The 144,179-nt window shown below is 41.9% G+C and overlaps 1 protein-coding gene across 4 annotated transcripts; it reads right to left on the bottom strand.

Moving 5' to 3' along the window:
- Positions 1-30,148: 30,148 nt before the first annotated feature.
- On the bottom strand, positions 30,149-91,767 carry LOC125451339 (programmed cell death 1 ligand 1-like). 4 transcript variants are annotated; one of them, XM_059644525.1, is made up of 6 exons: positions 91,401-91,767; positions 36,774-36,842; positions 34,741-35,100; positions 33,943-34,221; positions 32,632-32,775; positions 30,149-31,736 (listed from the first exon to the last, which is right to left on the bottom strand). In XM_059644525.1, the coding sequence occupies exons 1-6, from the start codon at positions 91,573-91,575 to the stop codon at positions 31,699-31,701; spliced, it is 1,065 nt and encodes a 354-aa protein (XP_059500508.1). In that variant the 5' UTR covers positions 91,576-91,767; the 3' UTR covers positions 30,149-31,698. The 4 variants fall into 4 exon arrangements, with proteins under 4 accessions (XP_059500508.1, XP_059500506.1, XP_048384319.1 ...); XM_059644523.1 differs by lacking the exon at positions 30,149-31,736 and adding an exon at positions 32,194-32,314; XM_048528362.1 differs by lacking the exons at positions 30,149-31,736; positions 91,401-91,767 and adding exons at positions 32,194-32,314; positions 46,419-46,758.
- Between the last annotated feature and the right edge of the window lie 52,412 nt (positions 91,768-144,179).

Here is a 144,179-nt window from a genome sequence, read left to right as displayed (position 1 = left end):
GATTATCTGTATGGAGTTTCCTCCCTGTATCTGCATGGATTTCTGCTAGATGCTCCAGTTTCCTCCCACAGTCCAAAGATATGCAAGCTAGGTGGATTCTCTATGGTAAATGTGGGGTTACGACAATAGGGTTGGGTGTTTAGTCTGGATTGAATGCTGTTCGGAAGGTCAGTGCTGACTAGATGGACTGAATGACCTCTTTCCACGCTGCAGGGACTCTATAATTTTACAAGCCAAATCATAGCAAACTTGTTGCTGTTGAATATGCAATAGGCACCCGCATTTTATCTACAGATCTGTTCTTTACCAAGCTTCCTGTTTTATGTAACTGTAATTGTCACGTGTTCTATTGTTAATCTAATTCGGGTGACTCAAGTACAAAGTAGAATACTGCATTGTATTTCAAATTATTTGATAAAGACATTTGATATTGTGCACTGGAAAAAAATTGACATTTACCTGACACATACAGATGAAAGCGAAGAAACGTTTTGTTTATCACTAGTGAATTACAGGCTTGCATAGAAGGAACGCAGGCAATGAATTTGACTGTCGTGTGTGGGGAAATTTGGCTGTGTTACAGTTGAATTATCATGAAGAATGAGGGGACTTCCAAAGTGATAAGAAAAAAGCAAATTAAATTTAAATGGTTATTACTCTTGATTGCAAAATAATTTCCTTATTAAACCTTTATATCAATTCAGTGATTTTTGTCACTGTTGCTTTAGTTTTTGTTGTGACTCACCGCATTTAATTTTCATTTTATTCAGTCTATGATATTAAAAGCTGTCCATATTATTGAATATTGGTGAATTTCTTGCGGAGTAGTCTGGAATCTGCAAGTCAATTTTTGTGTTTAGTTGCCTGAAGTGTTCTGTTTAAACTGATCTGTGCTCCCTTTACTGAAATCACCTAGATGGGCAGATCCAGGCAAATTTTAGTAAGGCCTCTTCAAAGTAGGCTAAGTCACCTGACTTATCACTTTTGAAATCATTTCTAAAACTTCATCATTCAGTGTAGGCTTCTGTCAGTGAATGTCCAAGGTCTAAATCATAGCAAACATAAAATTAATGGCAGCATTTCACCTTGGACTGAAAGGCTTCATATGTAAATGCATATAATAAATAGATTAAACATAGGAACATGGGAAAGGAGTAAAACGTTCAGCCCTCCAGCCTTTTCCCACCATTCAAAGAGATCATGGCTGATCTTTTGCCTAACTCCATATACTTGCCTTTGGCCCATATTCCTTAATGACTTTGCTTAACAAAAAAATCTCAGATTTAAAATTAACAACTGATCCTGCATCCACTGCTGTTTGTGGAAGAGAGTTCCAAACTTTGTGTGTAGAAGCACTTCCTAATGTCTTTCCTGAAAGGTCCTCCCCTTAGTTCTGGCATCGTGAACAAGTAGAAGTAGTTTATCTTTGTTTACTGTGTCTTTCCTGTTAATATCTTGAATACTTTGATTAGATCACCCTTAACCTTCTAAATTCTTGAGAAAATACACCTAATTTGTATAATCTCTCCTTATAACCTAAGTCCTGCAGTCCAGGTATCATTCTTAGCCTCCATGACCAGTATGCCCTTCTTAAGGTGTGGTGACCAGATCTGCTCTCAGTACTCCATGTGGCGTCTAACCAGGCTTGTTTATAACTACAACATAACTTCTGCATCCTTATACTCTAGTCTTCTGGAAGTAAAGGCCAGCATTCCATTTTTCTTCTTGATTATTTTCTGAACTATCAGGATCTATGCACCTGAGCCCGCCTGGCTCTTCGTACATCCATTCTATTTGATATCATATAACCTGGAAAGTGTCCTGATCTATTCTTTCTTGGCATAAAATGGGTAACTTCTCACTTGTTTACATTAAAATCCACCTGCCACAGTTTCATCCATACACTTAGTCTTTCAATACTTCTTTGTAATTTTATTGCAATCATCTACAATGTCTATAATGCCACCTAACTCTGTGTCATCAGTAAATTCGGATGTATGAATTTCCCTTCGATTTGAGCACCTACCCGTTATCTCAACTTTCTGTTCCCTGCCACTCAACCAATTTCCCAGCCATGTCCGTGATATGCCCTCAACTCCATTAGCTTCTACATTAGTTAATCATCTCTTTAGTGGGACTTTACCAAATCCCTTTGGAAGCCCATAAAAACATTATCCCTGCCCACTTCATTAGTCACCTAAAAAATTGGATTAAGTTTGTCAGGCATGACATACCTGTAGATTTGATTCTTGATTTTATTTTATTTATTATTGTCATATACACCAAGAGACAGTGAAAGGGATTGTTTTGTGTGCTAACCAGACAAATCATACCTTATACAAGTTCATCAGGGTAATAGAGCAGAATGTAGAATATAGTGTTACTGTGACAGAGAATAAAGAGCAAAGAAAATTACAGCACAGGAAAAGGCCCTTTGGCCCTCCAAACCTGCCCCAACATGCTGCTCATCACAACTAAAACTCCCTAACCTTCCAGGGACCATATCCCTCTATTCCCATCCTATTTGTGTATTTGTCAAGATGTCCTTTAAAAGTCACTATCGTATCTGCTTCCACTACCTCCCCCAGCAGCGAGTACCAGGCATCCAGCACCGTCTGTTTAAAGAAGTCTTGCCTTGTACGTCACCTTTAAACCTTGCCTCTCGCAGCTTAAACCTATGCCCACTAGTAACTGACTGTTCCAGCTGGGAAAAAGCTTCTGACTGTCCATGCTGCCCATGCCCTTCATAATCTTGTAGACCTCTATCAAGTCGCCCCTCAATCTTCACGTTCCAGCGAGAACAACCCAAGTTTCTCTGTTTTCTCCTCATGGCTAATGCCCTCCACCCCAGGCAACATGCTGATAAATCTTTTCTGTACTCTCTCCAAAACCACCACATTCTTCTGGTAGTGTGGAAGCCAGAATTGAACACAATATTCCAAATACGGCCTAACTAAGGTTCTATAAAGCTGCAACATTACCTGCTAATTTTTAAACTCAGTGCCTTGGCCAATGAAGGCAAGCATGCCGTATGCCTTATGGTCAAACTTCTCCACCTGCATTGCCACATTCAGTGACCTGTGTAACTGCACACCCAGATCCCCCTGCCCTTCAGTACTCTTAAGGGCCCTGCCATTTACTGTATATTTTCCATCTGGATTAGACCTTTGGAAATGCATTACCTTACATTTTTCCAGATTAAACTCCATCTGCAGTCTCTCTGCCCATGTCACCAACTGATCTATATCCTGCTGTATGTTGATGGTCCTCATTGCTATCCACAATTCCACCAGCCTTTGTGCATTTGCAAACTTACTAATCAGACCAGTTACATTTTCCTCCAAATCATTTATACATATTACAAAAAGCAAAGGTCCCAACACTGATCCCTGAGGAAAGCCACTAGTCACTGCCCTCTATTCAGAAATGCACCCTTCCACTGCTACCGTCTGTCTTCTATGACCGAGCCAGTTTTTTATTCATCTTGCAAGCTCACATCTGACCCCGTGCGACTTTACCTTCTGCATCAGTCTGACATGAGGCCGTACTGAAGTCCATGTAGACAATGTCCACTGCCCTAACCTCATTGATTATCCTCGTTACTTCCTCAAAAAACTCAACCACGTTAGTAAGACACGACACAAAACCATGTTGCCTCTCATTACTATGCCCAAGCTGTTCAGATATCCAACCATTGGTATAAACTGCAACAATTTCACCATCACCACCACAAGTGTCAGGCTAACTGGTCTGTAATTCCCAGGCTTTCCTCTTTTGCCCTTCTTAAAAAGCAGAGTGATTTGTGCTAATTTTCCAATCCAGAGGGACAACTCCTATACCTAAGGAACTCTGAAAGATTTAAATTAGAGCATTCACAATGTGCTCCCCTACTTCTTTCCTAATATTCTTGAACAGAAATTGTCAGGTCTGGGGGATTTGCATTTCTGTAATTCCATTAACCTCCTTACTACTGATGTTTTTCTTATGAAAACTTTATTTACTCCCTGTTCCCGATTCACTACTAATTATCTCAAGACTTCCAGCAAGATAACAAAGTGTGGAGCTGGATGAACACAGCAGGCCCAGCAACATCTTAGAAGCTTCTTCCAGTAAGATAGCCTCCTTTTCTACTGTAAATGCTGAGGAAAAGTAATTGTTCAGCATAAAAATACCCAAAAAACTTCAGATGCTAGTAATCAGAAACAAAAACAGAAACCGCTGGAAAAACTCAGCAGGATTGGCAGCAGCCATGGAGAGAAAACAGAGTTAAAATTTGGGTCCAGTGACCCTTCAGAATTCAACATGACTACCGTTTCCCTATAGTCATTGACAATATCCCCACTTTTAGTCATAAATGGGCCAATATAGCTGCTGACCACCCAGTTTCCTTTCAAGTAAGTATAACATTTCTTCTTACTGATTTTGATGTCCCTTGTAAGTTTTCTTTCATAATCCCTTTTTGTAGCTCTTATAAGCTGCTTTTTGACCATTTACTGGTCTTTGTCTCTTTCCAATTCTGCGGGATCTTTGCTGTTTGTTGGCATTTTTGTAAGCCCTTCTGTTTTGTTTTATGCTGTGGCTTATTTCTTTCATTGTCCATGGCTGTGTTGCTGTGAAGTGAAGGTTTCCTCTAAGTAGTATAAACTGGTTTTGTATTGTGTTAAACATTTCTTTAAACAACCAGCACAGTTGTTCAAAGACAGTAAGAACTGGCAATGCTGGGGTCTGAGATAACACAGTGTGGAGTTGGAGGAACACAGCAGTTCAGGCAGCAGCAGAGGAGCAGGAAAGTTGATGCTTTGGGTCGGAACCCTTCTTCAGAAATAGGGGAGCGGAAGGGGAGCTCTGAAATAAATAGAGTGGGGGGGGTGCGGTGATAGCAGGTAGATAGTGGACCGGGGAGGTGGGAGAGAAGACGGACAGGTCAAAGAGGTGGGGTGAGAGGGGTTGCTGGACTTATGATGAGGCCAGTGGTGGTGAGATTTTGAAGCTAGTAAAGTCCACATTGAGACTATTGGGCTGTAGGCTTCCAAGGCAGAATATGAAGCATTTTACCTGCAGTTTCTAGGTGGCATCATTGTACACTGAAGGAGGCCCAGGAAGGGCATTTCGTCCAAGGAGTGGGAGGGGGAGTTGAAGTGGTTCACGACTGAAAGGTGTTGTCGTTTGTCGTGAACTGAGAGTAGGTGCTCCACAAAGCATTCTCCAAGCCTCCGCTTGGTCTCACGGAGTAGAGGAGGCCACATTGGGAACAGTGGATACAATAGACCACAGTAGCAGATGTACAGGAGAACATCTGTTTGATGCGGAAGTTTTTTTGTGGCCTGGGATGGAGGTGAGGGGAGAAGTGTAGGCGCAGCTGTAGCACTTCCTGAGGTTGCAGGGAAAGATGCTGGGCGTGGTGGGGCTCGTGGAGAAAGTGGAGCTGACAAGGGAGTCATGGAGCGAGCAATCCCTCTGGAAGGCAGATAAGGGTGGGGAGGGAAATATATCCTTTGTAGTGGGGTCAGATTGCAGGTGGCTGAAGTGGTAGAGAATGATGCGCTGAATCCAGAGATTAATGGTGTGATTCGTGAGGACAAGGGGAATTCTGACTTTGTTTTTATCATGGGGAGGGGGTGTTAGGGCAGAGGTGTAGGAAATGCAAGAGATGCGGTCAAGGGCATTTTCAACCACTGAGCGGGGGAGGTTGCGGTCCTTGAAATATGTGGACATCTGGGATGTCCAGGAGTGGAATGTCTCATCTTGGGAGCAGATGCAGCAGAGGCAAAGGAATTGGGAATAGGGAATGGCATTTTTGCAGGAAGGTGAATTGGAGGAGGTGTATCCTAGGTAGCTGTGGGAGTCAGTGAGCTTGAAATAGATATCGGTTTTGAGGCGGTCACCATAGATGGAGACAGAGAGGTCCAGGAAGGAGAGAGAGGTATTAGAGGTGGTCCAGGTGAATTTGAGGTTAGGGTGAAATGTTTTAGTAAAGTTGATGAACTGTTTGAACTCGTTGTAGGAGCACGAGGCAGCGCCGATAGTCATTGATGTAGCGGAGGAAGAGGTGGGGTTTAGGGCCAGTCTAGCTAGGAAGGGAGATTGTTCCATGTATCCTACAAAGAGGCAGGCATAACTTGAACCCATGTGGGTACCCTTGGCCACCCCTTTGTCTGCAGGAAGTGGGAGGAGTTGAAGGAGAAGTTATAAAGGGTGAGGATGAGTTCACTTAAGTGGATAAAGGTGTCGGTGGAGGGGGTCTGGTTGGGCCTGTGGGAGAGTAAAAAGCAGAGGGTCTTTAGGCCATCTGCATGGGGAATGTAAATATACAAGGTTTGGATGTCCATAATGAAGATGAGGTGTTGGGGGCCAGGGAGTCGGAAGTTTTGGAGGAGGTGGATGGTGTGGGTAGTGCCCTGGAGTTGTTCAGTTGTTTTACCCAATAGTAGACTTTCCCAGTTTAAACATGATAGATCAAGCAGGGCAGAAGTACACAACAGGATGTGGTAATGCTGGGATGCAACAGTCAAGTGCTATCGGAGGTAGATGCTTCATACAAGTAATTTATACATAATAGCTTGACTCAAAAATGAATTAATGAATTAAAATGCCTAATTTGGGATTATACATATGTCGCACTGTTAGGCCGGAATTTGCTGTCAATCTAATGGAGAATTAAAAGTGAATAGTGTGATGAGTATGCAAAAATCCAGGCAATTTGTGATGAGGAAGTTTTATCCTGTAAATTATGAATCATCGCAAATTGTTAGATAATTGCTGCAGCTCCACTGTTCATGCATTGGGAATTGCCAGGAACTCCCCCATGATAGCCAAGATTGCCTGCATTTATATTTCTAAAGTATATTACTTAATGGTGTATTGAACCTGATAATGCTAAATTCATTTCTTCACATGCTTTTAGTTTTGAGATCAATTAGAAATTGAGGGAAAATTGCTCTACACATATAAAACCAGCAACTCAGCTCAGGAATTCTCGATTCAAATTCCAGTTGCCTGAGAAATATGCCATAGTGTGTCCAAATAGGTCCATTAGGAATAATTTTTGGGGCTGTAATGGCACAGTGATAGTGTCCCTGCTGTCCGGAAGGTCGGGGTTCAAGTCCTATTTGCCTTGGAGTTGGACCATAACGTGTCTGAATAGTTCGATTAAAAATAATTCATAGTAGGTAACTATGGTATAAGTCAAACTGGTCTCATCAGCCTGATTTGTCAAGTTGATTTGTGATGGTAATGGCAGGAAGTTTTGTTGAACCCTTCCCAATTTGGCTGAATTCAAAATTACACATACTGTACCATGGCTCTATCTCATCCAAAGTGTGTGGTTTAACTAATTTCGAGGAACCAAATATACAGTTTGTCCAAATGACATATTTCTTGTGATAAAATAAACACATTTCATGTGAACATAGCAAATGCATTCATTTCCTGAATTTCGTGAGTACTTACAAGCTGAACTCTGGCTGGGAGCTGTCTCATTCACATAGCTCTCTGCAATATCCCATCAGTACAAATAGACCATATATACATTATATTGCCTGTGCTTCAGCTGCCCGAACCAATTCTGAGTGCTAACCATTCAAGTCATCAAACTTAGTATCAGAGATAATGGGAACTGCAGATGCTGGAGATTCCAAGATAATAAAATGTGAGGCTGGATGAACACAGCAGGCCAAGCAGCATCTCAGGAGCACAAAAGCTGACGTTTCGGGCCTAGACCCTTCATCAGAGACCTCTCTGATGAAGGGTCTAGGCCCGAAACGTCAGCTTTTGTGCTCCTGAGATGCTGCTTGGCCTGCTGTGTTCATCCAGCCTCACATTTTATTATCTAAGTCATCAAACTTTATTGTTTAAGGAGATCTTTGGCACAACATTGTGGGCTGAAGGGCCTGTTCTGTGCTGTACTGTTCTATGTTCTATATACTATTAGTTCATCTTGTGCCAAAGTCCGAGCCACACATATGAGCTTGTTATGCTATTGACAACTGGTATTTTCAGTTGTGGTGGTGGCATGGTGGCTCAGTGGTTAGCACTGCCTCACAGTGCGAGGGGCCCAGGTTCGATTCCACCCTTGGGCGACTGTCTGTGTGGAGTTTGCACATTCTCCCCGTGTCTGTGTGGGTTTCCTCTGGGTGCCCCGGTTTCCTCCCATAGTCCAAAGATGTGCAGGTTAGGTGGATTGGCCATGCTAAATTGCCCGTAGTGTTCAGGGATGTGTAAATTAGGGGGATGAGTCTGGGTGGGTTGCTCTGAGTGGACTTGTTGGGCCGAAGGGCCTGTTTCCATACTGTAGGGATTCTATGATTCTACGATTATATATCAACACAAATGTAGCTGGAGCTGAAGGCGAGGATAATATCCTGCTCATGATACTCATTATGAAGTGCTAATTGCAGCAAGTTCTGACTTAATATTCTTTGCATGTAGTACAATGGTGCTTATGTAAAAATAACTCCAGTGATGGGGGAAAGAAGTGTCAATTCATTATTTCTTCTCCAACCCACTCTAATTAGCTGGTTGAACATTTTTCTGTACCGTTGACTTCATATTATTTAAGATTCACTCTTCAATGAGAAGAGCTAGTCAGATTACTCGCATTATATCAAACAATGTTTTACAGACATTTACAATAATAATACATCTTAATTAATTTACATTGGGGGGATTTTCAGTGTAAGAAACAATATTTATTATCATTTAAAATAATGACAGACTGTGAGTGAGTTTAGGGCAGCATATATGTATTGATCAGATCTGGTATCAGGCTCATTAAATGCTAACCAGAGTTGTCAGAATTTTCTGTCAAGTTTATTTTCAAAAGGTCAGGTGAATACGTGCAAACTTGAGCCTTACACACTGCTTTCTGTTTCAATGGGCTCCAGTGTTCAACTTTCAGAGTTACAATTGAATTAAATGTTAGTATTTGCTTATGTCTTAGCAGAAATATGAATCAGCCAAGAACCAGTTATCGAAAACCATTATGTTTATCAGAAGTGCAAAAGACATAAGCTCCAAAATACTAAACATGACAGAAAAGACTCATTGATCTTAAATGTGTCGCTCGGTGTCTCTATGACAATTTCAAAGTACTTCCTTAATCGAATGCAGCTGCTGGAATATGCAAGGATATGGCCATCAAAGCTGTCAAAGGTGGGACTTGGATATGATGTCCAGTGTTGTAAAAGACAAATGGTTCCTAAAGTGAGGTGTTATGATGTCAGGCATTACCTGAAGGAGAATAAAGGGAGAGAATTTGGCAGAAGGGTGAGAAATTTTGATTTGGAAAGGGAGAACAGGACATGCGCAGAAGGATTGCACCTGTCTGAACGGAAGGCTAATGGTCTAGACTGACACCCTCCATTCAGACTGAGAAAGGAAAGTGTCACAAAAACAGAGACCTGCCAAAAGGTCACTGGACGTGAAACGTCAACTCCTGTTTCTCTCCTTACAGATGATGCCAGGCCTGCTGAGTTTCTCCACCACTCTTCTTTTTATTTCCTATTTCCAGCATTTGCAGTTCTTTGTTTATTTAAGGAAAATGGATCAGTACCTTCACTAGAAGTTTCTTTTACACTACATGCAATAGATTGTTCATGGTATTTTACACACTTTGTGGTTATATCATGAGCAGGATTTTTACCTTCGCACATGGATGAGAATGGAGGAGGTTGGGTATGCAATTTCATGTCCACTGACCAGTGTACCAATTTGTCAGTATTGTTGAATCCCTGAGTCATTTTGCTGGATGCCAGTTTGCAGATGGAATGGCTCCCTATCCATAAGTCGAGTGTTAGCGGCAGAGTCAGGGACAAGCTTATTGAGCTAATTCACTCCCATTTAGATCCATGCATCGGATAATCCAGAGTGGATGACCCAAGATTTCAGAACACCAGATGGACTTTGATATTCCCCTGTCACAGCTTTGGCCACAGGCCAGCCTGCGAAGGAGCCTTGACTCCACAATAGTGGCCTGACAGCCATGACTACTGGCTAGTTCCAATTTGTTAATGTTTATGAGGGGGGTCCATAAGTTGGAGGCATGATCCCTCTTTCTCCCTCACCTGAAATGGCAGTCTGCACCTTCTGAAGAGTTTGAAGATGTCTTGATTGTTCTCCAACTTCAGGAGCCCCCTTCGTTTCCTCAATGGGTCAGCAAGTACACCTTCTACTCACTAATTAGGGAACCAGACCATATCATTGCAGGATAACTGTTCCAACACAATGTGGGCTTGGGGCTTGCACTTAATCCAGACCTTGGGGCTTGGTCCATAATGCAAACTCCTGCTTCACAATGTCATGTTATGGTGTTCTTACTGAGTGAAGAAGGCAATGCATTGTAAAATATTACTTCTGACACTTCTTGATTAAGCGCTAATGCCAGACTAAAACATTCAAAATTGGATGATGATAGATTGGGACATTTTTCCTGGTGCATAGGTGCCCTTATAGAGGTTTATAACATCATGGGAGGCATAGATGAGGTGAATAGCCAAGGTCTTTTCCCCAGGGTAGTTCAAAACTCGAGGGCCTAGGTTTTAGGTGAGAGGGGAAAAAATTAAAAGAGCCCTAAGGGGCAAAGTTTTCACATAGAATATGGTGTGTAATTGGAATGAATTGTCAGAGGAAGTGGTAGAGGTGAATACAATTATAACATTTAAAAGACATTTGGATAAGTGCATGAATAGAAAAAGTTTAGAGAGATATGGGCCAAATGCTGCAACTGGGGATAGTTCAGTTTAGGAAAGCTGCTGGTCATGGATGAGTTGGACTGATGGGTCTGTTTCCATGCTGTATGACTCTCTGACTCTAGTGCTAGAAATATCAAACTTTAATTCCAACTTGCATTTTTTTTTATTAAAAGAAGATTGCTGCAGCCAAAAGAGAATTGTGGATGTAAATTGAAAGGCAGAGTGGACTCATGGAAGAGGTAACAAGAGCCTGACTAACCACCTCTCTCCCTGCCTCTTAGCCTAAACCTGCAAGCATGTTTGTGTTTGATCTTTCCAGGGATATACAAAACAAGGGTTAAAAACTGAATACAATGCCTGGTCAATGTGTGTTAGTGACTTGAAATACCATTGTATATGCTAGTGTGCTGTGAAGATCACAATTTAAGAACAGCAATTAATCACCCCTGTACTGCAGAAAGGAAATAATATTCTTTTTCTCTGAGCTCTGCCAGCCAGGATAAAAGAATTTCAGGCAATATGCAAATAGCCAAAGATCTCAAAATTGATGACCGGCTACCACTATCAACACTATTAGTACCATCCCATGTAATGGGTGCAATGTTCTATTATCTACTTTTCACAAATGACTCAGAAATTGCTCTGCGTGCATGTCTATTAAATTTTATTATTGCATTAAAATTTCATATTGTATCCTTTATCTTTATGGAGAAACATCTCTATCAAAAGTGCAGAGATAGTAGGAACTGCCGAAGCTGGAGAATCTGAGATAACAGGGTGTAGAGCTAGATGAACACAGCAGGCCTGGAAGCATCAGAGGAGCAGGGAAGCTGACTTCTCGGGTCTGGACCCTCCTTCAGAAATGGGGGAGGGGCAGGGGATTCTGAAATAAATTGAGAGAGGGTGAAGCGGATGGAAGATGAATAAAGGAGAACATAGGTCGAGAGGAGATGGACAGGTCAAGGAAGGCAGGGATGGAGCAGTAAAGGTGAGTGTAGGTGGGGAGGTTGTGTGGGCGTTGGTCAGTCAAGGGAAGACAAACAGGTCAAAGGGGTGGGGATGAGGCTGGTAGGTAGGAGGTGGGGGTGGGGGTGGGGGTTGTGGTGGGGGGAGCAGATAGGTGGAAGAAAGGATGGACAGGTCAGGGAGGCAAGGTTGAACTGGGCTGGTTTTGGGGTGCGGTCGGGGATGAGGAGATTTTGTAGCTTGTGAAGTCCACATTGATACCATTTGGCCGCAGGGTTCCCAAGCGAAATATGAGGTGCTGTTCCTGCAAACTTTGGGTGGCATCATAGACCTCTACCTCATCATAATCCATATGAAGGTTCATCAAAGATCAACTATTTTTATTGCCTGCATTCGTGAGACCTCCCTTGCAAATTAATGTTGTATACTGCTTGCAGATGAGCCAATCCTTTATTTCTGTATTGCTATATATTTTACTGCTATCGCTATCCTCCTTTTTAAAAAAAAGCCTTACATTTAGATTAGATTAGATTCCCTACAGTGTGGAAACAGGCCCTTTGGCCCAACAAGTCCACGCCGTCCTTGAAGCATCCCACCCAGACCCATCCTCCTATAACCCACACACCCCTGAACACTACGGGAAATTTAACATGGCCTATCCACCTAACCTGCACATCTTTGGACTGTGGGAGGAAACCGGAGCACCTGGAGGAAACCCACGCAGACTCAGGGAGAATGTGCAAGCTCCACACAGACAGTCCCCCGAGGCTGGAATCGAACCCAGGTCCCAGGTGCTGTTCAGATAATCAAGGATCTTTGTACTGTAACTACTTTTGCTATGTCATGTGGTGACCCTTATGCCTTTGGGGAAAATGAAAACTACATTTTATATTGGATGATGCTCCCTTTTAAGAATTACAGTTCTCCAAGACCTGGCTTCTAGTAATAATTGTGTGACCATGTTGCCTGGGAGGTACATCATAGAATATCAAGTGTCAACCCACAGTCATTTCTTGGGATGAGTAGATTATGGGTTTTGTTCTGTTTCAAGCAAATTTAGTGTTTAGAGCAAGCTCGGTGCAGGAAACATATCTCTTTCAGCAGAATTTGGGAGTTCTGTATGTTAGTTACAGAAGTTCAAAATTCTTGATAACTGAGGGACTCCTAACAGTGAGAAGAACTTCTGGGATAGTCAGGCTGTGTGAAAGGAAAGGTTTTAGGTGCAAGTTGAAGAATAATAGAGCCAGGGCGTACTGACTTGAGGTGGTTGTATATAAGCTGCTGTAAATATTTCTGTGGAATTGAGAGTCCACAACTGATTGGCAGAGATTTAAAGGCTCAACCTTGCTGGAAGTAAATGGAAGTTCAAACAAATCTCAATTCAGATGAATTTTAGACACAAGTGGCCGTGGAAAGAAATTTGCTTTGAGAAGTTTGATTTCGTTTGTGATTATGAACATTGTATTTTTGATATCTTTAACATTACTAACAATTAAGAAAAGTTTTCATGTTCTTTGTGTCTGGAAAAATAAAATTATTTTGTTTAAATTGTGAGTCCTGTAGCATCATTCTTATTGTAAAAGCTGTCCATTCAGATGGAATCTAAAAATCTAAACATGTTACTGGGCTCAACTGAAATCATAACAACAACCAATGTATGGACAACAAGATCTTACAAAAAGCACAAGATAAATGTCTCGACCATCTGTCGAAATGATCAGACAGGGCTAAATATTGGCCAGAACACTGCAGATAACCTTCATGCTCTTCTTCAAACAGAGCACCAGTAATCACTTAATTCCATTTCAAAGTTAATAGGCTTTCCAAGACAAAGAATCTCTGGAATAAGTTAAATAATTCTTGCTAAATAAAAACCAGGCGAAGCTTGAGTAAAGTGGATTGTTGATTTAAAAATAAAAATAACCTGTCCTAGGTAGCTGAAAATTAGGGCTCAATCTGGTGCATGGGAAATGACTGCCTGACTAAATTCACACCTGTTCTATCTCACACTGTTTTTTACCACCACCTATGAAAGTTTATTTTCAGTCTCTTTTGGTTGTCAGGAAGCCACTGTGCAGACTTAAGAATTATAGGGAGGGCAGTGGCTCATGAACAACTGATTGATGGATAGTTGACATTTTAAATGAATTCTCCCTTACTCCCATGACCTGATATTCAACAACTGTATGGATTTGTGGACAGTTATGTCCCAATACATCATGATTCTTCACTAAAGCATCTAAAATAGCAAATAGTGTTTCCAGGCTGTAATCAAATATTTAGAAACTTACTAATTTGTTTCATTTTCAGGAATACCATGGATTGGGAATTTGATAATGGTCTTATGCAGAAAGTTGGCATAAATGGATTGGCATCTCAACATTGCTTTGGAACATCATGAAATATGGGACTGAGCAGGCCTTCAGGTATATACCCAGGAGTGGGATTTGTAGGCTGACTGCAGACCATACATTATTGTAGAACCAGGAGAGGCATCTTTCTGTCCCTGACTCCTTAGACAGGTGAACAAATCATTTGTTGTTCTCCTGCAACCTCTGGTAGGCCCTCAGCATTAATCAAACTCATCCCAATATAGCATTACCTCTTGCAGATTTCTTAATGGACAAGTTTGAAATCACATCCTACAGACTGCAGAAGTGATTTACGTGAATGAAAAGAGGAGTTAGAGAGGAAAAAAGAGAATGAAGAAGCAATTAGCAAGAATGAAGAGAATGCAAAACAAAAATTGATCCAGGAATGAGAAACTTCAGTAATGAGATTAGATTGAAGAAGCTCACACTTAGAGGGGAGAAACCTGAGAGGAGTTTTGATAGAGGTTTTCAAAATAATGAGCAGGCTGGATAGAGTGGATATGAGAAGCTGTTCCCATTTATAAAGGGCACAAGGTTGAGAGGATATAGATTTAAAATGATGCGTCAAAGAATTAAGAGTACTGTGAGAAAACTACTCAGCGAGAGTTAAGGTATGGAATACCCTGCCTGGAAGCACAGTGGAGGCAAATTCATTTGAGGCACGCAAGAGTGCATTGCATGATTATTTGGACAGAAGTAGTGTGTAGAAAAAATGTAGAAGATTGGCACTAGTTAATTTTACTCATTTGAAGAGTCCGTGCTGGCACAATAGGCTGAATGGCCTCGTTCTTTCCGTAACAATTGTATGACTCTGTGAAGTCCCTCAGAATTTTATTAACTTTCCGATTGTATGAAGCCTGCTTCTACAGCACATGAATCAACAGAAACAAAATTAAGATTTCCCAAGATCATTACAGAAGACTTGAAACTCAAATGTTGCCTCATCTTCCAGAAAACATCCTCAATCTATTCAATTACTTGATGGCTCATGGCATTTTATTATTACCAACATTTAAGAAAAAAAAATCCCTTTCACTGTACCCTAATTGTATCCAATGAAATTCACTTCTTGTACCTACTCCACTGTAATTAAATTTCATGCTAACAATGAAAGTCCCCTCACATCATATCTGAAATTCCCAGCTCTTCTTAAAATAGACTGACTATTGCAATTTAACTCTCCAATCATTATTTGACATCAGACAGGATTCAGTCCCTCCTCCACCTATTTTTCTCTTATGACCGATCATCCACAGCTCAACCATTTTATGAATCTTTTCCCTGTTAATATTCTTACTCCTGCTTTCTTAGTTATTCTTAACCTACAATCTATTTGGCATTTCTTTACCCACTGTCATGTGAGTTCAGTTAGCCTCACTGCCTCCAGATTAGATGGAGTAATTCCCTCAATAGATTCCTTTGGTTCCGGAAATGCTTATAATATCCTTGGACTCCGCTAACTTCCCTCTTACGCCATCTCATCCAATAATTAATGAATCATAAATGGCCTTCACTAACTGAGCTACAGCATGGTAAAGGAGGTAATCTGAATATTACCACGTTTGACATTTTGTTCTTCATTCTTGACCTTAATTGATCAAAATATCTTCACATAACATCCATGTTTGCTGTGTTGTTGGATCTAAGTGTACCACAGTTTACGATTGTCATGCCACTCTTTCTAAGGCTACTTCCATTTGGTCTTTTCCCTGGCACCAGTGAGGCAGAACATCATGTGAGACTAATGCATGAATGAAAAAAAGACAAGCTCTGCATTAGAGAAATCTCCGAATACCAACGCTGTTTTTCTTAGGTCCCTCTGATGTAATTATTTGTTTTAACATACTGTGGCTTTGCTTATGTCTGTCCCTGAGGCTCTGATCATCTGAACAAATGCGAGGTATGGCATTTTGGTTCAACAAACAGGAGTGTAGCTTATATAATTAATGGTGGGCCCTTGGATAGTGTTGTAGGACAGAGGGACCTAAGGATTAGGGTACATGATTCGTCACATATAGGCAGGTTGGTTAAGAAGGCGTTTAATACCCTTTCCTTCATTGCTCAGCTCATTGAATATAGGAGTTGGGAAGACATGTTGGGGTTGTACAGGTCATTGGTGAGGCCTCTTCTGGAATACTGTGTACAGTTCTAGGCACCCAGTTAGAGAAAGAATATTATTAAGCTGGAGAGGGTTCAGAAGAGATTTACCAGGATATTGCTGGGTCTGGAAGGTTTGAGTTATAAGGAAAGTCTGGTTAGGCTAAGACTTTTTTCCACAGGAGAGTAGGAGATTGAGAGGTGACCTTATCCAAGTTTATAAAATACTGAGAGGTGTAGATACAGTTGCTGGGAGTTGTTTTTTCCCTAAAATGAGAAATTTCAAGACTAGGGCACACATTTTTAATGTGAGAGGAGAGAATTTAAAAAAAAAAGAGTGGAAAACTTTTTTTACACGGAGGATGGCCTGCATGTCGATTGAACTTCCCGAGGAAGTTGTGGATGTGGGTACAATTACAACGTTTAAAAGACATTTGGATAAGCAAATGAATAGGAAAGGTTTGGAGGGATATGGGCCGGGAGCATCAGGTGGGACTTGGTTAGTTTGGGATTATGTTCGAAGGGTCTGTTTCCGTATCGTATGACTCTGTGACTCTATGACCCCATGTCTTTATTAAAAGTATCAAATAGCACATTTATTGAACAGTTTCAGATCCACAGTGGTTCCTGCTCCCCTCTGCTTTTGCTTACTGTGTTGTAGATGGCCTATCTGTTTCTCCAGTTTATGTGTTTGTAACTACTTTCTGAAATTTGTGTACCCATCAATCTTTTCCTGTCTGTATGGTGAAATGCAGTTAGTTCACGTAGCAGTTTTCTCTTTCTGCAAAGTAATCTTCTAATACATTATGCAGCATGAGTCTTCTCTTTCTAATGAGAGAGCAGCACTGTAGACCTCTAGGACCATGGCATGCTGGAAATCTTATGAACCCTGGACCCATTTTCAAAAACTAACTAAATGAAAAACAAGATTCTAGAATGAACTTTCTTTAATGGATCAATTGGGCAATTGGCAAATGAATGTCATTGTGTATAGGCACTGTTACAAATCACTAGAAGTAGCAACAAAAACTGAAATTGCTGGAGAAACTAAAAGCAAAAAATGCTGGAGAAACTCTGTGGAGGGAGAAACTAAATTAGTCCAAACATTCTTTAGAATTTTTTGAACAAGGATTCTGTGGACTTGAAACGTTAACTTTGCGTCTCTATCTCTACAAAGATCCTGCTAGACCTGCTGAGATAACAAAGTGTGGAGCTGGATGGACACAGCAAGGCAGGCCTGCTGAGTCTCTCCAGCATTTCCTAAATTTTCTTTGAAGTTCCAGCATCTGCAGTATTTTGCTTTCATTTGTAATAAACCACATTCTGTTATGAGACACAAAAGGCTTTCCTGCTGAGAATTATTTGTTGTTCCATCTTTTGCATTAGATTACCAGAAGACACTTAGATCAACGTGGAAAGTATCTGGGTGGCAGCATCTTTCCCCTACTACAAGTTATTCGTACCCAGGCCTTCCCATCACTCTTATAATGATTTTATTTTTCTGTTTCATTTTTGTTTCATTGTGGAGCAAAAATGAAATTAATAGTGTTCATTTTTGGGAGTACTAGTGGCATTCTTTGAGGACAAGGTCTACAGGAGTAGTGGAAAGATCTGATTGAGATTTTGCTGACTTCAGGACTTCTGGATGACTCAGTTTCTGCAAGATATTGATGCACTAACAGGCTCTCCCCTTGGTATATTCTTGTCTTGGAGAATCAACAGAGGTTGCACAAACCAGTCAGCTGCTGGAAGAGGGAGAAGAAGGTTCAGGACACAATTGTCCAACCTGAAACACAGTGAGGAGCAAGATGTACTACCAACTGTGTTATGGTCACTGACATCAGGGACAGGCTGTACCCATTATTACAATTTCAGATCAGAGGACATGATTTATAAAGTGGAGGTAATAGACCATTTTGCTGTTGTGCAAGGGATGTCATTGACGCTTACTATTCTTTGAGAAGTGCAGATTTCATTCTCTTTTCCTAAGTAGAATGAACTAAGTAGCATGTGACCTCGCTAGAATTTTAGGCTCCTCCCTGCTGGAGAATGCTATTGACTGCATGCAAATTGATCTACTGATGTCCCATGTTTGCCATGTACTGCAACTGGAAGAGATTCTAATCTCTCAATATCCTGCTGATATGTTGCCATAGGCAGTGAATCATTAGGGCAATGCCATTATTTTCAGAGAGCCACAGTCATAGAGGTCTATGTCACAGATAAAGTCATGTCAGCCCATCAAGCCTGCGCTGGCCAAAGACACCCACCTAATGTTGTAATCCAAGTTTCCAGCAAATGGCCAATAGCTTTGCACCCTTTACATTGCAAGTGCAATTCTGAATACTTATTGAATGGTACGAGGGTTTCTGCATCTAACATCCTTGCAGCAGTGAATTCCAGATTCCCACCACCCTCTGGAAGAAAAATAAAATACCCACGTCACTCTAAACTTTCTGCCTTTTATCTTAAATCTATGTGCCTGGTCATTGATCCCTCCAACAAGGGAAATATTTCTTCCTGTCTACCCTGTTTGCAATACACATAATATTATAAAAATCTCAATTATGTGATTAGATTAGATTAGATTCCCTACAGTGTGGAAACAGGCACTTCGGCCCAACAAGTCCACACCGGCCCTTGCAGCATCCCACTCAGGCCCATCCCCCTATAACCCACACACACCTCTGAACACTATGGGCAATTTAGCATGGCCAATCCACCTAGTCAGCACATCTTTGGACTGTGGGAGGAAACCGGAGCACCTGGAGGAAACCCATGCAGACACTGCCTCATTCTCCCCTGCTCCAAGGAAAGTAGTCCCAGCCTATTCAGTCTTTAATAATAACTAAATGTTTCCATCATAGGATACATCCTGGTAAATCTCCACTGCTCCCTCGCCAGTGTGTCATATCTCTCCTGTAATGTGAATACCAGAACTGCACGCAATGCAGTAGAGCTGTGGCTTTATCAACATTTTATACAGTTCCAGCATAACTTCCCTGCAGTTAAACTCTGTGCCTTGGCTTAAAATCGACAAGTATCCCAGATGCCTTCTTAACCACTTTGTCTCCCTGTCCTGCTATCTTAAGGGACTGGAGGATACATAGACTGAGGCGATGTTCGACATTGTACAACTGTCTACTGTACCAGTTGCATTTGAAGTGCCATTGCAAACCACACAGTGGCTATTGGGTGATGGAAGCTTCCACTAATCTCATGGCTGCTAGCTCCAGTTTGCAACCCATGCACATGTGTGCAGCATGCAGGCAATAAAAGCCATGCTGCTGAATAAAATTCAATTGAGCAGACCATTGTTGCCCAGAAACTGCTACCGCTGCCCTGAGAGTTCTAGAGGAGATCTGCAATGCTCGGCTGAACAGTTATTGAGGTCTGTGGTGTTCTGCAGCATAGTGCACAGCCCTATTATTGTGAGGGTACAGCCCTCACCCTAGCTATACTATGAGCAGCTGAGGAACAGAAGCCTGAAAAGGAGGTCAAAGTAGACAGGCGACAACCAAGGCAGTCCTTTTCTGTGCAGGCTTAGTGTAAAGAATTCATCTGATTGTAATATTAGTTAGTTACAACCATAATTTGCTCATACCCCACAACTTGCCTTCCCAACGATATTGACCATCACAATGTTCTCTTGAATACATTTTAAAAGTAAAAGCACCTCCAAATTAAACATTGGGAGCTAAAATGATGTATAGACTTATTCCATATTGCATCCAAAATTCAATATTGGACCTTAGGTTTCCGTTTGTGCCCATCTTCTATGTGCCTTTGCCTGTCCTGGGTTGCCAGTCCACACAGTGCTACAACAGTGTTTGCGGCATAGCTGGTGGAAAACAGCTGAAATTTAGTCAGGAGATAGCACATGGCCTTAAGATCATAAGACATAGGGACAGGAGTCGACTGTTCAGCTCATTGAATTTGCTGTGCCATTCAATGTGATGGTCGCTGACCTGATAATCCTTGCAGAATATCCTTAAACAACTCTAAACTCAGGCTTGGCTCAGATGGACTGATCCATCTTGGCTAGGATGGCAGGGCCAGTGACTGATTTGCAGCAGTGGGTGTGGGGGAGGGGCAAATGCTGTATTTTTGAGTGAAGGCAGCAGATTTGAATGGTCATGCCTCAGTAATCCTAGTAGAAACTTGTCTTATATTTGTCCCAGTCTACTTCCTCTTACGTCAGAACTAGGCTTAAATTTAATGCTATCTCTTCCAGTCTTCTACCGACTTGAGCCAGTCCTTTAATGTAACCTTCTTGTTTCCCTTCCCTTGAGTAATTAATTTAAATCCTTCCCTATTGAACTCTTTGGTCGGTGATCCCAGCTCTGCTAGAGGCAATCTGCTCCTTAGATCATATCTCCTCTTGCCCAGAATTGGTCTTAATGCCCCAAAAATTCTCCCTTCCTGCACGACGTGTCCTAGCATGCATTGACTCCTTTTATCTTATCAGGCATATTCTGATTTCTGCTAAGGGATTGCTACCTTAGATATCCTTTTATTCAACTCCTTTTCAATCCTCTCGGCTCCTACGACAGTACCTACAGAATAATAAAATGTGAGGCTGGATGAACACAGCAGGCCAAGCAGCATCTCAGGAGCACAAAAGCTGACGTTTCGGGCCTAGACCCTTCATCTAGACCCTTCATTGCGAAGCTTCTCCAGTACCTACAGAACCTGTGTTCCTTCCTATCTGAAAGGACATGGGCAACAGATACATTGGAACACCACCCATGCAAGTTCCCCTCCCAGCCACTCACTGCCCTGTCTTGGAAATACATCATCGTTCCTTCAGTATCTCTGAGACTAAGTTCTGGAACTCCCTCCTTGACAGCATTGTGGGTGTCCCTGCACCTCTCAGACAGCAATGGTTGAAGAAAGCAGCTCACCACCACCATCTCAAAGGCCATTTGGGATGGGCAATAATTCCTGGCCTACCCAGTGAGAGCGGCATGCTGTGAACAAATAAAAAGGATGCCCTGAAAATGTCTAGAAGCCCAACCTTTATTCTCTCCAACATAATCCATGATGTCTGGTTGATAACCTTTGCCCCTCCCCCACCTCACCCTGAACATGCTCTGCACTGATTTGGTGTGTTCTTCATCTTGAAACTAGCGAGGCAATGCAGCATGTAGTGCTAATATGGGAAGCTCAGTAACATCCATGTACTATTTCAATAAATTACACATCTACGAATCATTGTCACAGCCCATGCCAGACTGCTGTAAACATCAGAGAAGACATATCGTGGCTTTGGGGTAGTTGACAGTAGGGCTGTGTGAAGAACAGTCCTTGTCAGAGTGGGAGTATTGGACTTCATTGGGATAAGTTTCACGGTGTTGTGGTGGAGGACTGGGCACTATAGGGAACAAAGATTGGATGTCAGAGCTGGAGGTTTTGGGGGTTTGTGTGATCAGTGTTCAGGGGAAGGGGAAACGAGGCAGGCACAGGCTGAAGGCTACCTTGAGGGTCGAGGTGGAAGTACTAGAGAAGGTGATGGCAGAATCCTTGTTCCTCGTGGTCCACTAGGAGTGCTAAAAAGACATTTATCTTCCAGACCTAGCACTTATGTTTGCTGCTGGGTATCCCAGGCTTTGTGAAACACACAGCACTAAATTTAAAATCAGGCTCTGAATCACAGTGTGGGCATCCTTTTCTGCTTGTCATGTGATGTGTTATTGGAAGGCTTTTATTCTCTTTCTGACTTCTAGTTTCCCAATACACAGATGAATTTAATCATAAAATTTTCTCAGGAGTCCTTTCTAAGTTGCTGACCCTTGAGAAAGAATTCACTGAGCTATAACATTGATGGGAAGCCATCAGATTGGGAAACTGTACAAAAAAAACCAGGAACTAGAATGCTATTGGGAAATTAGCAGAATGGGATGAAATAATCAAACTACCGCCACAGTGAGTAAGGGAAATGAATATGAAAAGTACCATCAAATCATTTTATGTTTCCCCTTTCTCAGAAGTTTTGCTGACAGGAAGAAGTGGAACAAAATAAAACTGAATATAAACTGAGATACTGTCATTAATCTGTGACCAGGCAGTTAGCTTCCCAGTTATTTGCTACAATTGTATTGGAATTATCAATATTTAATACATTGTTCTATCAGATGTGAGATTGAATAAGTGCGCACGTGAACAGAAGATATCATTTAAAATAGATGTAAATTATTCTGACATCTAAAATATACATCTATGAGCTTGTTGTAATTGATTGTATATTTCATTATTTAATGCTCATTGATATTTTGCCTATGTAAGGATTCCTAAGAACACTGTTGCCTAGGAACTCTTTACACTCCAGTTTGCAGTATGCATCAGCCTCAAATTATAGACTTATTCCTGCAATATTATAGAAGCTATTACAAACCACCCTTCCCAAACTAAACAAAGAACTCCTTTTGTAAGGAATGTGAGGATGGCAGTTTGTTGATCTAAGGATAGGCAGAGGTAGATATGGAGCTTGGGAACACCTACGTGGAGTGGACTGGTGAGGAATGCCAGGACTTCACTTCTACGCAAATGTTACTAAGGGTTCGCTTAAGTGTTTGGTAATGTCAGATAACAAAATGTGGAGCTGAATGGACACAGCAGGCCAAGCTGCACCTTAGGAGCACAAAAGCCAAAACGTCAGCTTTTGTGCTCCTAAGTTGCTGCTTGGCCTGCTGTGTTCATCCAACTCCACACTTTGTTATCTCGGATTCTCCAGCATCTACAGTTCCCATTATCTCTGGTAATGTCAGAGCTAGCTTACCGTCATCAGACAAAGGCAATGTTTATTCTCTTGACTTGGGCTAGTTTGTTCTGCAGGTGAAAGGATGGAATTCAATACGTAGCATTGCACAGTGTCTGAACATATGAATGTACAAGCAAGGAACAAGAGTACACCACTGGGCCTTTTCACCCTGCTCTGCCACTTGATGAGATCATGGCTGATCTGATTTTAACCTCACTTTACGCTCCTCCATAATCCGAATAATGTTTTTTTGCTTGGTTATCAATAATTTATCTACCTTTGCTTTAAACATACTTAAAGATTCTGTATCAATTACTTTTGAGGAAGGGGATGCCTTAGACTCATTACCCTCTGAAAGAATTTTTTTCTCCTCATCTCTTTCTTACCTAAATACTCCATATTTATAAACTAAGTTCTAAATTCTCTCGTAAGAGGAAGCATCTTTTCAGCAACCCCCAATGAAGTCCTTTCAGGAACTTATACACTTTAATCAAGTCATTTCTGACCCTTCTACACTGCAGAGGACATAGGCCTATCCTGTCTAGCCTTTCCTCACAAGGCAATCTGCTCATTCCAGGTAGTGGTCTAGTAAATCTTCTCTGAACTATATTCTTCGGTAAGCACAGCGACCAGTACTCCAAATGAGTTCTCGGCAATGCCCTGTATAACTGAAGCATAACCTCCTAATCTTGCATTCAATTGCCCTCTCAGTAAAATGTAGCATTCTGTTTACTTTCTTGATTACTTGCTGTAAGTGCATATGAATGTTCTGCGATCAGTTTCCATTTGTACATGGGAACATCACCATGTGCAAATTCCCTTCCATGTCACATACCATTCTGACTTGGAAATATACCACCATTCCTTCAGTGTCACTGAGTAAAAATCCAGGAATTTCTTCCCTAACAGCATTGGGGATTCACCTAAGGCATGTGGACTGCAGCAGTTCAAGACAGCAGCTCACCACCATCTTCTCAAGAGCAACTAGATACGGGCAATTAATGCTGGCCCAGGCAGTGATGTGCTCATCCTCTGAATGCAAAGCAAAAACTCATCTTGCTGTTCAGCAGTTGGTTGGAAAATAGGACTTTTTTCTCTCGACATCGGGAAGCTCCTTTCTGGCCATTTCACATGACTTTCTCATTGTGTTGAAAGACATCAGGAAGGTTTTCTCACATTTACACCTTCAGCTTTATTAAGAGGTCTAAATACTATATTATGGTTTTATTTACGGCTAGATTCCAATCATCGCTGAACATGTAGATAAAGTGCCTTCAGTTTATAAAGCATGCAATACACAAAAATACTTAAAAGATGCATTTAAAAGTTTAGATTTGCAACATCACCTCCAAATGGTTTGGCCAATAATTTTGAGCCGTTGCAGTTCCGAAGTTTGCACCTTTGGCCTTGCTTTGTGTCACGAATTCTCTACCTGAAGACAGATTGAGGCACAAAGCCATGAATTCCATCATGAATGCAGCAAAAAACACATCACAGGCAACACACCAGCCACAATGAGGATCAAAATGACACTAATCTGACCTACACCAGCTCTTCAGTCACCTGGCTCCCTGAGGATTCTGCATTACTATGGCAACATAGACTTTTACTTGTATGTTGTAGCTTTGAATAGTGACGGTGGAGTCTCCCATTTCTTTCTATTATGTGGCCGACCAGGAATCTCTTCATTCCTATGTATTGGAAGTATTTACAAGTTGCCACTCAACCTGTTTGGCTGTGTCATGAGGCACCTCTTGTGGCTGTCATATGCTGGAGTCGGTGTGAAAGTCAGAGTTTCTGGTTCAGAAGTAAGGTCATCACAAGATCTCCTCTATAGGCCTTTATGATTCCTAATAGCCATTGCAAACTTCCACTTTTGATTCATTTCTCTTACCCTTTCTAGTGACAAGCCATTTGTTGAGTTATGGGTGGCATGGTGGGTCAGAGGTTAGCACTGCTGCCTCACATCGCCAGGGACCTGTGTTTGATTCCAGCCTTAGGCGATTGTTCGTGTGAAGTTTGAAGATTCTCTCCATGTCAGCATGGGTTTCCTCCGGATGTTCCAATTTCTTCCCACAGTTCAAAAATGTGCAGACTAGGTGGATAAACCATGCTAAATTGCCTAGAGTGTTCAGGGAAGTGCAGGTTAGGTGGATTATCCATAGGAAATGCAGGGCTACAGGAATAGGATATGGGTAGTGGGATTCTGTTCAGAGGATCAGTTGGACTTGAAGAACCAAGTGGTCAGCTTCCACACGGTAGGGATTGTACAATTATACCTGAGTTAAAATCCAATTCCATGTAATGATAATTTAATGGATTTGTCCTTGTCAATAAGAGTTAATGAGCTGGTTTCTTCACAAAATACTTTTGCTAAGCTGGTGAAATAATATAATTCCCCTACTTTATTTATCACTAGTCTCTTTTATTACAATTCTAGCACTTGAAGACTTCAATTCAAAGTTTCATTTTGTGTCATTCAAAATTAGTCAATCTTCTGATTCTAGTAAAATCTTAAGAAGCGTTGTGGACCAATTGTTTTCTTGGATCCTGCACATGTTAAAGAATACTGTTGTTCAAATAGCTCTGGCTAGGCAGAAACATTATTGTTTAGCTGCTCATAAACCATATAATTTAATGCATGCACCATGAGATACAAAACAGGAGTTGTGCAGTTAGATATGAAAGAAGTAGAATTTAAAATTGGAATGATTTATTATTTATATATTCCATATTTAGCTGCAAAAGAATTTCAGAGTGCATTTCCTGTAGATGCACAGATTACTCAAAATAATAATGTAGTTTAATAGGACCATGATAAAGTAACTAAAACATTGGAATTGTATGAGAATGTGAAAACCCACCAATATCCACTTTGGTAAAGAAAACCTTACCTTGTAGCTCAGGGTATCTTTAACTCAGTTGGCTGGATAGCTGGTCTGTAATATGAATGGCATTCAACGTATTCAATTCCTATTCTGGCTGAGGTCGCCAAGAAGCTCTTGCGTTCTTGATTTTGTGCTTTGCCTGAGGTGATCCTCAGGTTAAACAACCACCAGTCATCTCTTTTTTTTAGATTCCCTACAGTGTGGAAACAGGCCCTTCAGCCCAACAAGTCCACACCGCCCCTTGAAGCATCCCACCCAGACCCATTACCCTGTAACCCACACATCCCTGAGCACTATGGGCAATTTAGCAGGGAGGTCAGTCCAATTGGACTATGGTGACATTAATTTACTCACTTGTGTTTAAAAGAATGAAAGCAGACCCTATTGAAACACAGAAGGTTCTTGGGGTTGACTGTGGAGATGTTGTTTCCCCGTGGGAGAATCTAGAATGGAAAGGTGTAATTTCAGAGTAAGATGCCAATTTAAGACAGAGCAAGAGGAATCTTTTTCTCTCAGATGGTGCTTAGCCCGTGGAATTATTTACCATAGAGGATAGTCAAACTGCGTTATTGGGGTATTTTCAAATCTGATGTAGACAGATTTTTAATCAGTCAGGGTATCGAGGCTTATAGGGAAAAGGCAGAGTAGTGAGGTTGAGGGTTATGAGATCAGACAATTCGTCCACTGCCTTGGCTGATTCTTTCCTTAGGTGTCTGAAAGGAAAAGTGCACAAAGGTGGGATTGTAGTGGGGTTTGAGAAGAATCAGAGCATATGCTTATACTTTCAACAGCTTCTCTGCCAACAGAGATTGTGGGCCAAGAGAGATGGGCTGACGGAATGAGGATTAGGTATGTGGATTTAGGCACTTTCAACAGCTTTAGCTCTGCCAGTGACAATTAGGTCAGCAGTGGCCTTTGTTGTAATAATCTATGGAGGTGAAAATATTTCCCTCTTGGTTCCCACAGTTTTCAGTTGTGTGACACTTTCTCCTGAAAGAGTAAGGTAAGTGTGTAGATAGACGTTTGTGGTGCAGTGTGTTTAGGTGATGTACTTGTCATGATTGAGTAGCTGAAAAGTGTGTGCAAACAGATCTATGTTTGACACATTTGGTAGTGCTAAGAGTGAGAAAACAAGATGATGTTCTAAATAGTATCAGAGATAATGGGAACTGCAGATGCTGGAGAATTCCAAGATAATAAAATGTGAGGCTGGATGAACACAGCAGGCCAAGCAGTATCTCAGGAGCACAAAAGCTGACGTTTCGGGCCTAGACCCTTCATCAGAGAGGGGGATGGGGAGAGGGAACTGGAATAAATAGGGAGAGAGGGGGAGGCGGACCGAAGATGGAGAGTAAAGAAGATAGGTGGAGAGAGTGTAGGTGGGGAGGTAGGGAGGGGATAGGTCAGTCCAGGGAAGACGGACAGGTCAAGGAGGTGGGATGAGGTTAGGTGGTAGCTGGGGGTGCGGCTTGGGGTGGGAGGAAGGGATGGGTGAGAGGAAGAACCGGTTAGGGAGGCAGAGACAGGTTGGACTGGTTTTGGGATGCAGTGGGTGGGGGGGAAGAGCTGGGCTGGTTGTGTGGTGCAGTGGGGGGAGGGGACGAACTGGGCTGGTTTAGGGATGCCGTAGGAGAAGGGGAGATTTTGAAACTGGTGAAGTCCACATTGATACCATATGGCTGCAGGGTTCCCGCTTTGCAGAACACCTCCGCTCAGTCCGCAACAAACAACTGCACCTCCCAGTCGCCAACCATTTCCACTCCCCCTCCCATTCTCTAGAGGACATGTCCATCATGGGCCTCCTGCAGTGCCACAATGATGCCACCCGAAGGTTGCAGGAACAGCAACTCATATTCCGCCTGGGAACCCTGCAGCCATATGGTATCAATGTGGACTTCACCAGTTTCAAAATCTCCCCTTCTCCTACGGCATCCCTAAACCAGCCCAGTTCGTCCCCTCCCCCCACTGCACCACACAACCAGCCCAGCTCTTCCCCCCCACCCACTGCATCCCAAAACCAGTCCAACCTGTCTCTGCCTCCCTAACCGGTTCTTCCTCTCACCCATCCCTTCCTCCCACCCCAAGCCGCACCCCCAGCTACCTACTAACCTCATCCCACCTCCTTGACCTGTCCGTCTTCCCTGGACTGACCTATCCCCTCCCTACCTCCCCACCTACACTCTCTCCACCTATCTTCTTTACTCTCCATCTTCGGTCCGCCTCCCCCTCTCTCCCTATTTATTCCAGTTCCCTCTCCCCATCCCCCTCTCTGATGAAGGGTCTAGGCCCGAAACGTCAGCTTTTGTGCTCCTGAGATGCTGCTTGGCCTGCTGTGTTCATCCAGCCTCACATTTTATTATGATGTTCTAAATGTTGGGCAGAAATCTGGATTGGTAAAGATTTTTGATTACTAGCTCAGTGATAGCATCTAATGGATTGAATATACGTTTGGGTGTACTAAGCAATGCTTAAGAATTGCAGTAGGTAGGACATTAAAGATGCATTAATGAGTCTTGACCACAGGTTTTTCCCCTGGGCTGCAGCCAGGTTCCTGAAACTGAATTCCTGACTTAGCAACTCCTGATCTCCTGTTACTGCCTTTGAAGCATATTTCCTGAGGATATAGAACATCTCACCAACATTTGTCTTCTTCCACAAAGGCTTCCAGAATAGCTTTTGGAAACCTTAGAGTTCATGTTATCCCACTGTCAGTCATTTTGTAATAACTGCTTTGCATTAATCCCACTGTGTCAGGTTTCTAGCAGCTGCAATGCATCTTCCCTTCAAGGTGTGCATTTTATTTTTCTGCATTACCTAAACCTAAAGATAAAGATAAAGATGATGAGTGTTTTCTGATATCTGCAGCCAATGAACTGTGTGGACAGTGCTAACTACAACCAGAAGCCATCATAATGAGTACAAGGGGATTTAGACTCATGCCTCATGACAGGACTCCATGTTCCACAACCTGGAGAGTTGGTAGATATTTTCGAATGTGTTCAGCAATGTTATTACACACCATGGGATCAGGCAAGCTTGAATTTAGGCTTCCTGTCTCATAAGTAAGGGCATTACAATGCACCACCCAAGTGCTTTCTAATATTGACACAGCTGGATCTTTCTTAGATCAACCTGCTCAGACAAATTGTGAAATATTTCTAGAGCAGATGAGACTGAAAAGTGGGCCTTCCTGGTTTAGAGGCTGAGAAACTATCACTGCTACAACAGTCCCTAGCACAAATATATGAAGTTGATTTTCTGTCTTCATTCCACTGAACAGGCATAGAATAGTTGCCTATTGCATGGACTGTACTTTAAAGCCCACCACAGGAAGGTTTCTAGGATGGGGGTATGTGGGTAGTTCACCTACTCAGACCTATCTCATTTTGCAGGAGCCAGGGGAGGTTCCAGGTGTCCTGTCTGGTCTCAAGCCCATTGAAGTCCTTAAGTATTGGTAACTCGAGTGTTTCAATCCATTTCCACCACGGTTTTGCATCCACAACAACCAGATGGAATCCCATCAATTTTCACTGCGAAAACCAGGATCAGGCAAGGGAAGAATTTCCTTTTAGGGATTTTTGTGTTATTTTGTAGCACTCCAGACCTCACCATCTGTTAAAAGGTGACATGAACTTTTTACAATTTCTCACCAGACTCTCAAATCCAGCACACCCCATCCCCTCAAGCTCCCGTCTTGGGACCTGCCAGTCAAACCCTGCCAAATTCCTGTACTAACAATGTCTCGCCTCTGTAACCACCTCTTCATGGCCTGCCTGCAGTCATAGCAGTAGCTACCACTCAAACCTTGTGATGGTCATCTCAACAAACTGCTAGGCAATCAGAACAACCAGCAGGACATCCTCTCCATTAAAGCGGCAGCAGTTCCAAAGAGGGAAAATTAACAGTGAGCTAGGTGTCAAACATCTGTACAGTCGCTGATACAAAGGTGAATGTCTTCCCAGTTGAGTATTCAGGCCTTACCATTAAAAAAAAATCTGTGGTCAAGACTCATTAATGCATCTTTAATGTCCTACCTACTGCAATTCTTAAGCATTGCTTAGTACACCCAAATGTATATTCAATCCATTAGATGCTATCACTTAGCTAGTAACCAAAAAAAACAAACCTATAGTCTCCAAGTTATTTATAAAACACTTCAAAATGAACACTGACCGAGGGCAATTCTCGAGGCAATTGATTTTACATTTATTTTAAATGTATATTTTTATATGTTTTCAAAACAATGTTGTTTTTCCCAATATATTTACATAACCATACAAAAAAGTCTATAAATAAAATCTATTTAAACAAAGGCAAAAATTCACAGTTGTTAATAACTTACACCAAGTTGAGCTTATTCATAGAATTCATAAAGTAGAATTGAGGCAAGTTAGCTAAACTTTTTAAAAAAATCTTGCCTAACTTTTTCTAGGCAGGAAATCATCAATCATATAAAGAACACTGGCAAAATAAACAACTCCATTTTGATATAACTGAAATTATGAAACTTGATAAAAACAGTTTAAAAAAAACAAATTTGCAGTCTGGCAAAATAATATGCCTACATGTTACCATACATTAGTTTACTTCATTCTACATGTCTTTAGAACACATACATTTTCAAAAAGTTTACATGGTATTCCAATACATGAAACTAGGTTGCTACTCTTTAAACATTCAGTTTCACTCTACTTCTGCCAGAACAGTCAGATTTCAAGTTCACAATTCTGAAGTTTCATTCATTGAGAACTCAAATTGTGGCCAAATATCAGGCATTTTTGTTCTCTTTCAAACTTTGGCTCTGCGTCTTCTCCTGAAGCCTCTCCCTGCTTGAGAGAGTGATTTACAATGATTGTCAGGTTTAGCAGTTGAGCAGATAAATATTTTTGATGTTCACTGGAGGGAGGGGAGAAGCTTCTGAAAAAGGTACAACACCCATAACTTCACTGGGGCCCTAACTAAGATTGAAAGGTTACTGATCTCAAAGTCCCAGGCTGAGAATGGTCACAGAACTTTGGAAGGGAGAAAGAGTAATAAAAATCTGAAGGTAGATACATGAAACGCATTCAAATTTGATGGACAACTTCAGAGATTTTGAAGATATTGTATCAGATCCAAGCATTCAGATTGGAATTTTTCTGCTCCTCTTTTTCTTCCTGTTGTGCATGAGCAAAATGCTTACAAAAAGCCCCAACACAATCCAATGCAGAAGCTTAAAACACCACTGGTTTGTGATAGAGATATTCCTCAGATTCTGAACAGGGTCACACTGATAAAATAAATCTCAAGTGCTGCAACTGGATGTGGCTTCAACCATCTATTAGCAATAAATTCCCCTTTCATAAATCCCTACAAAATAAACTTTCCCAGCTGTCTGGTTTCAAGAATCTTTGGCTGTTGATGACATGATTCTAATGGGATTTTTGTCTTGTAAGTAAAGTTGAGTTGAATTTTAATAATGTTGCAGAACTTTTACTTCTTCTCATATTTCCAGGCACAGTGGTAGTTTATTAGGAGAAAAATCAGCCCATACAGAAGGCCTATTTTGTGAAGCTGCTGGAATCCACTCCAAAGAGCATTGTATCTAGATCCAATTCCACAGGTAAGATATCAATTTCAGAGAATTGTGCAACCAATTCTGTCACCATACTGCCAGACTCAAATTCAAAAACTGTAGTTTCACACAATGCACCTGAAGAGCAGTTCAGTCAATGTACTTAATGAGTAGAATCCTGGCAAGTTAAGCGGTTGATGGATAATTTTTAAAGTTGCATTTTCTCTGCATCGCCAACAAAAAGATGAGACTTTGTGTGCTATTCAACAATCAGCTGGTCTTGTAGAAATAGACACAATTCTCAGCTTCCAAAAGCAAAAATCACATGCTTTAGGGTTTGAAAGCATTCTTCCCAATTTTGACAGTGAAAGCCTCATAATAATAAGCTGGTTTCACAGGTTTTTTCGTTCCCTAATCATGAAGGAGAAAACATGCAAACATTAGTAGTCAGTTGACTGTTGTACAAACTAATCTGTCAGTCAGACAAGGTCATGTATAAGCTATTGGAAGATTTTACTTGAATATGTTAAATTGATATTGTAGTCTATTCCTAATCTACACATCCTAGAGGCTTCAAATAATCAAGATATGTTATTTAAAACTACTTTAGCTGTCTAATTTTCTCAGTAGTTCACCTTATCTCTTGCATTATGATATATGTAGATTGCCTATCCTTCTATCAGTATTAAAAATGTTTGCAGTCATTTACTAGATTAGAAATGAACTGGTACATCAAGAATAATAATTTAGTTAGATTAGTTCACATTAAAAATCCCTCAGTGCTCAATTATCAAGAAAGACAATTGATAGATGGCAAAGGTCACTTGTCTATGTAGTTTTCTACCAGGTTACTCAACTCCCAGTGTAGAATAATAGCCCACCTTACCTTTGGCTTCAATAAGTTGCCATTCTAAAACCTTTTTTTTTTGGCCTATTTTAAGGGGGTTCACATTCCGTCTCTGCAGATGTAATCATGGGATCGATGACAACTGCAAGGGCAGAAACAACAAAATGCCATTTGTAAAATTAGGGGATGGATCTCTTCCAAATGGAGGGGGCAAAGTAAAAGCCAATTTTCATAGTGAGAAATGTGTGTTCGCTCATCGGCTATTTGCTACAGACCCTGCCTGGACATATTTAAATAAGGGAAGAAATATGTCTCAACTGATTTGAAGTGATATTATCAATGCATTAATGAAAATTCAGAAATATGGGTAGAGCATTTTTCAGTGTTCAAAATTCTAAAGTTCCTCAATGCTCTCTTGCATGTTTTCTAGTGACTTTGTACCTGGTGGCAGTGGCTTACCTTGCTCACTTTGTCTTGATTTTAGGATGCAGGATACAATCATAATGAATCCAAGTAAAATTGTTGCAGGAACAACAATTGTTGCAATGAGATAACTCCTCTTCATTGAGGGGAAATTAAAAATGTCACCTGCCTCTTCCACTTCTAAAAAAGTAAAAGCAGTGGTAATTAAAACTTGTACACAACTGCCTGGTTTACAAACCAACATTATAACCCAGTTTAAAAAAAAGTAGCTTGTAAAAATACTACCAGCTGATACACATATCTCTAGTTATGTAACTTAGCTAAATTTTATCAGTCTGTTTTTGCTCATGTTGTTGCCGAGTATCTTGGCAGACCTTATTGCATTGAAGTTGGTTTGACAGCTGGTTTATGATGCAGAGTGTGTGGCTTCAATTCCTGCACCTGTTGAAGTCACCATGAAGGATTCTCCCTCTCAACCTCTTCTTCACCTGAGATATGGTGACCCTCAGGTTAAGCCACCAACAGTCAGCCCTCTCTCCAATGACACAGCAACCCTATAGTCTGGTAGGGCCACAACAATTTTACCTTTATTATATAATAAGTTGTTGGTGTTCTTAAATTAGCACTGTGAAATAGGATGACTTGTATGTATGTAATTATTTCTTCAATTTGTTGCCTCGCTTTGTTCCCTGTATATGCTGACAGTCATTTTGACAAGCCAAATTTATTGGTTATGGGTTTCTGACTTCTAGCTAGCACTCTGCTCTCGTACAACAGATTACATTGTATATTATCAGTGAACTATTCACCATACTGCTGCTTGAATAGGGTTTCTAATAATCTTTATGAAAATGCAACGGTCAGAACTATTTCCACTCTGGTAGCGGTTTCTCCATTATTGCTGCAAGTCTTGTCTCTTTATGTAGACATAATGAGGCAAATATTCATTCGGAGCACCCAGCAAAAGCAGCACTGCTGGAATCATCAAGCCTAATTACTTCACCTCTCACATCATTTTGCTTTGGTCATTTTTCAGTGGCAGGCAGTCAAGTCTGACAAGAAGTGACAAAGGGCTCTCATGATGTCAAGGCAATAAATAAGCTACCCTTTATACAATCAGATTTACTTTGCAGATTTTCATTGTTTTTATGTGCATGAACAATTATTACCTTGCATTTATAAGATTAGTGTGCAATGATAAGCTACTAAGAAAGCTTCTTAGATTCAAATGTAGTTGTACAACAACATTTTCATGCACATCACCGTAAACTGAAATTGCTAGCTTTAAAAATTCCTTACATACTGCCGGAAATACCATTGAGCAAATAAGGAATAAAAATGAACTACCTTTAATGTGTAAGATTGCTGAAGTATTCATGTTAAGCTCCTTATTCCAGAACATACACAAATAAGCATCATTACTCTTTGCCTCTATTCTTAGTACACTTCTGACATTGTACAGTCCATCAGAGCCAGTAAAGTGGGTGGTATTTGCTGTTTCATTAATGTCAGATCCATTCGCATAATACCAGATAACCTCAGCCAAAGGATATCCTACAGATTGACAGACAAACTCTGTCTCTTTTGTTTCTTTTGTTTTGATGGTCTCTATGTTTTTGTAAGAAGCTGTAAAGTAGAAAAGACAGAGTGTCAATTAACCTGGCTGAGATTTTAAATGTTCTGAAGTTACTGTTCATTATTTTGCAAGAATATTTTCACTGTGTACAGTCTAAAGTACTTCAATTTAAATCAGTACAACATTGTTTCTTTACTACTATTCCTTACTTTTCCACTTTCAGTTTTCAACTACTAATGCTTTGTGAGATCAGCCTTACTTCTGAGTTACCACTTTGCGGCTAAATGTCATAACCACTAAAGGTCAACATATGTAAGGCTCTGCCTGTGTCTGTGCCTCCATGTGACAGCACACTTGAGATCAATGGCTTCCTGCATAGGGACTTAGAGATACAACCTCACAGTTTGGTAAATACTCTTAATCAAATGGTTCAACACACCTCTGGAACAGGCAGGACTTGAATCTGGACCTCCAAATCTAGAGGTATGGAAACTGCATCACAAGAGCCCTACATTGTTGGCATACCTCTTTAAGAACAATTTAAATCTTAATTTTAAAAGCTTGCCCACCTGTGACTTCCAGTTCAGTCTCTTTATAATCCACTCCATTGAGATCAATAAGACAGCGGTAGGTCCCTGCGTCAGAAACTTTGACTTGGTTAATCTCCAGCACTGCACGACCTCTTTGGAGTTCATCCAACAACAGAAAAGCTCGTTCTCGGTATTCCCGAGGTTGGGCCTGAAGAGCTGGTTCTCCATTAATTAATTGATAAACTAGTCGGGAAGTTCCATCACCCAGCACGTAATGCCAGTATACCTTTATTTGGTTTGCATTAAAGTTGGATTCAACTGGAAACTGACATTCCAGTGTAATGTTATTCCCGTAGGATGCAATGTAGGATGATCTGGGGGCTGTGACCATAAAAATAGCTGAAATGACAGAATGAGGAATTACTCAATGGTTGTAGATAGATACTTGGACCGAACCTCTGAGATAATTTTCTTGACTGCTGCCATAATAAATTGGCAGACAAGCCTTCTGAGAAACAGCATTAACATTATATACACAATATTTTCCAAGGTTTCTGTGGTAGACAATTAGAAGAAAACAAATGGGGTGAATTTCCATAGGTTAACTTAAGCTAATGACTCACGTCTGCCCCAGAGAATAACGATGAGATGTAAAAATAGAAGCAAGGCATATTGATTAAGTTATTTGAAACCTATTAGGATCATTTAGATCCTATACAAGCCCTGTCTGATCCTATATCAGTAAATGTAATCAAACAAATTCTGCTAGTGTTTATAGCTTGGTATTTAAAGGTACATTGAGGATTCTTTGTTTTATTAACATGCCTTTTAAACGGAACCACCCAGATAAGCACATAACATTTCTTTCCCCCTAGTTTGAAGTACTTCTACCTTTCCACTCCAATATGGCAACTTAGCATGGAGAAGGGTGTCAAACAAGTGCACAATATTTTCACCAGCCTTCCCTTTTTTATAAGACGTTTTTCCTCAGCACAGGTGGTTGAGTGTCAGTAGTATTGCTGTGATCTTGGCATGTAGGAATTACAATTCAATTCTCACCTAACATGCAGACATGCTCTTCCAGTAAAAAGGTCATGAGATTAGCCACTGGGAACAGGAGCATTGAATGTTTCACCCATTCACTGACACAGGGAGTGCTGATGGTTACCCAGTCACCGGTCAATAATCATTTAATTATTGACTCACTGGAGAGCAATACCAGATTAACTTTTAGTCTGTGTGGCTCAGGTAGTAGATATTTGAATTGGCAAAACCACAAGTAGTGAGGTAAATGCATTGTTCAAAAAACAATGGTTTTGAACATTGAGAAGTATTCTTGCCACAGCATAATATCCTCTCAGAATTGAGACATCTCATGTTTATTGGCTTTGAGATAGAAGAGGATTGATATGTGAGGACAGGTTGAGTTGGTTAGGATTTCAATCACCAGAGTTTAAATGCATGAGGGGGGAAACTCATAGAAACTTGTAAAATTCTAACAGGACTAGACAGGTTATAATGCAGGAAGAATGTTCCGGAGGGTGGGGCAGTCCAGAACAGGGATCACAGTTTAAAGATAAGGGATTAAACCCTTTAGCGCTGAGAAGAGGAGAAACTTCTCCCAGACAGTGATGAGTCTGTGGAATTCACAGCTACACAACTTGTTGAGGCCAAAATATTATGTGCTCTCAAGAAGGAGCTAGATATTGCTCTTGTGGCTTAAGGGATCAAGGGATATGGGAGGAAGGTGGAACTAAGATATTGAGCTTCATGATCAACCATTGTCATGATAAATGCTGGAGCAGGTTTGAAGAGTCAAATGGCCTAGTCCTACTACTATATTATCTATTTCTATGTTTCTATGATTAACCAGCAAGTGGCTGAAAAATCTGAATCATTTGTCTATTGGTGCTTTAACAGCAAGGCACTCCATAAGTCCTGATGTTTCATTAACTTGTTACTTGGATATACCAAGAACTAAAAGGTTCCAACATACATTTGTGTTTTGCACTTTTTAAGAAAAATTGCTGCACTAGCAAAGTCTTTATTGGGTTAAGTGTCCAAAATCTTACCTGTCACCAAGGGTAAATGAGCTCCTAGTACAATTAGTAACAATGCAGTTTTCATCTTTCTGAAGTGATCTGAAACAAAAACATGCTTTTCTCAGTTAGAGATAACAAAGTGTAGAGATGGATGAACACAGCAGACCAAGCAGCAGCAGAGGAGCAGGAAAGCGGATGTTTCAGGTCTGGACCCTTCTTCAGAAATCAGAAACTTTTCTTAGTTAGGTTCTATTTTATAGATTAGTTGTGAACTTTTTGATTTATCTGTTTGCTAAACAGCATCAAATTCTAATTAAGCACCCCGTCCCACATTCTTAATGGGTTGGCTAATGCTATGGATATTAATGAGAGAGCAACAGTTAATTGGACAGTTCTCATGATTGCTATGGAGGAAAGGAAAGATTATGTTGTGGAATAGAGAAGATAGAATTAACAAAAATTCTTAACTATCATCTTTGCTTTGATCACCTTCCTATCTTCTTGCTGACTACAGTATCTATGTGTTCGGGGCACCATTCTATATTTATGTCATTGGCCTATGTTTGTCCTATGAAACTGGCTTTTTATCTAAAGTTCAACGCAAACCATTGCAACCATTATCATGAAAATAGAAAGTAGTACAGCAGCTCCTTGAAATCAAAATACATAAGTGTTGCATTCTTGAATGTGACTCTAGCATTATAATCCACCCCATTCAATCCTGCCTTTAAAAGGAGTAAATACAACGAACAGAATCATCAGTGACAGCCAAACTACATTATGCACAGTCATTATGGAACTTCAGAAATACCATTAGTGTGGTGAGTAAATTCAGAGACACCATTTGTACAAAGCAAAAGGCTTGCAAATGATGTTAATTCAGTCTCTCAGGTTTATAACTGCACTTAATTTGGAATATTGATATCCCAGCAGCCCAAACGAAGAATATTTCCCAAATTATCTTGGCCCAGACTGTGCTGTCTTTATACCGCAAACAATGTTGATCACCCTAATGTGTTCTCCTTTTATTACAACATACTTCAGGTTGGTCAATGAGCAGCCTATTGCAAAGAGAAAGGAGTATGCTTTTTGAACTCCATTACTTTAACTGGAATAGATAAATTTGTAATACACAAAGTATTGTGTATTTTAAACTTTTGTTTTAGAATAATTCTATCATTTTCTGCAACAATTTAAAAATCACTGTACAAAGTCACCAGCTGTACTACTGAGATTAATATCTGCAATATTACAGGATCTGCCAGTAAATCACCTCTTTTTTTGATCTAATCAGTGTGGTAAACCTATTTTCCATTAAATTGTCTGATTTCATTCTGACCATGAATGTTTTCATTATTGTTAATAGACTGTGAAGTTGCAGTCAAAGTGCACACTAAATAATAAATTTAGGATTGCATGCGGAGGTGGGACAGTGGTACTGCTGCCTCCCATTGCCAGGGACCTGCGTTCAATTGCACTCTCGGGCGACTGTCTGTGTGGAGTTTGTACATTCTCCCCGTGTCTGTGTGGATTTCCTCCGGCTTCTCCAGTTTCCTCCCACAGTCCAAAGAGGTATAGGCTGGGTGGATTGGCCATGCTAAATTGCCTGTAGAGTTCTGGGATGTGTAGATTAAGTGGGTTACAGGGGGATGTGTCTGGGTGGGTGCTCTGAGGGTCAGTGTGGACTTGTTGGGCCGAAGGGCTTTGTTTCCACAATGTAGGGATTCTATGATCTATGCAGAAAGTCAGGAGTATTTATTACAGGGACACAGTTCAGCTCATTTGCATTTTAATAGTAAATTGAGTCGGCCTTTCTTCTAAATACTGAAGGACAAGGATTTTTGTCCAGTACCATTTACAGCAAAAATGATTCATAATTTTCAGTTGCTACAGCACATGCTTTTAAATTTCCAAAGCAGCTGTTTATGACCAACTGGTCACCAGGGAGAAAGGGTGAGTCAGAGTTGTATCTTGTCAGAGTGTATTTAAAAAAAAGTGTTTACTCAACTTTTAAAAAATTTTGAGCCAATGCCATATGCTTTGGGAGTGGGAATGAATTGGCTTGCTGTATAAATTTTTCATGGAAGCCACAAAAGGCATGCAAGTATGGTTGATGTGGCATTTAGCCAGACTAAAGCAGCCTGGCATTTTAATTGGAATCCAAAGTAGTAATGTTTCCTCTCAATGTAAAATTAGAAATGAAAAAGAAATAAGTCTAAAGAAGCTGAGAACCAATTGTTGGTGCAAGCAGACTTTGTTACATGGAAATGTGAAATTAAACAAACTAAAATCTTTTAGATCTTTCCATACTCCAGATGGTACTGGAATTCACTGAAGTAAAATCCAGAACTGTCATTGATTCAATGAAACACCACCAGAAGTAGGAGTAGCTACTTGGATTAAAATGTGTAATATATTCATTTTTATGCTAAACCATGAGACAAGGAGGGAAGTCTAATCATACTACTGTCTTTGCATATTGCGTTTGCACTAGATGGTAATTTTAATTGAAATAGTTACGTTTAATTCTTGGGTTTTATTTCAGTGTATGTTATAACATAGGCAAAAGAAAACTGGTTCTGTAACCAGAAGTAGCAAATGGTTATTAATTCGTAGTTGTAATAGCGTGCAGAAAGTCAGTCACAGAGTTAACGCAACAAGGTAATTTCACATTTTCTACCGCCAGATACTATTACGACATCAGTATATAAAACCAACCATATACAATCTATTGAGTCTTAGAATTACTGATACAGCGGCAGAGTACAATTGCAGTACTCATGAACCACCATAAAAATTCTGGAAAAACACCTAAAACGCACAATATTTGTTGTCCTAAACAAACTTGGACTCTGCTGTTGCCCTACAAGTCCTTAATTGATGATCCTGGTCATTGTATTCGGTGTCCAAGAAACACAGGTCCAGCTTAATTCTGTCAGTTTGGAGTGGTTTATTGCAAATGTGACTAGAATGTGAACAATAGGTACTCAATCCACCCATTTGTATCTCATCACAGGAGGAGGAATAGATGTTTTCATGCTAATAATATTGCAAACTTTAGTCCTGGTTACCAAGTGTTCCCTGACACTTATTTCATTAGTAGGTCCTGACCCGTCCAAACTTTTTTTTATTAAACGGAGGAAGCTGGAAGTACGAGAATGGGGAAATACAGCCATCTACTTTGGCTAGTAGTGTCCAACCAATAACATTCTCCCCCAAAGCGTCACGCGTCGCTCCAAGACTGAGCTCTAGAATATGACCACATCCCAAGCATCATTCCATATCAGAGATAATGGGAACTGCAGATGCTGGAGAATCCGAGATAACAAAGTGTGGAGCTGGATGAACACAGCAGCCAAGCAAAGATGCTGCTTGGCCTGCTGTGCTCATCCAGCTCCACACTTTGTTATCATCATTCCTTATCGATGGGAAAACATTACGTGGCGGTGAATGGGTGTGGGAGCAGGTGGTGTGCAATGTTGAGTGCAATGCACACAGGTCAGTTTAGTACTGGGCAACATGGCGTCCCATAGAAATTTGAGATTTAACAAAATAAAGTAATTCGACCCTTCATTAGAAGTTCAACTGTCGCTATTTTAATACTTTGTAAAGGCTAAAGTACATGATTCACATTGAGAAATACTAAATTAGTAATTTAGTACAAGAACATTCAATCTCAGATCGAAACACCTCAGTCAATTTGAACTATTTTTTTCCATCAAGTGCCAAGTAAATGTTGAATTACATTATATGAACACTTAATTGTACCTACAGCAGTGTACATACAATATTATCAATTACTGCCTAAAACTGTGGGGCGATTAACCTTGCTAATGATCCATTACTATTTCATGCCTTCAAGTACAGTCATTTAAACTTGGGAATGGTGGTACTCGACTGCATTTTCACGCTTAGTATCCACTCCCATCAGCGGTGGTAGGACCAAAGGAACTATCGTCAACACTGCCACAGATGGCAGTAAAACGCTCAACAATTCCTATTTGTATTAATTCCGATCAGCTCCTGTCTGTATTTTTAAAAAATCAGAATCGCACACTAGACTCATTTCTTTGAAATCATAACATGACTACGTCTTCCTCCATAATCACACGTTTCTATCTCCAGGTTACTCCTTTTAGGTACTGTTCCTTTGTAAAAAAGACACACTAAAGTATACACATTAAGGACATATGCGGCAGATTAATTTATCTTACCAGCTCTCCAGTTAATGTTTATCAGCAAGTCACCAGTTGTATCTCTAATGTTCATGAACTGAAACTCTGACTTTCTCTATATAAACATGGTACAAAAATTTCCCAGCTTAATCGGTCACGTGTTAATTCCGGATTCAAGCCGGCGGTATAATCAGTCACCCTCGGTAATGTGGTTCCTCGAACCGTAAATGCCGCAAGACGAAATCTGATTTCATTTGGGATTTATATGTCTGCTTTAAGCGGCAAGCCTTCGCTTTCCTTATGAGCTGCAGGTTTGTCTGGGAAGTATCTAATTTCTCAGCATTGTGAATCGTTCTGTCCCCTCCCGCCCCACGCTCACCACCTCCCCATCCAGGGGCTTGTAGCTCAGTGGGTACCCGCAATCTGACTCAGCCTCCAGTTGATGTAGACTCGCGAATCCCCCGAAAAGTTGAATGAATGTTTGGACGACAGTTTCGGAAATAGGTGAATCAAACTGAAATTCTCCAGGCTAAGACCAAAAGCAAAAGCTACAAAAATTGAACCAGGAAAATTAGTCAACCTTAACTGTTAACATTGTCTCATCCACAGACGGTGGCTTACCGTCATAATTATTCCAGCCCTTTCTTAGTTGAGTTCTTCCATTTGGTGTATTTTGTTTCTTTTTCCAATATATGGAGTTCTGCAATTACTGGTTCCCTTGAAAATTACATCACTGTTTGGTCCCCTGTTGCCTTCTTCCCTTCTCCAACAGCTTTCTAAAAAGAATCTGGAAGTTCTATGGTATCTAAGTCCATTCACTCGTCCAGTATTATGTCCAGTGGTTAGTGTTCACATTAAGGGCACTAGGGTTAGTACCAATTGATCCTAACTACAATAACAATAACACATTTAGCGTCTTTTACAAAATGACGTACTCCAAAGTTTCACAGAAGTGCGAAATGCAAAATTTGACACCAAGCTTTGTTAGCCAGTTTTAGGCAAGGTTATCAAAAGCGTGTCTAACTTATGTAGTTTTTGAGGAGCATCATAAAGGAAAAAAAGGACGTGTTGTTGCAGCATGTGAGAAATTGCCAAGGTTACAGTAGAATGGTGCAGGATAGAGATGACGACAGCATGAATGAGGACTTCAGCTGCAAGGGAGTTGTCAGGAGTATGGTGGGCTGAGCTAATGAATGTAGTGAAGATGGAACTGTGTAGTCTTTGTAATGATATAGATATGATAGGAAACTCATTTCAGGATAAAATATGGTATTTAGTTTCTGAATGGGCTTGTTCCATTTCAGACGATTGCCAGGGAAAGGGATGGAGCCAGTCACTAGTGAATGGAATCTGTGGTGGTGATCAAAGGCAGTGGATATTTTCCAGTATGGAAATGGAGAAAATTTCTGCCTGGCTGGTAATTAATACCAGAAAAGTAATCAGATGGTTTAAAGTCAGTACATATGAGCTGGAAGAGCAGCCATTATAGGCAATACTCTGACTTTGATGGATCCATCTTAGAACCTGACATTGTTTCCACTACTGATTGTATTGTCTTCTGACAGGAGAGATGGCCACCCTGACTCCAGCCTATCCCCAGTTCAGCAACTCCTAGCTCAACAATGAAAATGCAGATTCTGACTTCCTTGAAATCTGCATGTTTACATTTCAGTATCAATCATCAGAAAAACAACTTCCTAGCTATCCATCTTTTCCCATGTTATTATCCACATTTTATAACAATGCCATAACTGCTCCTTCCTCTGGGTTTGTGCGGTATCCATATAATGTATAGAAGTGCTTCAGAATATTAATTGGCATCATCTCTTTGGTCTCTAGAAATAACACTTCTCATTGTGTTCTTTTAATTTTCCGGACAGCTTAATCAATGTCTTTACATTTCAATCTTGTGAATCTTCATTTTACCACAAGGGAGAGTTTCAAAAAATTAGTTACATCAAATTATTGTCCCTACCATTTTGACACATGGAATCAATTCCTTCATTTTGTCCTCAGTTTCCATGCCACCGCTCCCATGTCATCCTCATTCCACGCCATTCTATTCATGCATTCTCTTCCCTCTCTCCCATGCTATCTCTATCACAGTCTTGCTCTCTCCATCCCTTGCATCGATTCTATCCCATCTCTCCAGAGAAATAACCTCTCCAGTCAGGGTAACTGTGTGTGTGGCCCCATTCTGCTGTTTTTGGTCTTCAATATCACCATCCATCCTCCAGTGTCTCCAACTATTAGCAGCTGAATGTGTGACTCCATGTGCACCAGGATCACCAACTAAATAATCCAACCCATAGACCTACTCTTTAAGCTAAACAGTCAAACAATCCAGGCAGATAAAAACTCAGTCTTACAATTACAGATGTAAGGAGAAAGATCAGAATGCTCACATAGAGCAGATCTGTCCATTTATCACCTGTTATATACATTGCTTCACACCATTTGACTCATACTGCAGATAGCTTCTATTGTGAACTGGAAGAAGATAAAGGCATATAAGCTGAGACTGGCAATGGCCTTGACTGTCACTATAGGTGTGCTTCAATCTAAGAGGCTTGATGCTGCTGTGAAGTAGTCTTCTTTTTGAATTAGACCTGACAATCCTCTATTGTTTTCATATATCCAGCTAATGGATTTAGTTGGGGTGTCATGCTGATGGGCTGGTTCAGGTGCCAACTAATCTGCTTGATTTTTGTTTTATTCTTGTTCTCATCCTTTTCAATGAAACCAATCCCAAGTGTGTTAAAAAAAGGCAGTAAACTATAAAGAGCTTTCCTCTTAATGCACAAGCACGTAGCTGGTCTGACTACAGCTTCAGTGTTTACAGACATTTTGGTTTTGAATTGCTTCTTTTATAATAAAGTAAATGGCCTTGACTTGATGTATCCTTGTCCTGACACTTTACCACCAACTCAGGCCAAACCTATATATGAACATACAAAATAGGAGCAAAAGTAGCCACTACTCCTGGAGCACAGTTTCTGGTGTAGCATTGTATTTGTACACATACAAGTGTAGCCAGCAGGCTGCTGGGCACCCAGGCCTAAGAGTTGGCCAGTGAAGTGGAATTATGGGATCTAAGTGCTGAATAAACTCTCTACAAACTCCAGACTGTCTGCAACTATAATCAGATGACTACATCATGGTGTGAATGAGAACATCTGAACTATTAATGGGCACAAATGTTACCTGATATCAGTGGACACAAGGGACACATCTGTATGTGAACCCTTCCCTGCAGAACAGTATCTGGCTTGGTAACCCTGGAAGTGAACATCAAAACTATTTCTGATGATTAAGAACTGCACTCTGATTGGAGGCCTCAACAAAACATTCTGGAAATATGCCAGAAAGGTATAACCCTGGGTTTTGCCTTGGAAAAGATGCAGAGTCTCCACTGACAGACTGAAGGCTCTCAAGGTAAAAGAATACCGTACCTGGGGAGTTTAACTGCAATATGAGAGCCCCCCACCGTTTTCCCACCCCCAACAGAGATAGGGAGAAAGATTTTTGTGTTTTTCTGAAGAAAGATCTGGGCTCGAAATGTCAGCATTCCTGCTTAAGGGAGAGACCACTTTGCTAGCCTGTCACCAAGTTCAAGTGTGCATGTGAAGTGTTTCTGGGAACCTTGGGTAGTTAGAAAGAGTTGGGTAACTTAATGTTGAATAACTTGCTTATTTTTGATTACTGTATTGCTTTAATGAAGTTGCAACTGTTTTATTGGCATTGAACTGTCCACATTCTCCATTTAGGTGGCACGGTGGGTCAGTGGTTAGCACTGCTGCGTCATAGCGCCAGGGACCCGGGTTTGATTCCACCCTTGGGCAACTGTCCATGTGGAGTTTGCACATTCTCCCTGTGTCTGCATGGGTTTCCTCCTGGAGCTCCCGTTTCCTCCCACAGTCCAAAGATGTGCCGGCTAGGTGGATTGGCCATGCTAAATTTCCCGTAGTGTTCAGGGGTATGTAGACTAGGGGGATGGGTCTGAGTGGAATGCTCTGAGAGTTGGTGTGGACTTGTTGGGCTGAAGTGCCTGTTTCCACACTGTAGGGATTCTATTAAAAAACTTGAGCCTGTTTATTGGCTTAGAAATCACAGGTACTTGGGTAAACATATTTTAAACAATATATTGATTGAAGTGTGCAGATGTATGTGTTTTGTCAATGAGTACACAAGCAATTTGCCTCCACTTGCAATTTGCCAAGTTAAAAGAGCATCTGACTGCATGACCCCACAGGATAGAAGAAAATGCAGTAAACTTTAAGGAGTTTTCCTCTTAATGCGAAAGAATGTGGTGGTCTAGGCTTTTTGAGGCTATGGGATACTGGGCCTTGCTAATTTAATGGGGCTAATATTCTTTAGCAGTACTTGGAATACCTTTGACTTGGGCTTATAGATCAGGAAAAATAATAGTGTTCAGATCAAAAGTAAAGGGGAGAGATTTAGCAAGAATAACTGCAAAATTAGCATACCAAGTTTATATTATCAGTGATCATCATTGATGCAGAGATTGGTTGGGTTTTATAATGAAAATATTAAAGAAAAATGGTATTTCAAAAGTGAACTGAATTAATGTTTACATTTTGAGAAGATTTTCTATTTTACTTGAACTTCTTTAGCTTTTCAAGTATTTTTCATACAAACCATGTACTTGGCAAGTGCACAGGTTGGGCTGGTTTCTAGCAAGTATGGCACGTCATTATATTACACGAACCCACGGGAGTCAAAGGGCAAAGTGGTCTTCAGACTACCTGTATGCTAATATTTTAGTGAAGGGCCATCCTTACAACCAATTATGGGGACAGGTTTCACAAACCTGCCTTGTTTTCTCTTGAATATGTATGAGTAAGTTGGGATCTAATACACATGTTTGAAATGACAGAACAATTTGGTAGCATAGACAGGTAGAAGCTATATCTGCCATTGCAGAAGTCCAGGTCAAGGAGACTTAGCATCAAAATTTGAAGTAGGCCATTATTTGGGAACAACATCAGAAGTTGCTGGAAAAGCTCAGCAGGTCTGGCAGCAACTGTGAAGAAAAATCAGAGTTAATATTTTGGGTCCTGTGACCCTTACCAAAGAACTGGGATGCTGTTTGTAATTCTCCCAGAGGAACCTTGTGAGATAAAATTTAGGGACGCCACCACGGTATACTATTGCCAGGAATACTGGCAGGCAAGACAAACACGAGTAGTTGACCACATCGAGAATGGGAAATCCAAAACTGTTACGTCTAACGACGAGAAATGATAAGTTCCGGCCACGCTAACATCAAGTATAATAATAAGCAATTCCTTGCGTTTCGACTTATGACCAAACAGATCGCTTCCCCAATGTAGAATTTCAGATATTTGATTTTAAAAAAGTTGCCTGACGCAGCGCTGTGTGTACTCGCACGTAATTTTTCGGGGCCTGGGGCTTCTTGGAGAAATTTACAGCGTTGTCACTTGAAACTAAAAGAATCCCGAGGGTAACAGGGACTAACCCAATGTTGCGCTATAGCGGAGTGCACATTGTGTTCTGTCAGAGCTCGGCGGAAAAGACACTTGCAACTTTCCTCCGGGTAAATTGTTAGGATCTTGGTCATGATACTCAGGGCGGAGGCCTTGGGCTAAAACCAGTTCCGTACGGGAGAATACACACGGATCGGTCCGATATCCGCCTCCGGCAGGTTATCCTTTCAAATCATCGAGTGGTCTGTGGGAAGGAAGTGAATCGAGAGAGAGAAATGTGTGTCACGTCCGAATGAACGGCCAAAGAAAATCGAACTTTTGTAAAGGAAGGAGGCGCCAGAAACAAACAAATCTAACCAAACTACTGTAAATACAACACGGATGTCGAAGCAACAAAAAAATGACATTATAGAAAGCGTAAGTGAGAGGTTTTGATTAAAAAAACAAACGCGTTAATTGTATATTAGAGGCAGGCTTTGCAAATTGTTAGGAAAATAATTTGAAGGTTTAATTATTTTTGCTAACGTTAATTGTGTTTTTATCGAATGTATTATTGCCCTCACGAGCAATTCTGGACCGTTGGTCTTGGAGGAACATGCTGTGTGGCATGTAATTCTGTAAATAAAAATTAATAATCGAACACTTCCCTGTTCTATATGGCCATTCAAGTTTAACCCTTTTTTTTACTTTTTCCTTGTGGACACTGCTGCCATCTGACCACTTATTGCCCTTGAGAAGTTTATGGTGAGCTTGCCTTACAGTCCATGTGGTGTAGGTACAAAACAGTGCTTTTAGGAAGGAAGTTCCAGGATGTTGACACAATCAAAGTGAGGGGACGGCGATATATTTCCAAATCAGGATGCTGTGAGACTTGGAGGGGAACCTGCTGGTGATAGTGTTTAAATGTATGTGCTGCCTTTGTTCTTTTATATTGTAGAGGTCATGTACTCAGAAAGGCCTGTTATAGGAGCTTTTGGTGAGTTGCTGCTGTGCATTTTGTAGATGGTGCACACTGCTGCTGCTGTCTGTGGTGGAGGGAGTGAATGTTTGTGGATGTGGTATCGATCAGGCGGACTGCTGTGTTCTGGATGTTGTCAAGTTTCTTGAATGCTGTTGGAGCTGTACTCATCCAGGAAAGTGAAGAGTATTAATTGTCCATGATAGGGCCTCTATTGGTAGCGACAATGAGAAGGCAATCTACTGGCCTTTCCACCAAAGATGGAGTGTGGGAAGAGCTGGGAATGCAACGGAGACAAATTTTCATCAAGGCTGCAGTATCAGAGGTAATTGATACAATACCGTCATCCTATTAGACCATTTAAGAGAAAGTTCCAGTCAGGAGATCGGGTAGACTATAAAAGAGAGCGTCATTGGGAATGGAAAGGTCTTGGTGATGAAATATATCTTAATAACAAGACAGTACATGCCAAAAATAACTATTATAACTACTTGGAATGACTTATACAGTCTGCAATTCTGAACAGTTGATACAAGCATCAAAATACCTTGGGCTGGGTTTTCCCATCGGAAACTGGAAACAAGAAGCAGCACCAATTCTGTAGTGTGTTCCAACCTCCTTTACCAGCCAGCCATAAAGTGCAATTTTCATGTGGCCAGGGTCTGAAGGAGTCTAGGTTCAGCACTGCTGCCCAGTTAATGGCTTGGAGAGTGGTGGATGGGTTTGGAGACAGGACATCAGGGGAATAGGCCACATATTGGTCTGAATCATCATTGTTGCTAAAACTGTAATTTCTGAGCATCCTTAAAAGAAAAATGAAGTGTCCTTCATCTTCAGAGTAGTTAGGTTAATTTGAGAGGTGGAATCTGAGAGAGAGTGGAAATGAAGGTCAAATGTCATTGCTGATCAAGAACAAAAACAAAGTTGCTGGAAAAGCTCACCAGGCCTGGCAGCATCTGAAGAAAAAACAGAGTTAACATTTCGGGTTTGGTGACCCTTCCTCAGAACTGCTGATCAATATGTTTTCTTTAACTGTTCATGTTTTTCCATCAAATTAAACAGTTTCAGTATTCCTATCCCTGTTCCTGACAAGCTGAGGTTGGTCAGCCACAGTGTTCCCATTGGCTGGCCATCCCCATGAAAATCTGTGAAATCAGTAGGGAAATCTTGACAAAATCCATAATATCCTCAAATAGGCCAAATTATTGAGATGGCAACTTCATTCTCCTGCTCTGTCCCCATCCTCAGGAAAGTTAGCAGAGGAAGGGGCAGAGGCTGATTGACAATGCCATTTTATTTAGTTAATTAGCCACTAACCCATCCCTTGTGCCACAAATAATCATGTTTATTTTGAGATGACATAGTCAAGGACTGAATGTGGTAATGAGAATAATCGTGGCACTCATACTAGGGCTGTCACACCCACCAAACAATTATCTTCTCTGGATGCATACAAGATGTCTGTCCAAAGGTATTTTTTGGTGAAATCTGTTTTACTGAAAGACATGTTCAACTAATAGGAGAGTGCAATGACTAATTGGTACTTCTAACATTTAGAAATCTTTGTAATTATTGATGAGGGGGTAACACACTGGAATTTGAGACAGTTGTCATTGACAAGATGAGAATACAATTTAACATTGGTAATCTGGCCTGTTTGGCTATTATTCTTTCAAGTATTAGGCAAAGTGGAGCTGGTAAAACTTGAAGTCAACAGCCCACTCTGTTCATTACAGCCACAGACAAAAAGTATTATAATCTAAAGCGAGATGATGGATTTGTGATTCTATGTGGCAGTTATCTTCAGGGATATTATCTTGTTTAATGGAGTGCTGAAGATCATATACACGCTGAAAGTTATGTGAATGATCACTCATTATGGAAGAATGGACACTTGAGGTGAGAAAAATTATGACCTGACTTTGCTCCATTATAACAAATTCTTTCAGAAGAAATCTTAAATGTTAATTGGTAGATACTAACCACAAACTGTTATATTGTTTTATATGAGCTGACAGCATAAATAAAAAAATCAACATAATGCTTTGCACAGAGTAAAGAAGTCTTTAATTGTTTTGAGATCCTGGTCATTTATTATTTTTGCTCCTTTTAACAGAGGAAGGAATCTTGATTATATTAATTGTAATTCTAGTGGAAGATGTTCAGATCTCAGCTGTGGTCATATATATAAGTGCAGTGCTTGTTTGATAAACACATACTAAAATTGGAAGAATGCAGAAAAGAGTCGCTTGTCTGTATGCAAAGGTTAGCGAGATGGTCCATACAAAAAAGGAGTGCAGTGGTAGAATCCTGACATCTGGTTCAGAATGTCTAAATTCAAATGTCACCTTTGCCAGAAAAGTATCATGTCATGGATCAAAACTAATGGATCAAAATATAATTAATATATCAAATGGCTCCAAAAGAGTGTTATTTCTCTTGGTATGTGTGGTATATCTTTGTAAGTAAAAACTGATAAATGAATAAAGACTTCAGCATTCTGTTATTCTCTGCCTGGCTATCTGAGTTTTGACAGCGGTACTGAAAGGTACAAAATGTTGTAAATTGTTACAAGGATGTCATGATATGGAACAAATGTACGTGACATGTGGTGAGAATGGGATCACCATAGTCCTTAAAATGACAAGAACGTTGCCTATTAGGGAGTTAATGGCCTGGTTGCTTTGAAAAGTAGTTCTTGTGGAGCCTGAGAATTGCGGGAGTAAATGCTCAGTTTTTCTTGAAATGGTCATTTTCCAAGAGAGCTCTCCTGGTTGGTGGGGTGGCAAGTAAACATTGTCTATGGGATGGGTTAAGTTTGATGACTTTGATTATCTGTATTCACCCATCATTTGTATGCTTGTATGTGCAGACTGTGTATTGTAGCTGGGCCCTGCCTGATGTGTTGTGTAGACAGTTTACCTGTCTGTAGCTGAACCCAGTTACAATTCTGAGACTGCATTCCACCACATAAGAACTCATCTTTTCCTTTTCTGTTCCGTGCTGTGATTTGTACATAAATCAGACCACACAAAGTTCATTCATTTTCCTTCCATGTTTATTTCTAGAGATTAAACTTCTCATATTTAAGTCATTGAAATAAATAATTGGAAGATAGGAAAATGTCAGGCATGAAAAGACATTCTTGTTCTTCCAGCTAGTCCTACATATTTAAAATGCTTCGATCAGCACAAAATACAAACTTCAATTCAACCAAAACAGTTTTAAAAACATGGGAGAGTCAATAAAATAAGGTTAATTTTAGAGAACACATTTCTTGACAATTCCTCTCCAACCTTCTGAGGCAATCAAAAATGAATCCAAGTCACTCTGGTTCTAAGTCCATGCATTATGAGGTAATTGCTTTTCCATTTTATCCTTACAGACACTATCTGTGAAAGAAAGGAGGAGGACATGCCCCCATCTACACCAGTGGAGCAGAGGTTGAGAGGGTCGAGAGGGTCGATAGAGTCAAGTTCCTTGGTGTGACGATAACTGATGACCTGTCCTGGACCTCCCATGTAGATGCGATGGTCAAGAAGGCAAAACAGCCCCTCTTCTTCCTCAGGTGGCTCAGAAATTTGGCATGATCATAAGGACCATCCCCAACTTTCAAGATGCACCATAGAAGGCATACTGTATGGGTGCATAACGGCCTGGTACGGCAACTGCTGTGCCCAAGACTATTGGAAATGATAGAAGGTTCCGTGCACAACCCAGATTGACATGGAAGCCAACCTTCCATCCATAAATAATAAAATGTGAGGCTGGATGAACACAGCAGGCCCAGCAGCATCTCAGGAGCACAAAAGCTGACGTTTCGGGCCTAGACCCTTCATTGGTCTAGGCCCAAAACATCAGCTTTTGTGCTCCTGAGATGCTGCTGGGCCTGCTGTGTTCATCCAGCCTCACATTTTATTATCTTGGATTCTCCAGCATCTGCAGTTCCCATTATCACTTCCATCCATAAACTCCATTTACATGTCTTGTTGCTGTGGAAAGGCTGCCCACTTCATCAAAGACCCATCGAACTCCAGTAATGATCACCTACAACCCCTTCCATCAGGCAGAAGATACAGAAGCTTGAACACATGCAACAACAGATTTAAGAACAGCTTCTTACTTGATGTTATCAGACTGATGAATGGACTCTCCAAATAATGCTGGTCTTGTTAATGTTGATCTTGTCCAGTGCGTGGCCTGTGTGGTGTAACCTGTGTCTTACTCTGTCCACCATTTTTCACTCCACGATCTGTATGTCCTTGCTTACTATGATATGCCTGTACTTAGGTACATGTGGCAATAAATCATATCAATCAATCAATCAAATCAAAGCTGTGGATCATTGGTTCCAACAATCACCACTCCAGCTCTGGACTTGTAGCCACTTCCCCAAGTTCATCGTTGATTTGAGACCTGTTGGTTTATCCTCCAGCTTTCCATGTCTGTGTCATTCTGCTTCGAAGAAAAGATCCAATTTATTTTTTAAAGTGTCAGTTGTAACATGCTTTAATTCACAGAGATCTGATTCTACTTTACTCTCAGGTACAGGACCAATGAGGTTAGGTTATTGGATTTGATTTATCATCCAGGGGCCAGGATTAATAATCTGGTGATTTGAGGTCTGTTCTCACAAGGGCCATTCACAAATTTGAAATCAGTTAATTAAACAAAATTTGGGATAAATTCATGGGTCAGTAATGTTCACCATGAAGTGAACAAATTTGTGAAAACTCTTCTGGTTGGTGAAAGACCTTAGGGAAGGAAACCTGCTCCCTGACCCAATCTCGTCCACATGTGACTGCACACTCACTCTATGTGGCCTGACAAACCAAATCACTTCGAGAAATCACACAAGGAATAATATCAGCTCGACCCCTGGAATTTCACTTGCGTATCAGATGTTGATTGATTTTATTGTCATGAAAAGCTTTGCTTACAAGCAATACAGGCAGATCATATTAAGCAAGAATGTATGGATCAAAAAGACTTAAACAGGGGCATGCAGATTACATTGCACAGGGTGTGTGCTAGACAAGATCAATGTTAGCAAGATCATCATTTTCTGATGCTAGAGAGTTTATTCATCAGTCTAATAATGGCTGGGAAGAAGCTGTTCCTGAAACTGCTCCCTGCGATAACAGTGGTTAGTATCCCTGCCTGTCACGCGGAAGTCCCACGTTCAATTCCGTGCTGGGGAAGATCCAAGCTTTCGAGGGCGGCACAGTGACTCAGTGGTTAGCACTGCCTCATAGCGCCAGGGACCCAGGTTTGATTCCAACCTTGGGTGACTGTCTGTGTGGAGTTTGCACATTCTCCCCGTGTCAGTGTGGGTTTCCTCTGGGTGCTCCAGTTTCCTCCCTCAGTCCAAAGATGTGCAGATTAGTTGGATTGGCCATCCTAAATCGCTCATAGTGTCCAGGGGTGTTTAGGTTAGGTGGTTTAGTCATGGGAAATTAGGGGTATGGGTCTGGGTGGGATGTTCTTTGGAGGGGTGGTGTGGACTTGTTGGGCCAAGTGACCTGTTTCCACACTGTAAGAATACCAGACTATGACTATGTATTCAGGCTTCTGTATCTTCTGTCTCATGGATGAATTTGTAGGAGATCATTACTGGGGTGTAATGGGTCTTTGATGATGTTGACAGTCTTTCCATTGGCAGTGAGCCATATAAACGGAATCCATGAATGGAAAGTTGTCTTCCGTGATGGTCTGAGTTGTGGCACACCACCTTCTGTAGTTTCTTATGGTCCTGAGCAGAGCAGTTGTCATACCAGCTGTTATGCACCCAGGCAGTATGCTTTCAATGGTGCATCTGTAGAAGTTGGTAAAGGTCTTTGTGGATATGCCAAATTCCCTGAGCTGCCTAAGGATGGAGGTATTGTTGTGCCTCCTTGACTGTGGGAAGTCCAGGACAGGTTGTTGTTATGGTCACTGACCTCAACCTCAGTTCCATTGATGTAGATGGGGGCATGTTCTCCTCCTTTCTTTCTGAAGTCAATGATCAGTTCTTTAGTTTTACTGACATTGAGAGACAGATTGTTTTCATTGCACTACATCACCAAGCCCTCAATCTCCTTTTTGTATTTTGACTCATCTTTGTCAGTTATCCTTTCCACTATGGTGGTATCATCAGTGAACTGGTAGATGACATTTGTTCGGAATTTGGCAAGAAAGGCACATGCAACCTAGTTAACCCTGAAATGTTCTCTTTGAAAACATATGATACTGACATTAAACACATTTACCTAAATTTACTGAATCCCCAACATCAACATCCAGACATCAACATTGACAGGATACAAAAATACCTGGGTAACAACAGCAGTTCTGAGGGGAGGTATTTTGTAATTCACTTCCTGTCTCCCTGTGACCTGCTCAGCACCCTTAAGAGACAAATCTGGAATGTGACAGAACAAATGGAGCTGCTTCATCAATGACCTTCCCTCTATCGTAAATTAAGAAGAGAGGATGTTTGCAAATGATTGCACAATGTTCAGCATCATTTGTGACTCCTCAGAAACTGAAGCAGTCAATGTTCAAATGCAACAAGATCTGGACATTATGCAGGCTTGGGTTGACAACTGCCAAGTAACATTCACACCACACAAATAACAAGCAATGATCATCCCCAAATCACTGCCCCTTGCCATTTAATACCATCACTGAATCCCCCACTATCAACATCCTTGGGTTGTCATTGACCAGAAAGTGAACTGGACTTGCCACATAAATACAATAACTATAAGACCAGGTCAGTGGCTTGGAACACTGTGGCAAGTAATCACCTCCTGACTCCCCAAAGCCTGTCCACCATCAGCGAGTCAGGAATGTAATGGAATACTCCCCACTTGCCTGGATGGGTGCAGCCTCAACAACACTCAAGAGGCTTAACACCATCCAGGACAAAGCACCCCACTTGATTGGCTCTATATCCACAAGCGTCTATTCCCTCCACCAAAGCTCAGTAGCATCAGTGTTTACTATCTACAAAGTACACTTCAGAAATTCACCAAAGATGCTTTAACAGCATTCTCCAAACTTATGGCCATTTCCATCTAGAAGGACCAGGGCAGCAGATACATGAGAACACCACCAACTGAAAGTTCCCCTCCAAACCACACACCATCCTGACTGGAAAATATATCACTGTTCTGTCAGTGTCACTGGGTCAAAATTCTGGAATTCACTCCCAAAGGACATTGTGGGTCTGCTTACAGCACATGGACTGCAGCGGTTCAAGAAGACAGCTCACCACCAACTTCTCAAGGGCAACTAGGGATGGGCAATGAGTGAATTAAAATAAAGTACTAAGATGCATGATGGCATTTTGTACAAAGCAACTCATTGGCACTTTGATCATCACTTTATACATTCACACACATTCATCACCAATGTAATAGTGCTGCTATATGTACCATCTCCAACAACTAAAGGCTTTCTTGACAGTAGCCTCCAAATGGACAGCCTCCATCACTGACAAGGACAATGGCAGTAACTTCAGTGACACCAGCAAACCCTAGTCCTCCTAAACCGCACACCAACTCGAAAGAGCTGGAGAAACTCAGCTAGTCTGGCAGCATCTGATGAGTGACAAATGTATCAAGTCCGTGACCTCTTCAAAACTGGAACTGTATCTGACACCAGCTTCTCAAGGGCAGCTAAGAATGTGGGATAAATGCTCATTTTAAAGTAACACCAACATTACATAGATGAATAAATAACAAGGGAACTGAGTCTACCACTTTAATTATCTGTGATCTGATCCCATTTAATTAAATCCCTGGAATTGCATCTTATTCATTTAATTCACTGGAACCTGATCCCATTCCTGATATTTTTTGGGATCTGATCTCAATCCTTAAGGCCTCAATAATTTGGAATCCAATTACCATTTGGTAAATATCAGCTCTAAAACACTGACTGCCTGAAAGGAGCAGGATGTGGGCCTGATCTTCAGAATGCACCCTCTGACGGTATGAGTTCACACTGAAAGAGATTTTTCTTCCAAAATGCACTGACTTTGATGGGCAAACCCACACATTTTCTCCAGTCTGTACATATCCTGTTCATTGTTGACATTTGATTGCTGATATTGAAATGAAACACAGAATGAGGAAAAGACATCTGGAAAATTGTTTTGCCAGGAACCACGAAACAGTCAGGTAACGAGACAGCATTTTCAGAATGTACTAAAGTTCATATGCTTTATATAGGTGGTCAGTACAGAATACTGGAACTATCCAGATAACACTGAGGACAAGGATAGTGGTGGAAAATGTATGCAAATAAGGTTTAAATGTCAAGGACTTGACGAGATAAGCATTATCTATGAATGTCAGTGTAATTGGCGGTATCTGCAAATGTTCAGGTGACTGTATGTTGTAGGTGTATTTGGACACATAATGTGTCCATCATGGCAATTATTATACAGCTTGTATCCAGTAATCTTCTGGTTAAGTTGGTGACACAGTAAGACACTCCAGCCGGAGCTCCTCTGCTCGCCAGCTCCTTTTCCTTTCTCTTTCTTTTTTTTCCCCTCTTGTTGCAGTTTTTCTTCCCTATCCCCTACTTTCAAATTCTTGAAGTACCCTACCTGGGGTGGAATAGGGAAAAGAATCTGAGACCAGCCTGGTGTGGGGGATAGCTGGAGTGGCGACAGAGCGAGCGCGGGCAGAGTCCCAGAAGCAAGTCGTGGTTGGAGTGGCAGCAGACCAAGCACAGGCCAAGCTGGGAGCTGGAATGGGAGCATAATGAGCCCAGATCTGCGGGGGAAGGAAGTGATGAGGGAGGGATGACCCCTGAACAGAAACCAGCATGTGAGGGCAGAGTGGCCTCATGTTCTGAAGCCCGGTGTGCATGGATTCAGTGAGAAAGGATTATAACTTGAATTCTTTAAAGATACTTTTTATTCTCATTCTGGACCTCTTAAACTCTGTATTCCCATGCCAGTTTTATTTTCTACTTCAATTCTGTAACACTACTTAAAGTATCAGTGCCTATATACCCTGTACCTAAGATGGAGCCAAGAGGCGACATTACAAAGTTTTCACTGCACTCATTTGAGTGCATGTGACAGTAAAGACTATTCTATAATCTATAATGACTGGTCCAACCTGTCTCTGCCTCCCTATCCGGTTCTTCCTCTCACCCATCCCTTCCTCCCACCCCAAGCCGCACCCCCAGCTACCTACTAACCTCATCCCACCTCCTTGACCTGTCCGTCTTCCCTGGACCGACCTTTCCCCTCCCTACCTCCCCACCTACACTCTCTCCACCTATCTTCTTTACTCTCCATCTTCGGTCCGCCTCCCCCTCTCTCCCTATTTATTCCAGTTCCCTCTCCCCATCCCCCTCTCTGATGAAGGGTCTAGGCCCGAAACGTCAGCTTTTGTGCTCCTGAGATGCTGCTTGGCCTGCTGTGTTCATCCAGCCTCACATTTTATTATCTTGGAATTCTCCAGCATCTGCAGTTCCCATTATCTCAGCAACTGAGGTTCCCAGGTTAATGTCCTGGGGAAATAGGTTCAAAACCCACATAGGAAATGGTGAAATTTCAACATGACATAAAATCTGGATCTAACACCGGGGTCTTGTGATGCTGTGGTATTGTCTCTACCTCTGGGCTAGGTGGCATGCATTCAAGTTCCACCTGCTTCCAGAAGTGTGTCATGTCTGAACAGGTTGATTGTAAATATCTTTATCTGACATCCATGAACAATACATTGTTGATCTTTGACCAAGAAGCAAAACTCTTGTCTCCTGGCTAATTGATATGCAGCATTTTGGAAACGAATGAATCTCAAAATTAAAGGAGTGTGGTCAATACTCTTTAAATGGATGTTCAGACTGGCAGCAGGTAATGGCCTCGTGGTAATATCACTAGACTACTGACCAAAAATTCAGCAAATATTCTGGGGACCTTGGCAGATGATGGGTTTTTGAATTCAATAAAAAGATTTTAAAATCTACTATGCACAATGCTGCAATATCATAAATATTTAATAATCTATTGTTGGCCATGAAACCATTGTCAATTGTTGGAACACCCATCAGGTTCATTAATGTCGTCCAGGAAGGATATCCGCCATCCTCACCTGGTCAGGCCTACATGTCACTCCAGACCCACAGCAATGTGGTTGTCTTTCAACTGCCCTGTGAAATGGCCTATCAAGTCACTCAGTTGTATTAATCACTACAAAGTCTCAAAGAAATAAAGCTGGACAGATCATGTGGCATTGACCTAGGCACCAGAAACAACAATGGCAGATACAGCCTTATTGACCCTGCAAAGTCCTCTTTACTAACATCTGGGAGCTACTGCCAAAATTGGGAGAGCTGTCTCACAGATCAGTCAAGCAACAGCCTGATATTGTCATACTCATGGAATCATATCTTACAGACAATGTCCCAGACACCACCATCCCCATCCCTGGATATGTCCTGTCTTATCGGCAGGACAGAGCCAGCTGAGGGGGCGGTACAGTGATATACAGTCTGGATGGAGTTGGCTTTGGCGTCCTTAACATTGACTCTGAAACCCCATGAAGTCTCATGGCCTCAGGTTAAACGTGGGCAAAAAAATCCCATGCTGATTTCTATGTACCATCCTCTCTTGACTGATAAATCAGTACTCCTTAATATTGAACAAAATTTGGAAGAAGCACTGACAATGGCAAGGGCACAAAATGTACTCGGGGTGGGGTATTTCAATGTCACCACCAAGAGTGGCTCAGGCAGCAGTACTACTGAGCAGGCTGGTCAGCTCCTAAAGGACATAGCTTCTAGACTGGGTCTGTTGTGTCTATTCATGATAGTATCAGTAAGAATGACGACTGCACAGTCCTTGTAGAGATGAAGTTCCGCCTTCACATTGAGAATAACCTCCATAGTGATATGTGGCACGATCACCGTGCTAAATGGGTCAGACTTCGCACAGATCTAACAACTCAAGACCGGGCATCCATGAGGCAATATGGACCATCAACAGCAGAAGAACTGTATTCCAACACAATCTGCAACCTCATGGGATGGCATATCTCCCACTTAACCACTACCATCAAGCCAGGGGATCAACCCTGGTACAATGGAGAGTGCAGAAAGGCATGCCAGAAGCAACAACAGAAAATGAAGTGTCAACCTGGTGAAGCTACCAAACAGGACTGGTTGCGAACCAAACAACAGAAGTCGCAAGAGCTAAGCAATCCCACAACCAACAGCTCAGATTTGAGTTTGACAGTTCTGCCACATTCAGTTGTGGATGGTGATGGACAATTAAGCAACTCAATAGAGGAGGAGGCTCCACAAATATCCTGTCCTCAATGATGGAAGAGCCCAACATATCAGTGCAAAAGGTAAGGCTAAACCATTCACAATAATCTTCAGCTGGAGCTGCTGAGTGATTCAACTTGGTCTTTTCAAGTGGTCCCCAGAATTACAGATACTAGTCTTCAGCTAATTCAATTCACTCCGTGTGATACTAAGAAACAGTGGAGATTAAGGGCCCTAACAACATTCCGGCAAAAGTGCTGAAGACTTGTGCTCCAGAATATTGTTATTGGAAGTCAGTCATCTCAGCTCAAGGATATCTCTGTAGGAGTTCCTCAGAGTAGTGAGCAGGGCCCAACCATCTTCAGCTGCTTCATCAATGACCTTCCCTCCATCATAAGCTTAGAAGTGGGAATGTTCAACAACAATTGCACAATGTTCAGCACCATTTGCAACTCCTTGTACACTGAAGCACTCCATGTTCAAATGCATCAAGATCTGGACATTGTGATTATGCAGGCTTGGTTTGACAAGTTCCAAGTAACATTCATGCTACACAAATGCCAGGTCATGACCATCACCAACAACAGACAATCTAACTACTGCCCCTTGACATTCTATGATGTTACAATCACTGAATCCCCCATGATGAAAATCCCGGGGGTTACTATTGATCAGAAACTAAATTGGACTCACTGCATTGATACAGGGGTGACAAGAGCAGGTCAGAAGCTAGGAATACTGCGGTGAGTAACTCACCTTCTGACTCCTTGTAGCCTATCCACCATCTACAAGGCTCAAGTTGGAGTGTGATGGAGTACTCCCCACTTGCCTGGATGGGTGTAGCCCCAACAACACTCAAGAAGCTTGACATCATCCAGGACAAAGCAGCCTTCTTGATTGGCACTATATCCACAAACATCCACTCCCTCCATCACCAATGCTCAGTACCAGCAGTGTGTACTATCTGTTAGATGCACTGCAGAAATTCACCAAAGATCCCCAGAACTACCTTCTAACCCATAACCATTACCATCTCGAAGGACAAGTGCAGCAGATACATAGGAACACCACCACCTTCAAGTTCCCCTCGAAGCTGTCACTGGGTCAGAATCTTGGAATTTTCTCCCTAATGGCATTGTGGTCAAACTGAAGCAAGTCGTCTGCAGCCGTTTGAGAAAACATCTCACTACCACCTTCTCAAGGGGCACAGCTAGGGACTGGCAATAAATGCCAGTGACACCCGTTCTCAAATGAATTTAAAAGAACAGGATTATCTTGAGAATCATGTTTGCAGGGCCAGGAAATGATGAACAAGTAGCACGTCTTGCTGCAATATACAGGGCCTACCTCATCCACTGGATTACAGAGTGGCTGATTCTGCTAAGTGTTCTGTTCTCCATTTTGACCCAATATGGGAATAGGAATCTCACTTCATGATTCAAGCACCAGTGGGAAGCAATGGACAGAATCTTATCCTCAGCAACGTACAGCCAGTGTGGAGGTCAATAGCAGGTTGGGAATCTGTTTGATTCTAGAGCAGACTTTGCCTTGGCTGTTTAACTCAGCCACAGCATTAAGTTCCGGCTTCTACTTTACCCAGCCACTCAGTGAAGGTGGCTTTGACATTACTGTGAAATTGTCAAAGACTCTCAGATCCTCACGGCAGCACACTGCTGACATCTGCAGTGCCTGGACAGTAATGCACCCGGTCTGTGTTTAGAATCTCCTCTCCACACAATCCATTTCTCAGACTCTAAATTCTGTTTTTTCATTTTACAAAGAAGTGAGCACAGGGGGCAGCTGAGAACCAGGGGCTGATGCCTCAATCACATGCAACTGACCTTCATTGGTAATGTGTGTCCAGCTGGTCCACCAGGAAGGAGGCCATACGCCTGGAGCCTGCACATTTCAGCACTGACTTACCTGAAAGGCTGAGCCTTCTGACATAGTGGGACTCACACGTCGAGAGAATTGACCGTCTACACATAGAGCCTGTTTTGGAGTCTCACCTCCTGCCAGCTGGGTCTCCATGTCCATCAGCTGTGCCCTGTAGAGTGCCATGTGGCTGAGGAGAAGGCAGCTAGTGCTGCTGCTGGTTTTGCTCTTGCGGCCTCAAGCATTTTGCTGCTCCTTTTGTTCCTTATTAGATGGAGCAGTGCAAGCCATTCCCATGCTGTGGTGAAGGCTGATGGGAGGGAAGGCCAGATCCGTGCAGGCCATGGGCAAGGCATTGGAACTGACTTCCAAGAAGCTGGGAGACTGCAGTCAGGCAGAGAAAGATCACTTTCTATGCAGAGGAAGTAAGCAGCAGCCTCTCAGCTGGACAGAGAGGGAGCAGAATGAGCACTTTACCATCAGGCAGCGTTGGCACATTTTCTCCGGGGCTGATCTATTAAGGTCTGATTCCAGTTTTGAATCAAGTTGGTATTTAATGTGGTAAGTTAGGAAAGCAAGTCCATCTGTCCCCATTTTGTTTTTATTAACTCCAGCATATTGCACTTACCTGCACTTCTCTGATTGCCCTAGTATTTGCATCCTTAAACACCTTGATTAATTTCGCCACCCCAATTCATTTTCAATTTTACTTTAACTTTGTTGGATTGTATTTTGTTCCTAAATTACATATTCAAATTTCCTTCATAGGAACTTGGGATTAGGGGAATGAGTAGACACTTCAGCCGTTTGAATCCTCTCTGACATTTAACATGATCATGGCTTATTTTATGCAGGTTTCAGCTCCACTTTCCTTCCTACGTTTCACATAGCCCTTTATCCTACTTGTCTTCAGAAATGTATCTATTTCTTTCTTGACTCTCTTGATTGATTCTAACTCCATGGCACTCGGGGGCAGTGAGTTCCACAGATTCACAACCCTCGGAGAGAGGTAGTTTCTCCTCATCTCACTTTTGAATCTACTTCATCTCACTCTATATATGCGACCTCTTGTTTGAGATAGTCCCACAAGGGAAAACATATGTTCAATGTCCACCTTATCAACCTCTTTTGCATTTTATATACCTCAATGAAATTCCCTCTCATCCTTATGAATTCCAGCGGATACAAGCCCAATCTATTCAACCATTCCTCATACAAGAGCCTTTTCATCCCTGGAATCAATCTGGTGAACCTCCTCTGAACCGCCTCCAGAGCCACCACATTCTTCCACAAGTAAGGAGACCAAGACAGTACACAGTGCTGCAGTTGTGGTCTCACCAATGCCTTATATAAATGTAACAACACTACTTTTACAATCCAGTCCTTCTGCAATAAATGCCAGAATCCCATTTGCTGTTCTTAGGATATGCTGCACCAGCATACTCACTTCCTACAGCTCATCCACAAAGATGCCCAGATCCCTCGGCACTGACTCACTTTGAATCTGCCTCCCATTTTAAAAAAAATTGCCCTTTTGCTTTTTTGGCCAAAGTGGACAACATCACACTTACCCACATTAAAACTCCATTGGCCAGATTCTGGCCCATTCTCTCAGCCTATCAACATCCATCTATAATCTTGTTATCTCCTCATCACAGCTTGCCTTCCCACATATCTTAGAATCATGAGAAAATTTTGCTTTGTTACACCATGGCCCTGCTTGCAGATCATTTAAATAGATTGTAAATGGTTGAGTTCTAAAAACTGAACCTTGTGTACTGCACAGAACAACTCATTTATCCCAATACTCTGGTTTCTATTAGTAAGCTGATTTTTTATCCAAGCCAGTACTGTACTCTTACCCGTCTGGGATCTAATCTTCTGGATCAGTCTTTTATGTGGTACCTTGTCAAATGCCTTTTGAAAATCTAGATATACCGTATCCACTGGATCACCATTATCCACCTTTGTGGTTACATCCTTAAAGAACTCCAGCAGGTTTGTCAAACATATCTGCCCTTCATGAAACTGCTGGCACTGATGAATTGAGCGTTGTTTTTCCTAGTTTTCAGTAAGTTCCTCCTTTATGATTGACACCAGCAACTTCCCCACTACAGAGGTTAAACTAATTTGTCTGTAGTTTCCCATTGTTTGCCTATATCCTCTTTTGAATAAGGGTTTTGCATTAGTATATTTCCAATCAATTGGTACCTTTACTTTCATATTCTCTTCCTTTTTATATACTTACAGAGACTTTTGGAATCAGTGCTTATGTTTTCTGTTAGTTTCCTTTCGTAGTTCATCTTAGCTCGATTGATTTTGCTTTTTGTAACCCTTTGCTAACACTTAAAGTTCTCCCAAATCTCCAAAGTGCCATGAAATTTTGCAGCATGATATGCCCTAGTTTTTGTCTTTATGTTATCCTTGACTTCTATGTTTAGCCAGAATGATTTTTCACTTTTTTACAATTCCTCTTCCTCTCAAGAATATGGTTTAATTGACCAGTAATTGGTGTCTCCCAAAGCATTTACCTCTGTTCTTTAACTAGCCAGGCTTTTAATGTTCTTGCCCTTTAGACTTGGGTTAACTCTTTCCTCAGGCCTATATAGTTACCTTTGCCCAATACTAAAATTATTATATGTGACACTGTATTCACTCTTTCAATCTGAATTTGAAAATTGGTTGTGGTTATTCCTTCCAAGAGGATCCTTAGCTACAGGTCCATTTATCAATCTTTTTACATAATACCAAATCTTGAGTAGCCAGTTCTCTGATGACATGTTGCTTTAAAAATCAACCCCTCATTCACAGTATGAACTTTCTTCACAGCTACCACTGCCAAGTTGATTAATCCGATCAATTACTCTGTTCAAGTCACCTGGAATTACCTTAGTGCTCTTCTCAAAGCCCTCATTGTATCCTGGTTTACACCATGCCCTATTTCACAAGTACTATTTGGGGGGGAGGGGTGCTGTAAAATTCTCCTATGAAGGGGTTTCTTCACTTCCTTTGTATTTCCATCTAGACTGATTCAACATTTTGGTCCCAAGTGCCAACATCATTTTTTAATACAGTCTTGATGTCATTCTTAACCAATAAAGCAACTACACTCCCTGGTCCTTCTTGTTTATCATTTGGTACAGAGAACCCTTGGACATTTACTCCCAGTCCTGTAACTGTGTTTCAGTAATCCCCACCAGTTATACCCATACTTCTCTATTTATGCCGCCAACTCATCAACTTTATTCTAACTTCATACAAGATTCCAGAACTTTCCTATGATGTCAGGCAAACTGTCCAGTAGTTCTGTACTTTTCCTCTCCTTCCTCTACTAAGTCGCGGGATTACAGTTACTAAATTTCAAGTGGAACAATCCATTCTAGAACCGAGTGTGTTTTCGATAATTATTATCTGCAAATCTATGTTCACTTTAGTGAACACCTTTAGAAGTCTGGTATGTAAACAATCAGGAACAGTGCATTTGGTGACTTGTAAGTTGTTCCAGTACAATTTCTCTGCCAGTTCTAATTACTTTGGTTTTCTACTCCTTTTTACTCCCAAGCTGGCTTTTCTTCTGCTCTGTTACTTATGCAGACAGACATAAAACATATGAAGGAGGTCATAACTCCCAGAGGCTGCAAATGTCAGAATGGACTTGTCATGAAAGACTGAGCCTACTGCCATATTGGGAATCACTCATGTTGAGAGAGCTGACCCTTTAAATGCGGACCCTATTTGGGAGACCACATCTAGGAGAAGGCAGTTGGTGCTGCTGCAGGTTTTGCTCCTGCTGCTGCAGGTGCTGTTGCTGTTGTTGAAGCTGCTTCTGTTGACCTGCATTCAGTATTCAATGTGGAACTGCTCAAGCTGTTCATCTTGCTATGATGAAGACTGATAGCAGGTAAGGTCAGATCAGGAAAAGTGAACAGCAAGACAGGGGAACTTACTTCCAAAAAATCAGCTGTCAGAAGTGACAGGGCACTTATAGAAACACTGCTATGAGCACCAGCTTCCCAAGAACACATCACTGGCTTTGCACTGTTTCATTGTTTCCCAACCTGCCACTTTCCATCTAGAAACCTGAAAATCCTTGCATTTTCTCCACAGCTTAGGAAACACTGTTTGGTGTCACTTCAATCCTGAACTTTTCACAGAATCCCTACAGTGTGGGAAACAGGTCATTCAGCCCAACAAGTCCACAGTGTCCCTCCAAGGAATGTCCGACCCTGAATCATTCCCCAGCCCTGCATTTCCCCATGTCTAACCTAAACATCCCTGGATACTACCGGCAATTTAGTATAGCCAATCCACCTAGCCTGCACATCTTTGGACTGTGGGGGGAAACCATAGCACCCAGAGGAAACCCACACAGACAGTTGCCCGAGGGTGGAGTTGAACCCAGGTCCCTGACGCTGTGAGGCAGCAGTGCTAACCACTGAGCCACCATGCTGCCTTTTCTGGCATTGTAATTTCTCAGTTACTTACCTGGCAATTGCAAATTTTTTTCCTTCATCTATAAACCCACCCAACTGAAATCTGGAAGTAATACTCAGGAATTTCTATCTGTCTGTCATCTGATGCCACCTTTTGTAGGCTTAGCACCTCCCCCATCACTCTACTCACTTCTGCTTTGCCTTTGGCAGTGAAAATCTGCCCAATGTGTCACTTTGACCAAGAAAGCCAGGAATGTGATGCCTCTTTTTTTTATCATGGGATGCGGCATTGTTTGCAAGGCCTACAATTTTCTTCGACCCTTTATCTCCATCTTGAACCATTTCGATTCATTGGATGTTTGTATACTCACGGTGTTTACGAGTTCTAGGATTTTGACTAGTTATGCTGAATTACTGTGACTAACATTATTACTACTATCATCTTCCTGGACACACAACCACCTGCCCTGGACTGAGTCTAAAATTTGATCATGTCTACAGTTTATATTTCAAGTCTATTTACATTTCAAGTAATCACTACTATGTCGACTGCCTTCAAAACAATTACATCCTGAATAAAGCCTCCCATCCATGCATATAAACATTCACCAAAGAATTGAAACGTAGTAGCATCTACCCTGGAAATTACTGAATTCTAAGAATCATCACCTCTCATTCACAATGTTAGAAATAGGACCTGTGCAAAAATGACTGACAAAACAAGGATAAGTGGAGAAATCTCCTTCAGTTTACTTTTGAAATTAATGAATGGTTCTTAGTACCAAAGTTGGGACATGAAATGTCCAGCCTAGAATAAGTGGGTGGGAACTGAATTCAGAGTAATTTATTGAAGAATGGTCAGGTTGCCAGAACACAATCCAAATGTCATGGACAGCCTCTGTGAGGTCCTGCATTTGACCAATAAGTTTCACTACGTCAGCCATTTATTTGACTTTCTATTAAAAGATGCAAATACTCTCAAATATACTTAGGAAGCTTGTTGGGAGGATAGTTATTGACTGTCAATTAAAAGTATAATTAAAGGATGTAGAGCTGGCAGTAAGGAAGTGGATGGGACACAGAGGGATGCAGTACAGAGAGATTCAATTTCACTGTTCTGTCCCTTGCATTATCTCTACTGGGATTGATTAAGTTTTAGTCAAAATCTGCTGTCTGTATGAGATCCACTTGCCTTTGTTGTTGCATTTCTCATGATGAATCTATTAATAGTTTAATGAGATGCAGTTCCTCTCTCTCATCCTGGCACCAACTGTGTATTTGTAGCAGAAGGAGAAATTAGAAACAGAAAATACCGATTGCACAAAAAGAAATTGTTCTTTTAAAGCTCTCCTTGTGTAGTAAAACTATTTAACCTTAAATTTAACCTTGACCTTCAGGGCAGCATGGTGGCTCAGTGGTTAGCACTGCAGCCTCACAGCACCAGGGACACAGGTTCAGTTCCAGCCTTGGGTGACTGTCTGGTGGAGTTTGCACATTCTCCCCATGTCTGTATGGGTTTCCTCCAGGTACTCCAGTTTCCTCCCACAGTCCAAAGATGTACAGGCTAGGTGGATTGGCCATGCTAAATTGCCCATAGTGTTGAGGGGGATGGGTCTGGATGGGATGCTTCAAGGGGCAGTGTGGACTTGTTGGGCCAAAGGGCCTGTTTCCACACTGTAGGGGATTTGATCTAATCTAATCTAAATGCTGAAAACGGATTCTGAGGCAAATCTGAATGTGACTGGTTTCATTGCTTATTACATTACTGGTGCCAGTCATTTCAGGGGTCCTGTAATTTGATAACTGACAAATTCTTCCAGCCATGTTAAAATTTCAGACTCACTATCTATTCGTTCTAACCATTTATATGAAGAATTTTGTAAACCTTCCAACCTTCATTCTTATGTGTTTTAACCCTGAGCTGGGTGCTGGGGATTATTTGTTACAACTGATTATTCAGCCTTAAACACCTTCATCTATGGCTTTGCCCTTATTTTTTCATTCATTCTATCCCAAACCTATATTCAATAACAATAACTTCAACATTAAGGCTCAATGATGTTCATAAACAAACCTTTTTCCAGCAGCAAGCTCTGAATAAGTGAGTTTGTGTAGGTCTCTTTCCTTCACTGAAATTTGAACGAAGAAGAACACAGAACATTCCGAGCACAGGAACAGACCCTTCGGCCCTCCAAGTCTGCTTTGGCACATTTTGTCCTTCCGTACTAAAACTGTCTTCACTTCCAGGATCTAGTTCCCTCTATTCTGTCCCTATTCATGTATTCATCTAGCTTCTTGAATGCTAATTTTGTGTCTGTTTCCACCACCTCCTCTGGAAGTGCATTCCAGGCATGCATCACCCTTTGTATGAAAAACATGCCTTGCACATCTCTTTTAAATGTCCCCCCACCCTGTACATTGAAACTGTGTCCCCTAATAATTGATTCCTCCATCTTGGGAAAAAGCCTCATACTTTCTACTCTATCCATGTCTTTCACAGTCTTATAAGTGTGTATCAGGTTGCCCCTCAACATCCTGCGTTCGAGTGAAAACAAACCCAGTCTATTCAACCTTTCTTTATAACTAATATCCCTCAAAGCAGGCAACATCCTGGTAAACTTTTCTGCACCCTTTCCAAACCATCCATATCTTTCTGGTAATGTGGTGATCAGAACTGTACGCAATATACCAAGTGTGGCCTGACTAAAATTCTATAAAGCTGCAGTGTAACCTGTCTATCCTTATAGTCAGTTTCCCTTCCACTGAAGGCAAGCATGCCCTAGGCCTTTTTTACTACCTTATCTACCTGCACTGCTGCCTTCAGTGATCTGTGGACCTTCACACCCAGATCCCTCTGCATGTCAATACATCTAAGGGTTTTGTCATTCACTGTATAATTTCAGCCTGTATTTGACCTTCCATCACCTCACATTTGTCCAGATTAAAGTCCATCTGCCATTTTTCTGCCTCTGTCTCCGACTGATCTATATCCTGCTGTATCCTCCGATAAACCTCCTCATTATCCTCAACTCTGCCAATCTTTGTATCATCCACAAACTTACTAATTAAACCAGCAATGTTTTCTTCCAAATCATTGATGTAGATCATGAACAGCAGAGGTCCCAGCACTGATCCCTGTGGAACGCCACAAGTCACAATCCTCTGTTCCGAAAAGCATCCTTACACCACTACCCTCTGTCTTCTATCACTAAGCCAGTTCTATATCCAAGTTGCCAGCTCACCACTGATATCATGTGACTTCATCTTTTGTACCAGTCTGCCATGAGGGTCCTTGTCAAAGGCTTTGCTGAAGTCAATGTAGACAACATCAACTGCTTTTCTCTCATCACTCATTTTTGTCTCCTCCTCAACCTCCCCCACAGAAAACCACACTATCTATCACTAATAAGTCTATTTTCTTCTAAGTGTGTATAGATCTTGTTCCTGAGAATCTTATCCAATAATTTCCCTACCACCAAAGTGAGGCTCACAGGCCCATAATTTCCTGGATTATCCCTGCTACCCTTCTTAAACAATGGGATGACATGGGCTATTCTCCAGACGTTTGGGACTTCATCTATGGCCAACAGAATACAAAGATGTCTGTCAATGCAGCAATTTGTTCTCTTGCCTCCCTCAATATTCTGGGATAAATCCTATCAAGACTTGAGGACTTATCTACCTTAATACTTTTTAAGAATGACAATGTCTGTTTCTCTTTAATAGCAATTTGGCTTAGAAATTCAACACTCCCTTCCCTGAGATCATCCTCCACTAATTCCTTCTCTTTGGTGAATACCTACACAAAGTATTCACTTAAGATTTGTTGCCCAGCATCAGCCTCAATTTTATATTGGTTATAAACATATTTTGATGTCTCATCTCATTATGATACGCGTTATGTGGATATGATCTATTGAGGATTGAATATTGTCAGCTGGAAATCTGAATACATTTCCTTTGTGATAGGAGTAGGAACAATGGCAAAATTAACAATTGGTAGTTTCAATACAAGATTGTGGGAACAAAGTTTGTCTCTTATACTGCACATAATATATAAGTGTTTTATAATAAACTCTGTAATATTGGCATGTGATGTCATGGTTTGATGTTTCAATTCAAGGGCCCGTACTGTGACCGAATAATATTTGAGAAAGCCTTGAGCTTCATTTACAGAACAATATCATACTGGGTTAGAATGGAGCAACAGGTTTCCAGGTGATCATGTCCCAGAGAATATGGAATGCATGTAATTGGTAGTGACAATGTGAGTGATAGTCCAAATAGACAAATCTTTCAGGACTGAAATGAAGAGGTATGTCTTCACTGTAAGTGTTGGAAGCACTGGAATTCTCAGGATTTGGAGTAGTATCGATCTAAACTCTCCAGATCATCAATAAAACCAGAATTTATTGATCACGGTCCACTGATGCTATATGGGTGCCAGACAAACGGAGACAAGTGGTGCTTTCTGGTTATCAGCTGGAGCATGATTTTTAACAAGTCATTGCATGTTCTGTCTGGAACTTGACAATTTGTCTAGTAAACACTCTACAATATTCCACACAGAGCCATGGGAGATCTGTGGATGATCTAAGCCAGCTGAATACAGTTACAGAGTAGGGCATGAGCTTCAATTCGTTTCACAGTGAGACAATCAGTGCCTTCAAAGACAATGAAGCTGATTAATCACCAGAAATCACACTCCAGGGATTAACTATGTGTGCAATGAGATGGAAAATTTTTCTAAGATACCAAATAGAACTGTCCCAACTGTAACCTGCAACAATATTACTGCATCCATGTATAATTGTGCATAAGTGTAAAAAATTACAAGGAAACCATATTCAAACCAAAACAAGAAGCCTAACTCATCTATTGTCATATTTAATTCTTGTCAGCAAAATAAAACACATTTTTAGGTTTCCTAATTACTTGCTGTGTCTGCATATTAATATTCTGTGTTTCATGCACCAGGACATCCAGCTTCCTCTATATCTCAGAGCTCTGTACCCTATCATCTGTAATAACATGAGCATTTTCAGTTATAGAGTCAGAGAGATATACAGTATGGAAACAAACCCTTCAGTCCAACCATCTATGCTGACCAGATATCCTATATAAATCTAGTCCCATTTTCTAGCATTTGGGTCATATCCCTCTAAACCCTTCCTATTCACATACCCACCCAAATGCCTTTTAAATGTTGTAATCTTACCAGCCTCCACCACTTCCTCTGGCAGCTCATTCCATACATGCACCACTCTCTGTGTGAAAAAGCTGACTCTCCAGTCCCTTTTATATCTTTCCTTAAATTTATACTCTCTAGGTTAGGACTCCTCCGCCCCAGGGAAAAGACCTTGCCTATTTACCCTATTCATGGCCCTCATAATTTTATAAACCTCCATAAGGTCACCCGTCAGCCTCTGATGTTCCAGGGAAAATAGCCCCTGCCTATTCAGCCTCTCCTTTTGGCTCAATGCTGTTACCCTGGCAACATTCTCATAAATATTGGCATGGGATTGAGGGTGATTTAGTGGTTTGGGTCAGAAATTGGTGAGCTGTAAGAAGACAGTGATTGGTGGTTGATGCGAAATGTTCATCCTGGAGTTCAGTTACTAGTGGTGTACCACAAGGATCCGTTTTGGGGCCACTGCTGTTTGTCATTTTTATAAATGACCCGAATGAGGGCATAGAAGGCTGGGTTAGTAAATTTGCGGATGACACTAAAGTCAGTGGAGTTGTGGATAGTGCGGAAGGATGTTGCAGGTTACAGAGGGACACAGATAAGCTGCAGAGCTGGGCTGAGAAGTGGCAAATGGAGTTTAATGTAGAAAAGTGTGAGGTGATTCACTTTGGAAGGAGTAACAGGAATACAGAGTACTGGGCTAATGGTAAGATTCTTGGTAGTTTGGACGAGCAGAGTGATCTCGGTGTCCATGCGCAGCAATCCCTGAAAGTTGCCACCCAGGTTGATAGGGTTATTAAGAAGGTGTATGGTGTGTTAGGTTTTATTGGTAGAGGGATTGAGTTTCAGAGCCATGAGGTCATATTGCAGCTGTACAAAACTCTGCTCTGGCCGCACTTGGAGTATTGTGTACAGTTCTGGTCGCCGCATTATAGGAAGGATGTGGAAGCATTGGAAAGAGCGCAGAGGAGATTTACCAGGATGTTGCCTGGTATGGAGGGAAGGTCTTATGAGGAAAGGCTGAGGGACTTGACGCTGTTTTCGTTAGCGAGAAGAAAGCTAAGAGGTGACTTAATAGAGACATACAAGGTGATCAGAGGATTACATAGGGTGGACAGTGAGAGCCTTTTTCCTCGGATGGTGATGGCTAACACGAGGGGACATAGCTTTAAATTGAGGGGTGACAGATATGGGACAAGATGTCAGAGGTAGGTTTTTTTACTCAGAGAGTAGTAAGGGCATGAAATGCCCTGCCTGCAACCGTAAACGATTCGCCAACTGACTCTCCTCAATTCTTCCCCTTGAAATGTTAAGGGAATTTTGCAACTTTATTCAGACTATGCTGGCATTAACCTTTTCGATTCGCATTGCTGAAAACTCTTTTCAGTTTTAACATCTCAAAAACTCCGTACAAACTCTTCTGGTTTGGAAGATTCATTAGCTAAAATTACTTTGGCTAATTTGACTGGTTCCTGAACTGAAAACTTGATTTTCCCTTTCTAAAATGAGCTCTTGATTCTTCTGAACTGAAGTCAAAAGTTAAACAAAGGGCCTTTGATATGCTGTAAACTTATGTATACACACACATTCTAGCAATTAACATCACAGATGTACTGCAATCACTGGCTGAATCAAATGTTTGCTTGGAAGTTATGTATTCATTCACTGTTCCAAATGACCTTTTGACCTCTTTTAAAAAAGTAACCTGCTATACTCAGCGAGGATATTCCTGGGAACATGTCCAGGGAAGCTACATGGGGGGAACTGAAAAACAAGAAAGGGACTGTATTATAGTCAACCCCCAATAGACAGTGGGAAATTGAGAAACAAATTTGGGAGAAGATCTCAGTTATCTGTGAGAATAAAAGGGTGATTATGGCAGGGAATTTTAATTTACCAAAAATAGATTGGGACTTCCATAGTGTTAAGGGCTTGAATGGAGAAGAATTTATTAAGTGTGCACAAAAAAGTCTTCTGATTCAGTGTGTGGATGTACCTACCACAGAAGGTACAAAACTTGACCTACTCTTGGGAAATAAGGCAGGGCTGGTGACTGAGGTGTCACTGGGGGAGCACTTTGGGGCCAGTTACCAGTTTTAAAATAGTGATTGAAAAGGATAGACCAAATCTGAAGCTAAAGTCCGAAGTTAGAGGAAGGCCAACTTTGACAGTATTAGAAAAGTATTTTCAAAGGTTGATTGGACGGTGGATATTCGCAGGTAAAGGGATGGCTGGAAAATGGGAAGGCTTCAAAAATGAGATAACAAGAGTCCAGAGACAGTATGTTCTGATTAGGATGAAAGGCAAGGCAGGTAGATGTAGGAAACACTAGATGACTAGAGAAATTGAGGCTTTAGTCAAGAAAAAGAAAGAAGCATATGTCAGGTATAGATAGCAGCAATCAAGTGAATCCCTAGAAGAATATGAAGGCAGTAGGAGTATACTTAAGAGGGAAATCAGGAGGGCAAAAGGGGACATGAAATAGCATTGGCAATAAGGGTTAAGGAGAATCCAAAGGGATTCCACAATACATTAAGGACAAAAAGGTAACTAGGTAGAGAATAGGGCCCCTTAAAGTTCAGCGAAGCCACAATTTGTGGAACCGCAGGAGATGGGGGAGATACTAAATGAGTATTTTGCATCAGTGTTTACTGTGAAAAATGATATGGAAAATAGAGAACATAGGGAAATAAATAGCGATATCTTGAAAAATGTCCATATTACAGAGGAGGAGGTGCTGAACGTCTTAAAACGCATACTTACAATGCAAACTTACTAATCATACCTCCAATTTTCACATCCAAATCATTTACATAAATGACTAAAAGCACTGATCTTTGTGGCACGCCACTAGTCACAGGCCTCCAGTCTGAAAAGCAACTGTCCATGACCACCTCTGTCTTCTATCTTTGAGCCAGTTCTGTATCCAAATAGGTAGTTCTCCGTGTGTTCTGTGTGATCATGTTGCGGCTGTGCTGGGCATTGGTTCGGCACTTTTGGAGTATTGCATGCAATTCTAGTCTCCTTCCTACTGGAAGGATGCTGTGAAACTAGAAAATGTTCAGAAAATATTTATGAAGTCCCGGGTACCAACCCATGCTGCAAGTTCACCCACCTTATTCTGGAAGCTCCTGGCGCTGAAGTACACACACTTCAAATCACCTTCCTGCCTGCGGTACACTCCTGCGACCTTGAAACCTTATTCATGACCTCACTATTCTCAACCTCCTGTACACTGGAGCTACAATTCAGGTTCCAATCCCCCTATTGAATTAGTTTAAACCCTCCCGAAGAGCATTAGCAAATTTCCCTCTCCCCAGGATATTGGTACCCCTCTGGCTCAGATGTAGACCATCCCGTTTGTGAGTCCCACCTACCCCAGAATGAGCCACAATTATCCAGGTATCTGAATCCCTCCCTCCATCCCTGTAGTCATGTGTTCAACTGCTCTCTCTCCCTATTCCTCACCTTGCTAGCACGTGGCATGGGTAATAAACCAGAGATAACAACTCTGGTTGTTCTAGCTCTAAACTTTCACCCTAGCTCCTTGAATTTCTGCCATACGTTCCCATCCCTGTTCTTACCTATGTCGTTGGTGCCTACGTGGACCACGACTTGGGGCTGCTCCCCCTCCCCCTTAAGGATCCCGAAAACATGACCCGAGACATCACTGACCCTGCACCTGGGAGGCAACACACCAACCACGAGTCTCTCTCGTTCCCACAGAATCTCCTGTCTGTCCCCCGACTATGGAGTCCCCAATGACTAATGCTCTCCTCCTCTCCCCACTTCCCTTTCGATCAACAGGGTCAGAGTCTGTGCCAGAGACCTTATCCCTGGTAAGTCCCCCCCACCCCCCCGCCAACACTATCCAAAACTTGGATATATATATATATATATATATATATATATATACTTGTCATTGAGGGAAACAGCCATGGGGGCTCCCTGCATTGTCTGCCTGTTCCCTTTCCATCCCCTGACTGTAACTCATCTACCTTTTTTCTGTACCTGAGGTATAACTACCTCACTGTAACTTCTCTTAATTACCCTCTCAGCCTCCCGAATGGTCCGAAGTTCATCCAGCTCTAGCTCGAGTTCCCTAACATGGTTTCCAAGGAGCTGGAGTTGGATGCACTTCCCGCATATGAAGTCAGTGGGGACACTAGTGGTGGCCCTTACCTCCCACATTCTGCAGGAGGAGCATGCTACTGCCCTAACATCCATACCCACTGTTCTGAATTCCCAAACAGACTACTGAAAAAAAAACTAGTAACCTACCAAATCAAATGCAAACAGCTTACCTGCTCATCACATTTAGTCGTTATTATTAAGTTAGAGGAGGTGGAAGGGTAGGAGACACTACACGTGTAGTGTTTCAGGTATCAATTAACTCCAAATTTATTGGGTGGAAGCTTACCTTCCCAGGCTGCCCTTACGCTTCCTCCCGGACTCCCACCACTAAAGCAACTGAAAACAGTTCTAAACCAAACTTAATTAAAGAATGAAATAAAAATAATGAAAACCCATCCTCAAAAAATGGAAGAGCATTTTTAATATGACAGTTCAGTGGTTAGCACTGCTAACTCACGGCACGAGGGACTGGGGTTCGATTCTACCCGTGGGCGACTGTGTGGAGTTTATACATTTTCCCCGCCTCTGTGCAGGTTTCCTCACGGTGCTCCTGTTTCCTCCCACAGTCTTGAAGCAGATGATTCACCACCTCAATGTCTGACTGAGCTAAACTTCTGACCTCATACATCACAATATCCACCTACGTCAAGCTATATAAGTTTTCTACATTTGCTCTATTCTTAGTGCATGTGATTGTAATTCCATCCATGTTTCAGTTAATGATGTTTTTGACTGATCCAATACCATCTTTTAGAGACTTTGCTTTCCTCATTCTTTGTGAAGATTAGCTCCTTCAAACCCTGATGTTTATATTCTGTCCTTCAACAAGACCTATTTATTCGTCAGCCCTGTTCTGACCGATTTACATTGTCTCTCTTTCACCATCATCATTAATTTAAAATTGTCATCCTTGTGTATAAATCACTGAAATAGATTATCCCTCTCTGTCTCTGTAACCACCTACAGCCACACGCCTACACTCGCTCGAACTTTGATCTTCTGTCTCTGGACCCATGAGCATTTCTAGTGTCTGAAATTTCCTGATGAAATTCACATTTTCACTTTCCTGAGCTCTGGAAATAGCCTCACTAAATCACTCTACCTACATGAACAGTCTTTTAAAAACATACGTTCTTGACCTTTTTTAAAATAACTATTCATGTTACCTGCTTCTTTAGATCAACACACACTTTTGCTTGTTTTCCCCTCTGTAACCCCCGCTATAAATGTTCTCTTACTTTAAGCATTTTGTATCAATGTATATTGATATCTATGTAATTCTTAAATCATTCCTGAAGCTTTACTAATTGTTGATATGAACCAAGAGAAGCAGCAGTATTATATTCATTCACAATCTGAAACCTCATGGCCGAACACATCTTCCAATCTATCATTCTCATCCAGCTTCGAGATCAACCCTCATTCTACAAAGTGTACAGGAATCAGTCCTTTTCCAAATGCAGTAATGCCTGGACAATATCAAGATTTGGGCTGACAAGTGGCAAGTAATAACTGAGCCATACATGTGCCAGGCAGATTACATCTAACTAAAGGCAATTCGCCATCATCTCTGAATATTCAATGGCATTACTATTGCTGAATCCCTGCTATTACCACATTCACCAGAAACTGAACTGGACTGGCAATATAAGTACGGTGGCTACAAAAACAGGTCAAAGGCTGTGAATCCTACAATGAGTAAGTCTTGAGGTCCTCAGCATCATAGATACCAGTCTTCTGTCAATACAATTCACTCCACATAATTACAAGAAACAGGTGAAGGCACTGGAGACTGCAAATGCTATGACAACATTTTGGCAATATTAAGGATGACACGTGTTCCAGAATGAATTGCGCCCCTAACCAAGATGTTCCATTACAGCTACACCACTGGAAAGTACCGGTAATGTAGAAAATTGACCAGGTATGTCCTCCCCTCAAAAGGCAGGGTGATTCCAAGTCAACTAATTACCAGTCAAAAAGGAGCAAAATACTGGAAAGCTGAAACAAATTCAGTGAATTTTGGAGAAACTTGGCAGGCTTGGCAGCATCACGGAGAGAGAAACAGAGTTAATGTTTTGAATCTGATGTGATTGTTCTTCAGACATTACTATTCTGAAGAAGAATCATACCCGACTCGAAACATTGATCCTGCTTCTCTCACCACAGATGCTGCCACAGCAGCTGACTTTCTTCAAATAATAAAACAAAGAACTATGGATGCTGAAAATTTAAAACAGTAATTGCCTGAGAAACGTAGCTTGCCTGACAGCATCTGTGGAGTGAAAACAGAGTTAACATTTTATGTCCTGAGGCTCTTGAGAACTGATATTTCATTAATTTTAGAGCCTGAACACTTCCTTCCCTGTCTTTTACCAAGCCCAACAGCCCAGTACCTGTCATGACATGGATTGCTTTCAGCACAGTCAACTCATTCCACCCACTCATATCCCAATTATCACCTATCTAGCTCTTCCTATTCCTTTCCACTTCCTTTTGCACCCGACCCTCCCACTTGTACCCTACTCCTTGCTATCCAGATAAATAGCACTTTTTCACCAGGTAAGAGTGATTACCCTTCACAATATGGCAGCTTTTGGCCGAGTGTGCAATCAAGGAGCCCTAGCATAAGTGGAATCAATGGCAATCGGGAAAAGCTTTCCATTGCTTGGAATGATAGCTAACACAAACGAAGATCATATAGAATCCATACAGTGGCCATGTGGCCCCTTCAGTCTCCAATAACCCTCCAAACAGCATCCCATCCAGACTAAACCACCTACGCTAACCCCTTAACCCCATCAAAGGCCACAGCTAATCCACCTTGCCTGCTCATCCCTGGACAGTATAGGACACCTTTGTGCCACCTTGGCTCAGCTATCATCAGCTGTTTCATTAATGATCTTCCCTCCATCATAAGGTCAGAAGTGGGGATGTTCGCTGATGATTTTGCAATATTCAATACTCCTCAGATACTGAAGCAGTCTATGTTCACATTCAGCAAGACCCAGACAATATCCTGGGTTGGGCTGATAAGTGACAATTAAGATTAGGATTGGCAGGCATTTTATGTATCTAACCATCTATATTTGCCATTCAACACCATTACTGCCACTGAATCCATCAACATCCTAAATTTTACCTTCGATTAGAGACTGAATTGGACAAGCCATTTAAATGCTCTGGTTACAAAAGCAGGTCAATGATAGGAATACTGCATCAAAAGAGCTCATCTTCTGTCACTGAGGTAGGTGATGAAATACACTCCACGTTTGCCTGGATGAATGCAGTTTCAACTACGCTCGAGACTTTGACACTATCCAGGACAAAGCAGTCCACTTGATTAGCACCCCTCTCCAGTACTTACAACATTTAGCCCCTCACACCAATGCATTTTTTCAAATTCATTTTGTAGAATGGCTGGCCAGCATTTATTGCCTGTCCCTAGTTGCCCTTGAGAAAGTGGTGATGAGCTGTCCTCTTGAATTGCTGCAGTCCACCTGCTGTGGGTTGACCTACAATGCGATAGGGGGAGGAATTCCAGCATTTTGACCCAGAAAGAGTGAAGGAGCACCACGATATTTCCAAGTCAAGATGGTGAGTGGTTTGGTGCGGAACTTGAAGGTGGTTGTGTTCCTAAATATCTGCCGCCCTTGTCCTTCTAAATGGAAGTAGTTGTGTGTTTGGTGAATTTCTGCAGCACTGCTGCGACTGAGCATTGGTGGTGGAGGGAACAGATGCTTGTGGATACAGTGTCAATCAAGTCAGCTGCTTTACCCTGGATGGTGTCAAGCTTCTTGGGGTTGCACTCATCAGGCAAGTGGAGTGTATTCCATCACACTCCTGACTTGTGCCTTGTAGATGGTGAACAGGCTTTCAGGAGTCAGGAGGTGAGTTACTCACCACAGTATTCCTAGCCTCTGATCTGCTCGTGTAGTCACTGCATTTATCTGGTGAGTCCAGTTGAGTTTCTGATCAATGATAACTCCCAAGATGTTGATAGTGGGGAATTGTGTTACCAGTGATGGTAACACCATTGAATGTCAAGGGGCAATGATTAGGTTGTCTCTTATTGGTGCTTAATAGCAATAGTCTGTATTATCTAAAGGTTTACCTCAAATCTCACCAAGAGTCCTCTGACAGCACCCCCCCTAAACCATGACTTCTAAGGCACAGAAAGACAAGTGCAGTTGATACATGAGAACACCACCATCTGCAACTTACGCTTCAGGCCAGAAATTGTTCTGACATTGCACTTCATCCGTCACTATCAAGATTCAGTACGTAAAGGCACTGCAAGAGTTCCTGCCCCTCACAGACTCCTGTGGGTCAAGAAGGCAGCTCACCACCACCTTTTCGAGGGTAATTAGGAATGAGTAATAAACGATGGCCCAATTAGTGATGCCAACAACCCATGAATGAATTCACCAATGCAGAATCTCTGAGAAATTTTAGTACGATCCATTGCAATGCATGAGTGGGCTATTTTCATAGAAATAAATTTGTTATGAAAATGAAAAAATATCGAAACACTTAGAGTTGCAAGATTTTATTATTCTTTTCTACTGCAGCATGACTACAAGTCCACAATATGAACCTTACTGCAATTCCACACCTCCCCATTCCTAGCAGACTAGAGAATAAATTTGGCAAATTGCTTTTCTCAGCACAGAATAACCCCTACCAGCATCCATTCTGTGAACACGGCAGAGATCATCAAACTCTGTACAATTTTCCAATCATCATGGATAGAAAACCCTGCAGTTTCTACTGACCACCCTGACGTGATACCCTAAAATGGGCTGAGAGCAGATTAAAGTCCATATCTGGAGGTGTAATTCATAAAGATTACCCATTTAACTTCAAATGTGACTGATCCCTAATCCATGGATATTGAATACTCCAGAGGTACTGTTGGCAATAATTACTTGATTGTGTCACAAGTTTCAGCAATTTCCCTCGCAGTACAGCTGCCAACACAGCACTGGTCAATAACTGAAGACTCTCTTTTCATGGGTTTTAGATGCTTGAAGCGTATTGGAGAAGCAGGTTGCACCATGCTCTCTCCCTCGATCTGAGAGCTGTTTACATCAAAACCAGGTGGCATTTTCTCATTCTGGATGTAGTCATCATCAAATGGTGTCTGTCTGTAAAAAGAGTCAAGCTGTTGAAACCTGTCATTGCCAAACATCCTCTGAGCTTTCTCCATGTTTTCATTCCCATCGAAGTCCTGCCTGAGATCTGAAACAAGACAAAGTTCCAGCTGTGAACACAGCATGACTGTTGAGATTGAACTGATGTCCTTTCTCTCTGATCCAAACACAACCTGCTCCTCTCTGACTCAGGAAGTGGGGTGGTCTTTATAACACTCTGTGTCTGCTCAGGTTCAGCACTTCAAAAATATTGTCATATAGAAAATTGAGATTGACAACTGTGCTGATTAGCCCATCTTCATAACTGAATTTAACTTAACATAGAAAACAGTGGTATGTTGTACATTGCAAAAAGAAAATGTATGGCTGAAATATCAGTTGGTGTATCAGCATTATAGCTTCATGTTATAATTTTTGGGTGGAACATTCATGTCAGAGTCACCTGTTCTTACTTCGGTCAATATGAATGATATTCATTAAGTTTTTGCTTGTAGGCCAGTGCAATTATATTTAAGTGGAACTGCTTTTAACTCCTTTGCATTTCACCATTTAATTCATATGTTTGTATCTTAACTATCTCAAGCTTCCTTTGTTATGATTGCTACTACCTAGATGTTCACCTTAGATGGACCGTTAGGGCAAAATTTTTGCAGAGTGGTGGAGACTCCAGTAACCATTCAACATGATGGGCTGGACTGAGATTGAAAGATTCCATTTTCCCTGTTTAGGGAAAAAGGTGCCAAGCATGACTCATGCATGAAGGAAACCTGAACTCAACAGGGTTATTTGGACTCAGTAAAGGTTTTACCTCGCATTGTAGAAGCTTCAGATCTATGAAAGACATGAATATTTTTGAGACATGGATAAAGTATGCGAACCTTCAAGATGTCAAATTATTTAAATGGACAGCTTTTGTTTCAAAAAGATTGTTTCAATGAATCTACCTGTTTCAGTGAAAAGCGATGGAGTTATTGAAATCTCTCGCACTTCTTGCAACAAAGGGGTTTGCAAAAAACATCTGTTCCAGCAGTTACAATGACTATTTCTTGATATTACACCAGAAGTTGTTATTATGTCATTATTAATGGTTGGTTTCTTTCCAGGACCTATAATGATCCAATAAGGGTGTTGCGGGTGGGAATGGGTGGTGTTTTAAATTCTCAAATTAATTGATGACCCAAAGAGGTCATTAAAATATAAAATGTCTTTAATGTGAGTTTATGAATGGAAGTCTGTTCATTTTGATAAGATATTGAGCACTCAATGGCTTTCTGAAATTTTGACTGGGCTTTCATAAATGGAAGAGGTGTTCAAAAATGCAAAACTTCAGTTATAAAAATAGAATAGAGATTTTGGACTGTTCTCCTCGGAGAGGGAAAGGTTTGAAGGACATTTGCTAGAAGATTTCAAATCCTGAAGAGTCTTGTCAGAATAGAAAGGGAGAAACTATTCTCACTCGTAAAAGGACCAAGAATGAGTGGGCACAAATTTTAAATAATTTATAAAAAAGAAGCAAAGTAATTAGGGATGGAATGCACTGCATGTAAGTGTGGTGGGGGTAAGTTCAATCAAAGCATTCAGTAGGGTATTAGAAGGCTGGCTGAAGATAGAGAGTAGGGACAGAGGGCCCATTCTCAGGATGGCAGCCAGTGACTAGTGGAATTCCACAGGGGTCCATGTTGGGAGCACAACTATTCATGTTAAATGTTAATGATCTGGACAAAGGAACTAAGGGCATTGTTGCTAAGTTTGCAATTGGCACAAAGGTAGAGAGGCAAGGGTGGTGTTGAGGGAACTAGGAGACTTCAGAAGGCCTTGGACAGGTTAGGTGTGACAGATGGAATACAATGTGGGAAAGTGCAAGGTTATGCATTTTAGTAAGAAGAATCGAGATGCAGACTGTTTTCTAAAGGGGGAAAGGCTTCAGAAATCTGAAGCACAAAGGGACCTGTGAGCCCTAATTCAGGATTCTCTTGAGGTTAACATGCAGGTTCAGTTGGCATTTAGGAAGGCAAATGAAATATTGGCATTCACGTCAAGAGTGCTAGAATACAACAGCAGAAATGTACTGCTGAAGCTGTATAAGACTCTGGTCAGACTACATTTGGAATATTGTGAGCAATTTTGGGCCCATATCTGAGGAACGATGTACTGGCGTTGGAGGGGGTCCAGAAGACATATACAAGAATGATCCTAGGGATGACAGATTTGTCACATGAGGAGTAGTTGCAGACTCTGGATCTGTACTCGATGGAACTCGGAAGAATGAGGGAGGACCTGATTGAACCTTACAGAATATTGAATGGATTTAGAGATGTTTCCACTCGTATGAGAGACTAATACCTGAGGGGTGAATGACTTAATTATGCTCCCACATCCTATGGTCTTATGGTTATTTAAATAGAAACAATATTTGGGGTTATGGGGAAATGGTAGGAGAATGGCACTGGTTTAAAATGCTCATTTGCAGAACTGGCATAGAAATGATGGACCGAATGGCCATTTTCTACATTGTAACAATTTCATGAATCTGTTAAACTTAATAGGCTATCTAGTCACTTCCATAAGTGGTTTGGAACTGTTCTTACAGAGGGTAACTGGACTCGAAATGTTAGGTCTGGTTTCTCTCAACAGACGCCATGTTTCTTCATCATGCTTTGTTCTTATTGCTATAGTGTGCAAACTGTATGCGTAGAGAAAATACATTTTCTGAAAATATTTAATTTTACTTTTTAAACAGGATAATATATTAAATAAAATGCAATCAATTTAATCCAGTACAAAGTTAAATGGAAGGTAGGAAAATATGAATGTTCAGAAACTTGCAAGTCTACATCTGCAGTTACACTTCGATAATGAAGGTAATTTTAATTGTGTGTAGTGGTGTAAAGTGGCTGAGATTATATTTGCCACTCAACATTATTACACTTTATTTCACCTGAACATACAGTGCAACATATATTTCAGTGCACCCTATCTTTGTTCCTTTTCAGAAAAATAGGAGGGAGGGTGGATTCCTGACGGCCTATCCTTATTTATTTCCCTCAGAAAAGAATGATGGAGGTCTTATATAAACAATGTCCAAAGACTCACTGTACGCCACACCTACTTTTGAAACATAGAAGGTAGAATTGTCTTGCGTCTGGAGTAAGCAACCAATTTGTTATCACCTATTTTATTCCCTTATCCAAAGTTAAAATGATCCCAATGTTCTTTGTTCAAGACGTCTTCAAAAATAGCAGATTGATGAGTCAAACATAAACAACTGCCTCAGGGATGGCAGCACAGATAGTTTATAAATACAGTTAATATCTATCAGATATGTCATAGTGACGTGAAAGACAACACTCACAGAGCAGAATTGCCAATTGTTACACCAAGACAAAGAAGCTTTAAATTAAAGCTACTGGTGTGGTTACTAGACAATAGAGATGATGATTACAAAAGCATTTTCTTTCAGTTAGTTCAGTTTAACGCATTAGCTTCTCTCAGCATCCTATAATGGAGATTAATTGTTCAAGGTATCCATTAATTTTTGTGACAATTTAGATCAGCTATGCTTATACAAAGCAAGATAAGATGCTGATGTGAAGTCAAGTAGTATGTATATATTATGATTTATATTGTTACACAAAGACAGAAAACTTCCTGATTGATCCTGATCAGGGAACTTGTATTCTATGAGGTGCACCTGGCTGACCTCATCCAATCAGTACAACCCAAACCCTCCAACTCCTGGACATAGGCTTGTTCTTTTTCCTATAGCTTCTTGCACCATGTCCGATTCCTCCAATTATACCTTGGATACTGGCAGCCTATACCGGACCATACCCACTTCTTGTGCCTGTAATATCTTGGCTGAAATTCATCTCCTTCTCCAGATAGTAAGGGCATCAAGGCTGCCGTGTCCATCTCATCCTCAAAGGTTTCTTTGACAAATCCTCAAAGGTTTCTTTGACACTAGGTGGATGGGGAGAACCCATTGGTTCTGATCGCCTTGCCAAATTTTCTGAGGGGCCAAGTATGTTTTGTTCCTGCCCCGTTTGCAAGTTTGCAACTTTCATGTGATTCACATGGTTATTCATGACCATCTCTCCCACCTGAATGTTGTACATCATGGGCCCTGTCCTTGCGTTGACTGCCTCTTACTTATGCTGAGCTATTCCCTTGGTCTCTACACCAAACTTTGTCTCCTAAATTAAACTACCTCTCTCATTTAGAGGAGTCTTGTGTCCAATATTGGCATTCCTGATGACGTTTCACCCTTGCCCCCCAGGTCTGCAAAAACCAGGTTTAACCTGATGTGGAGTCTTCTCCCCATTAGCAACTCTGCTGGAACTATCCCTGTAGTTGCATGAGGTGTAGTCTGATAATTAAACAGGAATCAGGACAGTTTGATATCGACTGAAACAGCAGTCTGTTTCCTTAAGCCTGCCTTCAAAGTTTGGATTGCTGTTTCCACTAGGGCATTGGATTATGGATGGTATGGTGCTGACTTTGCACTCTGAATGCCATTCAACTTCAGAAAATGCTCAAATTCCCTGATTGTAAATGATGGCATGTTGTCTGTGACCAATGTCTCTGCGAGTCCACACACTGCAAAAATGTGTGCAACTTTTTAATTGTAATCCCTGTGTTTGACAAATGATCTCTATGCCCATCCAATCACTTTGAATGTGCATCCACAATGACTAAAAACACAAAGCCCATGAAAGAACCTGCATAGTTGATGTGTAGCATCTTAGGAGCACAAAAGCTGACGTTTCGGGCCTCTCTGAAGAAGGGTCTAGGCCCGAAACGTCAGCTTTTGTGCTCCTAAGATGCTGCTTGGCCTGCTGTGTTTATCCAGCTTCACACTTTGTTATCTTATTATAGTTGATGTGTAACCGAGTCCAGGGTTTAACTTGGTCATTTGCGTGAATGCAGGGGAGCTGCTGGTGGTAATTTTTGTCCTTATTGGCACTCTGTGCACTGTCCTACCAATGTGGCTATGTTGGCATTCAATCCTGGCCACCAGACATAACTTCACAGCACTATCTTCATTTTGGAAACCCCTGGATGACCCTAATGGAGGTCAACCATTCTCTGGTGGTGACATTTGGTCGGGACAATCACCCTTGCTCCTCATAATAAAAGCTGTCCTCTCTGATGATCTGGTCTCACTAGGATCAGAAAGTTTACAAGTCTGGCTGTGATGTTCTTCTGTTTCCCCCATCTCGACCAGCCGTTTTAAGTTTGCCAGGATAGAATCACTTTGTGTCCATGGTTTGATATTGTCAGCAGTGACTGAAACGCTGTCTGGAAAGCTTAAAACAAGACTTTTCTAGTGGCAGCACCACTGGTGGTGTATTTACCTATGGGAGGCAGCTCAAGGCACCCGTATTTGCCACTTGGCATCCCAAGTAGTGTTCCAAATAAAAACAAAAAGAACTGTGGATCCTGTAAATCAGGAACAAAAACAGAGTTGCTGGAAAAGCTCAGCAGGTCTGGCAGCATCTGTGGAAGAGAAAACAGAGATAATGTTTCGGGTCCGGTGACCGTTCCTCAGAAAGTTCCAACGTGTATGTGCTCATAAGAAGAGCCCACTGCTAAATTTGACCTGAAGCTATGGGTAGAATAGCTCTGTCCTCTTCAAGTAACCCTAGCAGATGTTGGTGGTTCATTACAATTACAAATTTAAGGCTGTAAAGGTATTGGTAGAACTTTCTCACACCAAAGATGACTGCCAAACCTTCCTTCTCTATCTGGGCATATCTTTCTTGGCATCAGCCAAAGAATAGGAAGCATAAACTGTTGGGCGATCCTGTCTGCTGGGCCATCAGTGAGCAAACACTATCCTGATACTGTAGGGGGAGACATCACATCTTGGGATCAGAGTGTGCCACCACCTTAGACGATGATAGCTGCTTCGTCACTTCCCTAAAGGCTACATATTGGTTACGGACCATTTCCAAGGCTGACCCTTTTCTTATATCAGATGTAAGGGTGCCAGGAAGGAGGCCAAGTTACGTATGAATTTTCCATAATAATTCACTAACACAAGGAAAGACCTAAGCTCTGGTACAGGCATGGCAGATGTGACACCTTTGATCACCCTCACTTTATCTTGCTGACTCTGTAGCCCAGTAAATCACATGGAGGTGCCTGAAACAGCAAGTTTTCCCTCGTAAAGTAGACACCCAGTTTGAAGAAACATTTTAGAGCTCCTTATTGGTTTTCCGTGCTATCAGCAAGTCATCCAGATAAGTGGTGGCCTGGGGTAGACCTTGTGAAATATTCTCCATTGTTCGCTGGGAAATGGCACAGGCTGACAATACCCCAAAAGGCAATCTTGTATGTTGGTACAAACCCTTATTGGTATTCATTGTAGCCTACTTCTGTGAATCCCCATCAAATTACAATTGCAGGTATGGATGGCTCACATCCAGCTTCATGAAGGGCAGACCCCCATGCCCGTCAGTTTTGCATATAAACTTTCTATGCGAGGGATCGGGAATTTATCCAGCTGTGAAAAGGAGTTTGCCATTTGTTTCAAATCCCAACAACGGCAAACTGACCCACTGGGCTTCAGAATTGGTATGTTAGGAGCTGCTCATTCCTCAAATTGTTCTGGTTTGATGATTCCTTCGCTTTCCAGCCTTCTGATTTCTGCCTCTATGTTTAAATGTAAGGCATGTAGCAGTGGGTGGGCCTTGTAGAATCATGAAATTGCTTCTTTGTCAACATGTACAGTGGCCTTGCCCCCATGAGAGTCCCTAGACCTTGCTGAAAGCCTCCAGGTATTTAAATAGCAGTTCATGATCATTGATAGTAGTATAAGGTAGGGGTGGAGGTTAGATAGACCTTATGTTTACATCATGGGTCAAAGGGCCTGTACCATGTTGTACTGTTCTATGTTTTCTATCTTCTACGTTCAGTCCGGCAGCCGTTAAATCAAAATGTTGAGCCAAGCAAGTTGAATCTTTCTCATGCAATTCCACTGCATTAAGTTGGGGCCCCAAGCCTTTTACTACAATTAGTGGTAAGCGAACCAGCCACTTCTCGTAACAAAGTGTGAAGCTGGATGAACACAGCAGGCCAAGCAGCATCTCAAGTGCTTTTGTGCTCCTGAGATGCTGCTTGGCCTGCTGTGTTCATCCTGCTTCACACTTTGTTATCCTGGATTCTCCAGCATCTGCAGTTCCCATTATCTCTGATCACTTCTCGTAACAGATTGGAATGGAAACTGTACCCTGAAATCTCTAGGGGTTCTCTGGCATGGGTGCTCAGCCTGGTTTATGCAAACTTAAGGGTTGGACTCCAGGGTGAATTTTGGTAAAGATTGGTTCCACAAATCACAGATACAACTGCACGTTACTGACCTCCTTTAGAACTGGATGACCAATTAACCCAACATTTATTTTGACTGGCTCCAATTTGGATGCCACTAAGCAGTTTAACTAACTGTTCCAAAACAGCTGTAGGTGAGCTTTCCAGGATGCATACTCTGCTAGATATTAGCCTCTGAGTTCTCTTACACAAGTCAGGTCTAGAGACACTCTTGCTGTCTCAAGTCTGCATACTGGCAGCAACTATAATGACCTACTGGCCTGGCTGCTCCAGAAATTTTAGCTGGTCAGCCAAGGCTTCACTTTGCTTTGGGGTTCAGCTGTGGCCTAACCCAAGAGCCCTCTGTCCAATGTATGTCCTACATGAGGACATGCAATTGCCTTAACTCAAGTGGTGTTCCCCAAGCCCAAGGGTGTCCACTCCCATCAAAATAGCCCATATCACATAAGCTCCACTTGCTACATTTTCAAAATATAAAGCCAGTAAAGTCATAGAGAGATGCTTGCCAAGCTGGTGTGTTTGATTACAGACATTTTGTCACATTTTGCTAGGTAACATCATCAGTGCACCTCCAGTGAGGGGTTGGTGTCAACCCACTTATTTATATGCCTCAGTTTGCTGGGGTGGTTGGCATTACTTCCAGTACTGTTTGTCAGTGGTTTGTATAAGAAACTGATAATAAGGATACATGAATACCAACTAGCTACCAAGAGACATAACCAATTCTCACTGGTCAACACATCCATAACAGCACAAGCCAAACAGAGACATGCTAGGGAATTCCTGAGGCCTGGCATTTGTACTGGAACTCAATCAACAACACACATTGAACTGGATCCCATATACAAACCGTTAAAAAGCAGAACCAGAAGTAGTGCCAACAACCCCAGCAAACCAAGGCACATAAATAATAAGCAGGACAGAACACCAACAGTTCACCAGAGGCACAATGACAACATTACCTAGCATGGTTATTAAATGTCTACAAACAAATGAGCAAGTCTACAACCCAAGCTACAAATCTTCTCAAAGTTTAAACAAAGCCAATGTAGAGACTGTTTGAAGTCCAGTTGGCCTTCAACTAGTAGGTGCTTTTGTATGGTCACACCATTAATCCTACTCTCGTCACCATTGAAATAACCTTAGGAAGGTTGGTATTCCATCACCAAGTCACCTGTTATTTACACATATAGCATACATAACACTGACCCAGGATTTTTTCAGAGGCAGCTCACAGAGTGAGCAGAACTTCTGACACTCCTCTTTATGTCTGTCAGCTAGGGCTCCCTGATTGGACCAGGTTAACAGCCTCAACAGGGAACTAATTTTCTGCAATATGCACCTGACCTACCTCATTCCAATCACTATAAATGTGTTTGCCATGGATGTACTTCCTTTTACCTGTCTGATGATTGGCAGTTGGGGGAAATAATCACTGACTGAGATGAAGTCATTTTCATTAAGGTTAAATAGATCAGTCACTACCTTGGACCAGGGGATTGATGGAATCTCTTGCAAGTGAAAAGGTTTTGTGTTGCTCTAGATGGTAGCTCTAACACATCCTTACTAACTTCTTTCAATATCATCAATAATTTGTCAATAAACCTAATCACATGCAGGACATCTCTTCTGCTCTTTGCTCATGTGTCACAGAGTCATAAAGCACAGAAAGAGAGCCTTTGGTCCAACTTGTCTATTCCACCCAGACATCCCAATCTGACTCAGTCCTTTTGCCAGCATTTGGCTCATATCCCTCTAAACCCTTCCTATTCGTAGCCTGATGCCTCTTAAATTATTTAATTGTCCATCATGCTCTTGGTGTTGTTGTGAAAGTATTTTCTGGTCAAGAGCTTTGGTACAAGTACTTGTTTTTTTCTTTGAAGATAATGTGCCTTGAGAAGCTGAACTCTAAAAAGTCAAAACCATCTGAGAGTGTTTGGGATAACAAAGTGTGGAGCTGGATGAACACAACAGGCCAAGCAGCATCTTACGAGCACAAAAGCTGATGTTTTGGGCCGAGACCCTTCATCAGAAAAGGGGGATGGGGAGAGGGTTCTGAAATAAAGACGGAGAGAGGGGGAGGCGGATCGAAGATGGATAGAGGAGAAGATAGGTGGAGAGGAGATAGACAAGTTAAAGGGGCAGGGATGGAGGTTGTAGAGGCGAGTATAGGTGGGGAGGTAGGGAGGGGATAGGTCAGTCCTGGGAGGACAGACAGGTCAAGGGGGCGGGATCAGGTTAGTAGGTAGGAAATGGAGGTGCAGCTTGAGGTGGGAGCAGGGGATAGGTGAGAGGAAGAACAGGTTAGGGTATGAGCTGGGCTGGTTTTGGGACGCAGTGGTGGGGAGGGGAGAATTTAAAGCTGGTGAAATCCATATTGATGCCATTGGGCTGCAGGGTTCCCAAGTGGAATATGAGCTGCTGTTCCTGCAGCCTTCAGGTGCCATTGTTGTGGCACTGCAGGAGGCCCACGATGGACATGTTGTCTAAGGAATGCGAGGGGGAGTTGAAATGGCTCGCGACTGGGAGGTGCAGTTGTTTATTGAGAATCGAGTGTAGGTGATCTGCAAAGCGGTCCCCAAGCCTCCGCTTGGTTTCCCCGATGTAGAGGAAGCCACAACGGGTACAGTGGATGCAGTATACCACATTGGCAGATGTGCAGGTGAACATCAGCTTGATGCGGAAAGTCTTCTTGGGGCCTGGGATGGGGGTGAGGGAGGAGGTGTGGGGGCAAATGTAGCACTTCCTGCGGTTGCAGGGGAAAGTGCCAGGTGTGGTGGGGTTGGAGGGGAGTGTGGAGTGGACAAAGGAGTCCTGGAGAGGGTGGTCTCTCCAGAAAACAGACAAGGGTGGGGAGGGAAAAATATCTGTGGTGGGGTCAGATTATAGATGGCGGAACTGTCGGATGATGATGCGTTCTGCCCGGAGGCTGGTGTGGTGGTATATGAGGTCAAGGGGGATTCTCTTTTGGTGGTTATTGCGGAGAAGGGGTGTCAAGGATGAGTTGCGGGAAATGCGGGAGACACGGTCGAGGGCATTCTCGAACACTGTGGGGAGGATGCTGCTGTCTTTGAGGAATGAGGACATCTGAGATGTACAGGAGTGAAATGCCTCATCTTGGGAGCAGATGCGGCGGAGGTGAAGGAATAGGAAATAGGGGATGGCATTTTGCAGGAAGGTGGGTGGGAGGAGGTATATTCTAGGTAGCTGTGGGAGTCGGTGGGCTTGAAATGGATATCGGTAGATATATAGTATATATATATATATATAGTAGATGTATGGATAGAGAGAAAATTGGTCAATTGAAAAATAATCATAATATGATGACAAAATAAATAAAGTCCGTAATCTTAATTCATGACATTATGAATAACCATTGTAATCACTTGGAAATAAACTAAGTGTTGCATACATTATTGTATGCAACACTTAGTTTATTTCCAAGTGATTGCAATAGATCAATCTAATTTGTAGAATAAAAATGAAAAGCTGTAGCTCAGTCACCTTCAAATAATCGACGGTGCTACACGAAGAAGACTTCAAGTCATTTTATTTTTAATTTAACCCTCATACATGTGTGAGAAAATTGAATTTCTTCATTGATTGACATTTCCTCGCTGTACTTCAAGATGACAATGGTGGGATAGAACCCAGGCTCAGCCCAGGGACCGTCCCTTCCATGTGCTTCTCTTTTTTTTGCCTTTTTATGTTCTTTTTAAAAATTTTTTAGACTTTTTTAACTTACTGTGCAGAGAGAGAGGGAGAGGGAGTGACAGCATTGCTGCATTGCAGTAGCTGAAACAGGATAGTCAGCAGACTTGGAGCAAAATGGGATGGCCAGCAGTCAGCAGGCCTGGAGCAGAGTGGGATCACTAGCGGTCAGTGGGCTTGGCGCAGAGCAGGACAGCCAGTGGTCAGTGGGCTCAGAGTGGAGTAGGATGGCCAGCGGCGAGTGGGCCTGGAGCAGAATGGGACGGCTAGCGGTTGGCGGACACAGAATGGAGCGGGACTCCTAGTGGTCAACAGGCTTGGAGGAGAGCAGGACAGCCAGCGGTCAGTGGGCACAGAGTGGAGTGGGATGGTGAGCAGTCAGTGGACTGAGAGTGGAGCAGAGTGGCTGGGGGCTGGGGCCGGGGCCTGAAGCGGAGCAGCTGGTAGTCAGCAGGCTGCGGCTTGATGTGGTCAGCCTGTCATCAGTGGTGGCCAGTGGCTTACTGGTTGGGGCCAGCCCAGCGTGGAGAAGGGCGAAACCACATATGGAAAGCCCCCAGCATAGAACTGGGGACTGAGGACTATAATGTCTTTTAACTATATTTCTTCATTTTGCTAATTTAAACCGTGAAGAACTGTAATGTCAAACTTTTAGCTTTTTTATTGATTTTTCTATTTTTGTAGCAAATCTATTTTGGTATCCACGAATTGTAACAAGGTACTTTTTAACTAAGATGGCACCATGTACACTTTTCACTGTACTCCTGTACTTTTGTACTTGAGTACTAGTGACAATAAAACCTAATTTTAAATTCTGATAATGTAGGTAATAAGATCACTGTATTCCTCATGTATTGATATATAAAATCACGTCACATTCTAATAACAGTGAAACACTTAACTGGTCAGTTGTCGAGGATCATTGCTCTACCCTGATCAGTAGAGGAAATTTCAATACTCACTATTTGCAGAATGATGTGACCTCAAGGCATTGCTCCTGCAAATACGCACTAGTTGAATAACAAAATTACGACCACAGAGCTTGGCGAATGCCTCATCAAAATCGACAGTAGCAGAATCTGCTGTAATGAAGGGCAGCAACAGTCCAGTTGCCAGGATAATTACCAGTCTCTTCATCTCAGTTCACAATTCTGAATATCTGCTATTTCTCTTCTAACTCTGCCTTTTAGTTTTCTCTATTCCTTTCCCATTTATCACCGTTTTGTTCCTATGGTGACCTATAATTGTTTGACATTAACTTTTGTTTCATCTCTAGAGGTTTTTAACATTTTTTGAACACCTCAAAACTGTAATGTATTAACTTCACTCTTTCTCTGTTTAATGCTTAGTCTAACCAGCTTCAGTCTTTCATTGATACACTCAGCTATTGCAGCCACGAGTTTAACTTCACAGCAGCACAAGGATTGCATTCCAAATAGTGATCAAAGTGACTACTGTTGTCAACAATTCTGTGCCAGATTTTATTCAGACTCCTCCTGGAAATATCAACAATATCTCACCATTTGATGTATACTGCTACAGTCGGAAGGCCACTGAGTTTTGCAATGCACAAGAAGCCAATTTAGCTCCTAGGGTCACAGAGATCTACAGCACAGATAAAGGTCCTTTGGCCCATCAACACCACACCCGTCAAAAACAAACACCTAACTCTTTCTATTTTGCAGCACTTGGTCCATAGCCATGCATGTTATGGCATTGCAGGTGTACATCTAAATACTTTTTAAATGTCATGAGGGTTTCTCCTTTTACCAACCTTAAAGGCAGTAAGTTCCAGATTTCCACCACCCTCTGGGCAATGTTTTCCCCCATATTTCCCATAAACGTCCTGCGTCTTACCTTAAATTTATGCTCATGCATTGATTCCTCCAGCAAGGGGAAAGGTTTCTTCCTACCTATCTTATCTAATGACCCTCTTAATTTTATGTATCTTAAACGTGTCACCCATCAGTCTCCTCTGCTCCATGAAAAACAACCTGAGTCTATCCATTTCAGAGATCGTATGAACTGCCGATGCTGGAGAATTTGAAATAACAAGGTGTAGAGCTGGATGAACACAGCAGGCCAAGCAGCTCAGAGGAGCAGGAAAGCTGACGTTTCGGATCTGGACAAGGGTCCAGACTTGAAACATCAGCTTTCCTGCTCCTCTGATGCTGCTTGGCCTTCTGCGTTCATCCAGCTCTATACCTTGTTATCTCTGAGTCTATCCAAATTTTCTTCACAACTACATTTAACCAGCCCAGGAAACATTGTGGTAAATTTCCTCTGCACCTACTCCAGTGCAGTTGTGTTCCTCCTTTAATATTGATTCCAGAACTGCACACAATACTTTAGCTGTGACCTAATCAGCATTCTGTACAGTTCCAGGGTAACCGCCCTGCTCTTAAACTATATGCCTTGGCTAATAAACACAAGTATCCCATATGCCTTCTTAACTACTTTTATCTTCCTATTCCATGACCAGTTGATCAATGTCCCTTTGATCTTCAGTGCTTCCCAAGGCCCTACAGTTCATCAGGTATTTCCTAGGCTTCTTAGTCAGTACATCAGGGACAACAACTTTCTTGTTGTTCAAAATAGTGTGATTGACCCTTTTACATCTATTCAAGAGGCAGATGGGGCCTATAGGCTTAATGTTTCATTCAAATAGCATTGCAACACTCACTCAATACTACACTCGTCTGTCAGCTCTGGTATGTGTGCTCAGGTCCAGTAGTGACATTCCTGATAAGTAGAGATCAAGCTACAACCTTCTGCAAGGTGTCAAAGGCCCTGCTTTCTCCTCTAGGTCATTCAGAGCAATATATCTACAAAGTGAGAAACACAGGCAGCAGAAACACCATTTTTGTAATCAACAATCATGGTGATTAAGTAGGCCTTCAAAAAAGGAAAACTTCAAAAACTTCAAAAGAAGTTTTGTGCGTAGAGATTAAGAAAAAAATGGGACAATCACATTGCTGAGAGTCTATTATAGACCTCCAAACAGTCAGTGGGCAATTGAGGAGCAGATACGTAGAAAATTCACTGAGGTGGTTAAAATAATGATAATAATAATTGGGTAATTAGGAGATTTGCAACATTAATTTGAATAGTCACGTGTAAAGAATTTAGAGAGGGTAGACTTCTTTAAAAGTATTCATGAGAGCTTTTAGTGTCAACATGTAGAAGGTCCAACAAGGATGGCACACAGCTGGACCTAATTCTGGGGAATGAAGGTGGAAAGGTGTTTGAGGCGGGAATGGTGGAGCATTTTCATGAATAGTGACCACAGCGTGGTATAATTTAAGTTTGTTGTAGAAAAGGAAAAGGATTATCTGCTAAAAAGGGTTTTGGATTGGGGGAAGGCAGAATCTGGCCAAAGTAGTCTTGGAACAAAGTAGCCTGTGTAAAAATCTACGGAATAGTGGGGAGCATTCCAGAGACGGGAGAGTACAGGCCCAACACAGTAACATAGTACAGGTTTAACAAGTTGAATTGTAGGAGCAATAAGGCTAGAGAACCCTGAATGTCCCGGAATATTCAAGACTTGATAAAAAAAGAGAGAGAGTTTTAGCAGGTACAAAGTGAACAAATCAACAACAGTCCTTGTGGAATATAGAAAGTATGGGGCAACTTAAAAAAATTAGGAGGAAGAAAAGGTGCATGAAAGAACACTGGTTGCTAAAATTAGGGAGAATCCTATGATATTCTACAAGTATATCAAAGGGAAGAGGATAACCAGGGAAAGAATAGGGTCCATTAGGCACCAAGGGGTCAATCTTTGTGTGGAGCCAAAGGATATTGGTCAGGTGTTACACGTAAATTTAAGTTCTGCATTCACTCAGGATAAGGAGGATCTAGGTACAGAATTCAGGTAGAGGGACTGTGAACTTCTTGAGCTGATTGATAAAGGGATTGAGAAAGGTTTCAGCGAGCTTAAAAGTTAAAAAAAAAAGCTCCAGGTGAGTTGCATCCAGATGAGGCTGCAAAGGGAGGCAACAGCAGAAATTACAGCGGCTGTGACTCAAATTTCTAATTCCTCTCTGGCCTCAGGGGAAATGCCAGATGACTGGAGAACAGCCAATGTGGTTCCATTTTACAAGGAGGGTGGTAGGACTAAACCAGGAATTACAGACTAGTGAATTTCACATCGATAGGGAAACTATTGGAGAAAATTCTGAAAAAGATAATTAAGTCTCCAATTGGAGAGGTATGTTTTCATCAGGGATTGTAAACACGGCACATCTATCCTGCTTGTTATCTCCTCAAATAATTCTAGTAAACTTATCAGTCATGATTTCCCCTTCATGAAGCCATGATCACTCTGCTTGATCATATTATGCATTTCTCATTGCCCAGCTCTTCCATCCTTTATAATAGACTCTGACATTTTGCCAATGATAAACATTAATCTAACTGACCAACAGTTACTTGTTTTTTCTGTTTCCTTCTCTTTTTAAATAGAAGTATTACATTGGGACTTTTCCAGGATAAGGATTCTTGACATATTACTGCCACTGCATTGATTAACTCTGTAGCTACTTCCTTAAATATCCTAGGATGCATCCCATCAGGTTCAGGTGTTTTGCCATATTAGCTTTCCCAGAACTTTTTCCTATAGTGACAAACATTGCATTTATTTCCTGAGCTTTTGCCACTTGAATATTTAGTTATTTTGGGATGCTACCAGTGTCAAAAAGAGTAAGAAAGTGATGCTGGAGTTATATAAAACTTGTTCAGGCAACAGCTAGAGTACCGTGGTGCTTGTCACCAGAATGTGTAAAACACATGTTTGAACACTTCATATGCAGAATGCTACAAATACAGCTGACTTTAACCTGTACTATTTAAGTGCCTGACTGATGCAATTGCTCCTTGAAGGGCCTCACATAATTTACAAGTGGAGCCAATGTGCTCAGAAAGACCACTCTAGTTGTTGTTGCAATTATTTTTCCATTTAGGATTTGCATGAGCATGGATCATAATGCAGGTCACTCTTGGCTGAGTGAGTCTCAAGGCCGTCCCCACGGTCCTCTATGTTCCTCACTTGCTTGGATTTATTGATGAGACCATCAGTGCTGAGCTCCTTCACATTCCCAAATACCTCTTTGAATCACAAAGTCATGTCCCAACATTACCCCTTGTACCCTGGCCCTATGGCTTTGTTATGCCAATCCTGCTACACTGCACACAATTGAGACCAAGTGGTTGTGGCCATCGATGACACCACTCCAGCAGTAACACATTTCCTCCAATGCATTACTGGCTGTCACAGTTATGTGCTGAGCTATCCCCACTTCAGAATTACCGTGCCTGTGGTATCCCAGCATTCTGCCTCTAATCCTCAAAAGTGACATCCCAAATTTCCTCCCTCAGCAGCAGCCCCTGACAATCACCTTCAAATTTGTTGAATTGATATCCCTGAATAATTTAATTGACAGCCTAAATGATGATTGACCAGACCTCTGACAAATTCCTGTGCTGCTACCTAACCAAGTTGTTGAAAATTCTTGGGTGCGTTCTGGCAGATTGGCAAGGCTGATTGTGGCCTACTGCCTCAGGTTTCCTGACCCTGGCTGTGAAGCTTATCGATTGTGTCCAAGTTCCAGGATTAATGTTGAAAGATGCCCTGACTAGTAAGATGCTCTGAACCCCTGAATGAAGATTGTCTCCTTTGGCCTCACTGAGGACTACTACTTGTTTAGAATGTGAGATATGGCTATTTGTTTGCAGCAAACGCTGTGTTTTTCTCATATACCCTGCTGACGCATGATGCGAATGTGAGATTGATACAGCCCATAGTGCTGTACAGTAGCATGCCCGACCCCTTGATGGATCACTGTTGATAATCAGTTCAAACTGCTTGACTTGGTGTCTGCAATAAAAGGTAAGGCAAGACAGCAAACAGTAAGCGTTTCAGGTCTCATTCAGGAAGTGCAAAAAGGCAATTCAAGGCAGAGACAAGGTGAGATAGTAAGAACTGCTGATGCTGGAGTCTGTGATAACACATTGTGGAGCTGGAGGAATACAGCAGGCCAGGCAGCATCAGAGGAGCAGGAAAGCTGATGTTTCGGGCAGAGACTCTTCTTCAGAATAGGCACAAAATGAGTGAGCAACAAAACAGCAAGAAAAGCCCTGAGAAGCAGCCTGGTCCAATTGATGAAATGGCAATGTGTCCTGCGTACAACTTGGCTGGCATGTCAATGTTCATAGATCAGAGAAGTTGATTTATTCCTGTGACTCTAACCCTGATATATAGTTTGGCATTTTTGATTAAATAAGGTCATCCTCAAAGTAAGAACTAGAAACATTTTCCCTTTGCCTTCAGGCTCACTTCCATGCTTTCAACTACGATTGAAACTGAAAGAACTGCAGATGCTGCAAATCAGAAACAAAATGAGATGTTGCTGGAAAAGCTTAGCTGGTCTGACACCATTTGTGAAGAGAAATCAAAGTTAACATTTCGGATCCAGTGACCATTCCTCAGAATTGGACCTGAAATGTTAACATTGATCTTCTGTTTTTGTTTCAATTACAGTTGCTTGTTTTCTCACAATTGCTTCACTAATGTCTACTTCTTCAAGTCAGCAGAAATACCAGATTACTTCAAATAGCTGATCGGTATTCATGTTAAACAACAAGTATTTCATTGAGACATCAACTGTTTTGATAGATGATTGAGAGTTGTTGAGAGTGACAACTCTTGACATCAAGGCTGCATTCCACTGACTTGTCAACAAGGAGGTCTAGCAAAACTGGTATCAATGGAAATTGAGAGCAAATTCTCCACAGTGGGTTGGAGTCATGCTTGGCACATAGGAAGATGGTTGTAGTTGTTGGAGGTCAGTCATCTAAACTCTGGGACATTCTGTGCAGGAATTCGTCAGGCTAGTGTCCTAGGCTTAACCATCTTTATTAATGACTTTACCTCCATCATTAAGTCAGAAGTAGGAATGTTCGTCAACGATTGCACAATGTTCAGCACCATTTGTGACTCGTCAGAAATGAAGTGGTCCCTGTCCAAATGCAACAATATCTTGACCACAATATCCAGGCTTGAGCTGACAACTGGCAAATAACAAATAGGCCACACAAATGTCAGGTAATGACCATGTCCAATAAAAGACAATCTAACCACTGGCTCTTGATATTCAACGGTGTCGCCAACACTGAAATCCCCACTATCAATATTGAGGGTTTCCACTGACTAGAAACTCAACTGAACTCTGCACATAAGCACAGTGGCGACAAGAGGAGTTCAGACGCTAGGAATACTGAAGTGAGTAACTCACCTCCTTACTCCCCAGAGGCTGTTCCAAGGCACGAGCCTGGAGTGTGATAGAGTATTTTCTGCTTGCCTGGATGAGCGCAGCTCCAAGAACACTCAAGAAGATTGATGCCATCTAAGACATAGCAGGTCACCTGATTAGCATTACATCCACATGCATCCACTCCCTCCAGCCCAGACGCTCAATGGCAGCTGTGTGTATTATCTACAAGATGCACTGCAGAAATTCCCAAAAGATCATGAGACAGTACTTTCCACATCCATGGCCACTTCCACCTAGAAGAAAAAGGGCAGTAGATAGACGGGAACACCATCACCTCCAAGCCATTCATAGAATCATAGAATTCTTACAGTGTAGAAGCAGGCCACACCAACCATCCGAACAGCATCCCACCCAGACCCGTCCCCTACCCCTTAGCTGTAACTCTGCATTTCCCATTGCTAATTCACCTAGCCTGCACATCCCAGAACACTTATGGGGAATTTAGCGTGGTCCATTCACCGAGCCTACACATCTTTGGACTTTGGCATGAGACCACAGCACCCAGAGGAAATCTACACAGACAGGGAAAAATGTGCAGACTCCATACAGACAGTTGCCAGAGGCTGAAGTGAACCCAGCTCTCTGGTGCTGTGAGGCAGCAGCACCAAACACTGAGCCACTGTGCCATCCTGGCTTGGAAATATATTGCCAGTACTTCAGTGTTGCTGGGTCAAAATTCTAGAATTCCATCATGGAGGCCATTGTGTGTAAATAGAGTACTGCGATTTAGGAAGGCAGCTCGCCACTGCGTTCTGAAGGGCAAGTAGTGAGGGGCAACAAATGTTGGCTAGTCAGTGACAAATTATTGTCCCATGTCCAAGAAGTGAATTTAAAAAAATTGAAAATCATGAAAGCAGAGAACTGAGTGTTACAGTCTGCATCCATCTATCCTCTTCCTCGTGCATGATGGGCATCAATTCTCCAAAGAAGAGAAAATTTACCTTGGTATCTCCTGCTTAACTCTACTGATGATTGTTTTGCAGGGAAATTGCTGCTCAATGTAGTCAGTCTGACATGAGAGATTACCGTCTCAAATTAACAGCTGGAGAGGCTTCAATAAGGGACAATGGTGACTCAATCAGTTCATCTTGGAGTGTGAATTGGGCTTAAAGAAACCATTCCATGTCTGAATTGATAATTGTGCATTTAATATATTGTTTCTGGACTGAATGAATTCTGAATCATCTGTCAACCTTATTTCAACATTCTCCACAGTGTTGTTGTCAGATGTAAATATGGTTGTCAAGGAAAATATCCAGTACAGCCAGTGTTCAGAATCATCGTTCACTGGAAAATCCAACTGTGAAAGTTTAACTTGAGATTTATTTGTATCCTGTTTTGTATCATGAATGCAAAAAACATTAACACACTCAGGATGTTCTTCTATGACATTTGAACAAACAGACTGAAGATTGTGATATCAGCAGCAATCGTTGCTTTACATTCACAAAGTCTACAGCGCTGCTTTCCCAAAAAACTATTAGGACTACTGCTCTTATATATTTAAAATATAGATATCTATTAATGACATGAATTTGGGTGTACACAGTATAATTTCAAAGTTTACAGATGACAAAAAATTCATCTGCAAAGCAATGAAGTGTGTCATAACTGACTTCAGGGGGTCACAGGCAAACTGCTGAATTGGTAAAAAAGAAAAGTCTTTGGTTAGCTGAATGAAGAGAGAGAATATAAGCTGAACAGAATGATTTTAAATAGGAAGCAGAAACAGCAAGACCTAGCTAGGCATGTACATAAATCTCTTAAGCAGACTGGGCAGGATGCAAAGGCTGTTTGAGAACGTAGAATAAGGAATAAAATGTGAGGCTGGATGAACACAGCAGGCCAAGCAGCATCTCAGGAGCACAAAAGCTGACGTTTCGGGCCTAGACCCTTCATCAGAGAGGGGGATGGGGGGAGGGAACTGGAATAAATAGGGAGAGAGGGGGAGGCGGACCGAAGATGGAGAGTAAAGAAGATAGGTGGAGAGGGTGTAGGTGGGGAGGTAGGGAGGGGATAGGTCAGTCCAGGGAAGACGGACAGGTCAAGGAGGTGGGATGAGGTTAGTAGGTAGATGGGGGTGCGGCTTGGGGTGGGAGGAAGGGATGGGTGAGAGGAAGAACCGGTTAGGGAGGCAGAGACAGGTTGGACTGGTTTTGGGATGCAGTGGGTGGGGGGGAAGAGCTGGGCTGGTTGTGTGGTGCAGTGGGGGGAGGGGATGAACTGGGCTGGTTTAGGGATGCAGTGGGGGAAGGGGAGATTTTGAAACTGGTGAAGTCCACATTGATACCATATGGCTGCAGGGTTCCCAGGCGGAATATGAGTTGCTGTTCCTGCAACCTTCGGGTGGCATCATTGTGGCAGTGCAGGAGGCCCATGATGGACATGTCATCAAGAGAATGGGAGGGGGAGTGGAAATGGTTTGCGACTGGGAGGTGCAGTTGTTTGTTGCGAACTGAGCGGAGGTGTTCTGCAAAGCGGTCGCCAAGCCTCCGCTTGGTTTCCCCAATGTAGAGGAAGCCGCACCGGGTACAGTGGATGCAGTATACCACATTGGCAGATGTGCAGGTGAACCTCTGCTTAATGTGGAATGTCATCTTGGGGCCTGGGATGGGGGTGAGGGAGGAGGTGTGGGGACAAGTGTAGCATTTCCTGCGGTTGCAGGGGAAGGTGCCGGGTGTGGTGGGGTTGGAGGGCAGTGTGGAGCGAACAAGGGAGTCACGGAGAGAGTGGTCTCTCCGGAAAGCAGACAGGGGAGGGGATGGAAAAATGTCTTGGGTGGTGGGGTCGGATTGTAAATGGCGGAAGTGTCGGAGGATAATGCGTTGTATCCGGAGGTTGGTAGGGTGGTGTGTGAGAATGAGGGGGATCCTCTTGGGGCGGTTGTGGCGGGGGCGGGGTGTGAGGGATGAGTCACGGGAAATGCGGGAGACGCGGTCAAGGGCGTTCTCAATCACCGTGGGGGGAAAGTTGCGGTCCTTAAAGAACTTGGACATCTGGGATGTGCGGGAGTGGAATGTCTTATCGTGGGAGCAGATGCGGCGGAGGCGGAGGAATTGGGAATAGGGGATGGAATTTTTGCAGGAGGGTGGGTGGGAGGAGGTGTATTCTAGGTAGCTGTGGGAGTCGGTGGGCTTGAAATGGACATCAGTTACAAGCTGGTTGCCTGAGATGGAGACTGAGAGGTCCAGGAAGGTGAGGGATGTGCTGGAGATGGCCCAGGTGAACTGAAGGTTGGGGTGGAAGGTGTTGGTGAAGTGGATGAACTGTTCGAGCTCCTCTGGGGAGCAAGAGGCGGCGCCGATACAGTCATCAATGTACCGGAGGAAGAGGTGGGGTTTGGGGCCTGTGTAGGTGCGGAAGATGGACTGTTCCACGTAACCTACAAAGAGGCAGGCATAGCTGGGGCCCATGCGGGTGCCCATGGCCACCCCCTTAGTCTGTAGGAAGTGGGAGGAGTCAAAAGAGAAGTTGTTGAGTGTGAGGACGAGTTCCGCTAGGCGGATGAGAGTGTCGGTGGAGGGGGCCTGGGCAGCCACACTGAGCCCTGCCGAATCTTCACCATCCCCCCAGACCTCCCACTGACTGAGGACGAACGGTCAGTCCTGAGCAAGGGGCTCACCTTTGTCCCCCTACAACCACACATCAACGAATACCAGTCACGGTCGGACATAGAGCAGTTTTTCCGCCGTCTTCGCCTGCATGCCTACTTCTTCAACCGGGAACCCAACCCTCCTTCCACTGACCCCTTCACCCGCTTCCAACACAAGTCCTCCTCCTGGACACCACCCCCAGGCCTCCTACCCTCCCTCGACCTCTTCATCTCCAACTGCCGTCGAGACATCAACCGCCTCAACCTCTCCACCCCTCTCACCCACTCCAACCTCTCCCCCGCAGAACGGGCAGCCCTCCGCTCCCTCCGCTCCAACCCCAACCTCACCATCAAACCCGCAGACAAGGGTGGCGCAGTGGTAGTATGGCGTACTGACCTCTACATCGCCGAGGCCAGACGCCAACTCTCCGACACCACCTCCTACCGCCTCCTCGATCATGACCCCACACCCGAGCACCAAACCATCATCTCCAACACCATTCATGACCTCATCACCTCAGGGGACCTCCCACCCACAGCCTCCAACCTCATTGTTCCCCAACCCCGCACGGCCCGTTTCTATCTCCTTCCCAAAATCCACAAACCTGCCTGCCCTGGTCGACCCATCGTCTCAGCCTGCTCCTGCCCCACCGAACTCATCTCCACCTATCTGGACTCCATTTTCTCCCCTTTGGTCCAGGAACTCCCCACCTATGTCCGTGACACCACCCACGCCCTCCACCTCCTCCAGGACTTCCAATTCCCTGGCCCCCAACACCTCATATTCACCATGGACGTCCAGTCCCTGTACACCTGCATTCCGCATGGAGATGGCCTCAAGGCCCTCCGCTTCTTCCTGTCCCGCAGGCCCGAGCAGGCCCCCTCCACCGACACTCTCATCCGCCTAGCGGAACTCGTCCTCACACTCAACAACTTCTCTTTTGACTCCTCCCACTTCCTACAGACTAAGGGGGTGGCCATGGGCACCCGCATGGGCCCCAGCTATGCCTGCCTCTTTGTAGGTTACGTGGAACAGTCCATCTTCCGCACCTACACAGGCCCCAAACCCCACCTCTTCCTCCGGTACATTGATGACTGTATCGGCGCCGCCTCTTGCTCCCCAGAGGAGCTCGAACAGTTCATCCACTTCACCAACACCTTCCACCCCAACCTTCAGTTCACCTGGGCCATCTCCAGCACATCCCTCACCTTCCTGGACCTCTCAGTCTCCATCTCAGGCAACCAGCTTGTAACTGATGTCCATTTCAAGCCCACCGACTCCCACAGCTACCTAGAATACACCTCCTCCCACCCACCCTCCTGCAAAAATTCCATCCCCTATTCCCAATTCCTCCGCCTCCGCCGCATCTGCTCCCACGATAAGACATTCCACTCCCGCACATCCCAGATGTCCAAGTTCTTTAAGGACCGCAACTTTCCCCCCACGGTGATTGAGAACGCCCTTGACCGCGTCTCCCGCATTTCCCGTGACTCATCCCTCACACCCCGCCCCCGCCACAACCGCCCCAAGAGGATCCCCCTCATTCTCACACACCACCCTACCAACCTCCGGATACAACGCATTATCCTCCGACACTTCCGCCATTTACAATCCGACCCCACCACCCAAGACATTTTTCCATCCCCTCCCCTGTCTGCTTTCCGGAGAGACCACTCTCTCCGTGACTCCCTTGTTCGCTCCACACTGCCCTCCAACCCCACCACACCCGGCACCTTCCCCTGCAACCGCAGGAAATGCTACACTTGTCCCCACACCTCCTCCCTCACCCCCATCCCAGGCCCCAAGATGACATTCCACATTAAGCAGAGGTTCACCTGCACATCTGCCAATGTGGTATACTGCATCCACTGTACCCGGTGCGGCTTCCTCTACATTGGGGAAACCAAGCGGAGGCTTGGCGACCGCTTTGCAGAACACCTCCGCTCAGTTCGCAACAAACAACTGCACCTCCCAGTCGCAAACCATTTCCACTCCCCCTCCCATTCTCTTGATGACATGTCCATCATGGGCCTCCTGCACTGCCACAATGATGCCACCCGAAGGTTGCAGGAACAGCAACTCATATTCCGCCTGGGAACCCTGCAGCCATATGGTATCAATGTGGACTTCACCAGTTTCAAAATCTCCCCTTCCCCCACTGCATCCCTAAACCAGCCCAGTTCATCCCCTCCCCCCACTGCACCACACAACCAGCCCAGCTCTTCCCCCCCACCCACTGCATCCCAAAACCAGTCCAACCTGTCTCTGCCTCCCTAACCGGTTCTTCCTCTCACCCATCCCTTCCTCCCACCCCAAGCCGCACCCCCATCTACCTACTAACCTCATCCCACCTCCTTGACCTGTCCGTCTTCCCTGGACTGACCTATCCCCTCCCTACCTCCCCACCTACACCCTCTCCACCTATCTTCTTTACTCTCCATCTTCGGTCCGCCTCCCCCTCTCTCCCTATTTATTCCAGTTCCCTCCCCCCATCCCCCTCTCTGATGAAGGGTCTAGGCCCGAAACGTCAGCTTTTGTGCTCCTGAGATGCTGCTTGGCCTGCTGTGTTCATCCGGCCTCACATTTTATTATCTTGGAATCTCCAGCATCTGCAGTTCCCATTATCTCTGGTAGAATAAGGAATGTTAGGTTTCTTAATAAAGGCATGAAGTACAGAAGAATGGAGTCATGTTAGACATTTATAAAAGACTGGTTAGTTATGAACTAGAGTACTGTGTTCTACTCTGGGTTAAGACAATACAATAATACAATAAAGAATAAAATAAAGAATAGATTTACTTACAAGAGTGCCGGGGATGAGAGACATTAGGTTTGTGCAGAACCTAAAGAAACTGGGGTTTTCTTCTTAGAGCAAAATTGGTTAAGGAGAGAACTATTTCCATTTGAACAAAAAACATGAACCATTTTGACAGAATAATTGACAAAGAATGGCATTCATTGGTGGAAGGGTCAGTAACTAGAGGACATATATTCAAGGTGGTTTTCGATAAAAGCAATTCAATACAGCAAAGGAACAGGCCTTTTTGCCCATCAAGCCTGCAGTGATTCCTAATCCTTATTTAGAGTAGCTACAATTGCCCATGCACAGTTTCTTTCCCTCTGTTCACCTCCTATCAATACAGGCCTTAAATGGTGCTAATGCGCCTTCTTTTACCACCTCCACTGACTGTGCATTCTAGGTACCCATTACCCTCGGTTTGAAAGATTTTCCCCAGACATCTCCCCTAAACTTTCCCCTCTCACTGTGAACCTGTGCCATCTTATAGTTACCTCTCCACACTGGGAAAAAAAGCCTACCCACCCTATCTATGCGTCAGACCTCTCTCAGGTCACCCCCTTAGACTCTTTCCAATGAAAACAATTTGAATTTATCCAACTTCTCATCATATTTAAAATCTCCAAACCGGTCAACATTATGGTAAATGTCTGCACCGCCTCCAAAGCATACATGTCCTTCCAGTAATGTGGCGACGAGAACTGCATGCAAGATTCCAATTGTGGCCTACTAAAGTTTTATAAACTTGTATTACAACGTGTCAACTTTTATATGTGATGCCCTGGCCTATGAAAGAAAGCATGCTGTATGCCTTCTTGACCACCTTTCAAATCTGACATAATGAAAAACTTTTTGATGCATTGAGTTGTTGTAATCTTGAATATGCTCCCTGAAAAAGCAGTAGAAACAAATGTAATAATGCCTTCCAAAACAGAACTAGATAAATATTTGAGATATATGCAAGTGCTGCAAATAAACATGTTGTAGATTTAGAAATAAAGTCATATCTGTATCGCTCCAAGATAAATCACCCACTTAAAATGGCACGGTGATTTAGTAGTTAGCACTACTGCCTCACAGCACTAGGAACTCAGGTTCGATTCCAGCCTCAGGCAACTGTCTGTGTGGAGTTTGCACATTCTCTCTGTGTCTGCATGGGTTTCCTCCCACAGTCCAAAGACGTACAGGGTAGGTAGATTGGCCATGCTGGGATGCCTAGGTTAGGTGGGTTAGACATGGGAAATCAGGTGTGGGGGAATGGGTCTAGTGGGAGGGGTGATGTGGACTTGTTGGACCAAATGGTCTGTTTCCGCACTGTAGGGATTCTATGATTCTCAGATAAACAACAAAGTGGGGAATATGCATCGAATTTGGGAGGGATTGTTGATAACATTTTTATTTTACTAGCTCCAGAACATTTCTTTCATCACTGGGAATTCCTATTATATTATGAGAGATTTCAAGCTTCAACGCCTACTTGTTCACCACAAGGATAGATGGTTTACACAGAGGAACCATCTGTGAGTTGGAGACTCTTGCATATTTTCTGGAACACAAGGCCAGCACATATTTTAGCAGCCCACCTAGATATATTTGTGTTTGATGCAATAGGAAATAAAACATTATCAAAAATAGTGTGAAAAATCAAATAATATACATTCCATCAGAGATCCTAGGTAATTGGTGAACTCATTAAGCAATATGTAATAATGATCTTTTATGTGTAAATTTGGTACATTAATCATGTATGTTATCATTAATTTTAATTAATTACTTTATGACCAATCAATTGAAAGACAAACTCCACAAATAAGAGTTCCATCGAATGAATCCGTTAGCCTTAGAAAAAAGACAGTTTGTCAGTCTAGATCAAATCAGCCATGTTAAAATTCAAAGGTGTTAAGTAGAAATGTACAGTTAGACATAAGGTCATGGACAAAGCTTATTGTACCAGCTCAAATACAAGGGATTCAGAGAAGGGGACCCCATCAACCTGTGTCCATCATGATCACAGACCTTCAAAACTGTGTTCAAATTGTTGAAGTGCTCATCAGGTCACAACACCATATCACTTCTGGGAAAAAGTGCAGCTCATGCTTTTAGTGGAACCATTTTGTAAAGATGCCCAGACCCTCTTCAGAACTGTTCTGAAGAAGAGTCACTGGACCTGAAATATTAATCAAATTTCTCTCCACAGACATTGACAGACCTGCTGAGATTTTCCAGCAATTTCTGTTTTTTGCAAGCAATACTCAGATGAGATCTTAGCCACCTCAGTATCATGTCTTATCAATTTTGGTGCTAACGTATCTATTTTGAGTGACAAAGCATCAGTATTTTTCACAACTTTCATTCATGTGACAGATACTCTTTAGGTTTATTGTCTTGTGTCTACTGTGGTCTTTAGAAAATGAATGCTTTCCTTTCTGTCATTACTTTAAGTCTAATAGAAAGTTGATAATTATTCAGAAGAATATTGATTATTCTAATTCTGCTTCTGAGAGAGTCTAGTTATTACACAAATCAGCACAAATACAGACAGTATTGTTAATATTAGACTGCATCACCGAGTCAATGAATTTCTGAGAATGAAAGCAGAGCCCCTTGAAACACAGCAAACAGTAAAAAAAAGCCTTCAAAAAAATCTCTTGCAAAGAACTTGAAAGAAAATATTCTGAACCCAAACACTGACTTTAGTGCTGTCAGCAAAACTATTATTTCAGACAAGTGTCCAGTTTCTACAATCCAACAATTGTCAGGACTCCACGGTCTTTGGAGTTTAGCAAGCAATGGAACTAATTTGTCACACCACCTTCATTCTATCTCTCTGTGTCTTCCTCACAATGTTTTACTAATGGAACTATCAATTCATCCTGAACGGGAGACAGGGCAGGCTGTATGAAAAGGCAAAAGCTGTGACAGGAGTTGGCAGTGAGGTGGAGGTGGATGATGTGGACCATGACACACTTTGATATTTCTGGGGTAGAATATCGATGAAGATTACTGAGAAGTTTCAGAGGGAGACATACAATGTCCATAGTTGGTAGTGAAATGTGTAGTTGAGTTTTAAAGACTCCACATGGTTATGAGGTGGCAACACTAATTTTAATTCATTGGCCTTATTTGTCCACTTAATACCTGTTATCAATGACTGTGATATCTTAGTTTGGGTTTTGCTTGATGTTGTCCTGCATGACCAGAGGGAATGTGTTAATGACAACCTTGTGAGGTTTTAATTCATTTATTACATATTGGTATTACTGGCCTTAATTTTTATTTTGCTCATCCTCAATTGCCTAAGAGAAGTTGATAATTGCTTATTGAAATCCTGTAGTCTATATGGCGTAGTGCTGCTTGGGATTTTACAATTTTTAGTACCATTTGTGAATCTTCAGATAATGAAACAGCCCATGGTTCAAATGTAGCAAGACCTGGACAACATTCAAGCAAAGTGGCAAACAACATTGACACCACACAATCACTAGGCAATGACCATAGAGACACACGGAAATACAGCATGGAATCAAGCCCTTCAGCTCAAACTAGTCCATGCTGACTATGGTGCCCACTCAACTAGTTCCAATTGCCCTCTAAGCTGTTCTCATCCATGTACCTGTCCAAATGTTTTTTTTAAAATGTTGCTATTGTACCTGCCTCAACCACTTTCTCTGGCAGCACACTCCATATATGCACCACTCTGTGTGTGAAGAAGTTGCCCCTCAGGTCCTTCTTAAATCTTTCTCCTCTCGCCTTAAACCTAATCCCTCTAGTTTTCAACTCCCCATCCCTGGGAAAAAGACAATATGCATTCATCCTATCTTTGTCACTCATGATTTTATACACCTCAATAAGGTCACCCCTCAGTCTCCTACATTCCAAGGAATAAGGTCTGATCCTGGCCAACCTTTCCCTATTACTCAGGCCTATTAGTCCTGGCAACATCCTCGTAAATCTTTGCACATCTTCTGGTTTAACTATGTCTTTCCTATAACAGGCTGACCAAGCTGTACACAATACTCCAAAAGCGGCCTCATCACAAATTATACAACTGTAACATAACATCCCAACTCCTACACGCAACGCCTCGACCGATGAAGGCCAGCATGCTAAATGCCTTCTTCACTACCCTTCCAGCTGTGACACTGCTTTCTGCAAACTAAGTACTTGTAGTCCTAGGTCCCCCTGTTCATCAACACTCCTGAGGACCTTACCATTTACTATATAAGTTTTACCTTGCTTGACTTTCCAAGCGCAACACCTCACGCTTATTGGTACTGAATTACGTTTGCCAATCCTGAGCCCACTTCCCCATCTGATCAAGATTCCTCTGTAATATTTTATAACCTTTCTCACTATCAACGATACCTCCTAGTTTTGTATCATCTGCAAACTTACTAATCATGCCTTGTACATTTACATCCAAATCATTTATGTAAATAACAAATAACAAAGGTCCCAGCACAAACCCATGGCATACCACTAGACACAGGCCTCCAGTCGGAGAAACAACCTTCATCCTCTGCTTCCTACCATCGAACCAATTTTGAATCCAATTGGCTAGCTATTCCTGGATGCCATGCAACCCAGCCTGCTATGTGGGATCTTGTCAAAGGCCTTACTTTGGTTACCTCTAAAAACTCTAAAAGATTTGTCAGACTTGATTTCCAGTGCTTAAATATGTGCTGACCATGTCTAATCAGACCTTGATTATCCAAATGTTGGTTGACCCTATCTCTGAGTATCCTTTCCAATAACTTGCCTACCACTGATGTCAAGCTCACTGGCTTGTAGTTCCCTGGCTTGTCTTTGCTTAATTCTTAACAAAGCAATTAGCCACCCTCCAGTCTTCTGGAACTTCTCCACTAGCTAAAGATGAAGCAAACATTTCTGCAAGGGCCTCTGCAATTTCTTTCCTGGCTTCCCACAACATCCAAGGATGGACTTAACTTGGCCGAGGGAATTTACCTCAGTGCAATCTAAGGCTGCAAATACCTCCTGACTGGTATACTGTATTGATCCAAAACATCCCATATTTCCTTAGCATCCATGATTCTCCCCTCAGTAAACACTGAGGAGAAATATTCATTGAAAATCTCCCCCATCTCCTGTGGCTCCACACATAGATGGCCATTCTGATCTTCAAGGGGACGTATTCTCTCCCTAGAACCTCTTGACATTATTTTTAACTTTATCAGTCAGATCCATCTCACACCCTCTTTTTGATCTTCTGATTTCCCTCTTAAGTATGCTTTTCCACTTTTTATAGTCATCTAGGGACTCATTGAGCTTGAAACCCAATGTATGCCTTCTTCTTTTTCCAGACCAGACCCTCAATATCCCACATCAGCTAGGGTTCCCTAAACCTGACAGCTTTTCCCTTCACCTTTTTACACTCAGGCCGGCCCAGTCAATACAGGGCAAATTAAAATCTCCAACCAATACTACTCTAATATTCCTACAGGTATCTGCAATCTCTCTATACATCTGCTGCTCTAGTATCCTCTGGCTACATGGGGATTTATAATCTCATCCCAGTAGAGTGACTATCTCCTTCTTGTTTCTAAGTTCTAACCATATGGCCTCATTTGATAATAATATCCTCTCCAAGCATTGTTGTTACGCACTCCTTTTTCAAAAGGGCAACTCCCCCTTCTCACTTACTTGTACTTCTGTCACACCTGCAGCTTCTGTATCTTGGATCATTGAGCTGCTAGTCCTGCCCTTCTCATAGCTATGTTTCTGTTATGGCTACAATATCCCAGTGTCCAGAGCCAGTCCACGGTCTGAGATCATTTGCCTTAACAGTCAGGCCTTGTACATTGAAATAAATGCACTTTAAACCAGAAGTCTGTTCCTTCCCTTTACCTGTGCCCTGGCGATCCTGAATAGTAAACTTGCTCTCGATAAGTAATGCATTTTTCCCTGACATCTCGATGGTCCCTCTCTTACTCAGAGTCTCACTCCCCCGCCAACCTATTTTAAACCCTCCCAGGTAACACTACCGAATCTCCACAACAAGAGAGAATCGAAACATTGTCCCCTGACCTTCAATGTCTTGACCATTGCTGGATGCTTCATTATCAACATACAGTGGGCTACCAGTAATAAGAAACTGAACTGGATCAGCCATTTATATAAAATGGCTTTAAGAGTAGGCAAAGCACTTGGAATACTGCAGTAAGTAACTCACCTCCTGACTTGCCAAAGGTGTACATTATCGACGCAGGCTGCAGCAGTCGAAGAAGGCAGCTCATTGCCACCCTCTCCTGGACAATTTGTAATAGGCAAGAAATACTGGCCCCTCAGTGACACCCACACCCTGTGAATGAATAATCATAAAACATTTTTTGCAACTCAAAGGTTCTCAGATGTAATTTCTGTACTGTCCAGGTGGACACTCCTTCTTACTTAGGGCTTAGGCTGCTGTCTTTGGCTGGCTGTCCCTTCTTCCTGATGCTGTCCCTTGTGGCGTCTGGCCATTTTTTCATGTGGCCAGGCTCATTAGTCAATAAAAGGTCCACTTTTTCAGCACAGCATCGGGGCTTCTGCCTCTGACCCTCTCTTCTGCAGAAAACTTGGCACTTCTGGCCCTGACTCCAAAGGAGACGGTTCTCCATTATCGTCACCTGTTGGCATTTAACTGAAGATTGCCCTTGGCAGCTCAACAGAGATGTGATTTGACATAGTGAGAGGATTCGAGTGCAGGCACAGGTCTGTCTTGCTGCAATTATACAGGACCTTGGTGAGATCATACTTGGAGTACCATGTGCAGTTTGATCTCATTTTGTGAGGAAGCATATTCTGGCTCTCGAGGGAATGAAACAATAGTTTACCAGTCTGATCTCTGGGATTGCAGCACGAATGCATGAAGAGAAACTGGATTGGTTAGGACTGTATTCACTATAACACTCTAACAGGTCTAGACAGGGTAATGCAGTAAGGATGATCCTGAAGATTCGGGAATACAGAGCCAACAGAAATTCCCACCATCCTTAAAGATGCACTCAGACATGAAGTATTTAACAGCTTGACAGAATACTTACCTCTCTGAGAGGCAAGAGATTTATGTCAGCCATTACTACCTACTACTAAAGAAATTTTTATGGCCACTACCTTAGTTAATAGGTAATGCAAAATAATCAAAGTTAAGGTCCACAGTGAACTATGGCAGAACAAAGGAAAATGGGAATGCAGACATTGTGGTGTAAGAAAGCATCAGATTGTTAACTGAAGGATGGGATGCAAGGCTAAATAGTGATGTACAAAGAGCGCAATAAATATGTCAATGACAAATACAACAAGACTTAAAGGAAGCAGAAGGGGAGGACCATGAGCTAAAGTTAATCAAAGAAGAACTCTCAGATAAATGGTTTGAAGAATATAAAATAGAAATAAATAGCATAAGAATAAAAGAGGGGCTGACATCAAGGAATGGGATAAATGTAACACCTGCACAGGATAGAAACCAGATGATCTATCAGAATCATGATATGTATGGGCATCAAGGCTTTGTAGCCACAAAGATCCGAATTAAGTGATTACATTGGTGGCCTGGTTTGGGAATAAACATAAAACATTATGAAGAAAACTTTGTTGTATGTGCTCAGAATAATCCAGACCAATGTGCACACAAGGCAGAATTAAGGCATTCTTGAACAGTGGCAGGACTATGAACTAATTGATAAATTGATCACTGTCAAAAGGGTTTATAAATACATCTATGTCATACTAGACACTTCAAGAAAATGCATAGAAGACTTCCCTAAGAAAATACCACAATCACACTGCAAAATACTGATTTAGTAGCCTTCATAAAATGAAGATTATCTTGGACAGTAGACTTTGACCAAGGATTACGTTTCATTGCCCAAGTGAGGCAAAACTAGTCCGTTAGTCTACAAAGTCCTGCTAGGCACCAAAAGAAGGTAATGGTATCACAATCAGGGATCTGAAGTGAAACAGACAGGATTTTGCAAAGAATGTCATTCAAGAGCAGTTCAGTTGGACAAATGAGCCAAGGAGTGGCAGATGGAGTTTAAGTAAATGTGAGGCGAAATCTGAAAGGCAAATCTGGGCAGGACTTATATACTGAATGGTAAAGTCCTGGGGAGTGTTAAGGAACAAACAGACCTTGGAGTGCAGGTTCATAATTCCTTGAAAGTGGAGTCACAGGTAGATAGGATAGTGAAGGCGGCTTTTGGTATGCTTCCCTGTATTGGTCAGTGCATTGACTATAGGAGTTGGGAGATCTTATTGAGGCTTTTAGAATACTGCGTTTGTTTCTGGTCTCCCAGCTATAGGAAAGATATTGTGAAACTTGAAAGGGTTCAGAAAAGATTCACAAGGATATTGCCAGGGTTGGAAGGTTTGAGCTAAAGAGAAAGGCTGAATAGGCTGGGGCTATTTTCCCTGGAGCATCGGAGACTGAGGGATGACCTTGTAGAGGTTTATAAAATCATGAGCGTCATGGATAAGATAAATAGACAAGGTCTTTTCCCAGGATAGGAGTCCAAAACTAGATGGCTTAGGTTTAAGGCAAGGAGGGAAAGATTTAAAAGGCACTTAAGGGGCAACTTTTTTCATGCAGAGGGTGGTACATGTATAGAATGAGCTGCAACAGAAAGTGGTGGAGGTTGGAACAATTACAACATTTAAAAGGCATCTGGATAGATATAAGCATAAGAAGGATATGGTCTGAATGCTGGCAAACAGGACTAGAATAATTCAGAATGAGTTGGACCGAAGGGGTCTGTTTCCATGCTGTACATCAAACAACTCTATGTGAAAAGCAATGAAGATGAGAAGGATGGTGTATGATGTCAGAGGAGGAAGGGAAAGCCGTAGCAGGCTTAATAGCCAGAGGGAACAAGGAGGTATCTGTGTTATTTGATGGTTCCTCAGATGAAGAGGATTTTGAGGGTTTTTAGCTGAGAAGAACTGTTATTGTCTTGATTTATCCCAGCAGGCCTGCATAAGAGAGCAATGTCATGAAGTGGCTCATGATATTTGACTTTTGTGCTGGACAACCTGGAACATTACAGCTTGCCAAACAAGTTGTAACAGGATAATTGGAATGTGGTCCGAAAAGAATAATATAATTTGGAAACAGGCATGGATAGATTCAGATTGTTGGGATTTTGCATAGATGCAAGACTCAGGGAAATGGGATAGATCTGGAAGCATTCATGAAGGCATAAATGGCCCAGTGTCCAAGCGGAAAGCTACAGCAGAAATTCGAGGGCTGTAAAGACTGTTTATATTCTGAAATGTCACCAATACCACTTGAGGACCGGCAGTAGGACCACCATATGATATGAATTATGAATGTTGAGTCTGAGTTCTAATGGACATAACTGGTTCTGTGACAGATAGTGTGAAAACTACAAACTGGTGATGTTATTCTTAACAACCTACTCATTGCAGATGCATCTGTCCATAGCAATATTGATAGGAATACCAACCACACTGCCCTTGTAGAGATGAAGTCCTTATTTACTTTGAGGTCACTTTCCATCCTATTGTACAGCATTGATTGTGTTAAATGGGACAGATTTAACTCAGATCTAGCAAAATGGAACCTAAACAATCTATCTAAACAATCAAACAAACCTATCAATCTAGTGAAGCTGCAACAAAAAATAACCTGCATGTCAGTAATGAGAAGCAGCAGGCAATAGATAGAACTAAGAGATTCTATAAACAAGGAATCAGATTTAATCAGATTTAAGCTTGGTGGTTGTGTCAATTTCAGATGGGATCAATGCTTGACAATTAACCAGTCATTTGGAGGAGGAGTTTCACAAATGTTCCCATCCTCAATGATGGGGCAGCTGAGCACATCAATGCAAAAGACAAGACTGAAGCATCTGCAGTAGTTTTTAGCTGGATGCTTTGAGTGCATGATCCATCTTGGTCTCCTTGAGTTCAGAAACACTAAAGATTCCAGTCTTTAGCCTATTTGATTCACTCCAACTGGTATCAAGAACTGGGCACAATACTGATAATATTCCGAGAACGGTACTGAAGACTTGTGCTTCAGAACTAGCCATGTCCGTGGGCAGGTTGTTCCAGTACGGCTACAACATTAGTATCTACCCAGCAACAAGGAACATTTCACAGGTCTGTTCTATGTACAAAATGCAGGACAAATCCAATTCAGCCAATTTGCTGTCCCATCAGTCTCTCTCAGACATCAGCAAAGTTACGGAAGGATTACATGGTGTTACCAAACAGCATGTGCTTAACAATTCCTTCATATTAGCCTTAGCTGAAACATGGATGAAATAGCTATATCCCAGGGGGTGTGTGAGAATGGCTGCCCTGCATATTGAAACTATTTGAAAGGGTTTGGCATCAAGGAGCTCTAGCAAAACTGGAGTCAACAGGAACTGGGGAAACTATGCACTCTTTGGGATCATACCTGGCACAAAGGAAAACGGATGCTGTTTCATACCAGCCATCTGAAGCCTGGTTTGCAAGGTTTGCTCAGGATAGTGTCCTAGGCTCAAACATCATCCACAGCTTCATTAATGACCTTCCCTTCATATAAGGTTTGAAGTGTGCATATTTACTGATGATTGGACAGTGTTTAGCAACAGTTACAACTCCTCATTCTGAGACAGTCAGTGATAATTGCAGCAAACGTGGACAATATGTATGATTGGACTGATAAGTAGCAAGTAACATTCATGTTTCACAAATGTCCGAAAATGAACATCCCCAACAAGGGACAGCAAGGTGGCAAAGTGGTTAGCACTGCTGCCTTATACCATCAGGGACCCAGGGTTGATTCCAGCCATCTGTGTGGACTTTGCACATTCTCCCCATGTCTGCGATAACAAAGCGTGAAGCTGGATGAACGCAGCAGGCCCAGCAGCATCTCAGGAGCACAAAAGCTGACATTTTGGGCCTAGACCCTTCGGGTGTTCATCCAGCTTCACACTTTGTTATCTTGGATTCTCCAGCATCTGCAGTTCCCATTATCACATCACTCCCCACGTCTGCATTGGTTTCCACCAGGTGCTCTGATTTTGTCTCACAATCTAAAGATAGTGGTTGAATGGCTATGCTAAGTTGCCCATAATATCCAGGGATGTGTAGGCCACGTGGATTAGTCATGGTAAATAAGGGAATCAAGTAGTGGTCTGGGTCCCACGCTGTTTGGAGGGTTGGTGCATACTCATTGGGCCAAATGGCTTCTTTCTGCACTGTCAGGATTCTATGATTATGAGAAGGAATGTAGCTGAGATGATATCCCATTGAGATTCAATTATATCATGATCATTGAATTACTCACGACAATGTCCTGATGCCACCAATGACCAGAAACCAGAATTGGACTAGTCATATACAGACTGTCTTGGGCATGCTGCAGTGTTCCAGTGTGATTCACTGCAAGCTGGAGGAACATCTCATTTTCCACTAGAGGATCCTGCAGCCTTCAGGACTCAATATCAGGTTTAATCAGTTTACAGCCCAAACATCTTCTCCCATGTCTTTTACCTCTCTGCACATCCCAGCTAGCATGACATGGGTTGCTTTTAGCACAGCCAATTCATTTCCACCCACTCACAGTACCATTTATCACCTATTTGGTATTTCTTCTTCCTGGGGTTACTTTCAACAATTCCTTTGATCCTCTCAGTCTCTCTTTGGGCTCTGTCTCCAACAGTCAACTCATTCCTTTCCTCCCCACCCCTTATCATCAAGATAAGTACCACCTTTTTCCAAGATTCTTTCAGTTCTGAAGAAGGGTCACTGGATTCGAAATGTTAACTTTGTTTTCTCTCCAGAGGTACTGCCAGACCTGTTGAGTTTCTCCAGTAAGCTTTGTCTTGCATCCACAGTTCTTTGTTTTATCACATAAATTCCATGGTTTCAAGAGCAGATTAGTGGCTGGGAATTCTGCAATAACTCACCTCCTGTCTTCTCAGAATCCATTCATAATCTACAGAGCACGTGTCACAGGTGTAATGGAAAATTCTCCACTTGCCTGGATGGGTGCAGCTCCAATAACACTCTTGACACCATCCAAGACAAATAAAAAGCAGCCTGTTTGATCGGCACCCTATCAGTCAGCATCAATGTTGCCGTTTTCATGCTACCCAACACACAACGGCGGTCCTAGGTACCATCATGAAATGCACTGTACCAACACTCCAAGGGTCACAGAGCAGCAGCTTCCACTATCTCCACCTTGAGATTGTATCCAAATTTCACACCATTCCAGCTTGGGACTACATGGCTGTTGTTTCATTGTTGCTGCATAAACAGCCTCAAACTCCTCCACTAACAGTACTGTGGGCGTCCATACAACTTAACACATTTTCTCATGGACTGTAGCTGTTTAAAAAGGCAAGTCACCATCACCTTCACAGGACAATTAAGGATGGTACTAAATGCTGGTCTAGCCAACAAAGCCCATATCCCATGAAATTTATTTTAAAAAATCTTTTTAAGCAAGATGACAACTGATGACCATCACAAACCTGAAAATTAAACTCTTGTTTCTCTCTCCACCAGAACCTCTTGTTTGATACTTTCTTCATTTTATACCTTTATTGAAATTCATTCAAATCTCCCTCAGCCAGACTGTCCATTGCTAAACTGTAAATAATGTGCTTCAGTTATTCTGCTCCCTACCTGGAAAGAAAAATACGAAAATGTTCCGACGCTGGGCTCACTCACCATCAGTCAGTGCACTTATAGTGATGACAACTAACCCCATAAAACCATCTCCTGTCATCTCAATTGAATAGGCCTGATACAATTATCCCACTTTATCTTCCTTGCCTGGTCGAAACTGGTGAATGTAGCTAGTAAAGTAATGGGTGACAGTTACCCTTATCAACCCTACTTCCATCCTGTATGTATCAATATTAATGCCTTGTTTACAGCATCTGCGCAGGATGCCCATGCAAGTGGGATGTTATTTTAAATATAGATTGCATCTGTTAATGCCATCAGTCCACATGTTCCCCATACCAACCAGACATCTGCTATGCAGGACAAGCATAAGGATTTAGGAAATAGTATAAATAGGTCATTTAGCCCTTCAAGCCAGCTCTGGCATTCAACTGGATCACAGTTGATCATTTACTTCATCACCATTTTGCCACACTATCTCAGTTTCCCTTAATATCATGAAATTTCTGTTTTGAACTTGCTCAATGTTTATACCACCATAGCCCTCTGAAGCAGAGAATCCCAAAGATTTTCAACCTTCTGAGTGAAGAAATTACACCCTCAGTCCTAAATAGCCTACCTCTTATTCTGAGGCTATACCCCCTGATTCTAGACTCCCCCAGCCAGGGGAAACATTCTTTCTACATCAATCTTGTTGAGCTAGGTTACAATCTGAGCAATAAGAAGCCCAGCGGGTGGGGTCTGAATTTCATCCTTTAGGTTATCTTCTCCCCATCAATTACAGCAAAGCAACTTTTTCCTTTGTATCAGTGATAATGGGAACTGCAGATGCTGGAGAATTCCAAGATAATAAAATGTGAAGCTGGATGAACACTGCAGGCCCAGCAGCATCTCAGGAGCACAAAAGCTGACGTTTCGGACCTAGACCCTTCATCAGAGCTTGGGTCTTGGCCCGAAACATCAGCTTTTGTGCTCCTGAGATGCTGCTGGGCCTGCTGGGTTCATCCAGCCTCACATTTTATTAACTTTTTCCTTTGGTTCTGCCCAAGCCACTAATCACCAACTCAATCACCATCCAGACACTCTGTTCCCCACCTCCTCCAGACTCTGATCTTCAGCCACATGCTTGGATTCCAATTGGATGCCTCATCCTGGCCCCAAGTTCCATTCTTCTGACCTTTAGCATTCTCCACCCATGAATTTTCTGCACCATTCAGATCTTCCATCTCGTTCATCTGTGTCTTTGAAAGTGTAACTGTGCTTAATTTTTTTCTATAATCACTGAAATTTTGTCTTATTTACTTAGGTGTTTTCATCAATGCTTTTACTTGCCCCTCTCTATGGTTAATTTAATTTCTTTTCATCATAAGGTAAAAGCAGTCGAGGTCTCTTGTGGTGCAACTTTAGTACCCCTGTCCTGTGCCAGAAGATCTAATCTCAAGTTATACTTGCCACTGAGGTGTGTCATAACATGTTCAAACAGTTTGATTAAAAGTAATGTAAAATAGTGCTTTACATGAAAGTTGCTGGAATCAGTTACAGACCACAACTGGTTAAGTGAAACATTAAACAAAGCTAAGTTTCAGATTTTAGATATCAAAGACATTTCCAGGTCACTAAAAAAGAGAACAAAAGTTAATAAAAAACAATAATAATGTAATATTGTAGGGGGTCAAAACTGCAGTTTAAGGGATAAGGAACCGATGAACAGAGAAATTAGATAAAGGAGAATTAGCAAAATACTCCGAATCAAATAGGGAAATCGAGTCAGGTAGAACTTTTGACCGTAAACTAAATTTAGATCAGTTGAGAAAGGCTGGTTTAGTTTCGACAGGAGGAGCATTAGAGGCTGAGTGGAACAATTGGCCCTTGGTTCCTCTGCAGAGTCAGAGTGGCTGAAGCTGATCACCTTTGAGCTACAATAAGTGTTCAGTGGTAATCCTAGTTATTATTCTCATCCTGTCCACATTTTCAGGCTCTATAAAGACCACTCAGAAAGGGATTTTGTCTTATATTCAAGAAATGAAGGAAACATGGCTTACAATATGTAGATCCAATCTGTCAAATTTTCTAACTTGGCCTCCTCCATCAACATGGTGAGTAACTTTTGCTGACATCTTTTGAAAAATTGTTGGTGATTTTGAACAAGGCGAGTGTTACTCCCATGAAAATGAGACGTGATTTCATTTATCTGTTGATCAGAAATACAGTGAGTCTAACTTACAACATTAAGTGAACTCCTGACCAATGCCTGTCCTCCTTGATCACTGCTCCTTCATAATAATTATGCCTCACCCTTGATTATCAGATCTCCCCTTGATCATTATCTTGAACCTGTGATCACTAACTTTCCCTCCCACATGGTCAGATACCAAACTTATCAACCTTGTTTCCCCATTCTCATAACTTCTCATAATCATTGCCCTTTCCCTCTGATCAACCACCTCATCTAGTCATTGCTGCACCAGGGATTGCTACTCTCCTAATCAACATTCCACTCCACAATTCTTATCACTCAACTAGATTACTTTCTGATCACAATATACCTGACACCATACCCACTCACAACCCCTATCTTGATTATCAATCCTCAGTCCAGCTACCTTCAACTCTTGATGAATGATTCTTGGTGAATCACCTTTTTTACCTGATTACTGACTTCACAATCACCACCATTCCTGCAATCAATGCCAATTCCTTGATAACTACCCCTTACCCCTCACTGCATTGACTCCCAATCACAGGCCTCCATTCAGGTCACTAACCCATCATTGTTGCTGCGCATGAGCACAGCCTGTCCATAGGACCATTCGACATTAGAGCAGGATTCACTATTTCTTCCTGATGTCCCATCATGCCTTCTGTACTGCTGACTTGCTCCAATTCTTCTTTCACCGTCCCATTTCCCTGAATGACTATGGACCTGGCAGCACTTCAAACTTGTATTGTGTCCCATCGACTACAGTGGGAACTGAGACTCAACACTTGGGGCCTCACTATTCAGATGCAGGGCTTAAACCCTGTGCCCTCACATGCTGAGAATCTGCTTGGCCAAAGGAGAGAAACAGATACATATCAATATATATGTGGAAGAGAACCGCAGCATGTGACAGGGGAGAAGAATATAACATCAGTGTCAATCCTTCAGTGTTCATAGATGAAGTTTTGTTCCTGTTGCAGATCATGCATCAGATGACAATGGAAACTTCAAGAAGATGAACATGAAGAAGGTTCAGATCATGCCTCACAATAATGAAATTCCACAACTTAAAACAGATCCTGGACAGTAAAACAACCCACAGTAACTTCAGACATTTTTTTCACAGGCTTGGTGTTTTGGACATCATTTCTCCCTAAATGGCATGAACTACCATTTACAAGCATGTGACATGCGAAAGTCCCACCTATGGTCAATTTAGGGAATTGAAATTTGAAATCTTTAAAACATGCAGTAAAGTTAGCTTCAGCATTCAGGACCTTGCTTCTCTACACTGTGGTCAACGAAATTAGAATGACTACATAAGCTGACTCAGCAATCAGTCAGACTTGAGGTCAGAAAGTCAAATTTAAGAATTCAAACACCTGACAAAGACTTTGTTCTGTCAACAGCCATTTTGGTAAATAGGGCACCATACTTAGCAGATACTGCCCAAAAGGTACTTTCTAAATAACCTGCTCAGAGATGATATTACACACTTCTGGAGCAGGTAGGACTTGAACCTGGGCCTCCTGACTCAGATACTGCATGATGGCTGCAAAATCCTGCACAATTTGGTGATCTCTTCCTCTATATTCCCACAATGGGTGCTGGAAGACAAGCTTTGTGCTGGGAGAGAAAAATCATTAAATATATTTGATTGTCCCTCAGGATACCTTCTAATATGATCGCTATCAATGACTTGTGTTCTTATGGTTCATAATGTGAAAATAATTTTGAACTTTAATTGTTTTAGAAACTTTACTTTTTCACAAAATCATTAATTGATTATGAAAGGACACAATCTTAGATCTATTAGGTGAAAACAACAGCTAAAAATCTACTCTGACAAATTAATATATTTTTAAGGCAGAGGTAAATCGATTCTTGACTAGCATGGTAAGTGGGACTGAGAAGGTGAGGTCAAAGCCAGGTCTGCCATGATCTTTTTGAATGGTGAAGCAGGCTCAAGGACTGAATGGCTTACTCCTGCTCCTAATTTAGCTATTTGCATGTAACCATGATTTTAAAGGCAATTTGTCAATTTGATTTGATTTATTGTCACATGTACCCAACTACAGTGAAAAGCTTTGTCTGTGAGCAGTAGAGGCAGATCATTGGGTGAAGAAGACTTGGATAGAGTGATGCACACAGGATGTTCATGAAGCAAGATTAACATCAACAAGATCCACATTATTTGAAATTAGAGAGTCCATTCATCAGTCTAATAATGGCAGGGAAGAAGTTGTTCTTGAACATTTTGATGTGTGTGTTCAAGCTTCTGTATTAATGTTCTGAAGAAATTCTTCCTCACTTCAGCTCATAAACACCTTCCCCTTTTCTTGAGTTTATATCCCTTGATGCTACACATCTCCAGCAAGGAGAAACATCCAATATCAACCCTGTCCAGTGCATTGGCATAAAATTTATTTGACAAGCTTCACCGAGGCCAAGAAAAGCTCAAGAAGGCAACAAAGAAAAGTCTTCAGTCTTCCTTAAACCAGAGTACTTTTTCTATCAATCACAGCAAAGCATTCCTTCCTCTCTAATATCCATTTTATCTTCTACCTTTTAGTGCCCAACTTCATTATGCTTGAGAAGGAGACAGTGAACTACTTTCTTGAACTACTGCTATCTTGGGGTGTAGAGACAGACACAGTTCTGTTAGTGAGGGAGTTTCAAGGATTTTAACTGAACAACAGTGAAGAAATAGGAATATAGCTCCAATGCAGGATAATGAGTGACTTGGAGAAGAAATTTTAGGTGATGGTGTCCACAAGTATATGCAATCTTGTCTTTAGAGGCACTGAGAATTGTAGACCTGAAGGTGCTATCTAAGGGGCATTAAGTGTTGCTGCAATGCATCTTGTAAATGCTACCATGTACCAATTGTGCAGAGTGTGAATGTTGACAGTGGTGTATTGAGTGCCAATCTGCATTGTGGATGGTGTCAAAATTTTTGAATGTTGTTGAAGCTGCACTCATTCAGGTAACTGGACAGTAATTCATCTATCCTGACTTGTGCCGTTTAACTGGTGGATAGGCTTTGAGGAGAAAGGAGGTGAGCAATTCTACATAGAATTCCCAGACTTGGACCCGCTTTTATAGCCAAACATTTATACAGCTGAAGCAGTTCAATTTCTGGTCCAGGGTAAACCCCAAAATATTGATAGTGGGGGAATTCAACAATGGTAACACTCTTGAATATAAAGGGTCAATGACTGAATTCTCTCTTTTATTTACTGTTACTTGTGTTACACAAATGTTACTTGCCACTTGTCAGCTCAAACTTTAAAGATGTCCACATTTTGCTCATTTAGTATCTGGTTGCTTCAGTGTCTGGGGTGTCACAATTAGTGCTGAATATTTTCCATTCATCAGTGAGCATTCCAATTTGTGACTTTTGATGGTATGAAAATCATTGATGATGCAGCTAAAGATGTTTGGGCCTAGGTCACTACTCTGAGGAACCCGTGAAATGATGTCCTCGGTGTGAAATGATTGATCTCCAACAACTGTCTTCCTTTCTAACAAATATGGCTTCAATCAGAACGTTTTCTCCTAATTTCCATTGACTCTAATTTAGCTAGGATCTTCTTGATGCCAAGCACAGTTAAATGTGGCCTTGAAGTCACTTTCCCTATTGAATTCAGCTGTTTTGCCCATCTGTGGGCAAAGGCTTGAAAGACATCAGGAGCTGGGTGGCCCTGGCAGATCACAAAGTGCATATCACTCTGTAGATTAGTTTGAGTAAGTGCCAATTGATGTAATTCTTGATGATAATTCCAATTGCTATGCTGATGATTGGAATAGATTGGATTTGTCCTGCTGTCTGTGCACAGGACATAACCTGGACGATTTTCCATCTTGCTGGGTAAATCCCAGTGTTATAATTGTACTTGGACAGCTTGGTTATGGGGCATGGCTTGTCACAAGTCTTCAACAGAATTGCCAGGATGATTTCAGAGCCCATATCTTTTGCAATGCCCAGTGTCTTCAGCTGTTCCTTGATAATATATGGCGCAACTCAAACTGTCTGAAGACTGGCACCCACAATGTTGGTGACCTCAGGAGTATGCTTCTACCTTGTCATTTGCAGTGAATGTTGGACCTCTTTTATCATTGAGAATGAGGGTATTTGTTGTGCTGCCTCCTTCAGTGAGTGGTTTAATTATCCAGCAACATTCACGACTGGATGTGACATATCTACAAAGCTTAGACCTAACCTGTTGGCATTGTGATCACTTAGGCCTATCAATTACTTGCTATTTATGCTGATTGACATGTAAATAATCCTTTGTTGTGGTTCCATCAGGTTGACACCTTATTTGTAGATAAGCCTGGTGCTGTTCCTGGCCCGCTCTCTGGCGCTCTTCAACCCTCTGTTCCCCAGCTCCCACAGGCATGATCTTCAGATATCTCCTGCACTCCCTGCCTCCCAAACTCCAGCATCTCCCATCAGCTCCGTCCAACATACTCATCTCCAAGCCACTATCCACTGGCCGATCCCTACCCAGCTCATCCCATATGAAACATAATCTTCCGCACCACACCCCATCAAGTCATCTACTCACCCATCCCAATCTCAAGTTTCTTAGTCCCATACCTATACCCCGCAAATCCAATCCCCAGCCTTCCTGTGCCTGTTCTGTTTGCTAACATCCCAACATGGTGATGTAGTAAAAACAAGCAGTTGAATCATCAGTGTATGTTTAATAGATAGATGTTTTCACTGAAGTTGCAATGTGTAAGGACAATGTTCTTGCTAAAAGATTCCAACAAATTTGAGGAAAAGCTGATGTGGAAAGTGATTTTGATTTTTAAGGGACTGTTGGTAAAGAAAATGTAAGTTAGCTACATTGTCAATGCATTGATCATAGGTTCTAATGATGGATGTTCCTTGAAGAAAGTTTGCCCTATATCATTCTCAGCGGATACATTTCATCATTGGTAGGTAAAGCAAATATTACATTTAATCTATGACTGTCTACTCCGTGTAACAAAATATTTGAAAAGCACAATCTGAGCTTGTATTTTTATGATATATAGACAAATTAAACTTTGACAGTTCTATTTTCCAGTAACCGATGAATTCTCCAGCCTACTAGCTCTCATTGTTTATTGTACTAAATTTTATCTCGTTTGAATTATGCTCACCTTTTTAGTTCAAAGACGATCTACACATCTAGTTTTCAGCTTGCTCATTCCTGTTCAGTCAAAATCCTGCAGTCTTATCTAACAGAATTGTTGGAAGATAGCGGTTGATGGAGATTTCCTGCTTCTCTGAACAGGTAAAGATGTTCATTTTTACTGTGCTAGGATTAAACCGTTAAAACTTTTCACCATCTACAAGGCCAAAGACATGAGTCTGATGGAGTGTTCTCTAATTTTCTGGATGAGTATAGCTCAAACAATATTAAAACGGTTCAACACTATTCAAGGCAGCCACTTGATTGGCACCTCATTCACCACCTTAAACCGTCATTTCCTTGACGCTGATGCCTAGTGGCAGCACTGTGTACGATTTACAAGATGCACTGTTGCAACTCACCAATGACCCTGCAAAAGCGCCTTATAAAGTTCCACCACCTGTAAGGGCAGGAGCAGCAGATACATGGGAACACCATCACCCACAAGATCCCTTGAAAGCCATGCATGAAATAATATGGAAATATATAGCCATTCCTTTGCTGTCACTGGATCAAAACCCTGGAACTTAGTCCGCAGTGGCAGTATCAGTGTAGATACAGCACAGTGATTACACTGCTTCAAGACGGTAGCTCACCATCACCTTCTCAAGGGTAAGTAGGGATGGGCAATAAGTCCTGGACAGCCAGCTATACCCATGTCCCAAGAATGAATAAAAAAAAACTTACCACTGATCTTCATAGCCCATGAAAACATAAAGCAGGAATAATGATTATATTAGTGGAACAATCATTCAGATGCTTGGATTGATGTTTGGGAGATGTGAGTTCAAATTCAATAGGAGAATGTAAGTTTAAATTAAAGAAGTTTAAATAGATCAGGAATAAAGAGCTGGGATCGATCCTGGTAGTAAAATTGCTGGTTTTGTGTAAATATCCACTTGATACATTAATATTACCTCAGGAAGGAATTCTGCTTTGCTCATGGTCTGACCTACATGTCACTTCAAATCTGCGGTAATGCAGTTGACACTTAACTACCCTCTGAATTGACCCAGCAAACTATTCAGTTCATTGGAGTGGTCAATAAATGCTGTCCCTGCTAATGAAATCCATACTTCGTAAATGATTAAAAACATATTGGAGATTTACGGTAAACATAATCCTGATCCTGGAAGACTTGGCACATCCTGCAGTTCTGGTTCTGTCGGTTTTCGAACTGCTCTTGTAACACTCTGCACTAAGAACAGAAGGTATATTTGCATCAGTTCACCCTGTTTCAACTAGTAATGGAAGCAATGAGGCAAAAACACTGAATGCTTCCCAGCAGACCAAAAGCTAGGATAAAACTGAAGGGAGGGGTGCCCTCATTCCATCTCTTATTGAAGACTCTTGATTTTGGCTTTGCTGTTAACAAAGTTTGTAAAACATTTGTTAGCAGGTGTTGGGGTTGGGAACACGTCTATTCACATTACACATTAACGATCTGGACAAAGGAACAGAGGCATTGTTGTTTTGTTTGCACATGAGACAAAGCTAGATGGAGGGACAAGTACAGTTGAGGAAATGAGATGTCTGCAGGACTTGGACAGGCTAGGAGTTTGTGCAAAGAAAAGGCAGATGGAATATATTGGGGGAAAGTACGAAATCACGCACTTTGGTCAGAAAAATTGAGGCATAAACTGTTTCTGAACAGGGAAAGGCTTCAGAAATCTGAAGCACAAAGCAACTCATCAGTCCTAGTTTGGGATTCTCTTAAGGCTAACATGTACGTTCAGTTGACAATTATGAAGGCAAATGCAATATTAGCATTCATTTCAAGAAGGCTAAAATACAACAGCAGAAATATACTAATGAAGCTGTATTAGGGTTTGGTCAGACCACATTTGGAATATTGCAAACAGTTTTTGGCCCTGTATCTAAGGAAGAATGTATTAGTTTTTGAAGGAGTCCAGACAATGTTCACAAGAATGATCTCAGGAATGAAGGTCTTGCCATATGAGAAATGGTGGGGAACGCGGGGTCTTTTCTCAGTGGAGATTAGAAGGATGAGAGGGCATCTGATTTAAACTCAGAATAGTGACAGACCTGGATAGAGAGGACACGGAGAAAATAATTCCGTTAGTAGAAGAGACTCTGGTCCGAGGGCACAGCCTCAGACTGAAGGGATGATCCTTTAGAACTGAGATGAGGAGGAATTTCTTCAGTGAGAGGGTCATGAACCCGTGGAACTCATTACCATAGAAGGCTGTGGATTTCAAGTCACTGAATATATTCAAGCCTGAAATAGATAGGTTCTTGATTAGTAAGGGGATGAAGAGTTATGAGAAGAAGGCAAGAGAATGGGGTTGAGAAATAAACCAGCCATAACAGAATGATGGAACAGACTCAATGGCCCGGATGGGCCATTTTTGCTTCCATATCTTATGGTCTTACGCTATTAAATGTGCAACCCTTATTCTGAGATTATGCCCTCTAGTGCAAGACACTTCTACTTTTCAGCATTTACCCTGCCAATATCCTGAAGAATCTCTTATGTTTCAATAGGTTTGCAGTCAATCTTTGATATGACAATGAGTATAGGCCCAAGCAACTCATTCTATGCTAATAAGACAATCTGTTCATATCTGGTATCAGCCAAATTAACATCCTCTGTACTGCCTCTAACGGCAGTATGTCATTCCCCAGATAGGAGGAACAAAACCAATCACAGTATTTCAAGTGAGATCTGACTAATACTTGTATACTTAATTTTTATTTTTATACTCTGTTGTCTTTGAAATAAAGGCCAACTATACCATTTGTCTTCCCTATTGCCTGTTGAACTTGGACGCTAGTTTTTCTGTTAATCATGCTGAAGTCTCCAAATCTCTCTTTGCTGCAGCATTCTGCAGTCTTTCTCCATTAAATAATATTAAGCTGTTCTATTCATCCTGCCAAAATGCATAACCATACATTTTCCAACAATATATTCTATTTGCCAAGGTTTTGTCCATTCACTTGTCTAAGTCCAACCATGGAATCTTTGTGTCATCCCACCACTTGACCTCCCACCTATTTTTGTGCCATCTGCAAAATTGATGGTAAATTCACTTCACTTGTCTTAATCATTAATGTATATTGTAAATTATTGTGGCCTACTATGGACCAGGCCAAACCCTTTCAAAATGTATTTAGAAGATAGCCTAGACACCAACTTTTTCTTATTTTTAAAAGGAAAGTGTAAGGTGCTGTATTCTAGATATAATTTGATTGGTCGAACTACCAGGTCTGAAGCAAAACATACTTTATTCTTACACTATAGTAGAAATATAAACAAAAGAAGAATTAGGATAACTTGACACAACTGGAAAACTCAACAGAATAACAGACTGTTTAACAACTAAACAGCAATTGTTCCAATATAGTAACATCCCATATACATATGCCTGACAAAAGCAAATGCAGTAAAATAGACAGTCTCACATGCAATTTTCCAGTCCAGGAGAAAAGAACATCAACGGAAAAGTCTTGAGAGAGAAAACACAAGTGTTTTGCCATAACAGGGAGAGATGTAAAGCAGCTAAAGAAAGTTAAACTGAAATTCTGGTCTTGTAGGAGCTACACCCCACCCTTTCATGCTGCTTCTTGTTATTTGTTACAAAAATTGTTACAATTTAAAAACAAAATCTAAGGCCTCACAAGCTGTTTACCTTATTGGCTTCGAACAGACTGTTCTACCCCTCTGTCTTAACTTCTCTTCATAATGAAAAGGACAAAATATACCTCTTAAAGCCATAGTATTGCCACAGGCCTCAACATTGGTCTCTTTGGTATGCTATTAGTGACTGATTCCTATTCTGAAAATGCTCACTTTATCTCAACTCTCTATCTCATATTGGTCAACCAATCTATGTTAATATAGTACTTGAAATGAGGCGCTTCTATCATGTTAAGTAGCTTCATGTGTGATATCTTATCAAATACTTTTTGAAAATCCAAATACATTAAATCTGTTGGTTCCCCTTTATTTGACTTGCTTATTATCTCCTCAATGAATTTTAATATATTTCTCTGGCATACGTTTCAACGTTTGCACATCTGTATTGAATCTATGTAATTCTTGACATCCTCTGCATGAAAAAAAACTGTTAAAATTAGATAATAAATATCTCTCAAACAAGTTCTCAATAACAGAATGTGTACAATCATAATAAGGCACTACATAAAATAAGTTCAGGGAGTACAGGATCATGGAGGAGATTGGGCATGAAAGTTGTCTGAAGTGTGCTTGAGCCAACGCACCAAATACGAGGTCTTTTGGAATTCCTGATGACTTCTGTAGAATTATGCATCATGTCCAGTAGCAAACACCACAAAACTGAACAATTTGAATTCTGTCTTTAAAACTGTTTTACCACTGCTGTGTGACTACAAGTCCTTGACATGGATCTTATTAAAACTATTTTACGATCAGCTACAGAAGACATTTTAAGAAATCGCTGTTGTATTCAGCACTGATTGTGGGAATTAGGGAATGAGAACATCAAACTGTGCAGGAGTTTTCAGTCATTGTGGATTGGAAACTCTGCAGGATCTGCTGACCTCTGCGCCCTGATTCCAACGTGAGCTGCTGTAAGATGAAGGTTCTTATCAGGAGCCTGAATTCATAAAATGTATTTTTTTTTGTTCTGAAACATGCAGAAATTCAATATCACAGGAGTCACTGAACAATGAAGAGTTAGAAATTATTGATTTATTTCCCTCCTATTTTCAAGGTTACTGAGGCCTCAGTGACCAGCTCATTGAATCATATCCCTCCAAACCTTTCCTTTTCCTGTATCCATCAAAATGTCTTTTAAATGTTGTAGCTGTACCTGCAACTACCACTTCCTCTGGCAGTTCATTCAACATACAAACCACCCTCTATGTAAAAAGGTTGCATCTCATGTCCTTTTAAAATCTTTCTCATCTCACCTTAAAAATATGCCCCCTAGTTTTGAACTCCCTGCCTAGGGAAAATACTCAGCTATTCACCTTATCTATGATTTTATAAACTTCTATAAAGTCACCCCTCAATCTCCTATGGTCCAGTGAAAAATATCCCAGTCTATCCAGCCCATCTATATAACTCAAACCTTCCATTCCTGTCATCATCCTGGTAAATCTTTTCTGAACCCTTTCCAATTTAATAACATCCTTCCTATAGCAGGGCAAACAGAACCCTATATGTAATACTTCAGAAGAAGCCTCACCAACCTCCTGCACAACCTCAACATGAAATCCCAACTCCTACACCTCAAAGGTCTGAGCAATGAATGCAACCATGCTAAATGCCTTCTTAACCACCCTGTCGACGTGACACAAATTTCAAAGAATTATGTACCTGAACCCCTCGGTCTCTTTGTTCTACAACATTACCCAGGGCCCTATCATTAACTGTATGGCTGAGTTCATCGAGTGACTGTTGAACCTAGAATCATCTGGACTGTGAGATTTATTCTATGTTTATTCTCCTTGCCACTCTGCATTTTCTTAGGACAATTTTGTATCTGACATTTTATTTTCTTTTGAATCCAAATGACATTTTTTGGATAGTAAATGTACAAAATATTCATTAGTGATCAGGAAACGAATTTGATGACATCTGTTTTAATTAGTCTGCTTGGACATGTTGTGACATATTTCCAGGGCAGGTGGGACTTGCAGTCAGAGATACAAAGCTAGGGACACTACCATTGCACCACAAAGCCCACAGGTATTGTTAAGCAACAGATTTGGATACATTATGACTCAAAGGTGGGGATACTACCCGCAGCTGCAAAAGAGTCCCTAATCATTCCCTGTACATATATATTTCCTTTAATCAACTTATTTAGGCATGTTTTGATGCACTCCTAGAGCAGTTTGGACTTGAACCCAGGTTTTCTAGCCCAGGAGTAGGAACACTACCACTACACCATAACAGACCTAAACTGATCATATTTACTGCAAGTTCACTAATCATCTTTAGCTGAGTGAAGAAACTCTTCAGATTGGTGGATTTCTATTTAATTGGTATTCTAAGTGAACAAAACTATCTGAGATTAGTTAATAAAAACCAAAAGAACTCAGAATGCTGGAAATTGCAGCAAAAACAGAAATTACTGGAAAAGCTCAGCAGGTCTTTTAGCAAATACCTTGTCAAACACTAGCAGGGATGGTGAAATTAATGACAGTGGACTAGACAGAAGATTCAAATGGAAATCTTGTTGGAGACAGGTGCAGAACTTCTTCAAGTTGAGCTGCCTGGAAGAGATGTAGCAGTGCGTTATATACTAAATAAAAAACAAAAGAACTGCAGATGCCGGAAATCAGAACAAAAGCAGAAATTGTGGGAAAAGCTCAGCAGGTCTTTCAGCACCTGTGGTGAGAAACCAGAGTTAACATTTTGAGTCCAGACCTACTGAGCTTTTCCCGCAATTTCTGTGTTTGTGTCTGAGATTAACACAGTTGCCTAAATAGGGACTCAACCCCTTGACCCTCAGAATAATCTGACACTATGCCTCCTGTGCTATTAAAGTTCTATTTGTTAAAGCAACTTGTTCAGCTATATTAGGATACACAGCTGGTGTAAGTAAGACTTCAATCCAGGACTTTTGTCTCAGAGGCAGGACACTACCACTTCCCAACAAGAGCTCTTAACTCAACACCTGTAAATATTTTCTAATCAACCTATTCAGTGATGTTACTACATATCTCCAAAGCAGGAGAACCCAGGCCTCCTGGCTTAGAGGTAGGAACACAACAACTGTACCACAACAGTCATGCTCAATCCCTGTATCCCTGCTCCACCGGTCAGTAACAACCATGCTAATGTGTATTAGAGATGGATAAACACTCATCTTGTTAGACATTAATGATTATTACTCAACCTTGGCTGGGAGAAACAGGCTTTGGTGCTCATCAGAATAATAGAGATAGAATGAAAATGTGTGCTTAAGCAGATACTGAGCTAATGTTCTTATAATTTCATTTTCACAGAGATCTGTAACATGTCAGTAGCTTTGTAGCTTCCAGGTACCACGCAAGACAGCATCGGTGTATTTACCCGGATGGCCACCAGACACTTTACTGCAGCTCACAATTGATCAGCTTCAGCCATTTGGACTCTGTAGGGGATCCAAGATCTAATCGCTCCAATTATTCTTTAATGATTCAAGTATACAAATTGGAGTCATCCCTCTTGAATGATTTAAATATCTTGTGTTTCTTCCTCAAACTTCCAAATCCACAACACTACCATTTAGAAAAACGGGCACCAATGCGCCGACAAGTTCGTCTCCAAGCCACTAAATGGCCTCACTTGAAAATATATCACATTTCCTTCAGTCTTACTGGCTCAAAATCCTGGAACTCCCTCTCTAACATCACCGTTGCAGTGCTCAAACATCACGTTGGTTGTTCAAGATTGCTACTCCTGACCATCTTCTCGAGGACAATTACAATGGGCAATAAATATTGGCACTGCTGGCAATACCTACATAGCCTGAACAAGTCAAAATTAACCAAGAAATGTGTTAATTCAGAGAAAAGGCAGCAGCCTATCAGAGTGTAGGCATACAAGCCTGACGAGACACAATACTAGCAGTGATCGTATAAAGCAGCACCTGACAGTATATTTTTGGTTGAAGTCACTGAGGGACACCATATTGATGGAAACGTGCATGGGAAGAGACTCTTAGAAGAATGCCAGAGGTTCCAGTGTAATGCTCCAGCTATACAAAAGCCTGGTTCAGCCACATCTGGAGTATTGTGTCCAGTTTCGGTCACCCCATTACAGGAAAGATGTGGAAGCTTTGGAAAAGGTGCAGAGGAGATTTACCAGGATGTTGCATGGAATGGAGGGAAGGTCTTACAAGGAAAGGCTGAGAGATCGAGGGCTTTTCTCTTTAGAACGACAAAGGATGAGAGGTGACGTGATAGAGGTGTACAAAATGATCAGAGGTATAGATAGTGGACAGCCAGAGGCTTTTTCCTAGGGTGGAGACAGCTTTTACAAGGGGACATAGTTTTAAAGTGAAAGGAGGTAGATAGCGGGGAGACGTCAGAGGTAGGTTCTTTACTCAGAGAGTGTTAAGGGTGTGGAATGCATCACCGGAGACAGTAGTGGAGTCCGCCTGATCAGGAGCATTTAAGCAGCTATTAGATAGGCATATGGATGATAGTATAAGGTAGTGGTGGAGGTTAGATAGATCTTTAGGTTTCGGGTAAAAGTTCGGCACAACATTGTGAGCCGAAGGGCCTGTACTATGCTGTGCAGTTCTATGTTCTATGAAAGAAGGGAAGCAATTGTTATGATGCACTCTGTGCAACAATAAGAAAATGTGATAAGGAGTAGGAAGGCAAAGGGCAGAATGTGTTACTTGTGGATTTTGGGACAACTTCTGATGAAAGGAAAAGAACAAACCGTGAGGCCAGACCTGGAGGCTAATTGCAGGCTGAGCCTTGATTAAAAACTTTCTTATAGACACAGTTAGCCCAGGAAAAACATTCTATTTAAACAGATTGCAGAAACTGGCGATTCTGAAGTCAGTACCTGGGAATTGTTTCCCTCGAGTCAAGAAGAAACCTCAAGTTCAAAACGATTGCAGCATTTGAATTATATTTGAGGCTGCAGGAAGAGTTGATCACTCTGTAAGGGCAGAACCAGAATTAAAATTTTTTTGAACTACGTTTTCTAAGAGATGGTTCTGAGCTGCTGCTCAGACAGCATGAAGGCTTGAAAGTTCCTCGCCTGACCTGCTACATCAACTTCTAGAAACCTATTGAGTAAAAAACACTCTTCACAAAGGGTCCCGACCTGAAATGTCAACTTTCCTGCTCCCCTGATGTTGCCTGGCCTGCTGTGTTCCTCCAGTTCCATACTGTGTTATCTCTGACTCCAGCATCTGCAGTTCTTACTATCTCTGAGTAAGAACATTGTTGCCTTTGCCTGTGTATACTGAGATGGTCACCCTGATCAACATTTCAGAAAGGCAGATGGAGAGTCCCAATTTATTCCTGTGAAACAACGAATTATGAATCCCATTTAAGTAACCTGACTGTTTTTGCTATTTTCTTTTATTTTTCCAAAACTGTCTTTGTTTGATAGCCTTTTGTGTGAATTGGGGCTGGAAACAAATGTATTGGATTTAAAGCACTGGCATTAATTAGGTCATCTGATTAATATAATAATCAGCTGTTGGGGTGTTCTCTCTGCTATAGTTACTGTGTATTTATTAACTAATTAATGTTTTGGTTTAAGGTATAAACCAGTGTCTGGAAATTAATTATTTGCAATGTCTGGGGTTGGTTTTCCAAAGTCTGGTTTGGAACCAGAAGAGTGATTGTTTGGGGATCTTTGATGGTTTGGTTTTACTGTGTTGAAAACACAGAAGTGGAACAAGCTGATTTGGTTAGGCGGTCCATCTGTCTCAAGCACACCCATTGCTATCCATTGGTTTGGACAGATTCAGCTGAGGTGTCATTCAATATGAAACAAGGCCTCAACATTGATCTTGGACTCCATGATGTCTCATGGCCTGTGGTCAAACAGGGATAGAGAAACATAGTGTTGATTGCCACTGGCTATCCTCCAAAATTCTCCTTAGCTAACACATCAACATTCCTACACATTAGACCTCGTCTAAAGAAAGCAGTGAAGGTAGCAAGGATACAAAATACATTCTAGCTGAGCAATTTAAATGTTCATTGCAATGATAGGCTCAGTAATATTTGCCAAATAAAGCCAGGTTGTGTATGAAATACCTGTCAGACAAACTCCTAACAAAAGAGAACCATACTATTCCTTTTGATATTCAGACGTATTACCATCACTGAATTTCTCAGTCAATATCCTGGGGAATATCACTGACCAGAAACAGTACCGGACCAGCCAAATAATTACTGTGGCTACAACAGTACGTCACATACTAGGAATTCTGTAGGGGGTAACTCACCTCCCGTCTTCGCAGTAAAGGCAACGTACTGCAGATGCTGGTAATCTGAAGTAAACAGAGAGAATGCTGGAGAAATTCAGCAGCTCTGGCAGCATCTGTGAAGACAGAAATAGAATTAATGTTTCAAGTCCAGTATGATTTGAAATGTTTATGGTAGTTTGAAAAAGAGTCATACTGGACTCAAGATTTAGATTTAGATTTATTTATTTCTCACATGTACTAAGTATAGGAATGCGTAAGTACAACAAAAGTGCACAAAGTCGCCATTCTCTAGCGCCCATTTGGTTACAAAAACCAGAATTAAAAGACTTAACAGAGCCAAAAGGTAAGCAACAAAAAAAAAGTCCAGATCTCAGTAGGCAGCTGGTACCATTGTCTTTTCACCGGCTCATTCTCACCACCAACTGCACCTGCCTCACCGGCCCATTCCCACCATCAACTGCTCCTGTCTCACCGGCCCATTCCCAACATCAACTGCCACTGTCTCACCACCAACTGCTGTCTCACCGGCCCATTCTCACCATCAACTGCTCCTGTCTCACCGGCCCATTCTCACCATCAACTGCCACTGTCTCACCGGCTCATTCTCACCTCCAAATGTTCCTGCCTCACCAGCTCATTCTCATCACCAACTGCTCCTGTCTCACCGGCCCATTCTCACCATCAACTGCCACTGTCTCACCGGCTCATTCTCACCTCCAAATGTTCCTGCCTCACCAGCTCATTCTCACCACCAACTGCTCCTGCCTCACCAACCCATTCGCACTCTTGAACTGTCACCATTGCTCCAGCCCATGCTCGATCCACCAACACCAAGGTTTAGAGGGATATGGGCCAAATGCTAGCAAATTGGACCAAATCAGTCTAGGATATCTGGTTGGTATGGATGAGATGTACCAAAGGGTCTGTTTATCTGCTGTATTACTCTATGACTGTGACTCCATGACTGCAGGGTTACAAGATAGCTGCTCACCACCACCTTCTCAATGGTAATTATAGATAGGCAATCTTTCTGGCATCACCAGAGATCCTCACTTGCCATGAAAACATGAAACAAGAATTGTGGTTATGCCTGTGGAAAAATAACAATCCAGATTCTTGAACCAACAATCTGAAGAGATGAGATTAAATCCAACTGCAGAATTTAAGATTAAATTGACCATAATTAAATAAATCAATAATAAACAGCTAGGATTGATTATGGTGACCATAAAACTGCTGGTTTAGAGTAAATGTCCACTTGGTGCATTAATATTATTTCAGGAAGGAATTCTGCTGTCCTCATGATCTAACTTACATGTCTCTTCAAACCTGCTGCAATGCGGTTGACACTAAACTACCTCTGAAATGGCCCAGCAACCTATTCAGTTACATCAGAGTGGCCAATAAATGCTGTGCCTAATGACACCCATAACCTCGTGAATGGTTGAAAACATGTTGGAGGCTTATGGTAAACATAATCCTGATCCTGGGAGATTTGGCACATCCTGCAGTTCTATCTCAGTCTGTTTTCTGAGCGTCCTTGTAATAGTCTGCACTAGGAAGAGAAGGTATATTTGCATCAGTTTACCTTGTTTCAACTAATGAAAGCAATGGTGCAAAAACACCGAATGTTTCACAGCAGACCAGAAGCTAGGATAAAACACAAGGGGTGGTGTGCCGTCATTCCATTTCCTTTTGCAGAGATATTTGGCTTTGAGTTTGCTGGAAACATCATTGTACATAGATTTGTTATCAAAATTAAAATGCAGGGGATTACATAGTCAATGGCAGCATTGATGCAATATTGAGTAACAGACAGAAAGCAAAGAGTGGTAGTTAAGATTTATTCTTCAGGGTGGAGGGAAGTATACAGTAGAATATTAGAATTAGGTCTGCTGGTTCGCCGAGCTGACTGGTTTTTGTGCAACTGTTTCATCTCCCTTCTAGGTGACATCTTCAGTGCTGCATAGCCTTTGTTGAAGCTTCATTGGAGCCTAGACAGCATTGAAAATGTCACCTAGAACGGAGACGAAACGTGAGCATGGAAACAGTCAGCTCGGTGAACCAACCAACAACTCCAACCACAACCCAAGCTACAGATCTTTGTTAAAACATGAAGCAATATTAGAATCTTTAATCACCCAAATACTATTCGGAAAACATGGTGATTGGGTGCATGGCTCCATATTAATGAGACGCACATTGACCCAACTGCCCAAGGCAAAACCTGTTGAGGTGGGAAATCGATGGAGACCCCAGCAGCTCCCACCAGACTCCTCCAAGGTAGTCACTACATGTAAAATTAAAGCCCAAACTTATGTATGTTCAATTTTATCTGCCAGTAGGCTCTCTCAATTCTGTTACTATTCTCCTTAGCAGTTACTGAATGTCTATGCTTTGTATTGTCTGAAAATTTTGTATTTACGCTTGTCATCTCCAAGTTCATGTCTTGAACATTTCTAATATGAGACAGCTGTATACATACTGATCTCTGGAGAACAGCACTAAACTGTTTCAGAAAAAAATTACGAAGTGTGTTGCTCGATGCCATGCTAGTCTTTGCTATTTGTCCTCATTCTCTGGAAGATTGTGAGTTTGATGTGGGCTGGGGTGGGAGAATAAATGGAAGAGTGTGGTGATGTGCTGGCATCAGAGCAACTCCACGTGAGACAGGTTCAATAATTCAGTTGCCTTTCCCATATCCTTTCTCCTCTCGATAGCAAATTGAGACTGGTTCAGTTTACGAAACCTGCTTGGCATGGATGAGTAGTGTTTTAGGAAGCCAAACATAGTCTCCAGCATCTCACCAGCAGGTGGGCACAAGACTCCCTTTGCACCATCCTGAATGAACCAGGATTGTATTTGCCTGCCTGCAGAACAATTCATGGAGCAGTCTCTAGACACGACTGATCTGATCATGGCCACTGTCTTTGCAGCTCCCCAACTAACAACAGACAATCCTGACTGCTAGTTCTGGCCCTACAGCACTGACTGTTGGCCACTCTTCGATTTTAGTTGGATATATGTGATTAGCACTGTTGCCTCACAGCACCAGTGACCCGGGTTCAATTCCACTCTTGGGTGACTGTTTGTGTGGAGTTCTCCCCGTGTCTGCGTGGGTTTTCTCTGAGTGCTCTGGTTTTCTCCCAAAGTCCAAAGATGTGCAGGTTAGGTGGATTGGCCAGCTAAATTGCTCACAGTGTCCACGGATGTGCAAATGAAGTGGGTTAACATTGGGAAATGTAGAGTTGCAGAGACAGAATAGTGGGGTTTGGTCTGGGTGGGATGCTCTTCAGAGGGTCAGTGTAGACACAATGGGCAGAATGGCCACTTCCACACTGTAGGGATTCTATATCACCTGAACATGAGTGATCCAAGTGGATAAATTATTATGGCCTATCCCCTCAACTGTGTGTGGCTTTTGTTCATAACTGCCAGCATTGGAATCCCTGATACTTAACAGTTTGAGGTCTCAGTGTGCAATTTATAATGATGTCACCATGCCCCATTCGCTCCTCCCCTTAATGCTGAAGTGTCTGTTTCCATACTGTACATCTTTAGGACTCTATGTCACCCCCTCAGCCCCACAACTCCCGGACAGATCCTTAATGATGAGGTATGTCCATTTGCGAGAACATTAAAAAGATCAGCACAATTTGAAGTTAGAGTGCTCTTTCATCACACCGATAATGGCAGGGAATTAGCTGTTCTTGAACCTGCTGGTGCATGTGTTTAAACATCTGTATCTTCCACCGAACAGAAGAGGTTGTAGGAGAGCATTACCGGGGTGAGATAGGTCTTTGATGATGCTGTCACAGCTTTGTCACAGCAATGAGACATGTAAATGGAGTCCCTGAATGGGATGTTGGCTTCTGTAATGGTCTGAGCTGTGCGCACAACCTCCTGTAGTTTCTTACAGTCTACAGCAGATGCCATTTCCCTAGCCCTGCACTCGTCCATGAAACAACTGGACATCAAGAATACATTAGACTCCTGCTCATCAACCATAACTCTGCCTTCAACATCATTATCATTACCATCAGCAGTACTATGCACAAGGAGCTGGGCCATGATGTTTCAACAAGAGTTTGATGGGTATCTGTAACCCACTGCCTAAAGAGGTGGTAAAAGCAGGAACCCTCAAGATATTTAAAATATTTTGATTGACACTTAAAGTACCATTAAAAAAAAAGGCTATGAGCCAAGTCAGAAAACTGGATTAGAACAGATGGCTGTTTTATGACTAGTGTGGACATTATGGGCCAAAGGGCCTTTTTCCATGTTGTGAAAACTCTATGACTCGATATTTCTATGATTACATGAGACTGTGGTCTGGGTGGAAGGAGGAACCAATGAAATCCTGTTTTTAACATTTCTGGGCAAGCAATTTTGGCATGAAGAATTTTTCTGTGACTTTAGCCTCTCATGTAAGATTGAAACTGACCACAACCCACTAGCAACTTTACTGAATGCAAAAAGAAAATTGCAAAAATGTGATCCAGAAATGAGGATTCAGTGATCTGTATGATGCCTGTTCTCTCACATTACTTCAAGGATGTGGTCTCTACCTTGGTACAGGAACAGATGAAAATCCCTTCCTCCTTTCCAGCCAGGTTATCAGACTCTTTTGGGACTGGTTGATTTCAATTTAGGGGAGAATTTTTTTTCCCCTCCTGGTTGATTCCAGGATGGCTTGAGGTGAAGAACTAAAATAACTCACTTCTCTGAAGAGGATATTTTCCATAAATGGGGCACTAGACAATGTCTCTGACAATGGGACACAAGTCACCAATGGGTATGTCTAATCATTTGCAGCCTCAAATGGATTTGTCCATGTCATCAATAATCGAGATGCCCTCAGGGCAACAGTGAAGCTGAGTGAGAGGCATGTTCCATAAACAAAATACTTTCTGAGAAAGAATAAAGATTTTTCATTTAACATGATCCAACAACACTCTACATCATAACCAAACAGGTCCACACCAGGCGAGCTCTCGATGGGCCTTCAGGCTGTGAGCTTAAGTTCCCTCTCATTTACAGTAATGACAAGCATCACTGTGTAGGTTCACAAACATGGCAGAAAGAAGAAAGCAATACAGCAACCCAAGCCTACAACTTCAACCAAAGGTACAGGTCTAACAATTGGACCATGTTAGAAAACGGAGAGAAGGTATGGTTCAGAGACCATAAGCGAGAGGGTGTCGTGATGGTGAGATTGCAACAACCAATGTCCTAACTTATCTAAACAGAAAATCGCATCTTCATGATGACATTATGGTAACATAACCAATAAAAAATGAGTCAAGGCTGCATGGCAGAAACCACACACAAGCTCCAAGAAGAACTTTATGCTTATTTTAGGAAAACGCAGAGACAAATAGAGACATTAGGGGGACAGGAATTCAATGCTGTGTAAAACAGTGTAAAATTTAAATGGGGATAAACACTTAGAGGGAGATGTTGTGGTGTAGTGTGCTAATTATGCCAATAGACTGTAATAGCTGCGGAAACATATGTCTAAGGAACTTTGTCATAATGATGTTTATCACATGGAGGCCAGAAGGAAGAAGCTATCAAAATAATTGCTCTACTCAAGGAGCACGAGGACCATCTGTTGGAATGGAGGGCGATGGTTATTATATCCAGTGTTTGAGATCAAAGTGGATTTCAGGTAAGTAGCTACTGTGCCCCTAATACACTTTTCTCCAGTTAGGTATATCTCAGTGGTGAAAACGCTTTCACTAATATGCTTTAGCAGCACTGAAGGACATCAGAATTTCCTGAACTGGTTAATTATAACTCAGTGGTTGGGTTTATATCAAACTGAAAAAGTTGCAGAGTGATGTTCAATGCCAGAGATTTACACCCAAATGTTCGGCTAATAATTTACTGTAATATTTACTGAAGTCTGAATAAGCAACAGCACAGCGAGATTTCTGAACACCTTGGTAGTGTTGCATAATGGCAAGTTCACCGATTACTGGTCTACATGAGAGCTGTTAGAGGTCAGTAGAAAAACACTAACAGGTTAAATTAGGCATTCAATCTGGATAAATGTGATGTATTGTGTTTTGGTACAACAAACAAGAGTAGAGGATATACAATTAATTGTAGGGCCTTGGGTAGTGCCATAGAACAGAGGGACCTAGGAGTGTAGGTACATAATTCTTTGAAGTATGCGTAGTATACAGATAGGCTGGTTAAAAAGACGTTTGGCATGCTTGCCTTCATTGCTCAGTCCTTTGAGTATAGCAGTTGGGAAGTCATGTTGAGGTTGTACAGGACATGATGAGGCCTCTTCTGGAATACTATGTCTAGTTGTGGTCACCCCAGTTGTAGCAACAATACTATTAAACTGGTGAGGGTTCAGAAGAGATTTACCAGGACGTTACCAGGTATGGAAGGTTTGAGTTATAAAAGGCTAGATAGGTTGGAACCTTTTTTCACTGGAGTGTAGGAGGTTGAGAGGTGACCTTATAGAAGTTTCTAAAATAATGAGAAGTATAGATAGAGTTAATGGTAGTTGTCTTTTCCCTAGGATGGGGGATTTCAAGACTAGGAGCCATTCTTTTAAGGTGAGAGGAAGAGCTTTAAAAAAGACATGATGGCCAAATTTTTTTTTACATGCAGGACGGTTCACATGTGGGTAGAACTTCCTGAGGAAGTAGTGGACACAGGTACAATTACAATGTTTAAAAAACATTTGGATAAGTACATGAATAGGAAAGGTTTGAAGAGAAATTGAGCGGGCAGGTAGGACTAGTTTACTTGGAACTATATTGTCATCTCTTAATGTTGCTGGGTCAAAATCCTGAGGCTCCCACCTGAACAGCATCGTGAATGCTCCTACACCCAAAGGACTGCAGTGATTCAAGGAAGCAGCTCACCACCCCTGCTCCAGGGCAATTAGAGAGGGATAATCAATGCTGGGCCAGCTAGTGTCACCCACATCCAATGCATGATTTTTTCAAAGGCTCTTTGTTCTTTGCAACTTATTAATTTCTGAGACCTCATGCTGTAGACTGATTCCTACATTTGCAGATGATTTCAATACAATTTTTGTGGTCTGTCTGGCACTCTGCATCTGACAGTCAGGAGCATTAGAAGAAACTCTAGCTACAAGCAGTGAAGTGAACTCTGTAGCAAACTAGATGTTGTGTACACTTGTAATTACTAGCTGTAACAGTACAGTTATTGGTGATCAACTTGACAAAGACGCAGCATAAAAGAAAACTGTGAGCACTGCTTCATTACTGTTGTAACCATACTATGCCAAGAGAAATGAGGTGTGTATAATAGAGTTCCACTAATGCTGGAGGAACAAAGAACAAAGAAAGCTACAGCACAGGAACTGGCCCTTCGGCCCTCCAAGCCTGCGCTGATCAAGATCCTCTGTCTAACCTGTCATCTATTTTCTAACGGTCTGTGTCCATTTGCTCCCTGCCCATCCATGTACCTGTCCAAATATATCTTAAAAGACGCTAACGTGTCTGCGTCTACCACCTCTGCTGGCAACGCGTTCCAGGTGCCCACCATCCTCTGTGTAAAGAACTTTCCACGCATAATCAGTGTTAGAGAACCATGTGGTACTGTGGATTTTCATCTGACATGTCCAAACCAGAAATCAGTCAATAGTCATATAGCATGGAAACAGGTCCTTCAGCTCAAACTGGTCTATTCTAACCATGGTGCCCACTCAGTTAGTTCCAATTGACTGTGCTTGCTCCAGATCCCTCTAACCCCTTCCCATTCATGCACCTATCCAAATGTTTATTTTAATTGATGCTATTGTACCTGTCTCAACCGCTTTCTCTGGCAGCCCATTCCTTATACTTTGGAAAGTCAAACCAAAGTAAGACTTACAGTAAGGGGTAAGGTCCTGAGGAGAGAAGAAGTTGCCCCTCAGGTCCTCCTTCATGCTTTCTCCTCTCGCCTTAAACCTAATCCCTCTAGTTTTCAATTCCCCATCCCCTGGAAAAAGACTATATGCATTCATTCTATCTATGCCCCTCATGATTACATACACATCAATAAGGTCACTGCCTCATTCTTCTATGTTCCAAGGAATAAAGTCCTATCCTGGCCAACCTTTCCTTACAACTCAGGCCTACTTAGTCCTGGCAACAGTCTCGTAAATTTTCTTTGCATGCTGCCCTGTTTGACTATGTCTCTCCTAAAACAGGGTGACCAAACTCTATACAGTACTCCAACAGTGGCCTCATCATGACTTATACAACTGTAACGTAACATCCCAATTCCTGTACTCAAAGCCTCGACCGATGAAGGTCATGCCAAATACCTTCTTCACCACCCTGTCTACCTGTGACACTGCTTTCAACGAATTATATACTTGTACTCCTCAGGACCTTACCATTTATTGTAGATGTCTTACCTTGGTTTGACTTTCCAAAGTGTGCAACACTTCACACTTATGTGTATTGAAATACATTTACCAATCATTAGTCCACCTCCCCATCTGATCAAAATCCCTCTGTAATTTTTGATAACCTTCCTTGCCATTAATGATACCTGCTAATTTTGTATCATCTGCAAACTTACTAATCATGTCGTGTGCATTCACATCCAAATCATCTATGTGAATAACAAATAACAAAGGTCCCAGCACCGACTCCTATGGCACACCACTGGCCTCCAGTACAAAAAACAAGCTTCAACCACCCTCTGCTTCCTACCTTTGAGCCAATTTTGAATCCAATTAGCTAGCTCTCACTGGGATCTCATTCGACCTAACCTTCATGACTAGCTTGCCGTGCGGGACCTTGTCAAAGGCCTTACTTAAGTCAACATAGACAAAATCCACTGCCCTACTCTCACCTAACCTCTTGGCTACCTCTTTGAAAAATTCCAAAAGATTTGCCAGTCATGACTTTCCGTGCACAAATACATGCTGATGACCCCAAATCAGACCTTGACTATCCAAATGTCGGTTTTATCCTGACCCTCATTATGCTGTCCAATAACTTGCCTACCACTGATGTTACACTCACTGGCCTGCAGTTCCCTGGCTTGACTTTGCTACCTTTCTTAGACAATGGAACAACATTAGCCACTCTACAATCTTCTGGAAACTCACCAGTGGCTAAAGATGAAGCAAAAATCTCCACAAGGGCGTCGGGAGTTTCTTCCCTAGCCTCCCACAATGTCCAAGGATAGACTTGATCAGGCCCAGGGAACGTATCAACCTTAGTGTGCTTTAAGGCTGCAAACACCTCTTCTCTGGCAATATGTATGCTGTCCAAAACATCCCCACCTGTTCCTCTTATTTCCTTAGCATCCATGATTGTCCCCTCAGTAAACGCTGAGGAGAAATATTCATTAAAAATCTTCCCCATGTCCTGTGGATCTACACATCTGCTGATCTTTAAAGCGATCTATTCTCTCCTTAGCCACCTTTTTATTCTTAATATAGCTATAGAACCTCTTGGGATCATCTTTAACCTTTATCTGTCAGATCAATTTCGTACCCTCTTTTAGCTCTTCGGATTTCCCTCTTAAGTGTGGTCCTACACTTTTAATAGTCATCTAGGGATTCACTTGAGCCCGATACCTTAATCTCAATATAGGCCTCCTTCTTTTTCCTGAGCAGAGCCTCAATATCCCTCAGGATTAGCCGGGGTCCTTAAACCTGCCAGGTTTTCCCTTCACCCTAACAGGAACATACTGTCCCTGGACTCTTGATATTACACTTCTAAAAGCCTATCATTTGCCAGCTGTTCCTTTTCCTTCAAACAGACTCAGCCGATCAAGTTCTGCTAGAAGGTAACAAGAACTGCTGGTGCTGGAGTCAGAGTCAATACATTGTGGAGCTGGGGGAATACAGCAGGTCAGGCAGCATCTGAAAGGGTGTATATCTGAAACGTTGACTTTCCTGCTCCTCTGATGCTGCCTGACCTGCTGTGTTCTTCCAGGTCCGCACTGTATCAACTTCTGCTAGATCCTGCCTAATGGCCCCAAAATTGCACTTGCTCCAGTTTAGCACCTTAACCTGTGGACCCGTCCTATCTTTTTCCATAGATGTGTTAAACCTAAGAGAGTCTGGTCACTGGACCCAAGGTGCTCTCTAGCCCGATAG

This window comes from Stegostoma tigrinum, chromosome 3 (genome assembly GCF_030684315.1).
Source record: "Stegostoma tigrinum isolate sSteTig4 chromosome 3, sSteTig4.hap1, whole genome shotgun sequence".
NCBI lineage: Eukaryota > Metazoa > Chordata > Chondrichthyes > Orectolobiformes > Stegostomatidae > Stegostoma > Stegostoma tigrinum.
This window is presented reverse-complemented; position numbering and strand designations above follow the sequence as displayed.

Bases quoted from the DNA above. Each gene is read 5' to 3' on its own strand.
- LOC125451339 (XM_059644523.1), bottom strand. From the start codon at position 91,575: ATGAAGAGACTGGTAATTATCCTGGCAACTGGACTGTTGCTGCCCTTC. The intron at 35,101-36,773 runs GTAAGATTTTGG...CTGTCATTTCAG, and splicing joins TCATTTACCCTTGGTGACAG to CTATTTTTATGGTCACAGCC. The intron at 32,776-33,942 runs GTAGTTCATTTT...TTACTTTTTTAG, and splicing joins AGCAATCTTACACATTAAAG to AAGTGGAAGAGGCAGGTGAC.